The following is a 141699-nucleotide window of genomic DNA, read 5'->3' on the forward strand; positions in this document are numbered from 1 at the left end:
AAGGTGTTACTATTTAAAAAGCACCAAATGAGACTGCTTGCCAATTATTTTTTTAACTCAGAACAGCTCTTTTAACACTATAATTTGAGTTTCAATTTATTACTACTTGAATGTTTTACTTATTAAAACTACTGTTTTTTTGTAATGTGATATATATTTTATAAACAAGTGAATAAAGTAATTATTTTTGCTATAAAACCAATACATTTGCAATGTTTTTACTGAACTATGCAAACATTTCAGTGACTTTCTGTATGTATGTCATACTTCCTCACATCCCAGAGTCAGTCGTTTTGAAGCTTTCAGCTGTACAGAGAGGTGCCAGATTATTTGTAAGTACAAAGACTGCCACCACACTACCGGTCACTCCTAAGAGTGATTACAGACCCCAGAACCCCCTCTGCCCACTTTGGCCTGATACAGCGAAAGGAACTCAGTCGGTAACAAAACAATTCTCACTGTGTGTGTGTGGCGGGGGGATTGCATGAACAGCTGAATTATTGTAGTTTCATAGTTCATGTACAAAATAAAAAATTCTGAACCAATTTCCCTCTGAAATTTCTACAATAGTCCAAAGCATCAGACAACAATTCTACCCACTGAGTGAGGGTGCCACATCTGTACTATCACAGATATGATTAATAACACAATCCTTCTGCAGGGAAAAATCTGTTGCCTCTTATTTACAATAGAAGGACTGGTCATTTCAAACTCTAACACAAATTTATAATTAAGATAAAAGAAATGTAGTAAAATGGTGCAGAGTTTCAGAGGAGCCGGGATGAACTGGGATAAAAATTTGGCCATGGACTTTTTGCCCATGCAGGCACACCACACCTACACTGCGGTATTGGTATCACAAAAAATAACTTTGCATATGTATGTCGGGGGGGGGGGGGGGGGGGGGTTACTTAGGAATGTAGCTCCACCTACCTCTAAGGTTACAGGGTCTACTTGTTCTGGTGGCCCAGACAAGGTTCTACATCCTACATTCATATATATATATATATATATATATATATATATATATATATATATATATATATATATATATATATATATATATATATAGGATTAAAATATTATCCTTTCACCATCATGACATGCTTGTCCCTCATATTGTACAGCAATAAAACTGACCACATTTTCAGGGTCATTATAATGACCATGACGATAAAGTTAAACGTTTCAGCCTACTTCTCAAATGAGGAACACTACAATTTAAAAATTTATATAGAGACATGACCACTATTTCGTTTTGAGTAAATTCCTTTTCAAAGTAAGATCGAATACGTTAATCCGTGTTGCACGTATGTCCCGCCAAGTCAACCACATATACATATATAGGCATATTCAGGGACGGATTATGGGTTGTGTGGGCCCCTGGGCAAAACGTTCGCGAGGCCCCCCCCCCCCAACACCAGCACCACCACCACAACCACCACAATTCAAGGGCCCTTGGCAGCCAAACGCCCTCCCTATAGGGTCAGGGGCCCTTGTAGGCAGAGGATCAAAGAATGTAGGCCCTCTAAAATAGACAAACAAAAATACATTGTTGATAAGCGTTGCAAATTGTTTTAGGCTAGGGGCCCCACGGGCCCCCTGCACCCCAAGGGCCGCTGGGCAGCGGCCCCGCTGGCCCGGTCCGTAATCCGTCCCTGGGCATATTATATATGTTTTTACTACCGTTTTCCTCATTCATATATATATATATATATATATATATATATATATATATATATTCATCAAAGTGCTGTACACTTTTCTAAGGTGACTGTTGTCCCTCTGAAGTTATGTGTGTAATGAAGAAACTGCACAACACCCAATGGTCTGCATAGGGCTACAAACACACACATGAACACATACATCCATCCATCCATTTTCCAAACCGCTTATCCTATTGGGTCGCAGGGGGTCCGGAGCCTATCCCGGAAGCAATGGGCTCGAGGCAGGGAACAACCCAGGATGGGGGGCCAGCCCATCGCAGGGCACACTCACACACCATTCACTCACACATGCACACCTACGGGCAATTTAGTAACCCCAATTAGCCTCAGCAAGTTTTGGACTGTGGGGGGAAACCGGAGTACCCGGAGGAAACCCCACGACGACATGGGGAGAACATGCAAACTCCGCACACATGTGACCCAGGCGGAGACTTGAACCTGGGTCCCAGAGGTGTGAGGCGACAGTGCTAACCACCGCACCACCATGCTGCCCCCTGAACACATACAGTACTAGGGAAAATGATTTATTATTATTATTGGGTTATATTCTTTTCTTTTCATTTTAGCAAAATGGAAGTAAAAACTACTTTTGAAGGAAAATAGTAGCGACAAAAAAGCTTTTTTAACCGACAATTCCGAAAAATAAATTATGCAAATAATAATGGATTTTCAAAAGCATGTGCTTGTATGGCAAATTCGCAAAAGGGATATATGAATATAAAGACCAAAATAGATTCAATTGAAAGAAAATCTTTCAGGTACAACTATTTTTTTAAGTTTATTATATCTAATAACGTCACAATTACGTTTTTTGTAGAATTGGCTGTTTCGGCAACAAGAGGCAGACAGGTTTGTGCTCAAGTTTATGTTTTTGACAGGCATTTCCTGTGACTGTGGCGTTTAGTTTGAGGTTAACCCATTTCCCCCTTAGGCGAATGTTCCTCAAATTGCAAATGCTTGTCGGATGCAGATGTATTCTAACAAGGCGAAAGGTGTACAAAACTCTTTTCATCAGGGTAAGAAACTCAGTTTTGTTATTGTTCTGTTTGGAAACATTGCATTAAACACGTCTGGGTTGTATTTTACACAGATCGGGCATATTAGGAAGTAAAAAAAATTAAATACTGTGACACCCAATATCATTAATTTATAGTTGTGTTAGAATTATATATATAAACGATGTCTGGAGGAAATGCTCATTTCATGGACACATTTTTTACGCTAGAATAATTAATCGTTGTTTTATGCGCTTACATATGTAGTGATCATACAAAGACGGTTAATGAGTACCGCGTACCCTCTTGTTAATCGTCGCGCCGCTGAAGGATATTGCCAAGGGTCCGTTACACTGTGAATGAAGTTACATATACAGCAGAATTATCGGTAGAGAAATCCTAAATTATTTTCTTTTGGTGAATTGATTATAGTATTATCAGGTTATTATTAATTTTTATGTCTGGAAAAATAGAGAAGCGTTTTTTTTTACAGATCTGGTTGCGGAAGAATGCATATTATCTACTTTTTGTTTTTAAAATGAAGTCTTTACATTGTAATTTTATAAACAGTTTAACAACGATTGTTTTATAACTTTACAGGGGAAAAAACGGTAGTTGGTATTAATATCGTCAAAGACAACATGTTCATTATCTGCACGTAGATCTATTTACCTGCCTGTCAGTATCTATAGGAACTGCGGTTTGCGACTGCCAGGACAGCTTTTCTAAATATGGTGCACGTAATTTTAACTAGGAATATATATTTCGTATATCCAAGGCTGGATAACGTAAATATGTCAAATTATGATGCAACTTTTTCGGTTTCCATGAGCAAGATCTGTGAACTAGATTATGCTGTTCACAATTGCTCTCTCTCTCGCCATCCTCTGGTGCAACGATCTATTCAAGAGACACTATAGTTCGATAAATTTCAACTAACATTAAGTATATATAATGAAATATTTGATTACATTTTATTAAACGTAAAACGGCAAAATATTTAAGCGGATGGACGTGAGAGAATGAATGATGGAATTCGAACGAAATACACATAATCAATTCACCGAAAAAGAGGAATGATTAAAGAGATCCGAAGGTGTTTGATCACAGATTCACTTTTCAGCATGAACTGTTTCATTAACGGCGTTTTCACGCTTATAGTTCGGTCTCTCCGTTCCAAATAAGTTGATGACCTTTCCCGTTTTCCCTTCGGTTCGGTTTGCTCTCACACAGAAAAATATCTAAGCTAAGTAACAACACGCCACTACAAACCACGTGAGACCTTTCATTCCGCTAATTTAAGTTTTTATTTTGAAAACTTCAGAGTTTCTATGAGTAGTGTCTAGGAGTTGAGAGATGTAATCATCTGCTTATATTTCAAAAAAGCAATGTACCTCCCCAGACAGCAAAAGGTGTCTGTGCCAGATATTGGTTACAATTTGGTGCAGATCCGCAAAACGGGTCTGCGCCGGGGTCTTTCTTTCCAACGGCCCAATACTGGCACGGATTTGGATTGGGGATCAGGAACAGACCTTGGCCAGTACTGGCCCAATACAGTTATTAATGCTGCGATATGTGGTGTGGAGCTGGCCCAGATACGTGACTCAAGCTTTACATCTGGGGCTCATCTGGCCCTGGTCTGTGATTGGTGATTCATTTTTTCAGCTACACCTGGGCCAAACATGGCCCAAATAAATCCACACACATGTCTCCTCTTCAAAACAGTTTATTTTATTTTATTTTTTTACATTTCTGAATTTCAATCTCATCCAGAGAACATATAACATTTTTATTTATTACAAAAACTCCAGTCATATGAAAAATGTAAAAAATATTCAAAAACATTGTGACAAGTTTGCTTGGAATAAAATGTTTAATTCAACATCATTTGTATTTTTTAAAAACAATAATGCATCATGCAATAATTACAAAAAAAAATTAATGAATTTACGTGTGTGTGGACACCAAGTGTCAAATGCAAGACATTGAAATTAACAGCCAACTTACATGACAATTTGGATGAAAAGTTGGAGCCAGTGGAACCAGGTACAGGTCTGTGAACATAAAAAAAGAAAAATACATTTACTAATCTCTGAATATATGTTGATCTGTGTTTGTTTGTGTTTGCGTGTGTGTGGTGGTATCTTACTTGGTCCGTCACGGAAGAGTAGGAAGTAGCACGTCAGTGGAAGTATACTGGAAATACAGTTTTCAGACTATGCGATAGAGGAGGAAAGGAATTCAACATTTGTGCTGGATGATACTGGTGGTGCCTATACAGTGTAATTTCTAAAACGTAATGCATTATTCAACAGGGCATCAGGTGGAAATAAAGGTCAAGCAACAAGTTTCAAAATCAGGGTACAGGTCTCAAAATGTGATTATATGTATGTGATATAGCTGGTTACCTGCAGAAGATGATAGGCGGCTTGATCTCAACTTGACTAGAATCAGCAGAGGGAATGGAACAAAACCTATGGGGCACAGTTCAAAGAAATAGGAGACATCTAGCTACTTAAAAAAAACTCAGTAACACTGCTGCAAAAATGAGAATCTGAATTTGAAATGAACAAAAAGTAAGAAACTGAAAAAGGGGGGGGGATACACAATGTTTCATCTCATAGATAAAATACACTCCAAATCTAAATAAACATATTTGTTCAAACACTATGAAAAATAAATCTGAAAAAGATTTTATGCTAACACTAGCAATAAATGTTATGCTAACATTTAACTAAACGAAGTTTGCTGATTTGTCCAAAAACCGTGTAAACAGGGTCTCATCAACTGGGGCTGCTAAGTTTAAGTAACTTTAAGTAACGTCTGCATGCTAAGCAGATGAATAAACTGTAAGGCACAAACAGGCTAGAAATGAGATTAGATAATATTTACTGCCAAGTTGGTAACACTGAACCCAAAATTAGAATTTTACGCAGACGTACAAAAATATTGCCGGCATCTCATTTCACCTAACATCCACGCGAAAGGAGATATTCACCAATTTTTAAAACAACCTTTCACCACAATCGCATTAGTTATGTTTTTTAATCGCATGGATAGGACTACAGCTATATAGCTGTTCGCTCACCTGTTAGCCTGTCTGACTAAAACGTCTAAGGTTCCCATACTGTCAGTCAGTGTAAACTATGTTTGATATAAATATTTAACAGACTAACATGATGTCAATATTAATATAGTTTTATAATGCACTTACCAAGAACCACAAGCAGGTCTTCACTGGTTGCCGTGTGACTCTTCAGTTATCTCTTACTGAGGTATGTACACGAGCATCTGCGAGATTTAAAAAAGCGCGGGTCTGGTCTGCGCTGCTGCCCCGGGGTGCGTTTCCCAAACAACAACGGAAGTTAGCATTAACGATGCAGCGTACTATGGTAGTTCAAACTAACCAACATCCGAAGTACGACTGTTTCCCAAAACCGTCACACCACAGTAGTTGGGACTTCCGTAGTTTGAACTACAGTGGTTCCTACGCTGATTGATCAGACTCACGGCGAGTCATGCGCAACAACTAACAAACTTTATAATATCAAATGTCTAATTTTCACAGCCGGTCGCATACAAAAACTCGTTAACTGTGTAATATCATATAAATATATATAATAAACACACACACTATATATATATATATATATATATATATATATATATATATATATATATATATATATATATATATATATATATATATATATAATGAATTTATGTGCTAAACAGAAGAACTTTTAGCTATGACACTGCATTTTGTGAAAGACGCTCTATCTGTAATTACATTGATTTCAGTTCATAGTGTTTCAATCACACTACGAACATTTACAGGATTTGGCAGACGCCCTTAGCCAGAGCGACTTACATAAGTGCTTGAGACTCTGCGATGAATTTCCGATGCTAGCTCAATAAGGACCCAAGCTATGAATACCATCTGTCTGAAAACTCCGTTGAGAAGTGCAGAATTTTTTTTTTTTTTTTAAACACACACACACACACACCAGAAAAGAGCCGAGTAAGAATACAGAAGTACTACGTCAGGTATTTCTGAAAAAGGAATGTTTTGAGTCGTCGCTTGAAGACATTCAAGGATTCAGCTGTTCGGACATCTAGGGGGAGTTCATTCCACCAGTTAGGTGCCAGGACAGAGAAGAGCCGAGATGTGTGTCTTCCTTGTGCCTTGAGGGGAGGTGGGACCAGTCGAGCAGTGCTGGAGGATCGGAGAGATCGTGGTGCAGTGCGGGGTGTGATGAGGTCCTTTAGGTAGGCTGGTGCCAGAGAATTTTTGGCTTTGTATGCGAGCATCAGTGTCTTGAATCTGATGCGGGCAGCTACAGGAAGCCAGTGGAGGGAGCGCAGCAAAGGAGTGGTGTGGGAGAACTTGGGAAGGTTGAAAACAAGACGAGCAGCTGCATTCTGAATCAGTTGGAGGGGACAGATGGCGCTCAGTGGTAAACCCGCTAGAAGCGAGTTGCAGTAGTCAAGGCGTGAGATGATGAGGGACTGGACGAGTATCTGGGTAGCCTGACTGGAAAGAAATGGAAGTATCCTCCTAATGTTAAAGAGGAGAAACCGACAAGAGCGAGAAAGACTGGTGATATGTGAGGAAAATGACAACCGATCATCTATGGTAACTCCAAGGTTTCTAGCAGAAACCGAAGGACGGATCAGGGAGTTGTCGAAAGAGATCGCAAGGTCCTGGAGGGGGGATGAGTCAGCCGAGACGTAAAGCAGCTCAGTTTTACTAGTGTTGAGTTTTAGCTGGTGAGTGGTCATCCAAGATGAGATGTCTGCCAAGCATGCAGAGATCTTAGAGGAGACATGAGTGTCTGAGGGAGGGAAGGAGAGGATGACTTGAGTATCATCGGCATAGCAGTGGTAGGAGAAGCCATGTGAGGATATAACTTCGCCAAGAGATTTAGTATAGAGGGAGAATAGGAGAGGGCCAAGAACCGAGCCCTGAGGGACACCGGTGGAAAGACAACGTGGAGTAGATGTGGATCCATTCCATGTCACTTGGTACGTTCGGCCTTCTAGGTAGGAAGCCAGCCAAGCCAAGTCACCAATACCAAGACTCCTAAGGATGGATAGGAGAGTTTTGTGGTTGACCGTGTCAAATGCTGCTGATAGGTCAAGAAGGATGAGGACAGATGACAGTTTGGCTGATCTGGCAGCATGTAGCTTCTCAGTGACTGCTAAGAGGGCAGTCTCTGTAGAGTGAGCTGCTTTAAAGCCAGACTGATTAGGATCCTGGAGATTGTTCTGAGAGAGATAGAGAGAAAGCTGGTTGTAGACTGTACGTTCGAGGATTTTTGAAAGGAAGGAAAGAAGCGATACTGGTCGGTAGCTGCAAGTGTCTGAGGGATTTAGAGTGGGTTTTTTTAGGATGGGAATGACCCTGGCTATTTTGAATGCTGTTGGTACATGACCGGAGGTTATGGAGCCATTAATGATAGTCGTGATGAATGGGAGAAGGTCTAGAGAGATTGTCTGAAACAATGCAGAAGGAATTGGATCAAGTGGGCAGGTGGTAGGGTTGGAAGATGAGATGACTTTCATGATCTCATTTGCCGTAAGACCGGAAAACTGGGCCAGTGAGGGGGGAGGGAAATCCTTAGTGTGTAGTGTAGTGGATGAGGGAGAGAATGTCTGACAGATTCTGTCAATCTTCTCGGCAAAGAAGTTGGCAAAATCTTCAGCAGTCAGGAAGGAAGGAGCAGGAGGAGGCGGAGGGTTGAGTAGAGACGAAAATATGTTGTGGAGTTTGCGAGGATCTCGTGAGGATAATTCTAGTTTGTCTTTGTAAAAGGCAGTTTTAGCTGCAGTCACGTCCATAGAGAATTTGGATAGCAGAGTACGGTAGGAAGACAGATCTGCATCAAGCTTAGATTTCTTCCACATCCTCTCTGCTACCCGCAATTCTCTTCGGTTGGTACGTAATGCAGCTGAAAGCCAAGGAGTAGGCCGAGTTTTCCTGGGTTTGGAAGACAGCGGGTAGAGGTTGTCCAAGGATGTGTAAAGTGAGGAGATGAAAGTATCAGTTGCAGACTCCAGTGCCAAGGAGGAAAAGGAGTCAAGGTCAGGAAGGTAAGACAGGGTGCAGGAAGCAATAGAAGAAGGGGAGACAGAGTGGAGGCTTGGTCGAGTGGGGAGGAAACGTTGAAAACTGGGATTGGGCAAGACGGGTAGGGCAATGGTAAAGGATACAAAGTGGTGATCAGAAATGTGTAGAGGAGTAGAAGTGATGTCAGTAGCCGGAGAGGGGCGGCTGAAAACCAGGTTGAGGACGTTACCTCCTTTGTGTGTAGGAGAGGAGCTGTTGGATGTTAGAGAGAAGGAATCGAGAAAAGGGAGGAGACCAGAAGAAGGGAGCTTGTCATGGGGGAGGTTGAAGTCACCAAGGAGAATGAGAGAGCAGCTGTCAGTGGGGAAGAGACTGATGAGTGTATCAAGCTCCTCTAGAAAGCAGCCTAGGGGGCCAGGAGGGCGGTAGACAACAATGATCCGAATATTGAGTGGAGAGGTAACAGCAACTCCATGGAATTCAAAGGATGAAATGTTGAGATGAGGCAGAGAGAGGGGCGTGTAGCACCAGTTCCGAGTTACCAATAGACCTGTGCCACCGCCCCTGCCAGTCTGGCGAGGAGAGTGAGAGAAAGCATAAGCAGAGGAGAGAGCTGCTGGGGTAGCTGAGTTCTCAGGCGATATCCAGGTCTCCGTCAGAGCCAGAAAGTCAAGAGAGTGGTGTAAAGCAAGGGCGGAAATGAAATCAGCCTTCTTTACAGCAGACTGGCAATTCCAGAGGCCACCCAACACGCTTCGCTGGGACTGGGGTGTTATGGGAGGGTAGACAAGATTACTGAGAGTGCGGCGCCTGGATGTTGGATGAGATCTTCTAGATCTCAAAGATAAGTGTACTGGTATACGTCTAAGGCACATGTCTGTAGTGATGGTGTGAGAGATTGCGAAGGAGAGGATAGGATAGAGTAGGAGAAAAAGGATTAGAAGCAGTAGTAACAACTAGCCCGTTTGCCTTTATCCACCACAGACACAGGTGTCTGTGGCGGTGTCACCTTCAATTTAAACTCAGTAAGCCCTGCCCTCTAATTAACACCTTAAGGGAGACCGAAACTACACACAACAACAACAACAGTTCAGGGAGACCGAAACTACACTTGATTGCCAGTTTCAACAGACAGTAAACAGAAAGCAAACAGAGTACTACCTTACTAGCAGAGAAGTAATCCACAAACAGAGCTTGAAGCACACTTACAAATTCCTGGTCCGACATTGTCGCTTACAGAATATTAGTGGCTGACTGGAATAGACAGGTGTGTGTAATATCCAAACATCACAGGCGTCATTTCCCCAGTACAAAGGCATGGATTCGTATCTGACTGCTGTAGTGTCATTCTACTCTCCCATTATGGCACTGACACCTGTCAGTGAATAAGGAGTACTTCATCAAAGTGCTGTGTAAGGCGACTGTTGTCCATCTGAAGTTATGCGTGTAATGAAGAAACTGCACAACACCCAATGGTCTGCATAGGGCTACAAACACACACATGTACAGATACAAGGATTAATGATTTATTATTATTTTGGGGTTTTATTCTTTTCTTTTTAGTAATTTTTAAAATTATTTCTCAATTTTTTCTTTTTAAATATATGTGGTGAAGTGTACCATATGGCACAATGACCACTGGGTAAGCAACATCCTTTACCAAGCAATACACACTAACTGCATATGCTACTACAGGGGTGGGTAATCTTATCCAGAAAGGGGGGGTGTGTTTGCAGTTTTTTTAGGGATAACCGTTCGATCGGTTGCTCAAACCCATATGTGCGATTTCTTCAGTCGATCTGTCTTATACGTACTACTCTACGTATGGAGTTGCAGCGAAAAGCTGCATGGCTAACGGCCCTATCTGGATAAAATTAGCCACCCCTGTACTAATCAATACTTTGCAGTCTGAGAATTCTCCCTATTACTCACTACAGACAGTTACCGTACTTATAATACAGTTGACCAGAGACCCACACAACAATTACGTTTCGAATACATTTTCAGACAACTTCACATTATATGTGATCGTAGAGCTAAATTATTCCTTATTATGTATTAAAGATTATTACATTTCTTACTTACACGGTGACTATACCCTTCTTAGACTGCATTTTCCACCATCGCTGGCGTATTTACCCGGAACTAAGCTTCAGTTCGAACTACGCAACTTAACGACAGTGTTTGCGAACGTTCGTTCGAACTATGGTTTTGGGAAACACCTGCGGGGTTTAACGATGCATCGTACTACGTAAGTCCCGCAGTATAGTTACATCCGTAGTTCGAACTATGGTTTCGGGAAACACCTGCGTCGTACCTGTGAAGTTCGTCGTTCGAACCACGCAAGTTGCTAACTTAGTTAGCAACTATGTTTTGGGAAAAATCACCCCCAGATCAGATGCGGACCTTTCTGATAGATTGTCAGTCAGGGGTTGCGGACAATATGCTGCAAAGCTGGCGGAGAGGTGCACAGTGAGTGCACAGTGGATATCGAACCAGAGTTTGTTTTAACTGAACTAAAAAGTGCTGGTGCTAAAACACCCTTTGACTAGTCCCCAGCTGGTCTACCTGCACATGAAAATGAATCCCCCTCCCCCCCCCCACCCGCATGTGCATGACGGGGGCTTTGTGGGGCCCAGAATGAGCCTAACATAAGAGCATTTACATTTATAGCATTTTGGCTGACACCCTTAGCCAGAGTGAAACAATGTATACATGCAAACAACGGAAATGAGAAATAAGCCAGAAATTCTACCCAGAGAATCAGATGACTGATGGTGACCAAGGTATCCATTTTAAGTGACCTTTTAAGTTACTCTTGCACCTGTTTTTTGCTTCTAATCATGCCTGTACATATGCATATTTAGAATGCATCTACCTAAAAATGAACAGGGTTGCACACGATTGCATCAGTACTTTCACGTGTCCTCTATGTTCAATTTAATAAGAACTCATGCCTTTAGGTAAAGTTTGTTTTCTTTTTCTGACTAGTATTTCTTGGAACTGGCTGAGTCACATGGTTGTTTTATACATCACATGCTATGTTTTCACACTTTGGTTTGAAACTATTATAGACTGGGAGAGATGGTTACCACATTTTTACTTTTTTCGTGTTCCCTTTTCTGAAATATTGTATTTGAAGCATTGTATTTGCCGGAAATGTCTTATAGTATTTTACATTTTTCTTTCATGCAAATAATTTCATTTGTATAAAAGTCATTAGTAGGCTATATATAAAGCATCTTGCTTGATACAATGACAAGTCATTCATTTATAACATGGGATTTTTTTAACCATTCATTTCTTTTATTTTTTTCTCTATTGGTAGTTTTGCCAGTATTAATGGTGTTACATTTCTGCTGCTATATATATACATATATATATATATATATATATATATATATATATGTGTGTGTGTGTGTGTGTGTGTGTGTATATGTATATATATGTATATATATATATAAAAAAAAAAAATTTAAAAAAAAGGGCATAAATGTAACTGCAAAAATGTAGGTGCAAAAATGAATGGCTCGTCTTTCAGGAGATCACTGTGTAACAGACTGGGTTCTTTGTCTGGTGTTAACGCAATACAGTTTTTCGTTGTTCTGACATGTCTTTATGCTGTCTGAGCTACGGTTTGCACAACTCTACTTCTTCACAACAGCGGCTACAGAGCAGTTAACGTTTGTAGCTATTTTAGAGCTACCCATGCTTGATTCACCAAAAAGACGAGTGGAGCTCTAACGGATGTCAAACACAGTCACTTAAAGCTGAGCCTCCTGACAGGGTTTCTATTCAGTTGTGAAGTCTCCTTCTCTCTATGTCAGTTTTTCATGCATATAAATAGTTCAGTTGGGTGTTACCTCCCGAGCAATGTCTGCTTACAGTGCGATATATTTGAAATGTATATCAAGTTTTTGCTTTGCGAGGTATTGTGACGGCATATAATTTTTCTCTGTTTTTGTTACACTTCCTCAAAATTTTATACAAGAACAGTATTTAGTGAACATATACCTCTGTTTTACCCCTTTACAATCATAACAATAACTGGTGAACATTTAATCAGTTATGACAATCAACCAGTCAAAATCAAGTGTGGTATCTGATCTAGTACAGGAGCAATTTAACTTGTACCCAGTCACTACAGATCTTTAGTATGCTGAACTTCATGCTTAGAATAGCTAGCTGCCAGGGACAGTGAACTTCAAAGGCAAATTAGATTCTAACAGACAAACCATGCTGGCTTCTCAGGTCAATATTCTGGGGTAAGAAATTATGAAGACAGCAGATAGAGGGAGGGGGATGACACACACGACGCTGGACATCGCAGGGAGCTCAACGCTGAAGCAGTTTGTCATTCCCAAGAAAAGACGGCCACCAGGGACAAGTAAAAAAGAAATCACCTAACTAAACTACGCACCACTATGACAGACTACACATCAAAACGAATTTGATTAATTTATCAGAGAGATTAAATGATAATAACCAATACTGCTTTCATCATGTTTACTTACAAAACAAAATAACAGAATTCCATAATCTTTATCATTGCCGCACATTTTGCATTCATTCCTTAAAGGAATTTCTTCTATTGAACAGCAGTGTTGTCTGTTTGTCACACAGCAGTATTCAGTATGGTTCTTATCACACAATCATATAAACGCAGATATCGCCACATAAGGAGCACAGGTGTTGCTCCCTCACTTTCACTTTGTGTACATTTTTTCCAGGCTTGCTTGAACCCTGCATGACAGAAAGTAGGGAATACTGCTGTATTCTGTCAATACTCAGCAACTCCAGACTAGATCAAACACCAGACTTCTTCTTGTCCTGGGAGTGCCACCGCGTGCAGCTGGTCAACAATGAAGAGCTTCTGAGGCAGTTTTTGGAAAAAAGGTCAATATAATTTAAAAATCATTCAGTTTTTCTTTCCATTTTTTTTCTGGACTTAATATATGAATGAATATAGCATATTGCTCTGTGTGGCCTAAAGTGTACAAGTGAGTCCTGCTACAACGTGACTAACACGTTCCTGAAAAACCTTGTGTTCACTAAAATCACACACTAAAATACACATATCCAATGGGAAAAGCAGGATTAGGGGAATGTGACTGAAAAACATAGTAAATTATGCCAAACAAAATGAATTAAATTGGGCAATAATATAATTATATGCATATTAAATAAATAATTATAAAACTAAATTAATTAAAATAAAAAAATATTAAATTATTAAATAACAAATAATAATAATACATGAATAAATTATATCATAAACATTTCCTATGGGTCTTATGAGTCTCACGAGAATTGCCCAGTAATCGCTTCAACCAAATGTGCCAAACTCGCTAATTGTCGATAGTCTCGCATCAGGAGAAATGATGGGCAAAACAACTCTTCATGAACCATTTGCTGTATTTTCTGACTCCACTAGGTGGTGCTCTTGGTTTATTTTAGGGCATAGTTTGAGCCATTTTGAAGAGATAGGGCCATCTAGTGGGGTCAGAAAATACAGCAAACGGTTCATACAGTGTCATTTTAGCTGCCATTAGTCGGCAGTAGTGAGTCACGGCCACCATGCAGCTGGGCACGCACACAGCACAAACACAATGGTATACAGTATGCGGAGGGGCACCATGCAGCCGGTCACGCACACAGCACAAACACAATGGATTACGGTATGCGGAGGGGCACCATGAAACTGCGCACAGCACAAACACAATGTGGAGGGGCACCATGCACCATGACATAAATCTGAAAGCCTTCGAAAAAATTGTGTCTAGGTTGAACAGGATAATTGAAGGCAACAGTAGTCTTGTTAACTGAGATTTATCATTTGATCAGGTCTGAGATGCGTTCAAGGGGGAGACAGACCAGAGAAATGGAAGAGTGGTTCTGTTTTTTAGCCGTGTCAGCCAAAGACGTCGAACATATTTGTCAGCAGGGATTGAAGGTTGACGGCTCTGGAAAGCACACGCTGGGAAACCCAGAGCATGGAGTGTATCTGTACAGACATGTAGATGTTGCCCTAAGAAGCAGCACCTACACAAACCTTATCATCTTTAAGGTGAATAGCACACGCAGACCACACACAATAATACTTCAAAGAATGTAAAAAAAATTGTGCCTTTAAAATGTTGTTGTTTTTATTTCAAGGTAATTGTTGGCAAGGTGAAAAGAGTCCCACCAAGTTTGGGAAAGAATAGCTTTCAAGACCCAACGATACATTATGACTGCTACATTTCCAAAGACCCAACTGGACCAAAGGATACTCTGTTACAACAGGCCTTGGGCTCATCTGTAAGCTTAAAGCTACGGCATAATACACTGTTTAAATTATATTGTTACATATTTAAAATGATATTATGTAATTGTGTTGATTGACACTGCTTTCAGGTGTTTGCCTTTGATTATAATGAAAACCAGGAGCTCACCCCAAGGCCCAGGCAGTGCTTACCATATGCAGTGGTTTCAGTCGTTCCTATCAGAAATACCTTTTCTGCAGCATCTAAAAGTATCATGGCCTCGCCTTCAAAGAACCCATCAACTGAAATGTTATTAGGTACATCTGAAAAAGGTTTTCAATGTTTTATCATAAGTCTCATGATCAGGATGCTTATACAGCCGCTCTTTTCAACTGCACCGCAGAAAAGGATGCTTGTTGATTTCTTTCCCACAACCTTTGTAAAACCATCTTAAAATGTCTTGTGAAATCAGTGTCATTTACAAATAAAGAGGCTGATGAAAATTGAAGGTTGGCTGAATCAGTTGAGATAGTGTAAGCTGAAATCTAAATCCACAAAGACTGATGAAAGGAGACCTTTTACAGTACAATTACCATGTGTCATAAGATTATTGTAATATGACCTGCTGTACCAACTACAGTATAACTTCAGTATTCCCAGATATGTATATGCATTTATGTATGCTACATATATATACAGGGTATTGCACTTGTATGATATTCCATTCAATTGCTCCCCTTAGGTTCTGCAAAACCTCTGAAGACCTGCACCATAGCTGAAAGGTGGGGCAAAGGACAAAATGCTGCTGTGACCTTCAGACACTTGCGGGCACCAGGAAATACCATGCATGGTCTTGGGGGCAATTCATCTGAAACTCCAAGCCAAAGAGATGAAAAATCAAATATTTCTGACAGCACATCATACTCAGCCCTTTATGATGGAGCAGACTTCCTGCAATCTGTCCAACAACACTGGATGTCTTTACCTCAGTCTGTTAGATACCATAATGCTTCAACTCCATTTATTGATGGGAGTTTTCCTGTTGATAAGCACACTCTTCAGTTTCCCAGTCCCAAAACCTCGATTCAAGAACTTCCACATGTTCAGTGCTCAAGCAATGAAGGTTGCAATAACATAAGTTCGAATCAAGACAATCCACATCCAAATTTTCATTCATCCACAGCAGGGGTATTGAGCAATGTTCACACGACGGTTTTTTCTTCGCAAACTATAAGAGATCCACGACTGTTCAGAAGAGAACAGAGTGTCATAAAGAAGACACCAGCAGGGGACACGCAACAGGAGACCAATTCTGAGTATGATGTCATGAAAATGCATGGAGATAAAACTCAGACAAAGTTGGGAAATCTGAATAAAGTCGCTGCAGGATTTGGCAGTGAAAATAATGAGCCATTAGAAAATCTCTCACACAGTTTTTCTAAACAAAATGCAAAAGAACAATCGTCATCTTTAGACATGTCAAAAATGAAACTTCCGGAAAACATTAAGGGAGGAATTTTATCTGTAGAGAAAGTTCCAGTAAAGCAAACAAGGTTGCGGCTAGAAAAGAGTTTTCATGACAAAGACCTAGGGGGCCACAAAGAGGGAATCATTAAAAATGATAGTGCCCTGTGCTATGCTCAGTCACACACTGAGGTCTCTACTACTAGATCAGAGATGGGTTCTAAAAATCATACTCAGATTGTGGTATTAGAAAAATCCAGTGACTATACATGCCCAGAAATGGGACAACAAATGACAATCCCAGTATCATCTGCCAATGCTAATGTATCAGACCAAATTAAGCATTCCCATGCAGAAACATCACTGAAACCAGATGTGAATAGATCCAAGTTACAATGCAGTGCTTCGGAAAGTGTAACATCTACGAGCATGGATGACATTCATGATTGTTCGTCACCATTCAAAGTTAAGAAAGTGGATAAAGATATAAAAATGAATCAAGAAGAAGGAAAATCAGAGGCTTGTAAGGAAAATGACGATGAGAATAAACAGGATCTGGACACAGTAAGACTAACGAATACAAAGAACATCCCTCTTCAGTTTGAGCAGAAGTGCTACACAGATAAATGGAATTGTAACTCTGAACAACCGGGGACAATTCAGAAATGCAATACACCTATGAGCAATGTTCAGACATCGGGGAAAACAGGCAGCCATCTCACAGAACTAACAGCTGATATAAAACCACCAAGTGGTACTGCTAATCCTAAGGGTGAAAGTCTCCATATTTCCACTAGGCTTATTCATTCAACACATGTAGGAATTAGCGGAGACCCCGAGAACAATAAATGCAAAAAGGACTCCAGTCAAAATTCAGATGTGATCCCCACAGATGGGTCAACCTTGAGAGGAGAAGCACGGAAAACCCCAAGTTCTCCCAATGCAGTAGAAACGAGTGAAGAGGATTTTTTGTTTTTTCCAGACTTTTTGAGCAATGAAGGTGTTGAGGGAAGACCTACACAGACAGCCAGCATCAGAAATGGTGATACAGTATACGGTAATAATGAAAGTTTACCAAATGACAGCCCCTGTACTGAAAACCCAAAACATGAACAAGGCAAAACTGATTCCTCGCAAAGCAGTTCTATATACAACAAGGTCCCTTGTAATACCCAAAAAGCCCAAAGTAATTATAATGAACCACAGGAATCTGACATGCTGTTGTGCATTTTACACAAAAGAATGCAATTTAATCAAATGTCTCTCGCATCCAGTGCAAAAGAAGACATTTCAGTCTCTGATAAAGCTTACCTCAGACCGATAATTCTCAAAAATTATCAAGACAACTTGCCTTCACCACTACAAAACAAATGGCCAACAAGAAATAAACTTCGAATTACAATAAAAAATTATGAAAATATTATTTATTCCGAACCAGAGGTTCTTTCCAGGAAATTTCCATTCATAAGCTATCAAAAGAAGAACAGAAATAACTTTTCAGGCTTTGATGACAAGTCAATAAACAATTGCATTGCCACTACAGCTGTAAATAACAAACAAGAAAATTTACCAGATTTTCAGTTCACAGAAAACATGGAACAAGCTTTGAACACTATTTTCACTTCTGTTCCTGAGGTACACAGCAAAAATGGACATAATGTTGAACTAGTAAAGAAAATGGCTGAGAAGTACTGGAGGAAACTTTCATTTAGACAGTGGAATCACAAACGAAAAAACAAAACGACTACTTACAAGCCAATTGACAAAAATCTGCGTTCATATACATCTGCATTCATTAACTCACCTGGGAATCAATCGAACGTCAAAGGTTGTACTACACAACTAGCACAAGAAAATGATGAGTGCTTATTATATGTGTCGACAAAGGAAGCAGCTAGAATTTGTAGACCAATGACAAGTCCTGCTGAGAGTGTAGATGATACAGTGATCCAGCAAACTTCACCAGTTAACACTTCCTGTAGCATGAAACAGCCCAAAGAGTTTAATATTGAAAATGAAAATTACATAAGCAATGCTGCAGTGAAAAACCACAATGCATCATCTCCACAGTCTACTGTACCATGTGTCTCATCAGAGGACCTGAAGAGTAGCTGGCATGTACGGAGAACTTCAAGTAAAGGCAAAGTCAAAAAGACAAAGCCTTCAGGTGACTTAAGCGGCTCCAGGGAGCAAAGTTGTAAAAGCAGACTATGCCAGAGGGTGAAAACAAGAAAACTGCTTATGTACTATACAAAAGGTGTGTGTTCTGTGTATGGCTGGCCTAAAAGCAAACTGCACAGGGAAAAGACCAGAAGGGTGCGTCATTGGAGGAGGGGTCAATCTAAGAGACTCATAAAATCGGTGTTATTGAAAAGGAACAAGAAAGCAGAAAAAAAATATATCAAAAGAATGCCCCTAAAAGACAACGAGGACAATGATAGAGTTGGTGATGATCCTTTGACAACCAAAGCAGACTATGAAAAGGGTCGTGATGGAAATGGGAGCAAAATAATCAGAGCCCTGGACATAGTACCAGAAGAGTTGGAAGAATGTCTGACTTACAAAGCGGTTTGTCCCTCTCCATTAGACACAGACACTGGATCTCAGAATTATGAGGAGAAGATTTGTGATGTTGGTGGTACACAAACAGTTCCCATGCATTTCACTTCTGAAGAGGTTCTGCTGTCGAATTCTACTGTCCAAGAGCAGAATGAAGTCCATGTGCGTTCAGATGAAAGCAGAGAACATATGAGCAATGAAACATATCAAAGGGAAAGTATTTCTGAAGCTTTCAGGATTGCAGCCTTTAGTACTGGAGATACAAATAAAATGAAAAATGACTCCTATGACGTTCTTGGAGAATTGCCTGAAGAATCACAGAAAGAGATCTACTTCCCAGAAACTATAGAAACCACACAAGAAGGCACCACCACCCACCCAATGGACAATTTAATATCAAGTGAACCACAGGTCAATATGGTTCCAAATCTGCAGAATGTAGCTGATGTTAACACCATTAATATAATGCAAAAATACAATAGTTCCCCTTTGCAAGATCAAAAAGACGACAGCAATATATCTTCTAGAGTTATACTTATTAATAAGCTGAAAAACTTCTTAAAAGGAGTTAGGTTTCAAAAACAGGGGTTAAATAAGCCCATAATTTTAAATAAAAGGACGAAGAAAGCCAGCCAGAGGTGGACAAAAACTTACAAAAACATGCAAGCAATTCTTCAAACTCCAGCACAGTCCACGAAACTGGATGATCGTCCTGGAGAGGAGAATTCAGTATGGGACCCTCAAGGTAACTTGCGCACTTCCATTGCAAGACAAGAAAACTTTGGACAAAACATTGCTAATCCTAACCAATGGGTTAGTGCAAAAGGGAACCCAGGGAAATCAAAAGAAAACACAAGTGAACAACATGACACGGAACCAATATTCACCACTACATCTATTGAGAAAAAACACAGAGTGAGTGGTATATCAAACATGCTGAAAGAGGCCGATGATGCAACTTCCATAGACAAGCTCATATCTCTGAGATCGAGATGTGAAGGGATGCTTCAATACTTTATTTCTACATTTGAGAGTGATCAGAATGTTAACTTCAACGAAGCTATTGTCTCAAGAGATCTAATCATAGCTCGATACCTGAATCGCCCCCCAAAACCTGTACATTTGAAATACGAAGCATTGAACTCATTCTTTGAGTTACAGATGATGATGGAAGCCAAGCAGTTTGTTGAGAACAAGATCAGATTTTTACATGGAGAACCAACATTCAGAAGTTTACTGTGGTATGATAGCACTCTTTATGCAGAGCTCTGCAAATGGAAGATAATGCGTCAACAGCAGCTGTCCATATATCCATTTTTGCACGGAAACTACTCTTGCGAAGGGTGCAGTCGATCGCATCATCATTCTTATATTCCCAATTACCTTGAGCAGGAGAGATCTAAAGGCAGTTCTTACTACATGTATCTTGTGAAAAGGAGAGAGAGTATGGAGAATTTGACTACACAGGAACATAAGTTAGATTTTGAGAACTTTCTTCACTCTGTGCCTCTAACTTGCAGTGTTAATTTTGGAGACAGCTTAGAGATTTTGCAAGTGCTACAGAAGTATCTTAAATTGTTTAGACTGGCTCATTTTAATCCATTGCAAGAAACGATCACAACTGAGCTGGACCTACATCTGTCTATCTTGTGTAGACTTCTTCATCGTAAAATAAACTACTTGGTGAGACCCAAAGTGATAGACAATCATGTGTCCTGGTTTGGCTTTGAGCACCTTCTGTACGACGCGTCAAAGGTTCTAATCTGGAAAAATCAAAAACCAGTGCTGAGTCTCAAGTCACTAACGATGTCTCATGATGCATGTCAACAAAGAGCAGCAGAGAATGGAGCTGGAACTTTAACCCTAAGCACCCAGAAGCGGTCATTACAGAATGGAGCTGGAAATGTAACCCTGAGCACCCGGAAGCGTTCATCACAGAATGGACCTGGAAATGTAACCCTGAGCAAACGGAAGCGTTCATCACAGAATGGACCTGGAAATGTAACCCTGAGCACCCGGAAGCGTTCATCACAGAATGGAGCAGCTCATGGGGCAGAGAGCAACAGAAAGAGAAGAAAATTTAAACAGGTAAAATCAACGCAAAAGGCCATCAGTCTGTAATATACATAGAGTATAGCCTTTCACTTATAAATTTATATATATATATTTCTGCTACTATAGTCAGTTTATTATATATATATATATATATATATATACTGCTGCAGAAAAAATTAAGAGACCATAGAACAATTTTTTGTTTCACTGATTTCTCAGTTTATTTATCTGCAAACTGCAGTCTGGCTCTTCCCTGCCTCTCAGAATGTCGCTTCCACCTTTTACCTGGCTGGTTTCTGGTCGTTCCCAGTGCCTCCTGCTTCACCTTATTTTTGTGTACTGCTGTCTTAAGAATTTTGAACCTGAAAGCATCCTGCTGCTCAGCGTAGTCTTCTGCAGGCAGAACCACAATTAACCCATGATTTAAAAATGCAGATTTGTTTAAAAATATAGAGTGGTCTCTTAATTTTTTGCATGGCTGTATATATGTATATCTCAAAAGGAATGCACTTTAATTGATAATCTACTCATAAATGCTACACCCAGGTCAATAACCATATCAACCTACTAGACGGTAGATTACTAATATTCCTGTCAATTTCCTGGCAAATTAAAAAACACATTCAACATTCCTGAAGTTAAAAAAGCTTTTTTACATGTTGACATTTGGAGACAGCTTAGAGAGTTTGCAAATGCTACCGAAGTATCTTAATTTGTTTCTTTGGCTCATTTTAATCCATTCCATGATTTTATCAATTAACCATGTTTACGATCAAGCAGTGTGAAAAGGTACCTGTGGCCATGATTTGTCTCCAAAACACAAGACGGTAAGGAAATATATTAATATAAATGAGTTTTATTTACATATTCATATTCCACTTGGATTTCTCTATTACATAAAAGTTTAATTTTTGAAAAGGTGGAATATTTAGTTTAACTCATATGATAATGTATCAGATGTCTTAGCTATGGTACCAAATAATGACTACAATAGAATCATTATTCTTTAATATGAAATTCATACTTTTCATACGATACTGAATAAGGTGAATATAACTGTAGAAGCCTAAAAGATGTACATTAGAGATAGAAAGACTTCAAATAGCATACTGAACTGCACAGCTGGTTAGAAAATCAAGTTATTTTACACCAGTTCAGGTTATTGCAAATGACACCAGCGTTGCACCCTCGAGATACTGAAACTAAGCTGCTTCCATAAATATCTTCTTGGTACTGATCCAAATTATCTTCCATTTCTGTCAACAGACCTGGGAATCCGCTGTTAATGCTTAATGAGGGCAACAAGGCTTTGGACCATCCAGCTAAATGCGAAATAAGCCGAGGAACCTACATGCCCTCGACTGGACCTGTGGTCGACAACATCGCCTGGTGCCAGGAATCCGTTGAGCAAGAGAGGAATATACAGAGTGCACCAGCTTGGGAGCACAGGGAGATGTTGAAACCTTTTCCAGAAATGATACCTGCTAATCCAGTCATTGCAACCTGGGATGATAGGTCATGTGACCCTTACATTGAAGAGTGGCAACCCCCCGCATGTGTCTCATCCACCAAGATTAAAACAGCAGGCGTGCTGACACATCCTGACATGTGGATTCATATGCACAATGCTAATCATACGACAAAGCCCAGCTCGGAGTATAAACCATCGTTTCTGACAGTGGGGACAGAAGGAAATTCACCCCCTCGAGGGCATTGGTCTTACCCCTGGCATGAGTCTGTACTGCAGAACCAACCCGCTAGGGACGTGTGGGGTAGCTGGAGAAATGTGGTCCCCCACAATGGAGGCCTGACCTACCAAAGCCACCTGAGACCATATGATTTCAGGTCCTCTTATTCACTACAGCTCCCTCAACAAGTTGTCCCACTGGGAAGCTCACAAGTGCCCACCCCCCACTGGCCATCTCTGCCATTCCTAAGCACTCCCCAGCCAGACCGGCTTTCAGACCCCCCCATGGTGGTAGACCCCCCTCTTCTTTACTGGAATCACCTGACCTTCACCTCCACCAGTCCAGCAGTAACTTCTAGAGCACTCCATCAGATTCAGTGCAAAGATTACCTGGCAAAGTGAGTACTACATCTGCCTGCATTTATTATCTATGCTTGGCTTCACATAGCTGTTAAAGTAAAGTAACCCACTGAGCCACACACACACACACACACACACATTTCACAGACACCTTTGTTCAAGGTGACATACAAGTGAGGCCAATAGCAAATTGCAAACAATTCATGCTGCCAAGGAGTTGACTAAGCATAAGTGCAGCTAGACAGAGCTTTCAGCGAATGTCCAGGTACAAGTGTAAGCAGCATTGGAGCAGGAGCTGAACAACAACTTTTAACAAACCAAGTAAGACTACCGAAGGAGCAGAAGTGCAACATAAGAACATTCAGGTAACATAAGGAGGCATCAAAGAGTTTTGATGAATATTACGGTACATTTTTTAATAACGTAGTAAATTAAGATGTTACCACCAATGTATAAAAATGTGATTAATGAATTTTGAGAGTTTGTAGTCTGTTTGTTTTATAGTAATAAAGTTCAATACATTCAATAAAAGCTGTTGTTATTCTATTAATGAAACATTTATTTTCCCCTTGTGTTCCTTCGCAGACTAGCATCTGTCTCAGGTGCTTTAAATAAATCATAACACTATCTCAGTTATAAGCAGTAGATGCTGGATCCTGATGGATGGGGGGGGGGGGGGGGGGGGGGTTTGGACCCTCTTTGCTGAGAAGCTAAATTTTGCTTAAAGCTCAATTGCCTGGCAGATGAAATTTAACATAGATAAATGTAAGGTAATCCATGCAGGGAACAGAAATGTAAAGTACAGATATTTTATGGGTTCCACTGAAATAAAGGTCTTGTGAGAAAGACCTCAGTGTGTATGTTGATACTTCCATGTCCCACTCTCACCAGTGTGGGGAGGCAATAAAGAAGGCCAATAGGATGTTGGGTTACATCTCTAGGTTACATCTCCTTGGTAAGACCCCACCTAGAATATCGTGTGCAGGTTTGGTCACCATACCTTAAGAAGGACATTGCTGCCTTAGAAAGGGTGCAACGTAGAGCTACGAGAATGATTCCTGGTCTTGGAGGAATGTCTTATGAGGGGAGGGGAAAAGGGAACACGGGACACAAAGGGATCTTTTTTTGTATTTTTTTATATTTATTCACAGACACTTTACAAACACGAGGTGCAACAAACTTCGGGAGTGACACCGCCAAAACAATAAACAAAACAGCACTAAAGAACACGTCCCAAACTAATCTAATTCTAAATTAAATGAAAACGGGAAAACGAAATGACAAAAACTAAATCTGACTCCCTCACCAAAACAACAGTAAACCACGCGTATGCATAAACAAAAGGCAGTTACTTCTTACACACCGAGACAGACATGAACATGTGGGAAACACAAAAACCAGAGTGACAGTGTCCAAAGGGATGAGCAAAAGAATAGTCAAGAGGAAGGCGGGAGATCACAGAAGCCAGAAAAGCGAACAAACCAAAGCGAAAGTACAAAAGGGCAAAGCGAAAATCAGAAACCAAACAATCAGAACCGTCATACACAAGCAATCCAAAACGCAAGCAAACCAAACAACAATCCAACAGTGAGCAGAGCTGAGCTGATCTCCTGCCATGGCCTTTTCAGTTCTAGATCTGGAAGCAGCTTCAAAGACCGGGGGCGTGGCCAGGTCCGGGAGGCGAAGTCGAAGGGAGCAACATGCGAATGACGGTGATCAGGATCTGTAGAGCAACCCCTCCCCAGAACCTTACGGCACGTAACAACTGGTAGTGGTATTATAACAAAGTGGAAGCAATTGGGAACAGCAGCAACTCAGTCACTAGGTGGTAGGCCATGTAAAATCCCAGAGTGGGGACAACGCATGCTGAGGCAGACAGTGTGCAGAAGCCGCAAACTGTCTGCAGAATCAATAATCAAACAACAAAAATCAACTTTGTGTGGTCTTCAGATTAGCTCAAGAGCAGTGCGTAGAGAACTTCATGGAATGGGTTTCCACGGCTGACCAGCTGCATCCAAGCCTTACATCACCAAGTGCAATGCAAAGCATCAGATGCAGTAGTGTAAAGCACGCTCCTACTGGACTCTAGAGCAGTGGAGATTTGTTCTCTAGAGTGATGAATCATGCTTCTCTGTCTTGCAATCCAATGGATGAGTCTGGGTTTGGCAGTTGCCAGGAGAACAGTACTTGCCTGACTGCATTGTGCCAAGTGTAAAGTATGGTGGAGGGGGGATTATGGTGTGAGGTTGTTTGTCAGCGGTTGGGCTTGGCTCTTTAATTCCAGTGAAAGGAACTCTTAATGCTGCAGCATTCCAAGCCAATTTCATGCTCTTAACTTTGTAGGAACAGTTTGGGGATGGCCCCTTCCTGTTCCAATATGACTGTGCACCAATGCACAAAACAAGGTCCATAAGGACATGGATGAGCGAGTCTGGTGTGGAAGAACTTGACTGGCCTGCACAGAGCCATATGTGTGTATAAAGGCAGTTGTCCCAATACTTTTGGCAATATAGTGTATATAGTGTATATTACCTCTAGGTAGGGATGGCAATGGTGGCTAGTGCTGCTGCCTCAGAGCAAGAAGGTCCTGGGTTCAGTTCCCAGGTCAGGTGTGGGACCTTTCTATGTGGAGTTTGCATGCTCTCCCCACGTTTCCGTGGGTTTCTGCCAGGGGCTCCGGTTTCTTACCCTGGTCCGGAAGTATATATAGTAGGTTGATTGGTGTCTCTAAGTTGGCCCTCTGAGTGTGTATGCCCTGCAGTGTGTTGCTGTCTGCCCAGGGTTGGTTCCTGCCTGTACTCATTGTTCCTGCCCCCCCCTCCCCCAAGTGGGACTAAGCGGTTATGTTGATGGATAGACGTCCAGCTAGCACTAATCACTTCATAGTAGCCATAGATACTCATTTAGTTACCCATCGTCCATTACATAGTCTGTGAACTGGTATTGACATTAATAATCATTGTCTGTTTCACAGTAGTTGCTTGCACATCAGTAAATGGTGCTATGTAATAAATTATCTCCAGTTTCAAAACAAAGAGTTGCTGCTGCAAGCAAGAATAACTGCGCTACATTTTGAACACGGAAACTGAACCGTTACAAAGCGCATCACACAGCGCATCACACAGTGAAACTCCTCGGGATCCCAGCCTGCAATCCCTCAGGCAGATACACAGTCCAGTTGCATCCTCCGGAAATGACCATCCATCTGCTGCAGCCAGGTGTTACGTGGGTGTCCCCTTGGCCGGGTCAAGCCATTTGGGTCCTCCGCAAAGAGCATCCTGTGAGCTGGATCACCCTCAGGTATTGTGCTTCATTCAGGACTCCTCTAGCAACCGCTCGTTCAACACAAAGTCAAACCTGCGGTACCCAAGGATTCTCCGAAGACACACAGTACCGACGGAGGCCAGTCTTCGTCACAGGTCACTGGATAGCGTCCATGTCTTATAGCCATACAGCAAGACAGGGAGCAGGACTCTAAAGACTTGGAACTTTGTCCTCTTGAAAAGATATCAGGAGCGCCACACTCCCCTTTCCAGTGACCTCATGACCCCCTATGCTCTTCCAATCCATCTGCTGACTGCATAGGAAGAGTCACCAGAGACAAATTTTGCTGCCGAGGTAGGTAAATCTCTTGACAAGGTTTACATTCTCCCCGCAGACAGACACACTACTGATGGCTGTGCCCAAGAAGTCATTAAATGCCTGGATCTTGGTCTTTAACCAAGACACCCGCAATCCCAGACACTCAGACTCCTCGCTCACTCTCTCGAGAGCCCCAATCAGAGCCTCCATTGACTCCGTTAAGATCACAGTATTGTCGGCAAAGTCAAGATTTACTAATCTTTCTTCACCAACAGATGCCCCACAGCTACTGGATCCCACGACCCTGCCCAACATGCAGTCCATACAAGCATTGAAGAGAGTAGGAGCAAGAAGACACCCCTGGTGAACCCCAGAATCAACTGGGAAGAACGCAGAGGTTCTCCCTCCACTCTGCACAGCACTCACAATACCAGTTTATAGGCCAGGCATGATGTCCAGCAACCATTCTATGAGCAAATAAGTAAATATTAGGGATAATATCAAACTTTAAGTATGGAGCCTAGATGTGAGCATGCAAGAACAGGCAAAGTACTGGAAAATGGGGTTTAATTGCAGGACTCAGGGCAGGAAACAGACACTGACAACATCAATGACAGACAAGGAACTAGGGCAAGACACGGACTGAAACACACATTACGGAGCAAAATAACTATACACAGCTGGGTACGATCAGGGAAGCACATGTGGATAATCAGGGGGGCGTGGCACACATGAGGATCATACGAGCTGGGTGTGACAGAACCCCCACCCCCCAAAGGCACGCTCTCAGGGAGGCGACAGACGAGACGAGGGGAAACCAGGACCTGGAAAAGAAGAAAACCATTAACAGGACACTGCAAACAGGACAGACAGACCTGGCACAAGGGAAGGAACCAAGACAGGACTTGACCAAGGATGGGGAAGGCAGATAGACAAGGAATGGGGACAGAGAGGGAACAGGCGGAACAAAAGGGCCAGGAGTGAACTGATGGAACATCGGAGGACGAGGAGCAGAGACGGGAAGAATGAAAGGACGAGGAACAAAGAGGAGGAGCAAAAAATGGAGGGACTTGGGCAGGAGAGTAGGGAGAGGAGGGGTAATAAATGGGAGCCCGAGGGAGCCCCAGCAGGCAATGGGTGACAAACGGATGGGCTGCAGGCGGCCGGAGCGGACCTTGGAGGGGCCGAGGGGACAAGGAGGAAGTTGAAGGGGGAACTAAGGAAGGGGACAAGGGAGCTGAAGGAACCACCGGTGTGGGCAAGGAGAGGGGGGGAGCCGCAGCAGGCGGCGACGTCCTCCTACGCGCCGGAGTTGGGGGGACCACAGGTGACCGACGAGGAGTCGGCGGTGGGACCAAGGCAGGGCGACGAGATTTCAAAGAGGGACCCGCAGGCGACGTCCGACCCGGGGGGCTAGGACCCACAGGCGCCCTCCGAGCCCCAGCGCAGGCGAGCGAGGGCGAGCCAGGGGGCAGGGCGGGAGGGACCCTAACCCTGCGGTTGTGTCCTCACCCCCTTCGGGACATGGACATGGGGGTCCTTAGCCAGGGTCCAGCTCACCGAGGTGAGGGTAGAGGGCTTACCAAGAGGGTCCCCAAGGGGTCCCATTCCAGCTCCTCTACCTCCAAGGAGGGAGGAGCGGTGGTTGAGCTGTCCGGGACCTCGGGGACTAGGGCAGGAGGGACAGGAATGGGGCAAGGAACAGGGGTCACTGGGGTTACAGTCCGGTGTAGAGGGCGCCTCGGACGTGGGGTCCGCAGGCAGAGGGAGCGGCTGCACGGGCTGCAGGAGCGGAGGGAGCTCCTCAGATCAGGCAGCTGCAGCAAGCAGCGGGGGCGGCTGCTCAGGCTGCACAGCGGCCCGGCGTGTTCTCCGGATAGGGGAAGCTGCCCGGGAAGGCAGCTTAGCAGCGCTGGGGACCTCCTTGGTGATCGGGAAGCACAGCCAACCACCTCCAGGAAGGGACGCGGGGACAAGGGTGCACGCCCCCAGGGCGATCGTCGGGTCGATCGCCGGTCTCCTCCTTCTCCTCCTCCGGCGCATGGCGGTAGGCGGCGCTAGGTCCGTAAAGACGGACGGCGGGAGGATAGTCCCTGGTTCGCTGGGTGCGACATAGCGCTCCTTCCGGAGCTCAGCTACCCGCCTGAAGTTCACGCACCTCCTCCGCTAGGTGCGCGTCCTCCTCCAGGGATAGCCAATCCAGGATATCCCAGCTCCGGCTAACGAGATCCCATGCTGGGGTATCCTCCCGGATGCCGGGCTGGGCTATCCAGAATAGCAGCTGGTCAACGTGATCGTGGTAGTCCTCCTCCATCACGGAAGCTGGTTTTTTCATAGGGTCCATCATTCTGTCACGAAACGTTCGCGATTGCTGGGCGAGCGTGCAGGTAGGCGAGCGTGCAGGTAGGCGAGCGTGCAGGTAGGCGAGCGTGCAGGAACAGGCAAGCAGGCAAAGTACTGGAAAACGGGGTTTAATTGCAGGACTCGGAGCAGGAAACATCAAACACTGACTAACATCAATGACAGACAAGGAACTAAGGCAAGACGCGGACTGAAACACACATTATGGAGCAAAATAACTAGACACAGCTGGGTACGATCAGGGAAGCACACGTGGATAATCAGCTGGGCGTGGCACACACGAGGATCGTACGAGCTGGGATTGACACTAGACTTCCTGCTAAACAATTTTGAGTTTGCTGTCAATTGATATAATATATATAGGAAAGAAGAGTTTCAGTGTTGTAATCTTAATAATAAACTGCCGCTAGTTCGAAACAAACACCGACAACTTCCAGACGACTACATATTTTATTTTCGGCACAAAATGGTGTCGGTCCTCCACATCGCTAGGCGGCGCAAAGTCTTGCAGAGAGCACCGCGAGGAGCTACGTCGACTGCAGGAGTGTCATTTTTAATTTTTTTCCTCTCTGCAGTTCGAAATGCCATTGTGATGACGCAGGGACGTGCTCGGGCGAAGGCAAGCGGCCATTACGCGGCTCAGTTTCCCTACGAAGGTCGGAGGGAAGAAGGAGCTAAGCTAGCTAGTTAGCCTGGTAGCCAGCCACTGACGCCATAGAAAATCACACACACCTTCCTAAGACGCGCACTCGACGGCGGGGGGAGCTTTGCAGACCACAAGCGTGTGGACACATGAAAACTGGGTTAAACCTGAAATAGAAGGGTCCGCTTCGACCGAGAGGCTGCGCGAAGCTGCGCCCGAAGTAAAAATAAAATAATCATCGTTATCTAGTGGTTTACGCGGCGATCGTTAAATTAGCGCAGCTACCGATAGAAATAGAGTGAAAGGGGGTGAAGGCCGTCGTCGGAGTGCGTTTAAAATGGACAATAAAGCTTTTACGAAAGAACTGGACCAGTGGGTCGAGCAGCTGAACGAGTGCAAGCAGCTGACAGAGAACCAAGTGAGGACTCTGTGCGAGAAGGTGAGTGGTGCCCGGCCCGGCTGCTGACCAGCTGGAAGTTTCGGGCTCAACCTCGGCGTCTGTGGCCTCCGCGTACCCGATGTTTCCCGGCTTTGGACGCAGAATCCTGGCGCGGTGCTGTAAGCTGCGAGGCTTTTTCCCCTGGCGCTGTCAAATGTTGTGTCTGTCGGGAAACGTCTGGAAATCTGAGGCTAAATGGCAGCTAGGTTTATCGCTAATGGTAACGTTCCAGGTGAATATAAGAGCCCCGGTGATTTTAAAAAACAAATATATAAGCCGCCAGTGCTAGGGACAGCTTTTCGCACTTTTGCTTCCTATTTCAGCAACCCGGTGTTGATCCCGAAAAGGCTGGTTTGCTGGCCTATTTCATTCAAACTGAGTTAAAATGAGCTGATCGGCCACACATTAAATCCAAGCGACGTGTGACGATTTAGACACTTTTTCCACTAAGTCGCAGGATCGACTCCATTGTGATTATAATGTTAGTGGTTTTGTTTACATGTTGCTAACCATGGTGCAATTGCTATTTGATGAAGCATTTGCAGTTTAAATAGAGAGTAGCTATCTTAAGAATACAACAGAAGTCCCTCAGTTCTTACATCTGCTTGCTTGGTCAGTAAGTCTACGGCACGTTTTTTGTATGTGTTTGTTCATTACTGATATTCTTCTATTTAAAATAAGAAATCTACCACCTTTCTGAAAGTCATTCTGTAAACAGTGAACATTTATTCGTCATTCAAGAAATGTTATAATGGCAGATTGAAAACATGAACTGTGAACGGCTCAATCCGTCATGCTTTTCTCTGTATTTGGTAATGCACTTTTAAATGTATTGCAATTTGACGGGATGCCTGGGATTTCATTTCCTAATGAAAGTTATTGCATTTCCTTGCTGTCTTTGGCAGCTTCTTTTTCTCTTGTGCTTTCATGTGAAATATCTCCAAATGAATTTGCCTTAATCTCATTGAGCTCTGTATTATTTTAACTGAATTTACATGTATAATGTGTGATGAAATATCGTTAATCCTTTACAATTAAAAATGGGTGAAAATCGCAAGAAAAAAATATAGCTCGACTCCCAAAGAGACTGCACATTTCTGGCGTGGAAACGGGGCCTTGTTTCTAGGTATGTTACTTGTTTTGGGCAAAAACACCAGGGTGAAACTAAGGTATCGTAATCAGTGCCAGTTCAGTAACTCCTTAACTTTTAATCACTGGCACATAGGTAGTAAGGTACCGCACTACGGTGGGGCATATTGTTTACAAATTAATTATTCTAAGGCAGCTGACTCAAAGTACAGGTTCATTATTTTATGCTGTAAACTGACACCCCCTGCTTGGTTCTCCACTACAGGCTAAAGAAATCTTGACAAAGGAGTCAAATGTGCAGGAGGTGCGCTGTCCCGTCACAGTCTGCGGAGATGTTCACGGGCAGTTTCACGATCTCATGGAGCTCTTCAAAATTGGGGGCAAGTCTCCTGATACAAACTACTTGTTCATGGGAGACTATGTAGACAGAGGGTATTACTCAGTGGAGACAGTGACTCTTCTCGTGGCATTAAAGGTAAGGATTTATAGCTCAACGAAGCTAGAAAGACGAGCTTTATGAATCATTGAGCTCTGAATCGCATGAATGCACTCAGTTGTTCGAAATACATAAAGGTCTCAGACTCAAAAACACTGCAAACCATTGTGTATCATTGGTTTTTTTTTAACTTGCCATACTCCTGATAGTTTAAAGGCACAAAAAGCAACCTCTAACTATCAGAGTAAGCTATTTCTATATACCATAGAATAATGATACTTAATTGATCCCCATGGGGAAAAATCTTTTTGTCTACTTCATCTTGCTTTCTATGAGACACACAGATACGTATGCAGGTCCGAACAAGCTTGGGGGTCAACCGGCATGCAGTGTTGGGGGGGGCCTTACTCAGCTACCCAATGGTGGCATCAGTCTGCTGGTCCTCGGATTTGAACCAGTGATTTTCGATCACAGACAGAGAGTCCTATCTAACTGAGCCACATGCCATCCCCCTCTTCAGCACCATCTCCCTTTTGCTCCTGCAGGTCCGTTACCCTGAGCGCATTACGATTCTCAGAGGTAACCACGAGAGCAGGCAAATCACGCAGGTTTACGGTTTCTATGATGAGTGCCTCAGGAAGTATGGCAACGCCAACGTATGGAAATACTTCACAGATCTCTTTGACTATCTCCCCCTGACTGCCCTGGTAGATGGACAGGTGAGTCTTCTGCTCCCGTTCATCTATTTTCAACAAAATACCCAAAAAAAGTATTTTCTTTATTTTTAATAACCCCATGGAGAAAAATCAATACCATTATCAATTGACAGAAACTGCACTACAGAACCATTTTCTTCAATGTTTGCATAAAGTTGACCCCAATCATTAGGGTATAGTTTGATTGCTAATCTTCTGTCTTGGCAGATTTTCTGCCTGCATGGTGGCCTTTCTCCTTCAATAGACACACTGGATCACATTAGGGCTCTGGATCGTCTGCAGGAGGTTCCACATGAGGTCAGTCCCAAGGGCACATGAAAATATTTGAGTGTGAGGATGCTGTAGGGCAGCACTTTTGCACCGCGACCCAATTTTTTTACCCTGCCAGCCCAGTTGCGACCCCATATCAAATAGAGGTTTAAATTAACATTATCAAGCATACAGTGCACTCTGCAATTTACGCTAATCAGTGTCTTTTGCAGAAATCTGATTGGATGTGCATTGAACTTTTAAATTAAGCATCTGTGGTTTGGCTTCTTGGATTGGTTTAGTGTTCACTAGTTTTGCGCTAAGCAGCTGCAGACTTGGGACCCATTTACATAGGTTAATTCTATAATTGGGGCTGGGAAATCTGATCGTGGATCAGCAAAGGAGCTTGCTAGTTTTAAAATGCTTATATTTCCATGAAATGTTAAATTGCAGTTCAAAGTTTTTTCTGGTCTCTGCTAATGTCATTTTAATTCAGATGTGTCTGATGCCTTATACCAGTCTTTACCAATCTGGTCCTTGGGGACCCAGAGTCGGTCCATGTTTTTGCTCCCTCCCAGCTCCCTGCCTGACAGTCCTTGTTTTTGCTCCCTCCCAGCTCCCAACCAGGAGCTAGGAGGGAGCAAAAAAGTGTACTGTCTGTGGGTTCCTAAGGACCAGATTGCGAAACACTGCCTTATGCATGTGTTTTTAAATGAAAAGGTTTGTTTAAAAGCAGCAGAACCGATGCAGATCAGGGTTATGAAAAGATGGGAGAATGCCACATCTATCTCTCTATTGAGGGATGTTGAGGTATGGGGCATGTTTCAGGGCCCGATGTGCGACCTGCTGTGGTCGGACCCCGATGACCGTGGAGGCTGGGGAATCTCCCCTCGTGGTGCTGGCTACACCTTTGGGCAGGACATCTCCGAGACCTTCAACCATGCCAATGGCCTCACCCTTGTGTCTCGGGCTCACCAGTTGGTCATGGAAGTAAGTAATAATTCAGCAGAATCCATAGTCCATTTTTGCCATCTACATGCAAATAGCATTTAACAATATGATTGGCCTCTGTCATGTTTGCACAATATAGAGGACTGAATTTTTTTTTTTCTTTCAATTTTCAACCAGTGGCTTGGGCCACACCAACTGCCCCAATCAGTGCTGGTCAGTAAGGGTTTGGAAAGCACCAGTAGCTGTAGTTTAGTCTTTTTCTGGCCAATGGAAAGCATGCTGGTCAAATGACATGCTAATAAACAGTTGTCTTTGTTTCGACGACCAGTCAAAATCTGTCCGAAATGTTGATAAGGTGGCAGCTTTGGAGTTCTGTAGATGCATAAAATAGCCATCTGTGGCATATGGAACAAACACATTTTCTTGCTGGAACAAAAACGAGGATGTTTTAATAAATCTCTTCAAAGCCTATCAGCCAACAAAAGTTTCCTGTCCATGAAGAAATACTGCAGTATACTCCAGAATGAATTTGGTTTTCATCATATTCTATTGTTTTCACATGTGGGGCTCCCCTACACATTGTCAAATGTTAGATGTTGTGTCTCCAGAAACTAGCAGGGTCATGTCACAGAACATCCATCTCAGGAATAAGAAGTCATGTTTCATAGTTTAATCTGAATTATGTGCATCCTCATATGAAAGCATCTGGTTAATATATAGTTTGATCTTTAACCAGCATGCACACTATATTTATTTAAAAATACAAACATGTTAAAGGTAAATAATTTCAGTTTCTCAGTATTAATGATTATTCATTGATTTAATGATGTTATTAGGACTTGATGTTTGGCTGCAATGCTGCTTCTCAGTATTGGCCATAATCAACTGTGTCACAGTACTCTCACGTGCCACAGATGCTAAGTGTGCTGGCAGTGTCTTTCAGTGTCATGTGTGCTAATCCAGAATGTATTGGAAGTTAATGGAATGTGGGCTGTCATAAATAGGGCTGTGGATTTGTGTTTTCATGGCTTGGTACTTGGTTGGCTTGAGATATGTCTGTGAAGTAGATGGTTTCGAGCAGTCACCTGAATCCCACATCTTCAACAGCCGAGAGCTGCTGGTTGTCCAATCCAATAACCTACATTTTGGTTCTGATCTTTTTTGCTTTCTTACTATCCATGATGTAAGGCTTTTCTTTGCTGCAGTTAGGGGTGGATGCACAGGAGCCAATTTGCTAGTTGCAGCAGCCTTAGCATTAGCAAGTTTGTAGTCCAGTTCTCAGGTGTCGAAAGAGGTTTTTGTGTTATTTGCTGGCGATCCCCCCATGAGCAATTCCGTTTGAACATGGCTGAATGATCGGAACATCCATACTAAAAATACCACTAAAATTTTCCCCCCTCTCCAGGGATACAACTGGTGTCATGATAGGAATGTTGTGACCATCTTCAGTGCGCCAAACTACTGCTATCGCTGTGGCAACCAAGCAGCCATCATGGAACTGGATGATACTCTAAAATACTCTTTGTAAGTATTGTTCTGCTCTCATTCGGTGTACCTGTAAGAATCTGAAAAAGGTTGAGTAATGGTAAAGTTGTCCCTTCTGTATGAATTATGACCCTTCTTATGCCTCCACCTTTAAAAAAAATCCTGGAATCGCCTCTGGGTACAGCTCTTAAACACTTGTAAATATTGGACTGCTCTGGTCTGGTGTAGCTATCAGAATTTGATAGGATTGAGGTGGTGGTAGGATGTAACCTTTACATGACCCAAATGCATAGATGGGATCTTTAGCCACGATCATCTCTGTCCCCACAGCCTGCAGTTTGATCCTGCACCTCGCCGTGGGGAGCCCCACGTCACTCGACGCACCCCCGACTACTTCCTATAAACCCCCTCCAGATGACATTTGTATGTGTAAATGTGTGTATATGTATGAGCAGGGTTACAACATGAAAGTACCAACATGGACCAAAATGTGCCATACTAGCGGTAAGCATTTAGTGCACACATACAGTTTGCCCAGTGTCTCAGTACTGCAACAACATACCGCATTTATCCTTCAGCTCAAGTCTCAAAAGCCTGCTGTATACGATGGTAGTAATGGGTTTCTTTTTCTCCTTTTTTTTTTTCCGGGGGGGTGGTTCCCCGAACTGTACATTGAAGAGGACTTGCGTGACTTGCTTTGCTTATTTCAAATTTACTGGACAAAATGTACATTTTTGCGACAATTAGCAATGCCAGGCATGTGAAATATGGTATTTTTAATGTACAAGCTTATCGACCCCCCACACTTTTCTCCAGCAGACACTATCCTGTTATGAATGCATAGTTGAAGAGAGAAACCTCTTCCTCTTCTGGAGTATATGCTGTCATGTAAAGAGCCCACCTTCCCTCCTTCTCACCCACCCACTGTTTAAATCTTACTGTTTACTGTACTTTTTTCTGTATATTTGTCATGAAGTGATTGCATCTTTGGCGTATTTGAACCAATTAAAGTACTTTTGATCATTAACAGTCTGTGGCCAGTGACCTGCTGTAGTTCTCAGTAAATAACCAACTGATGAGGTCATCATGTATTGCAAAAGAGTCCTTGGTGGTGCAGAGATCCACAGATCTGACACACCAACCACTGGCTCACTCAGGTAGAAGCTAGCTGTAGGTGTAACATCTTAAACCTTCAGTCGCTTAAATGTTGGGTCTCAGACTGGGGGATCTCCATCTCTTCCACATTGAGGACCGTGTCTGTCTCAATGCCAGCATCTTCCAGGCTCAAGTCCTTTTCCATCCGTAGGGGCCTTTGAGGGTAAGAGGTGCAAATAGCATAGATGTGTGGTGGGAATCCACTCTTAAGCATCCAGTCCAGGAGAACCTGCACAAAATGGTAATTATGTCAGCTTCTTTTTCACTGACTTCATCAGTCCAGTCTTAGTCTTTGTCTATAGGAGTGTGTGTCATAAGTTCAGATATTAGTGTACAAAGCATTTAAACTGACAAATGTACAACATACCCTTGAGCTGTGTGATTTAAAGAACTTGCGTTGAATTTTTTCACCACCAGGACATCTCAGGACCACCCTCACCACCTAAGAAAGGGTTAAGGTTTGTTCAACAGAGTTTAGTTAAAAAAAAAAAAAAAGGTGCAATTTTCCTTTAATTCTTACCCAAGGCCTGTTTATGAGACGTTATATGTTTAACACCAAGAGCAGCTCAGGTCTCATGGTTGCTCTCGTTCCTAAATTTAGTACTTTGCTGACATGACATGCAAGTGATGAAATGACTGAACGCAACAGAAGTTTACACAACTCCCACTGCCCTGGAGCCTAAAATTAATCGGCTAATAAACGTTCACACAGCAGTCAATCTATTTTACAGAATCATCTGCAATGTAACTATGAATTTTTGCAGGAAAACAACAAATAGCTACAATTTTAACTGATAAGATTAATCAATAAAATTCCCACACCTCAAGGAATCCTGGAAAGCAGAAACAGTATTCAGTAAAAAAAAAAAAAAAAACATTTGTTTCAATGGTATTTCTACATTTTCTGTGAGAGCACATCCAAATACTGAAGGAGACCGTACAACACCAAACCCTGTTTAAAAAAAAAAATTAAATAGAACTTACCCCCTCTGCATTTTCTGGTGGTTCATCTGGTAAAACTACAACCTTTTCAAAACAGGGAAACAATTTGATTATATTCCAGCATCAAGAATAATCACGGTAACTAAACTCCATTTTTAATTAAGCAATGAGCTTTTAATTGCAACTGTTAACAATTGATTTACTTCCAATCTTTTAAACAAACATTGTGATCCATGATAGAATAATTATACTTTAATTATAATTATATATTTTAATACAGAGTTTATAGGCAACACCGAACATTTAATTACTGAATGTTGTTAATGTCATTTTACTGATTAATAAAAATAACTACTACTCCTCCTGAGGATAAATTGGCCCATCTTATTGGATGCTTTTACATGCTCCACTAATCTCCAAGTGAAAATGCAGGTGTTCACTGGCCGCAAGTTTTTCTCCTCACAGCAGAAAAAATGGACTCCAGTCCTGTCTATGTAGACTCCTACACAGTCGATCAAAGGCACAGTGGAATGTACCAAATCCTGCATGGGGAGCAAATGGTCGCTTCATACAGCACGCCACCTGCATCTGGATGAGGGAAATGGTTTGGGAGGTGACCAAATTTGTAAAAAAAAAAAAAAATTTTATGTAAAGTGCCCCTACGACCTGGCCCTGGATAAGTGGTAGAGAATGAATGAATGAATGAATGAATCCAAAGAGTGCAGAAACTATTGGGTGAACAATTCCAGAGCCTGTATCACAAAGCCGGATTTCTTGCTTAGCCAGATAACTTGTCAGATTAAAGGTACCCCAGATGGACTCTCTTCATTCACTTACATTTAGCCCAAACTACCTTAAATCTGAAACAGACTAACAATGGATACCACCTTGTTGCCCCTTTACATGAAGGATAAGAGAGATAAAACCTAAAAGCACTACATTCTTATAATTTTAAATGATTTCTTAAAATAAACCTGCTCAGTAAAAAAAAAAAATTCTTATACAAAATTGCATAGTACAGCACTCCATTTTCTTCACATAACAATGACATATTCCATTATTTGCTCTTAAAAACATTACAGAAATTTACTTTCAACCCTGTGCAAGTCACGAGACATGCAGATTAATGTGCAATTTGCTTCTGTGCACACTTAGCATACATCATGAGTCAACAGAGAGGTGCTGTTCACATTCCTTGGTGGGAGCTTGCTTTGTCCTAAAAACAAAAAAAAATCCATCTCTAACCTTAAAAAAAATAATAAAACTTAGCCCCACCATGTAACACTGTTGGCAACATCTACTGTCTGGGTTGGAGTTGAAGCACCACTTGTCTTCGCATTTTATTTTGAGGGCAGCGGTTGCTATGTGTGGCATCTGTGTTTGTCCGACTCAAATATCCACTAGGCCTGGCTGCGCCCCAGTACAGCCAATGAACCCAAAGGGACGTCTTTGGACTGTGGGACATGTACAAGATGAAATCTCGTGTGACCTGGAGAGAACATGCAAACTCCACACACAGAGCAGAGGCTGGCTTCAAACCCCTAACCCTGGAGGTGTGAGGTGACAGTGCTGCCCACTGAGCCACCAAATAGGAATTCAGCACCTACCCCTAATGGCTGTCCCCGTGTCAGCTTCCAGGCCTCCACCGTCATGCGGTAGCGCTGCTTCTTCCGGAGCCGGGCTTCCTTGCGCGGCTTCAGCACAGACTCCTGATAGGTTGAAGCCTGACGGGTAACAGAAAAAAAGTCATCCAAATAAAAACAAAATGCTTCATCTCTTTTCTATCCAACAGAGAAAGAAATGTTTTTTCCCCCAAAATATGTTTCCCTACAACAGACATCTGCAGTAGGCAATTTGAGAGAGGATGCCACCCTAATGTTAGTAAAATTTAAAAAATGCATTCCTAGTTAACCTGGCTCCCCCTCCACCCCCCAGGAGAGAGAGTGCTGCATGTGTTGTGAGCATCCATTTGATTAGCGTTTGTGCGTCTGTGTGTGTGTGGTGTTGACTGGCTGTGAGCAGTCAGAGGTGAAGCCTCCATTGGCCAATCTCCCTGTTAAAAATGAACAAATCGTCAACTGGATGTCTGTATTGCAAAGTCCACATAAACATGCAAAGCCATCCGGAAGTGTGAACGCTTACACATACAGTTTGTCAGCTACTCCCATTATGTTGCATACAACATGTTGCATGTTTTAATAGAACAACATTAGCTGCGCATTCAGGTGCAGCAGAATGACTCCACATCTGTACCGTCTCACTGTGTCTCTCCTGCTGGTCTATCCTGGCCAGCTCTCGGTTCTGACTCACATCTTCATCTGGATTTAAACAAAACATCTGCAATACATTTCATTTACAGGAAAATGACAAATAAATTTGTCATTGATAAATTTCAGTACCACCTTTTTATGAAATGCACGGTACTGTGCAAAAGTCTTAGGCAGCCAAAGGAAATGTGCAAAGCTGTTTGTCTGGGTAGTAAGTGCACATTTGCTCAGAACAAAAACATTACTTAACAGCATAGTACATGCAAATTAAGAGTAACACAATAAAAACTATCTGGAATGTCTTTTGTTCTGACAAAATTCACTTATGTCTTGCTGGATGGCAAGAACAACATTGCATCAGTTCTCAAACTTCTCCTCAGGGGACCTCAGTTATTCCACGCATTTGTTAAATTTCACCATCAGCTTGCTTAATTAATCAGCTTAATTAGTTAAAGAAAAGTTGGTGATGTGCTAATTAGCTGAACATGGAATGCTAGTGGTCCAGTCAAAAAGTACATTGATGTATTGCTGCAAATACTTGGGCCATTTTAGGAGACGTTTTGAAATGGTTAAGCTGGCACACTAACAGTGATAAAAGTCACGGCTTTGCACCAACATGAACATAAAAATTATTTTCCCTGACTTTCTAAAACTTTTGCACAGTACTGTATTACAACTTTGTATAACTAGCTGAGCGAAAATCTCCAACGCGTTTGTTACACCTATTCATCCTAAACTAGGTCTTACTGGTTTTAATTTACTATGGGGATTGACATGAGGGCAAGAAGTTAATTTAAGCTGAATCTTGCACAGGACACTGGTCGTCATTATTTCGGAAATGCCCCGAGAAACTGAAACGCACTTACATTCAGAGCGAGCCTGAGGCGTGGGAGATGAAGGGAAGAAGGACCTCAGCCGGGTATACAGCGGCCTGAGCAGGGACAAGATCCAACTATACAGGACGAGTAGGAACAGACCCCGTCCCATCAGCAGCAAATGACCTATAAAATCTGCGATAAAACATGCAACTGCTGACCCACAATATGCACCTGATTTATGTGGAGCAACAATAAAACAACGCCGGGCTGTACGCAGCAATGTCTGCGAACGCCGTTATCTGTACGGTGGTCGCATTTCAAATACCGTTAAATTCGTGTTATTGTCGTCTAAACATATTGCTGTTCCGCCTTAAAAAGAATAAGTACACGTTACAACTTATGCAAACAACTCACCCTTCTTGTAATTCCTTATGTATACACAACACAGAAAGATGAGGGATATGATCCCGAAGAGCACTAAGGCATTGGGAGCAGCCATTGCTTCGTTTATTAAAATATATTTTATATTTACCGATATCTGACTATTTCATTTGCACCGATGCATATACAACCTGCGCAGACAGCGAAAACAGTATAGTCATACGGGTTTAAACAACGAAATTTATCAACAAGGTCCTATTTAGACAAAGTCTGACTGTGTCATACGGAAATCATGAAAACCAGCTTCACTGCGCATGCGCCTTTAAAAACCTTTTATAAAGAAAAAGGAAATCTGTAGTAATTTGAGAAGGGTCTGGCTGCAGAAGGGACCTGAGAGCGCGTGTCCTGTCAGGCCCCATTCCATTCTCAAGCCCCTACGTCATTTCCGTTCGAAAGACAATCCATCTTGTCGTGCGGATAATTCTGAAGTCGTGGAATGTATGACTTAACTATTTAAAAATTAATTATCACATCGAAATACGCGTGTGTTGAACTCATCGCCTTAGTACAGGCAACTCATGTTTACCTTAAAAAAGTCCTAAGAGTAGTGCTCGGTCACATAAAAAAGTCAGCCAAAGACAAAGTAAACTTTATAGTAATCTCAGCTACTGTATATACAAATATATAGAGAGACAAGACGACGTGACTCCGACGTGACTTACCGTTATCAGGAGTGGCAAGATGGACTTCATAACTGAATATTACACTGAAGAAGAGAAAGATACCATTGTCTATCCCTTTTTATTTCAGTTTTCAAATGTTTCAAAGACATGCATTTGTTTTTAGAAAACACAGCCGACAAGAGCTTAATCGTGTTTTGTGGTTTAGCGTAGTAGGTTCACTGTACAGTACATTGTTATTGTCACAACCGATCGTTCAGACCTCGTGGACCACGCCCACCTCATTTATCTCGTGTGAATCCAGCTTGTTACCAGCTTTCCTGTTTGATCTTGTTTGTCTTGTGTATTTCAGTGTGTTCTATTTCATTCTCCAGATCTGTCGTTGTTGTTGCTACGTGCCTTGTTCCCTGTGATTCCCTTTTTACCCTGATTAAACCCCGTTTATTCGCATTCACGGCTCCCTTCGCCTGCTTCTCCGCACCCGATGTCAGTTATTTTATATATTAGTCATATATATGCATCTGTTTTTAGTGAAAAATCCTTAATCACTGATTGCAGTTGTCATGCCCGGCTCGTCCGCTCCTCCTGTGTGCCACGCCCCCTGATTACCCACGTGTTTTCTCCCGATTGTACCCAGCTGTGTCTAGTTAATTTGCTCAGTCCTGTGTATTTCAGTCCGTGTCTTGCCTGAGTCCATTGTCTGTCATTGTGGTTATTACCCTGTGAGCGTATTCGTGCGATGTTCCCTAGTCCTCGTCAGTTTAATAAATTCCCGTTTGCCCTGATCTTGCCGGCTCGCCTGCCTCTTTGCTCGTCGCCCCGTCCTTGCGCCTCACCCGCACCGCACGCGCGTGACAGCAGTACTGTAAATTATTGTATATTTTCAAAGATCTGTTATTTGTATATAGTATTTGTTGTCATTTTATAAAGTAGTTCGTATATTTAAGTGTTTTATACTGTATTCTGTTGACATCCTGTTTGGTTTGAAAAATAAACCTTTTGCTGTTTTGTGAGGATTTTTTTTATTATTATTAAAAACAACATAGTTTGTATATAACTAGAATAGTAGTTTTTCTTGTAGAAATTTAATTCTCATCGGTTCCTTAGAAAAAAATTTACATAGTAAAAATATTGTATTATGGCCAGTACCAAAGCACAACTTTTTACTGGCAATCGTTTATTTAAATTAGGCAATTATGCAACTGTTTCAACTTCACGTTATATTATTGTCTTCACAATATAATTAAAAAAAAATTTATTTGTTTTTTTTTATTAAAAAATGACTGACTTCGTCATATGTTTACATAATATTAAGGTATGTTCTAATATGTGATATATAGTGTAATACACGGTAAGAAAGTTCTAATTAGCTATTTAGGCACACTAGACTCTACATCTATGTTGGAACACTGGACTCTAGACATCGTTATTAAAATGATGTTATTACGTCGCACATATCTTGGGTAAAACAAATACGTTTTGTCAATAACCAATAACGCACAAAACATGTTTATTAGATTATGACTTAAAAGTTTCCGTATAAACATTTAAATGCTGACATTATTAAAGTACAATATTTGACGGCATAAATATGGCACAAGAAAATGATTAAAAGTACATATTAGCTATAGTCTGATGTCTCACAATAATAACACATACAGTAGCACTACATTTATTTACACACACATATGTACAACTATATTGTTCAGGTTTGAGACGGATTCCCTCGTTTAAACAGAAATTACGTATTGGGGTTTGTCAAGACGGATTTGTCCACAGGACGGATTGTTTGTTTGTCTCTTGGAAAAAATAATCTCTCTCCAAATCTGCTGAAATATAAAGCAACAACACACAACAGCGTGTTCATGGAGGCAGCCATGTTTGAATGGGAGATCGTCACCTCGGAATTTCCGGATAATCTGTCGTTTTAACGGAAATGACGTAGGGGCTTGAGAGAGGAAGGGGCTTGACAGGGGACACGCGCTGTCAGGCCCCTTCTGCAGCCAGACACTCGTGAGTAATTTTAGGAAGCCTCTTTGTTCGACCAGTGGGAAGGTGGAGTCGGACATCCAACCTGGCTCACTTATGTCGCCTAGCAAAAAATCTTCAGCTTTTATCCTAGTATGATTCCGGGGCTATTTGCTATTCTGCTGTCAGTGTCGATATACTAGTGCCCCTCAATAAATACACAAAGATTCTACTATGAGACACGTCTGGTTGTATGTGGATGTTTTGCTGCTAGTCATACGTTTCCATCAGTTACCTGTCTAGCCGTTTAACTATCTGCCAAAATATAACGAGGTAAATAACTTCTTCTTGATAATATGCCCTCAATGTTGCTTAACAATGTAAAACAAATGTGGAAAATCTTTAAACCTTGTCATGCTACACGAACTAAGCATAAATCAAGCACAGCAAAGTGCTTCTTCAATGAACGGCGTGACTGACAGGCTCGTAAGGTGACGTAGATCCGCTTGCCTTCCTGCAGGTCCCCGCGAAACGTACTCAGTTACATATATATGGTTAAATACAGCATAGTTACACAGTATGTTGACCTTTCATGCATGATTGTAATAATACGTCTTTGATCATGGAAGCTGCCATTGTAACCACTCCCGTTGCATAAAAAATCTTCCCACATCAGGCTGTTTAGCAATCCTGCTATTGAGAGTGATCATAATTTATTACATTTGAGTAAAGTAGGTAAACGTGAATATTTTAATGAACGCGTCAATGAAACCGTTATTAATAAACATTTGATCAAAATAGTTATCTGCTTCAAATTCAATTCAATTTTATTTATATAGCGCTTTTAACAACAGTCATTGTCACAAAGCACTTTACATTTAACCGGCCAGAACCCCACACAGCCCTTGTCCCTGGGTCATGCTGTATTATTTCTCTTCCAGTTAATGTCCTGTACAATTAGATTTGACTAGGCCATTGACTGAATTCTGACTCTCCTTTGATCTACATTTGATTTATTGTAATTGTCCTGAAGATCCAGAGATCTGATCCATAGAAAAGTACAAATCATAGTTCTTAAAATGTAAAGTTGTGTGTTTTTGTATCATTGATGAACAGAACCGGATTAAGGAGGGCAGTGACCCCTGGGCTCAAGATGTTTTTAGGGTCTTACCTGCCCAAAATATTTTGAAATATACAAAGTACAGTACTTATATAAGTACCAAACATATCGACATCAAGGTTTCAGTGTCAATCAGAGTAAAGTAAATGACTGCTACAAGTATTAGCTTTAAAATGAAAACTAAAATCTGAAGCGCAAAAAGGGATATAGGTCTGAACCTAAGATTATGAGAGTGAAAATATGCTGTATTGAAGCTTATATATCCAATTTTCCATTGAGATCAAACTTTCCTAGAAGTACACACTTCCAAAGATTTCATTTTCGCCATGCTGGGTAAGATTTAATTCCCTGATTTTCCAGAAAAATCATCGCTAATCATGCCTTAACCCAGGATGGGGTGCCAAACTACCACATGGCACACTCACACACTATTCACACTTACTAGTATTTTAGTAACTTCAATTAACCAACATGCAAGCTTCACACATTGAAAAAGTGTATGTATGCAAAGTGGAGGCTTGAAACTTGATCCCAGAGGTATGAGCCAACAGTGCTAATCACTGCCCACCATGCCCCACATTATATCTGTTTTAAATCATTTTAATAATGAATTACAAATCATCCACCCATCATCTTCCACTTAATCCGAGGTCGGGTCGCGGGGGCAGCAGTCTCAGCAGGGAGGCCCAGACTTCCCTCTCCCCGGCCACTTCATCCAGCTCCTCAAGGGGGACCCCGAGGTGTTCCCAGGCCAGCCGAGAGACATAGTCTTCTCCAGCGTGTCCTGGGTCTTCCCTGGGGTCTCCTCCCAGTGGGACATGTCCGGAACACCTCACCAAGGAGGCGTCCAGGAGGCATCCTAATCAGATGCCCGAGCCACCTCATCTGGCTCCTCTCAATGCGGAGGAGCAGCGACTCTACTCTGAGTCCCTCCCGAATGACTGAGCTCCTCACCCTATCTCTAAGGGAGAGCCCAGCCACCCTGTGGAGGAAACTCATTTCGACCTCTTGCACCTGTGATCTCGTTCTTTCGGTCACTACCCATAGCTCATGACCATAGGTGAGGGTAGGAACGTAGATCGACTGGTAAATTGAGAGCGTCGCCTTTTGCTCAGCTCTCTCTTCACCATGACAGACCGATGCAGCGCCCGCATCACTGTTGACGCCGCACCGATCCGTCTGTCGATCTCCCGTTCCATCGTTCCCCCACTCGTGAACAAGATCCCGAGATACTTAAACTCCTCCACTTGGGGGAGGACCCCATCCCCAACCCGGAGAGAGCATTCTACCCTTTTCCGGCTGAGAACCATGGTCTCGGATTTGGAGGTGCTGATTTTTATCCCAGCCGCTTCACACTCGGCTGCGAACTGTCCCAGTGAGAGTCGAAGGTCACGGTCCGACGAGGCCAACAGAACCACATCATCTGCAAAAAGTAGAGACCTAATCCTGAGGTCACCAAACCGGACACCCTCAACGCCCTGGCTGCGCCTAGAAATTCTGTCCATAAAAACTATGAACAGATTCGGTGACAAAAGGCAGCCCTGACAGAGTCCAACCCTCACCGGAAACGAGTCTGACTTATTGCCGCCCATGCAGACCTGGCTCTGGCACCAGTCATACAGGGACCGAACCTCCCTTAAAAGGAAGCCCGGTACCCCATACTCCCGGAGCACTCCCCACAGGACTCCTCGAGGGAGGAAGGTCGAATGCCTTCTCCAAGTCCACAAAACACATGTAAACTCCCATGAACCCTCCAAAACCCTGCTGAGAGTATAGAGCTAGTCCACTGTTCCACGGCCAGGGCAAAAACCACACTGCTCCTCCTGAATCCGAGGTTCGACAATCCGGCAGACCCTCCTCTCCAGGACCCCTGAATAGACCTTACCAGGGAGGCTGAGGAGTGTGATCCCCCTATAGTTGGAGCACACCCTCTGGTCCCCTTTCTTAAAGAGGGGAACCACCACCCCAGTCTGCCAGTCCAGAGGCACTGCCCCCGATGTCCACGCGATGCCGCAGATGCATGTCAACCAGGACAGCTCCGCAACATCTAGAGCCTTGAGGAACTCTGGGCGAATCTCATCCACCCCCGGGGCCCGGCCACCGAGGAGCTTTTTAACCACCTCAGCGACCTCCGCCCCAGAGATAGGCGAGTCCACCCCCAAGTCCCCACACTCTGCTTCCATATCGGAAGGCGTGTTGGTGGGATTGAGGAGGTCTTCGAAGTATTCCTTCCACCGACCCAAAACATCCCGAGTTGAGGTCAGCAGCGCACCATCCCCACCATAAACAGCGTTGATGTTGCACCACTTTCCCGCCCTGAGCCGCCGGATGGTGGACCAGAATCTCCTCGAAGCCATCCGGAAGTCGTTTTCCATGGCCTCGCACACCCGAGTTTTTGCCTCAGCAACCGCCAAAGCCTCATCCCGCTTGGCCTGCCGGTAGCTGTCAGCTGCGTCTGAAGTCCCACAGGCCAAAAAGGCTCGATAGGACTCCTTCTTCAGCTTGACGGCATCCCTCACCACTGGTGTCCACCAGCAGGTTCGGGGATTGCCGCCCGCGACAGGCACCGACCACCTTACGGCCACAGCTCCAGTCAGCTGCCTCCACAATGGAGGCACGGAACATGGCCCATTCGGACTCAATGTCCCCCGCCTCCCCCGGGACATGGGAGAAGTTCTGTCGGAGGTAGGAGTTGAAACTCCTCCTGACAGGGAATTCCGCCAGACGTTCCTCACTATACGCTTGGGCCTGCCAAGCTTGGCCAGCCTCCTCCCCCGCCAGCGGAGCCAACCCACCACCAAGTAATGATCAGTTGACAGCTCAGCCCCTCTCTTCACCCGAATGTCCAAGACATGTGGCCGCAAGTTGACGACACGACTACAAAGTCGATCATCGAACTGCGGCCTAGGGTGTCCTGGTGCCAAGTGCACATATGGACACCCTTATGTTTGAACATGGTGTTCATTATGGACAATCCGTGACGAACACAGAAGTCCAATAAAAAAGCACCGCTCGGGTTCAGATCGGGGGGGCCGTTCCTCCCAATCACGCCCCTTCAGGTCTCACTGTCATTGCCCACGTGAGCATTGAAGTCCCCCAGAAAAACAATAGAGTCCCCAGGAGGAGTGCTCTCCAACACCCCTTCCAAGGACTCCAAAAAGGGTGGGTATTCTGAACTGCCATTTGGCGCTTAAGCGCAAACAACAGTCAGGACCTATCCCCCCACCCGAAGGCGAAGGGAGGCTACCCTCTTGTCCACTGCGGTAAACCCCAATGTATAGGCACCCAGCCAGGGGGCAATAAGTATGCCCACCCCCGCTCGGCGCCTCTGCCCGCGGGCAACTCCAGAGTGGAAAAGGGTCCAACCCCCCTCAAGGAGACTGGTTCCAGAGCCCAAGCCGTGTGTTGAGGTGAGTCCGACTATATCTAGCTGGAACTTCACAACCTCGCGCACCAGCTCAGGCTCCTTCTCCATCAGAGAGGTGACATTCCATGTCCCTAGAGCAAGCTTCTGCAGCCGAGGATCGGACTGCCAAGGTCCCTGCCTTTGGCTGCCGCCCAACTCACATCGCACCCGACCCCTATGGCCCCTCCCATGGGTGGTGAGCCCATTGGAGGGGGGACCCACGTGCCTTGTTCGGGCTGCGCCCAACCAGGCCCCATGGGTGTAGGCCTGGCCACCAGGCGCTCGCCATCGAGCCCCACCTCCAGGCCAGGCTCCGGGCGGGGGGCCCGGTGACCCGCGTCCGGGCAAGGGAAACCGTGAACCCAAAATCTTTTTCTTCATTGGGGGTCTTCTGAGCCGCACTTCGTCTGGTTCCTCACCCAGCACCTATTTGCCTTGGGTGACCCTATCAGGGGCATAAAGCCCCAGACAACGTAGCTCCTGAGATCACTGGAACAAGCAAACCCCTCCACCATGATAAGGTGTCAGCTCCAGGATTACAAATCATTTTATTGTGTAATGTTTCATAATGGCTGCCAGATGAAATATGCCTTTATATGTATAACAAAGCACCACCTCTTAAAATATGCTGACATTTGCATTTGTAAATCTTTAATTGTCCAGTGATCAATATCCAGTCTCGTTCTTTAACAAGCTAAACTGGGGAAATGTTACAAACATTAGATACGTTGCAAACATTAGATAATGCCCCATTCACACCTTGTAGTTTAAGGACCAAGTGTGAATGGGGGTAATAAGGATAAAAGAGGATAGTATCAGCAAAATTCTAATGCTTTAATTTATTTCAGTGATATTCTGTGTCATTTTGACTAAGGGAGATGAAACAAAGGGGAAAAAGCATGTTATTGTTCAAGAGCTGTTTACAAACACAGTCCTTAAAAAACAAAAGTAAAACACAGACACTTCACCGCTTTTGGGTCGCTTCACTTGCATTCTGGAATTTTAATCAACTAAGGCAACAAAGAATTTTAAATTCTTACATACAAAAACATGCTCATTAAGATGATTTTGGGGCCCCCTCCAGCTCGGGGTCAAGGTTACTGCACCAATAAGTCCTTGCTAAAGCCTGGGCATGCTGATTGGTTTATGCTGATTAGCTTATGCTTATTGGTTTATGCTGATTGGCTTATGCTGATTGGCTTAACAGCCAGTGCTGGTGGGAACTTTGAGTATTTCTAAATTGCCACTTGTGTATGATTCTGTGCATGTCTTGCAGTAGACTGACATCCCATCAAGTGTGTTCCCAGCTATCTGCCCCGTCCCACATGGGCTAGGCTTCAGGCTAGCCCACCCCTCCCATAAAGGTTATGCTGTTGAAAGATGGATGGAAAATAATCCGCACGTAATAAAATTGTCTGCTAAAATGAAATAAGTACTGAACACTGAAACAGTAGTACTCATAACTTTATAGAGCACAATTAATCAAAATAAATGATTAGGTGATGGAACTGTAGCAAAGTGTAATCAAGTGCTTTTGATTACAACAGCTGTTATCAGCTGTAAACAGATGTTAAAACAGAAGTGATAAATTGGCAAAAATAAGAATTACAAGAGATGATTATGCGTTATTTCCCTCAAAGAGCTCTCCAGATTTTGTTCATCATGGATGTGTTGTCACTGGATCACTAATCAACAATTGATGTGAAGCGTCTTTGGTTATTTGGCACTAATCACAAAATGGCATTCTCTAATCGAATTCCATTAACATTCTCGAATCCATCAGAACACCAAAGGTTTTGGGTTTTCCCATGGAAACTCCTGTCTGCCAAAGTGGCCATAACACGCAGTTTTCTGGTAGATGGGCCTTTTCAGATTCAGCTCCCTGTGAAAAATATAGGGCAGAGAGGTATGAGGACAGCAAGGTCTGAACATTCTGTGTGGGTAGAGCCAGATGCCTTACCGGTAAAACTATTAATAGACAATAAAGCCATCCGCAAGGCAGCAAACACGCAGCACTGTATGGTGGGTGAAACGACCTCATAGGTATGGATATGTGAGAAACATTCTATCCTTGACATAACTCCGGGTGGAATTGTGTGAGTTATTTCCTTAAAATATCAGTTGGAGCTGGTGATCAGTTGATTGACAATCTTCGCGGTGATGGAGAAAGGTTTTAACTTATGTTTAGTTTTCAGTCAATAATCATATGAACTGGCTTGTAGTTAATTGATCAATCTATGTAAGAATCATAATTTCATATTTCATTGTTGACAAATTGCTGGTTGGTACGTCGTAATAACTGTACTCTGTATATTTGAATCCCTCAGTGTTAAGGATTCTCATCACTTCTGGGAGTCTATTTACATGAAGTTAAGAGAACAACTATTCCCTTATTAATGTCACTATGGTGATTATTTTGGGATGCTGAAGCAGTAACTCACTTTATTATAGCCCCTGGGCGTAAGTCAAAATTGTTCTGCACAATTTTCAGCAGCTCATCTTCATCCTTGGTAGATGTACCATAGTGGAACACCGAGACAGACAGTGGGTGGCTCACACCGATGGCGTATGATATCTGCAATGCAACACAGGAAGGGGACTCAGGATCCATGATGGCTGCAAAATTCAGATGCTTCTCAGCTTACGATGGGACTACGTTCCAATAAACCTATAGTAAATTGAAAATATCGTAAGTCGAATATAAATATGATATGATAAATCACACAGAGAAATAAAACCACTGTATGACACACTGTTAAACACTGTATGAGAATAATTTCTTGTTTACTTAGCTACAAACAAAGATAATCTCACTTGGACCAGAACTCTTTTGCAGAGTTTCGCCTTCACCAGGGACTTGGCGACCCATCGTGCAGCATAAGCTCCAGAGCGGTCTACTTTGGAGTAGTCTTTTCCAGAGAAGGCCCCACCGCCGTGGCCTCCCCACCCACCGTAAGTATCCACTATAATTTTGCGGCCTGTGAGTCCTGCATCTCCCTGTTGCAAAATTAGAATTAGCCTCAGTGGTTTGGATGCAAGATCACTCCTGTAACCGAGAGACCTCAGAGTGCACATACACACAGTTTTATTTTTATTTAAATTATATTTGCATTCAGAATATCCATCCATTCATGTTCTATATCCACTTATGCACTACAGGATTGAGGTTCATTCAGCATATTAAGCGTGTAATTGAATAATTTCCCTACCAATATCAAAATGTTCTTGCATTACTGCAAAAACATGTCTTCAGATATAACCCAGTATTAAATTAATGTAAGTAAAAATGTCTAACTGTAAGAATGGGAAGTGAACAAAACCATAAAGTGGCATCAGCAGAAATAGAAAAGCTCTCCACCTGAGGGCCACCGGTGCTGAACTTGCCACTGGGCAGTAAGTGATAGATTGTCCTGTCATCGAGGTATTTGGCAGGGATGACTTCCTTGACTACTTTTTCCATCAAGTCTTTGCGAATCTTCTCCAGAGCGACCTCGGGACTGTGCTGCACGGAAATCACCACCGTGTGCACTCGCACCGGCTCCATTGCACCGTTATTGTCCCGGTATTCCACAGTGACCTAAAAACAGGAATGTGGGACAGATTCCATAAACATCTATGGTGTGTGGCTCCTCAGGTTATGGCTCATGCCCATGATCAGAAGGTCACCAGGTCAAATCTCTCGATGCCCTTTTGGGCCCGTGAGCAAGGCCCTTTACTCCAATGGCTCCAAGGACACTTATGACTACAAAATTTGTTTTCAGATATATATGTGTTTCATGGACAGCAAGACTAGATAGGTGAAAACCTGGTCTAGTTGCACCTATATCGTCAACTCATTGACAATGGTATGTTTGTAATGTGCTATTTGCCTCACTTGCACATATCACTTTGGATAAAAGTGTCTGCTAAATACAATAAATAAAAATTTAATAAATAAATGTAAATTTCCCTATGGGGATGAATAAATAATTACTATCTGGTATTAATTGCTTGAATGGTCTTGACTAAGCTACATAATACTTCCTTTGAAGATAGAATAGGTGAAATGTGTAGTAGCAACGGAATGTAAACATCAACACATTGTTTTTAACAATTAATGGTTAATTTGGGTGACCAGATAATCTATGTCAAGGAGAACATTATGAGTTACTGCAGGAATTACTAAGTACAGACACTCCTCTACTTACGACTGAGATACGTTCCGAACGGCCGTTCGTAACTTGAAATGTTCATAAGTCGTTATGCAACATCATTTTAAGGGTATACACAAGTACAAAAAACTATGATGCTGGGAGTTCGCACGATACACTGCTGTGCGGCAGGAATAGTGGCCAGAAGTCATAAAAAAATTATGTTGCGGACAGGAAACGGGAGCCCAAGGAACACAATTTGGACTTACAGTGCTCTTCGTTCATATGTCTGAAAGTGCGTAAGCTGAAAATTCGTAAGTAGAGGAGTGTCTGTACTTTAAAACTGAAAGGCCCCTGAATGATTTGTTTCCTTAATTGAAAGACTCAGCCAGCTGTTTCATATGAATATTAGTGACACATGTACGATTACAGGAAACTGGCTAATCAGCACAAATCAAGAACTCAATGCTTAGGTGAAATCCAGGTCCTTTAAATTGAAATGGTAGATTACAAATCCTTCCTAGCTCAAAGTGTCCTCCCTAACTTGGATTATCTGGTCACCCTATTTGTTAGGTACCACTGCTTTCTCACGCAAACAACCACGTCCTGCACATAGCAAATAATGTGGCTGAAAATGAATACATACAGCACACAGCCAGGGCTGGTGGTTCAGATACTGTGTGTACATTATATGCTACATCCTTGATTTACAGTATACCACATCCCATAATTAGCCATGAATGTTCAAAATATCTCTCACTGTATGAATGACTATTCTAGGTACCGGTAAAAGCTCAGGAACCCTGGTCTTTAAATAAAAACCTAGGCATGTGATCCACCTGAGTTTTGGAGTCTGGTCTTATCCAGGGGCACACTCCATTGCAAGAGAGCTTCTTCATCATTGCATTGAGATTGTGGGCCAGGAGGATGGTCAACGGCATGCATTCCTCCGTTTCATCAGTGGCGTAGCCAAACATCAGACCCTGGAAAGACAATCATTCATCAGGTCACGTTTAGCTTGGGAATTTACTGAACAGGTAATTTGGAACCTGAAATGCTGATGATTGCTCTATAAAGATAGATCCTTTTTTGTGATCAGTGAGGTTTGAAGTGCATCGTAGGTGTGATTATCAGGTCTGGTTTAATCCAAAGGAACCCAATAAAATAACCCCTTTTTAATGGTGTGATGGTCATTACCATGGCCTTGTAATCCCTTGCATTAACAATTATGGCTCAAAAGCTAATCATTGATTGAATGGTCATTGTGGATACTGTAAACGTTTAACCTGAACAACATCACTTGGAGTCGTATCAGACAAAAACTTAATCACACGTAATTAATCGAAAGCGCAGTGACATACTATATTTGGTGGCATGAAGCTGCCAACCCCTGGTCCAAATTACCTATTCATCCGCTGATATTTGGCTATCTACTGTAACTAACTTTGCAATGCCCAGATGGTGAAGGCATCCAGCTGACCTTTGACCCCCAGACTCTTCTAAGGGGGTTTTGTTCCTCTCCTCTAAATACCTCTGCTGTTTTTTGGTTGCACAGTGTGCTGTGTGCATGTGCATGAGTATAGGTAAAGTGAACTAGGGCAAATAAGCTTGGAGGGTCAGCTTACAAGAAAAGAATTAAATTAGTGGTGTGAATCCTGCCTCACTCATTGTGTGTACAATTTGAATGTCCCACCTCCCCCCTGGCCGTGTGCTGGGTTAGTGGTCAGAAGGATGAATGAAATGAATTATCGATGGCCTCATATATCATTTTCACAGCATTTACAAAAGTAAAAGATCCCAAACCTGGTCTCCAGCACCAATGTCCTCGTCTTTCTTTCCCTCAAACACACAGTCACTGATTTCTACACATTGAGGTTCCAAGGCCACGAGGAGGTTGCAGGTCTTATAATCGAAACCTGAGGAAATGTGAGAAATCAATATAACACCTTCCATAGCTTTTTATACCAAACATTGTCCCAGAATAGCCTGCAATCGGAGATGAAAATGTCCTGCTCTCTGAGCGCACGTTACCTTTAGAGGAGTCGTCATAGCCGATGCTCTTAATAGTGTTCCTCACCACAAACTGAAGGTCAATCACAGCCTTCGATGTGACCTCCCCACACAGCAGGATCATTCCTGTCTTTGCCACGCACTCTAAAAACACAGAGATGCAGCAACATTATGAATGGATCCGTAAGTACATTTGCAGCCACAAATGGCTGAATAGTAACTAGGCATTTTTATACAACATGTTCTCATACAATTGTGAACTGATGTGAATATTACAAATAATGTCCAACAAACATACCGCAGGCCACCTTGGAATCTGGGTCTTGTGCCAGATAGGCATCAAGCACAGCATCACTGATCTGGTCACACATTTTGTCTGATTGCCAAGAAATAGAGACAAACAAGTGAATCATAAAAATGAGCCCTCATTTAAACAGGTATGATATGGGGGTCAATTATTAGCTGAGCTTTGTACCCACAGATAAAAGTTTGGAGATATAAATTATGCTTATGCAATACGTAGTAAATGTTGTATAAACATGTTCTAATTGCATAGCTATTTGGGGGTTATTTCCCAGGCAAAAAAATGTACAACTGCTCATCAGACACGCCTTACCCTTTCATCTAACAAACAATAAACAGGCACAGGCTAATATTTGTTTTTTTTCTGCTGGGATGTGGGTAATCATTCCATATATGGAATTCCAATGCTTCATACATGTAATGTGTAAATATTGAACATTTAATGCATACATCGTTTGTATATTTAAAGAAACTAGTCTATTTTGCATTTTTAGGTCCCCAGAGGGGGAAACTCAATTTTATAAAAAAAAATTGTGAATGCTACCAAAAAAAAAAACTAAAAATGCCAAAAGTCTTGTTTATTTTGTTTGGCTAAGGTTAGTGTTGTCATAGTTGGGATTATTAGGATTATGCCCATAGAAATGAATGGAGAGTGTGTGTGTGTATGTGGGCGCCCATGTGAAAATGTGCCACCTATGAGCATCCCCCAAATTGTGAGGGCTTGACATACAGAGACCCTGCCCAAGATCACAGTTTGGAATATGAAGACATTAAAATGCATATAATTTAACTAAAATTGTTATTATCTGTGAGATTATCCTGTTGTTAGGCTCTCTAAGCCTGACCCAAACTGTTTTAATTTAACTGAGGAAATAAAAAGATATTCTTCTTACCGGAATGTCCTTCTCCCACTGATTCAGATGTGAAAAGGAAGGTTTTCCCGGTTGATTTGTTTTTCCCAGAGAAGTTCATTTTTGGGTGATCTTTGAAATACTACAACCTATTCGCACACTGTTAGACACACCTTCACTAGACGTCAAACTCAGACTGAATCAAAGGCTATGTTTGATGTTTTAAAGAGTAGATCTTGGTTGTGAGTTAATCATTAGACAAATTATGCAAAAGATCACTGGCGGACGTAGACCTATGGCCATATACTCACGTAAATTAGATATCTATTTATCTGTCTCTCTGTCTGTCTGTCTGTCTGTCTCAATCTGTCTGTCTGCCTGTCTATCTGTCTGCCTGCCTGTCTATCTGTCTGTCTATCTGTTTGTCTGTCTGTCGATCTGTCTGTCTGTTTGTCTATCTGCCTGCCTGTCTGTATGTTTGTCTATTCATCCATCCATCCATGCATGTTAGAACTGCATATTCTGAGCATATCCCAGGCAGTATTGGGCAGATGTAAGGAAAGAGTACATAATGATGTTTTCTTAACAGGGTTCCTGATGCATTTGTAAGGCTACACTTTAGCACTTCAAAGCTAATTCTGAGACCAACGATGGACCTGAGTCAGCATATTACTTACAAGGTCTAAGGGAAGGCAAATGTATAAGTTAAAAATGTTCGGAGCGTCTCTTATTACACCTTCATTATTCTGTTGCACCAAAGCAATATTTTAAAATTGATTGATTGAAAAGTGATTTTACTGTTGGGGAAAAAATCATAAATTTTGCATCATTGCGCACATTAAGGTTGTCTACGATTGCTTCAGCACATTTCATGAAACATACTTATTCTTAAGACTATAAGTGCATTTCTCAAAACAGTTCATGCATATAGCACAACATCATGGTTTAGCTGCAAAAGCCTGTAACTGTCAGTGTAAGCATACTCCCCAATTCTGAACAAAAGTCGGGATCTCATTGTCACTGACTGATGCATGGGTGTAAAATTACTACAGTGGGAAACTACATAATCTAATTTGAGTAACAAGATTAAAGAAACTGAATATTGTGCCAAATGATGACAATTGTACAAAACCATTAGCATATATGGATTAAAACATTTGTAAATTTGTGTGAAACAATGGGAAATGGTGTTCTGCTGTGCAGAAGTGACATTATGGTGTGGGGATTACACTTGCTGCTTGGCAAATGTTAAATTGTCATTTGAGAAATGTGCTAAAGCAATCAAGAAAAACCGTGATACATCACCTCAACATTTGGTCACCTTTGTAATATGTGTGATTTACAAAGACGAATCAGACTGCAGAGGCTTCACACTAAAATGGCCAATATTTTAAAGTTTGAAAGAAAGGACTTACAAGAAGCAAGGTAAAAGAGCAGCTTGACAATAATTAATGCTGAGCTCAAAGTCCCCTCACTTGACAGCTGCTCAGTTGAGATTTTTATAACTCAGCAACTCTGTGAGCGTGCAGGCTTATCACTACGGCTTCAAGACAGTTTGATCCTCGTACCAATTCTTTGTGCAGATTTCGCTTGTTCTCCCTATGCTGACCTTGCCTCCTTTAGGTCAGGTGGTGTCTCCAAACATCCTTTGGTGCGCTTGCTGGAGTATACACCTTCCCTTCTCATGGACTGATTTCCAGTCCAGGCTGTAGCCTGCCCTGCTCTGCTCTCTCTGAGTCAGATGACTGGGATACGGATGACTTTGTAAACAAACTTTTATATTCTACGATGAAAAAGCTTACAAACCTAGCAAAATAACCATTGTTTTCATATGAGATAAAAGTGTAAATGTGATAATATGTAAATGGGGTATATTTTTGAAATACCACATAACCATACAAAAGAGCTAATCTTAATGTATATGTGCTTGAGGTTTAGTGCAGGTGGGATCTGTTATAAACTACAGTTTATGCTTCTTTATTATGGAAAAGTGTGACACCAAATATGATGCTGATTATGCGTTTCTGTTCTAATGAGTTTTGCTTCAGTTTGTTGCTTGTTCCAGTCATAAATAACAGCCAGGCACCCGGAGAGAAAGTGAACATGCCACACTAATAGAAGGCATCGTGTGGAGTAGCTGTAGAAGCATTTTCTGAAGGCGAAAGTCTAAAGATAGGCTAGAGTACGCTGCACAAAAATAGAATCAGACCATGCAGAACTGAGCTTTGTTGAATAATAATTTAAGGTTGAATGATTCACCGTCAATAAAATGTGACAATATTTACCTACAGTTACCATACAGACTGACACCGGATCATATGAAATCTACATGCCCTCTTTGCAGTTTCAGCTTTTAGCCTTAGGCCTGAAATAAAGAAAAGTTTCAACTAGTATTTGAAACCAGTGCCTTTTATTTTATGTGTGCCCAGCCTTCAGTTAATGCTCGGTCAAACCTTTTGCTTTAAAGGTGCTGTGGCTGCATTTCGAGTGATACCTGGATCGATTTGCAGAGCTCCCTTTCTTCAGAGGAATAGAATCTCTAGGACAGTTTCAGGCCAATTCACAGGTTTCCTGCCAGATTCATTCTGCACATTAATCTACTTATTTTAATCCATTTCTGGATATTTGTGTTGAAAGGAGGAATTATTTCCGTGTAACTCAGTCTCTTACATTAGGCAGTAGGTCCCGTCAGATCTTTGTGTTTTGTAAATATTTGTTTTTCCTCTTAGAGAGAAACAGCCCCATAACATGATGCTTATTGTAATATTTAATAACATATAATTTTAATTAATATCAATAAGTCCCACCTCCTACACGTAACAGGCGATAGTGCTAGATAATTAAGAGTGCAGAAGTAGGACCTTGTGAAATGTGGCTTCAACACCTCACCCACAGCTGAAAGAATCTATAGAAATGTCACTGGTATAGAAGGACTACCATCGTCCACAGCTTCTTCCACATCGCCATAACCTCCCTTTTGAGCAGCTTCCTTGAACAGTCACCCATGCTGAAACGACAGCCAGATCTACGCAGTGTCACTGTAGAGCCATGCTTCCTTGATTATAGCCTTCTCTGACAGCTATACTATATTAAAAGGGGCGTATACAGGGGTGGGGCCAATACTGAAAGCTGATTGGTCCCTGAAGTGCTCCTTCCCCTGACACTCCCCGATTCAAAACATATTATTTGGTCCCTTTGTTAGAATTATGGCCTCTCATTAGTCCCTCGCCTTAAAACAAATCCTGATATCACCTGTTTATTAGAGACCTTCTTGTATAACCTCTTACCTCCTGATTTCGCCCTATCGACACCATATAAAGCCCACAGCTACAGCAGATTATAGACCAGTCCACCTTTCCCCTTGCTTGGCCAGCGGAAGGGTGAAGGTATTTCAGATTCAAAGTGGCTACCCGATTTGGGTCAAATCCTAGAACTGCCCCTTCCATTAGTAATTTGCTGTCAGTGGTTTTTGTGTCATGCTGACACACTGGTTTGCTCTGTTGTTTCACACCTTTGACACCAGTGATTGGGTTTTTGGTCCAGCTCTACATGTGGAGTTTGTGTGTTCTCCATGTGTTATCATGGGGTTCCGCATGTGTGTGAATGGTGTGTGAGTTTGCCCTGTGATGGGTTGGCACCCCATCTTGGGTTGTTCCCTGCCTTGCGCCCATAGCTTCTGGGATGGGCTCTAGACCCCTACAACCCTGAATTGGACATGCGGGTACAGAAAATGGATGGATGGTTGCTTATGCATAAGGACACACACAAAATAACAAAGACCCCCCGCCCCAAAACAGTTGCCTTTATTTGAGTCAGACTCATCACTTCAGTGATGCCTCCTGCCTGATTTTCAGTTTGTTGCATACAATGACATCCCCTATTATTAGAGATATGCAGATGGATGCCAATGGGGCGTTTTAGTGTTTGGAAACATGTACACCTTTGTGGTTTATTCTGATTGTATAAGCAAATGAATATTTAAAAAGTCTGATTGGATGGGTGTCTTTGTATTGAGGGAACAAAAAGTAAAAATTGCAAGAGGTGTGTCTTTTTGGATACTGTATTCTTTTGTCATTTATTTAAAAAAAAACAGAGGAAGTATTAATATCTGCAGAATGGTGAGACCTTGGTCAACAGAAACACGGTAATGAAAGTGACCTTTGCACTTCCATATGATTTCAGTTCTGCTCTGCATCAGATGGTTAGTCAGCGCATGATAGGTCATGATAAAGGAAACTGGTACGTTTGCGGCCAATCGTGGTTACGCCCAGAGTAAATGTGTAACCCACAAGGACTGATACTGGCGTGTGACCGTGCTTCCCAACTGAAAGCAGCAGTATGGTAACTAATATGGATAGGTTGGTGTGAAACGCTCATGCTTTGAGCATTTGATAAAACCTATTTCGTGGTTCTGCATCAGTCGACCGATTATAACAATATGGTAAGTGTATAGATTTGTTAGCTATGTCTTCTGTGGAAATTAAACAGCAGTTCTGCTGCCTTAATGGAGACAAGGGACCCCTCTGTAGGTCTATAAGGTGTACAGCTGCCACATTTAAAGGGACATTATGAAAATCATTGGGCAGTACTAAAGTAACTTTTCACGCGTAAATACAATGCTGTAATATGTCATTTTAAATGTTTTAGTTAAAAGTATAAAATGTTTTTATAGAAGTGCTTTGTGACAGATGTTGGTCAAACAAGGAAGTAAATTCTGACTAGCAGTGAACACCACTGATAAGAGCATATTTGACTATTAAAGAAATGCACACTGTTCAAAATGAAAAATTTGCTTCCTAATATAATAAATTAAAATGCTTGAATCAAGTATGGCAATAAAAAAAGAGTCCTGAAGAAGGCTGAAATAAAAATTACTCTATGACGTTAGTTAAATAAATGCTGACAATAATTAGAAAGCAAACTCATTCTAATGTGTCTAGTGGTGTGGTCTATATAGTCAAGCTTTTATTTTCTTTTCATTGAGGGTTTTGTCAGCCATGTGAGGTATATTTACACTGCAGAATTGTTCCTCAAACTGAGTTTCCGGCCACAGTACTGTCTGGCTTCCCACAGGCTGACTCCGGTGCTCAAGCACCATCACAAAACACGCTGAACCAGGTGCAGGAGCAAGTCAACGATGTCAAGGTCATACTGAAAGACAACATCAACAAAGTCTTGGAAAGAGATGCTCGATTAAATGATCTCATTGACAAAACCGATGATCTCCAGGCAACAGTAAGTTTTTAAAATCAAAACTAAGTAGGTCTACAGCTCCTCTTAATTTCTTGTATTTTTCTTTGCCTAATTTGATATAAAATTGTGGTTACATGGTAGAAGCAGGTAACAGGCTATTATCTACATAATTTTAAAAAACATGCATATGTTGAACTGATTTTGATTCTGGTCATGAAGTTGTTTTCTAAAAAAAAGGTTTCTGTGTGTAGAGGAAGAATAGTTACACCAGAATTAGAATATAACTTGGAAATTGTAACTTGCAAAAATTCTCACCTGACCAAAGAGTATGAATCTCATTTTATCTCACTTCATTTTCCCACTGCTCCTCCTGGTAAGGATCACAGTGTATAGAAATTTATTCAGAGACTAAAAACAACTTATAACACAATGTCCTTCTAGTAAGCAACGTCAAAGAAAGGGTTGTCAGCACCAATGAAAAAATCTAAAATCTATATTTGTTCAGAACTAATTGGAAATGACTGCTCATTATTAGTTTTTTATTTAATTTATTTAATTTAAAATACTTCTTGTAACACACTATTTCCTCCCAGGCTGACTCCTTTCAAAAGACATCTACACGCGTGGCCCGGAAATACTGGTGGAGAAACACAAAGATGATGATAATTATAGGTGTGATAGTGGTGATCATCGTTATCATCATCATCCTACTGGCCACTGGTGTCATTCCCTCATAACTGTCTGCTCAAGGTGTTTCTACTATCCAGCCAAAAAGCCACATTTGCAAATACAGACCTGTTTAATTGCACACACAACTATTAAATATTTCAATTTATGTTTATAGTAATAATAGAGAATCTTTAATGTCTCTAAATATCTGAAACAGTTCAAATTTTTACACTGTTTTACTTAGACCAATGATTTAAATACATTTAACAACAAAAGGCATATCCAGCCTATTCACGTGTACATTGTAATCACAGTTCATAAGCTCAAAATATTGCCACATTAAGTGAAGTATTTTACATAGATTGTATAATAATGAAGTTAATTTATATTTAAAGTAATGTTTATTTAAAGAACTGCATTTGTTTTTGGTTTTTCAATGTCTTTACAGGAAATCAGCAAAAAAATCCTGGTCATTAATCTGTCCAGAAACTATAGTAACTTGATTTGCCTCATATATCCTATTCCATTGAGCTATCCTTGTGATGTCTCCTGTGATCCTTGCATGAATTTTGCAATAAAGATGTGATTCTGACCATAGAATGAGGATTGTGTCACTAACAGACAGGTTAGAGCTAAAAGCTGCTAGGTCCTGTACAGCAGTGCAAAATTACGATACTCCTCAATTAACGTCCGTTCGTACGAGTAGGTCGTTAAGCAAATTGGTCGATAAGTAAGGAGCCGCCCCTTACTGATATTTTAAGCATACTGTATTGGTAGTGGGTTTGTGTCAGCTAACTTTAGATATTGTTTTAATGTCACCTTTGTACCATTTATAACATTTTGGTATATTTATGTTTACACAGTAGTGTACTGTATACTGTAATAAACAGAATAGAGGGTATCAGCTCTATTTCACATTACATCGGTTTGCACACTGTAAATACAGGTAATCAGAGATTGTGAACGCTATTGTAGTGAACACTGAACGACTGCAGGAAGAAGACTAAAACCAAGAAAGGGTGATGCGAGACAAGATGCTCGACGCTGAGGTGCTGCGCTGCCGATTCCATGACCAAAGTTCTTGTACGCCGTACAATAACGACTGGCTGGAGAGCTGGCCGTAAATCCAGGTGGTCGTTAAACAGGTAGGTTGTTAAGTGAGGAGTGTCTGTATATGCATTGTGTGGTTAGATCAAAATAATAATTCTATACCTTAATCTATGATAGAACTAAACTTTGTTGAACAAAAATGCATTTATTATTTATTAAATCCACACGTATCACTATATACTTTCCAAACCTCATTTCTGTAATAGGAAGGCAATGCAGGAATGTTGTTATAAGTACTTACAATACAATTGAAATGTTCTTCACAGAGATCATCTTTTTAAACAGCTGCTGTTCCTGGACTTACTGTAAACACTTTGGAACCGGTTTAATATATTTTATTTTGCAGATGTCAGCATTTGTATGTTAGCTAACATACTACAACAAATAATGAACTGGGTAATGGTATAAAAATGTTCCCCCAGCTGAATATAACAAAACACGCAAAGCAATTAACTTTAACCTTGAGATTATCAGCAACATATCTGGAATATTTCACTAAACCAGCCATCTCAAAGTTACTCTGCTTTCAATACTAAATGTCACATAACACATAATCAAAATATTTTGCTCTGGATTTTTCCCCCACATTTGAACAAGAGAAACAACTACACTAAATCATATTTAGGCATTTGTTTTCATGTGTGATTATTAACGAGAGAATGCCAAAGCTTCTATATACTAGTACAGTAGAGTATTCTGTTCTTTATTGGAATTATCTAGTGCATAACAGAACATTGTTAATGTTATTGACCATAAAAAAATCTAGATGACTAACCTGAAAACTTACAAAAAAACATAATTATACAAAAGAGTTCATTTAGAAATACAAGCACTATAATCTAAAGCTGTAAGTTTTGTATATATTCACACAATGCCGCAAAACTCAATACTGAGGAAAAAAGGGTAGAACACTGAAGGTTTTTAAAGTACCACAAAACACAACGTGTATACAAAGCCCAAACAGAGCTCAAAGGATGAAAGATCACAAAAGCATCAAAATAAAGCAATGACTTAACACATATAAAACAGAAAATACGTCTCAGAAACTGGCTTGTGTATTTTTCTAAACCAGGTTCTTCCAAACTTCCGGCAGACAAACTATCCTCCAATACCTGAAAAAGACAAAAAAAACAGACTGTCAAACAACCATTGTGTAAGATGAACGAAACGTACAAATTAACATCAAAAGGCATCCCTCTGTCTTTACACAGTCCATTATTGACACAAAAAGAAAAAATAAATCTATAATTAACAATAAAAAAAATATAGTCCATAAGCTAGAAATCCTGAAGTGTCACAAATTGAAGATGTCAAAAGCCAAATGCAATACTGATAAGAAAATCCTTCAATTGTTCAGAAATGCAAAAAGAATACACAAAGTAAACATTACATGCAAATTTTTGTAAACATCGGAGCAGGTTTTCAAAAGGTTAAAAAAAGAGAACTTGTTAGAGGAAAATTAACGAGGTTTACAATAGAAGCTTTCCCCCGCTGTCAGTAACACAAGAGACAATACAGGTATAGATAAAAAGGACTTCTCCAACGCAGTGGCATCCAAGTAAAACCAGGTTTTAGCTCATGGACTAGTGGGCATTACAGCTACAAGGGCTATGAATAAAGAAAAGCAAGCATTACATTTAGATTAGGAATGCATATATTAAAAGACACTGGAAAATCCAGAGAAAGCTGTATCCTTTGAAAAATGAAGAGTTATTTTTTCAGTAAGAGGTCGTATTTAACCATTACTTGTGGGGGGCCCTGCAAAAAATACCATTAAAATTACATTAATGTATTCCTTTACATTATAAAACAATACCCAAAAAAATTAAAAGAAGAAGACAAAGCTGGATGTATCCACTTTATTATTTGTTTTTTTTTTTTTGTTTTTGTTTCTTTTTTACAATGCTGATACAGGATGTCGGAAGACCATACCAAACGGTGGCATTCGAGAGCGTACGCCTCTCGTACCCTGTCCGCATTGAGCGGGCCTGAGTGAATCGGGAAGGCAGCGGGACTCATGGCCTGCAAGGAAGTTCCCGCTGGCAGGTACAAACAAGGTATATGTCAGAATTAGGAGACAACATTCTTCTCTTTTTCCTGCCATTTCCTTAAATTTCGGTTCCCGTTTTTTTTTTTAGCAGTACTTTACCTGTTAACTTTACGGTTAACTTTACCGTTACCGGCACAAAGCATGGAAAGCCGGTCGTTACATATCGCGCAAAAAAAAAAAAGTAAAAATAAAAAAAATAAATAAAACCACAAATAGAGACTGTCGTCTATGTTACCATTACTGTAAAGCACTTGAGGGTGCTGTGAAAAAATAATTAAGCATGTACATTAAACAATAGAGCGGTAAATATAGTTATGAAAAAAATATGCTTTGTATTAACAAAGGTTTGTGACAAGCAATATGGTAACGTACCTGCTTGTACTTAGTGGGGATAATATATTAGTATGGCTTGTAACTGTTTTGGTGACCACCTCGCCTTGGGGATTTGCCATAACCACTCTGCTGATCTAGAGGTTGAGCAAACAAAAACAAAACAAAAAATCTAACATTAAATATCAGTTTACAGGATGCTGCTTCACTGACGATTTGTTGGTGCTAATGACCATCCTTATGGAGTTTTAACAACAGCACTGCTAACTGCATGCTGTGGTAGTTACTTAAACAGCTGTAACGTCTGCAATTTAACATAGTTCTTGATGATAACTAGAATGACAAACAATCCCTGCACTGAAATGAAGTACACTAAATATGCTTAGGTCTCCGACATCATTGAGGTCAAAAGCCCAGGCAAACATATAAAGGTGTAGCTAATTGTTTATGGCAGCTACTAATAAATGAAGTACCAATGTAAGAAACTATTTCTCGTTTATCAACTTTGTACTGAAGGAAAGGGTGATCATTAAAGAAACAGAAAACATATGGAATGAATTTGAATGAAGAAAAGGTTGTTTATTTTTTAAGGATTCTTTCATTGATCATTTAAAAAATATGAAATATTGGCATGTCTAATGACGTCAAAGCACTTTTGTTTTTACTTTTTTAAATAGGCAATTGTTCTTGGGTCAAACACTTTGCATATTATAATATATTTGCATAATTAAAATACAGCACTCTAAACAAATTAAAAAACAACAACAACAACAACAAAAGACAAAGACAACAGAATTCACTTTTCTATGAACCATGAACTTAGTTACAAAGAGAAATGGAAGATGATGCATAAATAAACTGTTCAAATGTTTAATAAAAAAAATGTATGAGAACAGATTATTTTCTTAGTTTTATTATGTGTGTTTACACAAACAGTTACATACTGCTGTAGTCACCATATCCGTAGTAGTTGTTATATCCGGAGTAATCGTAGCCACCATACCCCCCGTAGCCTTGGTTGGTGTAGCCGTAGTTACCATAGTTACCATAACCTTGATTCCAGTAGCTGCCATAACCTTGATTCCAATTTTGATTTGGACCTGAAACACATAGTTTTCAGCTTAACCACACTTGGAAAACTTACACAATAGCTGATAAGACCAATATTGTCTGTTAGCTCTGCTATACCGAACTCTGATATGTTGCTGGAAACATATCCAACACGCAAACTCATTTCAGACAACATCATCCGAGTGTGTGTACAACTGGAGTAAGGCAGAAACAGTCTCTGCATTTACGGTGTTTTCACCAAGAAATTCAAATAGGACTAAAAAAAATAAATAACTAAGGCTACTGAGATGTTTATTGCTATAGATATGAAACCATACCCGGTAGTATACTGTAGAACACTAGACATAAACTGGATTTAGTTCATTATGATTGCTATTATGTTATATTTTTATATTTTTTATGTTAAAATTTAACATTTATTTTTACAATGTGCAAATGAGTCTCTTAAATTTTGTTATTCAGACACGTCGACAAATGCATCGCCTTTGATTTAAAACTGTTTCTAATCATGTCTGCAGCTTTAATAATTTAAAAATTAAACATATTACTGAAACTGCACCGAACCGTAAACCAAAACCAATGTTCCAAAAACCAAACTGTGAATTTTCAGTACCATTATATTTTTAATTTACATGTTGTGTGTAAAGAGTACAAGAACAAATTCTTGGACAAGTAAATGCCCACAGCGAAATAGTGTTTCTGATTTCGACCTCCAGTATGTAGTCTGGAGCCTGGTATGCACCAGTGCGGTGTTCCGGAAAGATGAGGAGAACACTTACCACCTCTCCCTCGAGACCTGGAAGGATAACCACCTCGGCCCCCCCACTGCTGCTGCTGGTACTGTTCTTTGGACATGGCCACTTTAATTTCACACTGTAAAAACATGAAAAATCAACATTAAAAGTAAAATAAACAGTAACATACTGGAATATTTTATCTATCCAATGGCTACCTGTGAAACAAACCTCACAGAAAGTATGTCTGAGTTTTTCCAGCATATTCAATAGGGCCGGGAAAAAAATATCGACTTCATGATTAATCCCTATCCTGGTTTTGACAATTTGATATCGATTCACAAAATCCCAAGATCAACTCTGTTAATTTATGCTTTTTCCTGTGACTTTAAAAATATTTTTGCTGAATTTTACTTGCGTCAGTCCTCTTATTGTATAAGTGATACTACTTAATCTCTCACCTATAGGAGAGTTGCAATAATATTGCAGGATTGCCTCGCCTCAAGTCAAGTAGCGCATTACTCTCACACCAATCATTTTCAGTACACTGCTTACGGTGACGAAAAATAAAAATGAAATAAAGGCAAACGATGTAAAGAAAAAATGGATATTAGTGGATGCCTTGCTGTCAGTTATGAGAATATTTAATTATCTGTTTTTTCAAACGTTGTCGTTGTGGGTAACAAGCAAATGAAAGCAACTAAAAGTCTGCAGGTATAATGTATTTCTGGCTGGGTACGAGAACTGAATAAGGAAAGGTGTGGACGAAATATTTCACAGGTAAGTACAACAATAAATTATGTTGTTTTACAATGTTAACGCTACATTGCTGTGCCTTTTGTTTTTATAACAGATCTGGATTGATCGCCCGTCAGTGAATGTGTCAAACATAAATTCAATGGAGTGGCAATGGAATCAAATTGGGCACTTGTGAATCATATTTTGAGGTCAGGGCCAATTCCCAGCTCTTAATAATACCCATACGCTCTTCAAATAAGAAGATTTTAATTCATGTTTTGGCACATATCTTTAAGTTAAAGTCCTTCTAAAAATGGCATGTGAGCTTTAGATTTCCCCATTTTTTATGTTCAGTTATTCTTTTCAGTTAGAAGTGCTTTGATAGAGACAGGTTGGTTTTGTTTTTAAGGAACTGCACCTATATGTTCCTCAAATAAAAATATTTTGATACACAAGCCTTTGGCCTTTCTTTAGTGGTTTCCACAAATTGTTCCCAGTGACTCTGCATTTGTAAATTTGTATCTCTTTCGTATTAGACTGATATCGAATCAGAATCAAATTGGATTGAACTGAATCATTAACAAATCGGAATCGAATTGGGGCACCTGTGGCAATGCCCAGGCCTAATATAAGGGTAAAAATACATTTACTGAACACAGATGTGCATGTATCATGAAGCAGTCCAACTGTTCAGAACATTTCCTTGTAAAGAAAAGACTAGCAGGAGTTACCCTGCAGCTGTGCTCAGGTACAGGGCTGGACCTGAATACCCTTTGTAAATATCCAGATATGCAAAGGTAAAAACAGGACACGCTGCAACCATATGCTTAGTACAATAATGTATGCATACATTTTCAGTATGAACCCTCCAATAAATTTTCTGTTTTAAAAATAAACACTTTCTGAACTCGGAATCTTCTGATATTGAAAGCCTAAGATAAACTTGGAAGGTCTTGTTAACTAAATAAAACAATGAAACTAAACTTGCACAGGAATCAACTTAACCAACACCTTTGGTTTAAAACAAACCACGGAAGATTCTAATAACAGGGTATTTGCTAATGTTCTCATACATGAGATAAAGCCCTTGATACTTGAGAAAAAAATTTATTAAATTACACTGTACTGCTTAGGTGAGTAGTTGACCACTGACCATAGAAGATGGTGCCACGGTATACAACATTGTCACAGTCCAACCAAGCTACAGGAGCAGTGTCGTTTTATAGCGAATTTCATATTGCCACGAGTTAGCTACCTAATCGCTCTCTGAAACTTTCAAGCAGCATTGTTGGTATATTAACTACAAAAAGTAAATAACTAATAAAGAGATGACAAAATGCTCTTCAGAGCCACGGCACAAAGATTTGATTAACAGGTTACAACCTGACGAAGCTCCTGGACCATACCTTGCTCAGACCTATGTTGTGGTACTTCTTCTCCATGATCTTCTTGACAGGCTCTTCGTCTTTAAAAGTTATGAAGCAAAATCCTCGTCTTTTATTCGTCTTATTTTCCATGGGCAGTTCAATGGCTTCCACCTAAAAATTGAACATCTGAGTCAAACTAGATCTAATGGTGCATTAAGGTGAACTGCAACAGAGTGGGTCAGTACAGCTGCCAATCGTCAATCTGTGTTGCCACTGTAGATCAGTAAGCTAATTATACATTCAGAATTGTTGGAGTGGTAGAGGATCAGGATGCAAAGACATCATGAATTAATTTTTAAAAGGGTAGCAATTTTAACTTATGCTGCTAAACAAAGAGCTGCTAAACTTTCATTGTTTCTGTAATAGTGACAAAAAAGATCTTATATTAAATTGTACCTCTCCAAATCCACCAAAGTACTCTCGAATTTTTTCCTCCGGCGTATCGGGAGAAAGACCACCAACAAAGATCTTCTTAACTGGTTCCTTTGTTTTCATGGCCTTGGCCTTTTTAGGGTCGATTACCTTGCCATTTAGTTTGTGCTCCTTTTGTAAAATAACCTGAAAGAACAAAACAAAAAAGTTAAAGAAACAGCAGTCAAATCTCATATGGAGAAAGCCAAAAGCAAAACATAATTAATGCCTTAATTTCCATTTCTACATCTGTTCTATAACCAAATCCATCAGTCATGTTCTACACGTGGTTCATAACTGATGCAATCATACAAATTGGGAGTTCGAAACAGATATATGCAAATTCTCTTCTTCGCATGTCCAGGATGAACATGTAAGACAAACAAGGTAGTTCATTTACAATACAACCAGCTGCCAATCACAAAATCACAGAAGACAACTGTGTATTTACAAAATTAAAAAAAAGTAATGCAAGTAATGTAACTTTAATACCTATCCCAAGTAATTGGTGAAAATCAAGTAGTATCAGATAAACAGTTTACCATATATGTAACTAAAATATATTAAGTATACTATATGGCTATACTACAGAGTCTAACCATGCAGGAAAGACTGCTTTACTATTCATATATTCTTATCGCAATAAGTTTGTAAATGAAGTCATTACCTGAGCCTTAATACTGAATTAATATATAAAGCTTTAGTTCTGTGGCTGAGCCTCACTGGTGACAGACCAGTTTTGCTCTATAAAATGCTCCTGTGACAATCTACAGCAGCATCAACAGGACAAGCTATACTGAAGAGTGGCCATTCTCCACAAATGGCTTCTGGCGACAACAGTGTTTAAGGTAGTTTCCCTGAACCAGGACAACAGAGTGCAGCACACTCTGTCCAATTATGGACAAGAACAATGCAGCTTGCGGAGCATTTGCTGAATCATGTGTTATCTTTAGCTAACAGGAGCATTGGTCTGTAGTCCTAGGTTCCAGGTTCCAGCAGAGATCCTCCTACAGTGTGCTACGGCAGTTAAACAGTGACCTCAGACATCTCGACTGTGTCAAACAGCCCCTTGGAGCCCTAGGCACTCATCTGGTTTCATGGTATCCTACCATTCCTCCATATATTTCACATTATGCTAGTTTTTACTCAGACCCTTGTCAACCAAGTGGAAGAAAGTGTGGGATATATTTTAAAAGAGGTCTCATGCTTTTAAATGCCAAGAAGCTAGCATATTTGTATAGAAATATACCCATGTCAAACTAGTCAAATTGACCAAGCCACTGACCAAATAGCCATTGGTGCCACTGACATGAGAGTTACACACTGACTCCCACTGCTAGAGATTCTATGACACTAGCGCTCAGAATCTGGAGTTGTGGATACTCACGTTACGACCCTCCCAAAAAAAACTGCCTCCCAATACATAACAGCAAAGGTTTTCTGCCCTTAGCTGACAGTCATATCCCCTGATTCAACATCCTTCAACACCTAGCACTCTTGAATCATTTTCACACACAAACTCTAGACACACTGCAGAGAATCATGTTCGGACATTTTCCAGAGTTGCCCTTTCAGACACTGCACACAAGAGACTGTCCGTACCAGACATGGTCACACCTACTGTACCACAAATACTCCAGCAAGTTTAGACGAGGGGTGATGCTTGAGTAGAGCATGCAGGAGGCAGGACATGATGCAAAAAACATCAAAAATGTTTGGTGTTCACCTTAGTTCAGATTATACTGTGGTCACATAACTGTCTTGTAATTTGACATGATGGAAATTTAAGCCCCTAGTGGGCAATATCCTGCTCCATTCACACATGGGGGTCATTTGGAAATTACCTGGTCTTTGTACAAGGGAGCTATCAAGGAAAAGTCCATTTAATGCCCAGTACAACAGATTTGGACATTCGCATTCACACATACAGCCCCTCTGGGTAATGTCTAGAGAAGTTCAGGGTGGCAGGATGTGTCTAAAACAGGCTTTGGTTTAAGAGATCTTCATTCTGCAAGGCCCTGATGGCATGACATAGCTAACTGGACCACAAGTCTCACCCTAACTGTAGGGGAGCATTGAATACAGCCTCTCATCATCATGAATAACAAATGCTGATACGTACTCAGTGATGAAAGAGTGCTAGTTACATTAGCTAATTTATTACAGTTTCAACTCCAGTCTAACCAAGAACAACATAATTTCACACCCTTGATTTCAAAAACTCAACGAATCAAATCACAATTATAGCAAAAAAAATGTTGGTGAAACTAAATGTTTGCGAAATACCATGAAAATCTGGAATGCTTATGTGTAATTTATACTGTAATGACAACCATGTTGATGTCTGTCCTGTGCATTTTATACAAAAAATAAACTTTCCTAAATTATATTATGATAGTATTCCTGCATTATAATTGTATTTCCAAACTGTACTTAGAATGGCTATATACACAACACATTTTGATTGTGCTGCTGCATTACATTCTCCTTTTTGTTGGCGTAAACAGCCGAAAGGATATTTGAATAATAAGATATGTAGTAAACTATAAAAACAAATATAAATATAAATATTTATATTTATAAAAATATAAAAACTTATATTTGATCAATTTTAGTACAGCCTACACTGGACAAATTCTGTAGTAAAACTTCCAAACAGGAAAAAGGTTTGTTGCTTAACGAGTAATTGTTAATGAAGTTCTTTTAACAATTTCATCTACAAGTATTAGACCACAAGATTTGAGATGTCGGCATATTACATAGGCTCAAGTTTCTCTGCAGTCTACATGGAAGAACCAATTTAATCTGTTAGCTAGGTACCACAGAACACATTTCAAACATCCAAACAAAGAAAACCATTTAAGATCAATGCCCAGCACATATGGAAGGCTATGTGATCATTCATTCATCAGTCCATCATCCCACCACATTTCTTGGTCAGAGTCTAAGCGGGGCACGGAATCACCAGTCCACTGCAGGGCACACATACACAGAGCTGTATGCAATGAGCCATTTGCATAACTTTATACTGTGGGTGGAAGCCCATGCGATATGGAGAGATCATGCAATCTGCATGGACACACAGACAGAGCAGAAGCAGGATTCAACAGTGCTGCCATTTGAGCCACCATACTATCCTCCAAATGATAATTTACATATGATAATATGGTTCAAAGAATCAAATCATGTGATTTAAAATTTCGCCAGTAATGTTCTACAGTAACAATGATGACAAAATCAAATGAGGCAGGGCACAGATGCACAAAACTGAGCCAGTATTGCACAATTATTCCCTGTTAATTCAAAAAGTCAGAGGACATAAGTTAACAAAAAACTCCTTTCACATCTTGCTTTAGACTACACACATATATAAAATTACTGAAATCTATACATAGTATACCAGTGTCACGGAATACTGTGCAGCACAAGCATCTTTGGATGTGAAAACTGGACCATGAAGAAACAGGAACAGAATCGACACATTTAAACTTTCACAAAGACTTAAAAATCAAATGACTGATTCCATCTTACTTTAGGCATATCATGAGAAGACCAAGTGCGTTGAAGTCGACCATATTGCGTGGAAAAGTTGAAAGTAAGAGGAGCAGGACAACCAGCTACAAGATGGATTGACTGAATCACCACAACAATGAACAGACCTATTCATAATACAACCCCGTTTCCAAAAAAACTTGGGAAGATGTGTAAAACATAAAAACGGAATGCAATAAATTGAATATCATATAAACCCATATTTTTTTATTGTTTTATGACAAATATATGTTCAATTTAAATTTGGTGCCAGCAACAGGATTCAATAAAGTTGAGACAGGAGCAACAAAAGACTGGAAAAGTTCTGTAATGCTAAAGCAAAATACCTGATTGAATTTCTTACTTCTATTACGTTAACGGGCAATGGGTCAATAAGATGATTGGGTATGAAAAGAGCCTCCCGGAGAGGCAGTCTCTGTGCAATGAAGATAGGGAGAAGTTCACCAGTCTGTGAAAGACTCATAAGCAAATAGTACAACAATTTAAGAAGAATGTTATTCAATGTAATACTGCAAAGAATTGGGGGATTTCATTATATGTGGTGCACAATATTATTTAAAAGATATGAATCTATGGTGGAAATCACTGCATGGGCTCAAGAACACTTCCGAAAACCATTGTCTGTGAACACAGGTCATCGCTGTATCCACAAATGCAGGATGAAACTGTACCATGCAAAGGAGAAACCATATCTAAACATGCTCCAGAAACACCACCAACTTCTCTGGGGTTGAACTTATTTAAGATGGACTGACCTGTGGTCTGGCAAATCAAAATTTCAAATTCTTTTTTGGAAATCATAGACGCTGTGTCCTCCAGGCTAAAGAGCAGAGAGACCATCCAGCTTATCAGCAGACAGTTGAAAAGGCAGCATCCGTGATGTATGGGGGTGCATTAGTGTTCATGGCCTGGGTAGCTTGCACATCTGGGAAGGCACTATTAATGCTGAACCATATATACAGGATTTGGAGCAACACATGCTGCCATCCAGACGTCTTTTTCAGAGAAGGCCTTTGGTATCTCAGCTAGACAATCTCAAATCACATTCTGCGTGTATTATAACAGCATGGCTCCATAGTCTGGGTGCTAGACTGGCCTGCCTGTAGTCCAGACATGTCATCCATTGAAAACATTTGCCACATCACAAAACGAAAAATACGACAAGGGAAACCTCAAACTGTTGAGCAGATGAAATCCTACTGTCATTCTTGGTCTCAAAGTTGTGTTACTGGTCTAATCCATTGTCCAGTTAGGGTCACCAGCAAAATTAGATGACACAAGTAGTAATGCATGAATACAGGTCAGAGAGATTAAACAGTATTTAATAATAACCTAGGTACTTTTCAAAACAGAAACTCAACAAACAGCCTTGTGATGTGTTCCATGAATAATACCTGAATACAGTAAATTTGAGGAGACCAGTGTCTGTACTGGACAAACATGTGAAAATAGAATAATTAAAAAAGAAATACCTTCTCAACGCTGTCGGGCTCTTTGAACAACACAAAACCAAACCCCCTGGACCGTCCTGTCATTGGATCCAGTTTAAGCGTGCAGTCCGCTACCTCCCCGAACTTCGAGAAATAATCTTTTAAGTCCTTCTTTGTAGTATCCCAGCTCAGGCCTCCAACAAACATTTTTCTGTTTGGGGGGAAAAACAGGTTTAGAAAGAACAACTTCTTTGATATATTATGTTTAACTGTAAGGAAACAGGTGTGGATTAGTCTACATGTAAACCCATCACTGTTTGAGACAAATTATCAAATGATCAGTTTTGGGCATCCTTGACCACAGAAAACCTAAAGTGTCACCGCTCTTATTCCGCTAACTTTTGATCATAATTCTTAATGGTTAGTAGAATCTTTCTGAAACCTGCTCTCACCTATAAATACGTGTGCTCGTGTCTTTTAAAATGGGTTTTGCGAAAAAATACTCAAGGGCATGAATAAAGTATCATCTATATCATGAGGTATCCCTATAAGTGTCTCAATTCTGCTCCCGTTTACATAAAGGCCACGGTAATATTAATTAACATTAAAATAAAATCTACAATCACAAAGCTGCACATTACACCTAGTCGATGGATGCATGCGATTTCTAGATGTATAACTTCGACATAACATTGTAATTAGCAGTCCACGGAAAGTTGCGGCAATACACAGCACAGTTACAGTGCTAACTATGCACAGTTAATTGTTAGTGCCTATCTAGTCTTCCTGCAATACAAAATCAGCGGGTCAGTTAAGTCAAACTAGACATTCGGGCAACAATGTAGCGCAGTTATGGCAGTAACGACGTTACGGTCTGGGTACTCGAGTCCCCGTCCTGTGAGTGTTAGACTAGCCTGGCTAGGTAGCTAGCAGACAGCTAGGCGCCTTGGTGACGCGGAGTGAGGCTCGCGGGCTCCTCACCCCTCATCTTCCTCGTTCTTGCTGGCGTCTATCTTGGAGCCCTCGGACACCGCCGAGCCGCTCTCCATTGCCGATGGCATCTGCTCGTTGTTAGCCTCGCCGTCCTCTTCCATCTTCATCAGCGAGTCGTCGCTGACCAGCAGCTCGTCTGACATTTTTCTCCTTTTACCTTTTGAAAAAATACGCTACACGGTAACGTTGCGTGCGAGCTAGCCGGACAGTCACCCACCGCAGTCGGCGCCAACTCCCCGGGGCCGTCCCCCTACGCTCCCCGCTAGCCACCTAACCAGCTAGCCGGTTAGCTTAGCCGCGGTAGCTGTACAATCGATTTTTCACCACAGCGGACAGAAAGCGGCCGCTACGCCAAATATTCACGTTTAAATCCGACTGTTTGATATCTATGTCCACTAGCAGTGTTTTTGCTCAGTAGTTACCTTAGCCGCATATGTATATATAATGGCGCGGATGACAAAATGGTCGCAGGAAGGAAGCGGTGCTGGCGCTGACCGGGATATGACCAATCCCATCGGCTTCCGTCGGCTCCCTTCGGGCAACGGCGCCTCCCATAGTGCTCCTAATTTCCGTGTTTACTTATGAGCGGCGCGTGCGTAGAGCAAGTGCGACTTCACGCCGACTAACTGCAGGAGAAACTCAGTGACGCAAACCACAGGCGCAGATCGACGGGTGCGGGTGTTTATAAAAATTACCTTTTTGAAGCAGTAAACTGAAGTGCAGGAACAAACTCCAGAACAGGCTTTCCAAGGAAAGCAGGTGCATAGAAAAGAAGCCAGTTCTTCACCTCCCCTAGTATGTATGTGAAGGATCATCAAAATTCCCTAATGATCCCAAAATTCCCCATTTTGCAATTACAGTGATTCCACAATGCATTTATAAACATCACCCAGTGGGTTTTCTATCTCCATAAGGCACTACCAGTTAAAGCACAATCACACACCAGTTTTGTACCCAGTTTTTAATAATCCCTTTAGAGATGAAAAATAAAAATCAAACAAATGGAACGCTTTACAAAACAGTGACAGGACAGCTTCATTTCATTACAACACCAATGTCAAAAGTATGAGAATCCCCAGAACAAAAGAGGCCACTATTTACAAAGCTCCACACAGAGTCAACCTTCTCAGGAATAACAAAATTAAAAAAAAAAAAAAAAAAAATCTTGTTTAAAAAGGACCAAAAATCTTCAAGCTGCCGCCAGGGTACGAAGTGGAATCCTCAGCTGGCCTGCCCACCTGGAAGAGAGGAAACAAGGAACATCAATCATGTGCACCACGGCTACCGTTGATACCGAAAAATCGAGCACGTCCATGTTTCACTGAGAAACGTCTTGTGCTGTCAACTTTAAGCTATTAAGGTTCCTGTTCTGTTTGAAAGATCATATGTACAACATGTAGCTCTCAGGGGGGAGGGAGAGGGAAAATTAAACTGTCAGCCGGAAAAAGCTTTAGCTCCGCTAAACTGGTGGATTCTCTCACCACTAAGGAGCAGACCCAAACATAAGTCTAACCCCACTGTATAATCCCATGTGCTACATTTCAGTCTCATAAATCATGCTAGTGACACCAATCTATTAATTTATTTAAGCTTTTTATGGCTTCAGAAAGCATGTCCACATATGATCTTTAACAGAAAACTTAAGAAAAGTCTTGTGGTGTTTATCATTTGAAGTTCTTTAATGGCTATAAAGAAAAAAAGCAAGCATTAAGAGTAAGCGATTTAAAAGGGGTTCACTTAAGAAAAGAAAAAACGAAGGTCCAGAACTGAAATGACACTAAAATAGAGAATACAATACAGTCGTTAAAACCATTTAGGTCACCTTTAGATTTCTCATTTTTTAATTCCTGTAAAAAACCATTTAAAAAACCGTTAAAGAAAACACCGTCAACTTAAAAAATAAAAAGCGTGAGATCCTTTTTGTTTACTTTTCTTTTCCCTGGTTGGGTTTTTTGTTACACGCTGGTACATTAAGTTGGAAGAGACCATACCACAGGACAGCGTTTTCTTGTGCATGCCGTGCTCTCTGCCCGCTATGTGCGACGCCCAGAGAATGTCGTGGTCAGGTGACACACGGCCTGCAATGAAGTCCCCACTGGCAGGTACAAACAAGGTACAATAGAATTAGGAAGAGGAAAGAAGTAAAGGATAGGTCCTTACTTTGTACCCTTTAGCAGTACTTTACCTGTTATTGCTATCAAGTCTCTTTATGTAATTTCCATATGACCTGTTACGAAAATGAAAGCAGGGGGAAAAAACCCGCAGAAAAACGCTTATGTTTTTCTGGAGAGCTAAAAGCAAAACTGCTTATAGGAGCGGAGGCAATTAAAGATCCATAGACAAAGTCACTTGTGCAAAAAAATTAAAAAAAAAAAAAATCCAAAGTGGGGACCATGGAGACATCTGACCACTTGTTTTCATTTGACTTTGGTTTTGTCTATTGATCTTTAAAAGCACCAACGTCAGACAAACGGCAGGCCTTCTGCTACACCCTTACCAAATTTTAATAACGTGAGCTCTGGTCAGTAGGGCTGATAGTTGTTCTGGTGGTTTCCGCCTTCCCGGGAAGCTTTTCCGTAACTGCTCTGCTGGGCTGGTGATGGACACATTTCCATTACAATAAATCACAAGATCCAAATACCAAATCTAAATTGACCAAATATTCCCACAACCTAGAAAGATGTACGCAAATGGCATATTATTCTCCTTACAATTCGTCAAAATACATTCTACAGATCATAAAGGTATCTAACAGGCATGTTCACTGACATGAGACACACACCATTGGACACTTTGGCTTACCGTTGTAGTCGTCATAGCTCTGTCCATACCCATAGCTATCATAGTTGTAGCCAGAGTAATCATAGCCAGGGTAGCCATTGTATCCTTGATTGTATCCATTTCCATAGCTTCCATAGTTCTGGCCATAATAGTTATAGCCCTGGTTGTAGCCGTGATTCTGACCTGCACAAACCAGCAGGGTGAAACTTCAATTGTATTTCAGAAATGCCAGAAAATATAAGCATGCAACAACTTGAATGCAAAGCTACTGAACAGCTACAGTTTTAAGTTGAGCAGCCTTGCCCACTCAGATTTTGAGGATCAGTATGGCAATCTATGAATACACAGGCAGGCATCAAGTGACTCATTTTAGCTTGGACACCAGCAAGCATGATTAGTGGGTCGTACCTCCCCGTACGCGGCCCCTGGAACCTTTTCCTCCATAGCCACTCCGGTCCCCTCTGTGTTGCTGCTGTTGCCTGTAAACTTCCTTCGGCTGGGCAACCTTGATTTCACACTGCAAAACATGGGTCATGTTAAATCACAAATGCCAGCACCCCGAGTAATGCCTTTATATTTTGGGCTTTTCCAATGAGCAACTGATGAGTTACAGCTCAAGATGCAGAATTCTATCACCTCCTTGGGTGGCCAAAGCACAAATAAAGACACGGCATCACACTATATACCTTTCCCGATCCAACTTGATGGTATCTGTTTTCCAGCAGTTTCTGGACTGGCTCCTCCTCCACATATGTCACAAAGCAGAATCCCCTCCTCTCCTTGGTCTTGGTGTCCATAGGAAGCTCAATGCTGTCGATCTGAAGCAAGACGACACCGATCAATCAGCAGACCCAGCTGATTGTAAGATGCTCCAGCCAGCAAACAGAATGTATATACACTATTTACACCAGCCAGCCCCAAAGAAAGCATTACTTACTGTGCCAAATCCTCCAAAATATTCCCGGATCTCATCCTCTGACGTCTCAGGCCTCAGGCCCCCAACAAAGACTTTCCTGGGAGGCTCCTTCCCCTTGAGCGCTTTGGCTCTTTTAGGATCAATAAGTTTTCCATCAAGCTTGTGCTCTTTGAACTCCAGCACCTAAAGAAGCATTAGAACGTATTGAGAGGGCACAACAGACAAACACACACACAAAGAAAATTATACTGACCTTCTCCACACTGTCGGCGTCTTTAAAGAGGACGAAGCCAAAACCACGAGAGCGTCCCGTAATGGGGTCTGTTTTAATGGTGCAGTCCAGGACCTCACCGAACTTGGACAGATAATCTGTGAGGTCCTTTTTGCTGGTATCCCAGCTTAGCCCACCAATAAACATCTTCCTGTGGACAATAAAACAGTAAATGCATGTCTTAAATTTAATAGGGAAATAATAGCCTACATTTCACTTATAAATCATGCCAAAACAAACTGCATTGGTTCCAATGAAACGTGTCTTATTGCCAATAACACCACGTTGTTTTCCTGAATTTTTCTAGAATACAAAAAGTTATAACTTCAAAAAATGTCGCAGTGAGAACTGGGTTTGGACTAAACGCTCATGAATTCAGAAGGAAAATTGCCCTAACTTCTCACAGTGAGTCTTTTTGGAATACATCTGCAAACATGACCTGGAAAATACTATACATGACATCACTAAACTATCATACGGAAAATATCGGTCTTAAATTCTCCTCTTTTATTCACCCACTTTCATACGAATAGAAAACGAACGTAACCGAAAAGATGCAAAAGAAGGGGGCAGTGACCTTAAAATGATGGTAACTGATGAAATCCCACGTTAGTAGGACAGGAAACACACTATTCGGCGCGATAATCTAATAGAGAATTTCCCGAAAGGTGTACAACTTAGATTTTTAAAAAAAATCTACGTGTGGCACCTCGCCAAACAGTGTGCGAACGGTAAGCCAATTTTCTGTGTTAACGCGGCTGATCCCAATGCAACCGGAAAAGACCACAGAAACTGAATTCATGCTAAGGCGGAAAGCGGCCGCCATTTGTCCGGATCCACGTCGACCGGCTGCACTTCCGCAGACGACAGACAAGCAGCGGCTTTATCCCCGGTAAATGAGAGGATCAATCCGGATGCTCGTACAGAAAGAACCAGTTCCCCGGATTCGACATCTTTGACGAGGGCGGAAACGTGATTGCACGCACTCTCGAAGTTTAGTGGTAGCTTTACTACTTTTGTTTATCAGCTTCAATTCCACACATTTAAGCCTCATTCCGTAACGGTAAACGCATCGCTCCATTCTAGCCTTCACTTGTATTTTCGGATAATCCCTCTATCGTATACCTTTTATTAGCGCTAGATTATCCGATTAGTTCAACAAATCCCACACCCCCGTGCGTTACTAATGCGTAGTCTCTAAAGTAACATCTGTCATGTTCTTTAAATTTCGATTGTCTACAGGTTATACAATAAAATGTTAGCATTAGCTTAAAGCCATTACTAACAACCCACATGCTGGCGCGACACGATGTGTAAACCGGTAAGTCACCGGATTTGCCCACATAAAGCGAGTAGTAATTACTCGCCCGGCTACTGCCGGCTCAGTTTCAGAAACCCTGAGATTTGGGTTACTGAGGCCCGTGGAAAGGCTAGCGGCGATTGCGCCGGCGGAGAGACTTCGCCATCTTGTGTTCCCGCCTCGGCGGCCGCTTTTCTTACCCGTCATCTTGCTGGTTTTTACTCGCGTTGATTTTAGACCCTTCGGGGAACTCCTCTGCACTAAAGTCGGCCTGTCCTTTGGCTTCCATTTTTTGTAGCAAGAAACGAGCACCTGCTCAAAATTTTTAGCTTTAAAAAAACACCACACGCAGGGTTGAAGCTGGAACACAGCAAGCACAATTTCGCGTCGTGCAAAATGGCGGGCAGAGACGGGGGGTGAGTGAGTCTTCAGCAGTTCGGGGGCTGTGCTTCGACGCTCCGCCTCCTCTGGGTCCTTCTGCCCGGTACTGTCTTTCATTTGTCAAACAAGTAATTCAAAAACGCATGGAAAGACAAAAAAATATACATTTAAACTGGTTCAATGCATTTTAAACGAATCCGAAGATTTGCACGTTCACAGTTAATCTCCTTCTTAAATACCTCTAATTAGAATGTCTATATTGGTAGTAAATTTAAGTTAAGTTTTTTATTTTAAAGCGGAATTAAAACTGTATTTTCAGTGTTATGTATTTTGTAGTTTTATTCTTCACCAGAGAGTGTTGTGCTCAGTTTCCAACTGGTACACAGCTGTACCAAACCACATTTACATCGTAAAATGGCAATAATCTCTATCTTAATTTTGAGGTTTCATGTCACCTAATCCCATATTTCCAATCATGGTGATGTGTGGTGACAGTGCTACCTTCCTCTATCTTGGTTCTAGTTTTGGTCTAAGGTGTACATCACTGTTTCTACACTGTGACTAATATTCTGTTTGCTTTTTAAAAGGTGTGTCAAAAACAAACTGCTACTCCAAAATCTCATGGATATACCAGTTACGTCAGTAAAATCTATGGGCACTATAGTAATGTTCCGGGACAGAACCAGTTTGGACTGCTCACTGTAAAGTCATTGTAATGATTTACCCATAAAACACAAAGAGTGTGTCTTGTGACTGATATCACGTGACGGAGACAGACAAATGACTGGAGGATACATAGGTTGCTGGTCTGACGTTCTTCCCCAATGCTTCGTAGGAGCATTGTTGTTATAGATGCGGGGTATAAACACGCAAAGAAAACGTGTTTTATTTTTGAGCAACCGTGGCGAATTCTTAGGTTTTATATATATTTGATGCGCGATAATTTAATGCATTTATTTCTAGTTCCGTTCTCAACATTTACTTCCATTCAATTATTTCCTGACTGGAATTCTTAATTTGACAGAGTTTAGCGCCAAGGTGGCTGGTTCCGGCACGCGGAATTATCTCGCGTTGCTTGCGGGCACAATGAGAGTTGTACAATTGACGTCGGCTCAACTAAAGGAAAGAGGCACTTTTTAAAGGGATCGGTCAGCTACACGTGAAGCCAGCTAGCCAGCTAAATATCGCCTGCATTGGGAGTGTGTTTGAGGTTGAAAGGTGCGGCTAGCTGGAATATTTTGTGTAAATTAAAATGGCTACAGTATCGTTACCAGCAAACGTCAGCGTCATGTTACTGGACATAGAAGGGACCACGACACCAATTACATTTGTCAGGGTAACCTAGCGCATTATTAAATGACATTTTAAATGTCAACGCGTTGTGTTGCTAAATCGTAGTCTGCACTTCATGCAAAAATAATGTTGAAATAAACATATCAATTGATGCAACCGAATAGACTTAATTATTTTTATTTTTTTTGGCAGGACATTTTATTTCCATATATCAAGGAGCATATTGAGGAGTATTTGTCTACACATTGGGAAGAGGACGAGTGTAAACAAGATGTGCAACTACTAAAAAAACAGGTACGGTTTGCTGGCGACAGCAAGGTCATTTTGTTAATAAGACAAACTAACGTAACACGTGTCCTGGTAATTGCAAGTGGTATAATAATCTCTTTTGAATACAGGACTACAGGAGTACATCAAATACAGGAGTATCCATCAAATTCACACGTTGTAGTTGCCCGATGTTGCAAGTAGGCACTGACAATTCTGTATTTTGAAAAAAAAAATCTTTCCTGAAGACATTTATTCTATCCTCATATCACAACCTGCTGGTATCCTTTGGTTATGAGACCCTTCAGAGTAATATGACGGCTGCACCCACAGTCGGGGATAAATCTTTTATTTAGTGTGATCACCTTCATTGTCACAAAGGATGTCTATTTCATACACTCCCGTGTACTTTATAACATAGTTTTCATATGTCATCTGCAACATATCAGTTCTGCTGCTGCTTTAGATTCATTTAGACATCTTTTACTGTGACAGTCATATAAGGAGGTATTTAAGGTTTACTCACATTCTACTCTAATGTAATGTAAACAGGGATGGTTGCCAGAAGAGGATGGTAACATCGGGGTCTTTCTGTATCCTGGCTGCACCATCCTCCTCATTCTACTCACTCAGTACAGTCCTCTATCTGTATAAATACTGTTTCCGCAGTATAACGCATAGCACTAGCATATAACCAGCCTATTCTGTAAAAGGTTGTAATGTTCGCCCCTGGTGGAGTCAGTGGGCATTATTTCCCTCCCATCCTAAAAGTCTCCCAAGAAGGGCTGCCTTTGCTTTGCAGGTAGACTTGTCTGGTAAGAAAGCACTGCTGCAATATTAGGGGGAATCCCCCCCTACCCCAGCCGCTGGCTTTCTGTGAAGTAAATGAATGGTGTTTAATGGTACTATTTTGGCGGCAGGCAGAGCAGGATGTCCGGGAGCACCGAGCATGCCGAGTGCACAGCCCCGACCAGACGGTGCACACGGACGAGGAGAAGGCCATCCGGGAGGTGGTGGACAATGTGCTCTGGCAAATGGCAGCTGACAGGAAGACCACGGCGCTGAAGCAGCTGCAGGGGCACATGTGGCGTGCAGCCTATATGTCTGGGAAAATCAAAGGCGAGTAAGTAGGCCTGGCTAAATGTTGATATTCCTTTAGACAGTGCTCTGAGTTTCGGCTGTATGTCGCAATGTCTTGTTATGCACTAGTTCTGACAGCCTTACAGACAAGTTTAGTGAGGCAATTGTATAAAATAATCATCACGGGGATACTCCTTTAAACTAGGTAGTACCTGTAGCTAGCTAGACTGAAACTTACTGGGCTTAGAACTGGAGGCCCTGCTGTTTTGTTTCTGGAGCATTTTGAGATGTAATCCACTCATTTCATTGCCTGTTTGAAACAGGTTATACCAGGATGTCGTTCCTGCCATCAGGCGCTGGAGACAGCAGGGCCTCAAGGTCTACATCTACTCCTCGGGAAGCGTGGAGGCCCAGAAGCTGCTGTTTGGATATTCTGTCGAGGGAGACCTCCTAGAGGTGCACCTCTTCCTGGTTTTTATTATTTGCTTACTGTAGTTGAATAATTACATAGCACAAGTGTTTATTTCTGAAATTCCCCCAACATAAACTTTTCTTTTCAATTATTCACAGTTATTTGATGGACATTTTGATACCAACATTGGCCTTAAAGTAGAGAGTAAAAGTTACCAGAGGATAGCAGAGAGGATCGGCTGTCCTCCAGAAGAAATTCTGTTCCTCACAGACGTCACAAGAGGTACCTACGTTATGGCCATTGGAGCTTTGTTGTCTGAACCTGTTTTTCCTGAAATCACAGTAAAGTAGGTCCGTTTTGTTTATGAAGTGTGTTAACAAAAGAAAACTCTAGTTTTAGGCTTGTTTTGGTTCCAAAATAATTTGAGAGGATTGTGTGCATCAGTGAAAAATTTCAGTTTGTGCTAAAGTGATTTGATATTTTTGTAATCATTTTGGACTTGGACATTTTCCTTATTTTTAAGTACGTAGTAATATTCAGTGATAGTGCATAACTCTGAACTATACAAGTATTGATAAATCAGTTTTGTAAACCATAGCATAGGCTCTACAAGCTGACCTGTGATAAGGAAGTCTCTGGCTGTGTTAACTTTCTAAGTTTTAATCTTCTGGCAGAGGCAAAGGCCGCAGTGGAAGTGGGCATGAACGTGGTCGTTGTGGTGAGACCAGGCAATGCGGAGCTTGCCGAGGAGGAGCGCTCTCACTACAGGCTCATCTCGTCCTTCAGTCAGCTGCAAGCAACTAATTCTGCCTGAACAGTTACTTAGCGAGAGGGTCGCATGGACCCGGAGCTGCTTTTTTGGGTCAGGTGGGAACTGGGGCCAGGTGAAGACATTTGTGCATCCATTGCTGATCACATGAACGTGGGTCGAAACACACCTAAGGTTTTTTTTTTTTTTTTTTAATTATTTTTAAATATTTAAGTTTTGATCCATGCTATCTTGGATCATTGTGCAGTACGGTGTAACTTCAGCGGATAGGACTTAACAAAACATTCCTGAGATTTTTAGAGGTTTGCTTATTTAGTTTTGATCTTCAGTTCAGTTTATCAGACTAATGCCGTAGGCTATTCTGAACACATTTGGGCAAATAAACAGAAATAATGAGTCCTTTTTAACCTTTAAGAACCCTAGATGTATTGTACATGTATTTCATAGCAAAGAAAGAGTACAATGTGCATGAAAACTACTATGACATTTTTCCTCTGGGATGTATACTTGCACAATGCAAATATAGGTTAATAATTAAAGCTGGAAGGCAGGAAAAATGCTTACCAAACTTCTAGAAACTGGCACAAATAATGAACCAACAATGTTCATCTGAACCTTAATACATGGATTATCATCATAAAAACAACAAGCATTAAAATGATTAAAATGGGAAAAACACCCCAAAAGACATTCCATGAAGCTCATGTAAAATGTTTATGGGTCCATGGCCACAAAGTTCTTGAGACTTTTGTAATGAAAATCAGTTTCCTATAAGCATTGCAAAGCCCTATTCTAGCATGAGAGCTACCCAAGAAATAACGCATCACAAGCTTAAATAACATTCTGTTTTGCTTTTAATGAGAGGCATGTCATCCACCAGGGCTGTAGATGGAACAGCTGTAGAGTGTTAAGCACAGCACATTTTGCTTAGTAGAATATCCCTCAAGCATTCAGACAATATGTTAAGATTTGAATGTGGGTGTGAAGAATTCTTTAATTCAGTGTTTCTCAACCCAGTCCTTTCGGACCCCCAGATGGTCCACATTTTTGCTCTCTCCCAATTCCCTGGCAATTGTTAGAGAGCAAAAACGTGGACCGTCTATGGGTCTGCTAGGACCAGGTTGAGAAACCCTGGTTTGTTTCACATTTAAGTGGATTTTATTATCAAATCATCTATGCATGTTTCCCAGGACCTTGGTGCATGTAAAATACAGGGTTGCATAGGGCTGCATCAAACAACACGGTCCTATACGAACAGTGCTGCGCATGGCATGACCGGCCCCATGGCGTAACAATGTGTTTAATTATCTAGAGAAAATCATTCCATTGTCACGAGAAAATGATAAAACAAGATATTCCGTGGCTGTTCTCTATGGAGAGTGTTTTGTGACAATATTTCATAAATGTCATTTAAATGATTATTTAATTTAAACATCTGTCTGGTTATATTGCAAACTAAGTAACAATAGATTGATCTTGTCTAGTCAAATGAATTCTCATTTATAATTGTGTTTTGTCTGTTCCGTCCTGGGGCTGTATTACAGTATCTTCTAAAGTCCAATATTCACTTTTCTGCATGTGGTTTTGGACTGTGGATGGTCGTGCGGCGCGGCAGCTTTTGTTCATACTACATATGGCTCTGGTTGATTGCGGTCGCAGTGCATGCAGGTCCATCAATCCATTCGTTTTCTGAAACCGACTGTCCTATTCAGGGGGGGTCCAGAGCCTATCCCGGAGGCTATGGGCGCAAAGCAGGTAACAACCCAAGATGGGGTGCCAAGCAATCACAGGGCACCCTCATACACCATTCACTCACACATGCACACCTACGGGCAACTGGATAACAATAATTAACCCCCGCATGTTTTTGGATTAGGGAATGAACAAAAGGGCAAGAACACAAAACCAAGAGCACACCCAGAAAAGTGAAATATGGGCTTTGTTGCTTTTGCCCCACCAAGTACACACTTACACTCTTGGCGGGGGCGTTTATGTGACTTTATCCACACTTTAGCATATACAGCATGAAAGCAGTCAGCTAATGGCCAATTTATAATTCAGTTTTCATGTTCAGTGGCGGACGAGGGGACATGACATAAATTTTGTCATTAGGGACTGGCTGCGACCGGCTGTGGTCTGTACGCATGTAGCCCAGATACAGCTGCACTCTCTTGGTCTGGTGGAATGTCAGTGCTGTATGCTGCACAAATCACAACCACCTGCATCCACAGCCAAACATAGTATGAACACAAGCTGCTGTGTTAGCTTGTTCAGTTTTGACATCTTAAGACATACAAACTTGGGTACTACCACTTCATCAGTTTTTCAGGGGAAACTGTACGTACAATCATTACAAGAGAAAAAGATGCCCCACCTGTATTCAAAAGAAATATTTTTAAAGGGTCAGTTCACCCTAAACCTGAAAAAAAAATTTTAGAGGGAGTTTATTGCCATCTATCTGACGAAGTTGTTCTGCTGGGAGTTGCCTAGTTTTGGAGATATCGGCTGTAGAAATGTCCGACTTCTCTCAAATATAATGACAGTGAATGGTGTTCTTTCTGTGGTGATTAACCCGCCAGAAAAATAGATTTGAAAAATCCACCAGCAATGTCACACCAGAAATCATGACTTGGTTATTGAAAATAATCCACAGACTTTGTAGTGAGCAGTTTTATCTAGGATCTATTTTCTTCAACCGAACTCCACACACCAATAGTATCACTGCGCAGAAGATACAACCACGAACACCACAGCGATATCTTCTGTTCAGTGATACGATTGGTGCTTGGAGTCCGGTAGAAGAAAATAGTTCTTAGAGCCATCATAACCAAAACATGGAGCTCACATAACCATAACTTAGGCTTACATACAGGCCAGTGCAGCTCCTATGTCATGACAAATTTCTTCAGTGAAACCTCAGGTTCTTTTAGTTGAATGATGAGGTAGGTTCCTTAAGCTTAAGCAGTTTATTAAGAAAGAATAAAGAAGTTACAGAAAGATGTTTCACACGACCAGTTCAGTGTCTGTCTCTGTCTGCCTCTGCCCCCACTGAGGGAAGCAGGCCCTTTTTCTATGGTCTTTGTATAGACTCCTGGAGCCAGGAGGTCAGATGGCCTTGGTGAGAGTAACTTGTATGAGAGGCAAAGAACATGATGAGCAAGTAGCAAGGACAGAAAGAAATATAAAAATAAGAAATATGAAGGCTATAAATGAGTGAACTAAATGAACATAATTAAATAACTACAAATCAGCTAGGGAAATCCCTCAGTCAGAACGGGGTGGGTATGTGACGCCAACCAATAATATGGAAACTGGTCTAATGGTCTAAGTGTCTTAAGACATCAGAAATGAATGTAACACATTAATTATTGATATCTTAAGATGTACATATTTGATGTGCTGATTCAGAGGGTTTTGACCCCAATGCTGTGTCTCACTTAACGGCTTGTTAAGGCTAATTTTTACTTCTGCGCCAAATCAACACTGTAAGTATGGCATAGTCGTAGACCCTATGCGGAAGCCTACACTATGGCATGACGTGCACCTCCCCAGAAATGTAACTACAAATCACAGCAATGCAGACCGCAAGAAATGTAATTAGTCTGCTTGATAGTACAATAGAACTTTGGAACACAAATGCCTCTTTACTTGACCAACTCGGATGTTGAAATTATGTAACACAAGACACGTTCAATCTCTCTGCTTTCAAGTGTATTCCATGCATCGCCCGATGCTTTGTTAAATTTGATGCGTTCCCCTCTTTTCACGCAACTGTTTTTAAACATTTGTTGCACGTCCTTGTGTTGGAATCCATCCATCCATCCATCTTCCAAACCGCTTAACCTACTGGGTTGCGGGGGTCCGGAGCCTATGCCGGAAGCAAGGGGCACGAGGCAGGGAACAACCCTGGGGCCAGCCCATCGCAGGGCACACTCACACACCATTCACTCTCACACGCACACCTACGGGCAATTTAGCAACTCCAATTAGCCTCAGCATGTTTTTGGACTGTGGGGGGAAACCGGAGTACCCGGAGGAAACCCCACGACGACATGGGGAGAACATGCAAACTCCACACACGTGACCCAGGCGGAGACTCAAACCCGGGTCCCAGAGGTGTGAGGCAACAGTGCTAACCACTGCATCACCATGCTGCCCCTGTGTGGGAATCCTTTCGTGTGAAATATAGCCACTCTTTAAACTGTTCTGTAACATCAGCCAAGGATCTGGTGGCAGTTTTGTCAAGGTCACGTTCTGTCAGAACATACTGAACCATCTGTGCTGCATAAAAGCCCTTGGGGGTTTGTATTAGCCACCAGGAAGAATACACAGCAATATTCAGGAGCACAATTTAAATATCACAACAATTTGGAGTAAACAGCTACAATACAATTCAAATATGTCTAGCGATGCACAGAACGACCGGCCAGGGACCGGAATCGGCCTATAATCAGCGTGCACAAAGTTTGCAATTTGTAATACAGTGGAAACCACGTATAGTGATTACGTCTGTCTGGCTGAAATTGATCAGTATATGCGGATCATCATTATGACCGATTTTTTTCTTTGTCTCAGGCAGATTATCATGTAATTGACATTTCTATATTTATTACACGCATATAAGGTATAAAGCGGACAGCATCGCTATTTTACTGAATTGTATTGACTCTAAAATATATAGTACAGCTGTTTCAAACGTGTTTCAAATGACAGTATTATACAACTTCAATTAAACTGTATAATTCAAATACACTATAATACACTTGAGTACTCTTTGTTACGATCCTCAGTCTAGGGTTGAGGACCGTCAGAAAAGTAAAGGGATAGGAGAGGGGAAAACAAGACAATCAGGGGATGGGAAAAGGGAACACGGGAAACAAAGGGATCTTTTTTTGTATTTTTTTATATTTATTCACAACACTTTCACAAACAGTAGGGTAACAGACTTTGGGAGTGACACAGCCAAAACAATAAACAAAACAGCACTACCGAACACGTCCCGAACTAAGATAATTCTAAAAGAAAAGATAACGGGAAAACAAAATGACAAAACTAACTCTGACTCCCTCACCAAACAATACAGTAAACCACACGCATAAACAAATGGGCAGTCACTCCTTACACATTTAACAGACACGAACATACAGGAAACACCAAAGCCGAACACAGTATCCGAGGGGCGAGGCAAGAGAGGAGTCAGTAAGAAGACAAGAGATCAAAACCAGAAAGCAGTGAAAACCGAAGGCAAAGGTACAGAAGGGCAAAGTAAGAGACAAAAACCAGGAAACCAAAAATGTCATACACCAATCAATCCAAAAGAACGCAAGCAAACCAACAACAAACCAACCAAGAGCAGAGCTGCTGCTACTCTCCCGCCACGGCTTTTTCAATCATAGAAGCGGGAGCAGCGTCGAAGATTGGGGCGTGGCCAGGTCCGGGAGGCGGAGTCGAAGAGAGCTGGGCGACGATCAGGATCTGAAGGCAACCCCTCCCCTAAACCTTACGGCACGTAACATCTTCATAAAATATAGTTTATCGTAGTGTCACTGCTGCACCTTGTTTTTGGCAGTTTATTGTAAGCTTTGATGACTTTATATTTGTCATTGAGAGAATCAGAATTTTTCACCATCATGTATTCTGTGCACGCAGAATCCTAAGACATAGATGGGTTACAGCAAGGCAAAGTAGGGTTATCAAAGTTTTTTTTTTTTTAAAATACCGTTGTTTTACTTTCTTCTGTATGTTGTCATGTATGAAAAAAAACAAAAACAAAATGAACACTCTAAGTGGACTACTTGATTACTGTAATCAATTATTATTTAATCAGGATTGATTCTGTCCCAAGATTTTGTATCTATACAAGAGGTTGTTCACTATAACCGTGATCACTATAAGTGGTTTCCATTGTATATGTAAAGCCGTAGTAAATCATGGGGGAACCACCTAGAAAATGTGGTGAAACATGAAGGTAAACTTTAAACTGATTATTAAACATATATTTAAAAATCTTGAAAAGGAATAATCATTAACATTGCAAAGCTAGCTAAGATTTTTTCCATGACAGTAAAAACGTTTTAGCAAAACTTTAAATGCCTGTGCTATATTGTCCGTACAGCATGAAGGTATGAAAAAGCCTGATCATAACCTAGCTTACTACCGATGTAAGAATTGTATGTGGACAACATGTGATGTTGTTATTAATAATATTACCCGACACCTCTTATTATTTGGAAGAGTATAGTACACTTCAATTTGCTCCATTTTGGACCATTTTGGCTCCAGTTTGTAACCTATGAGAGAAGATCCTGTAACTTAGTGTAGTTTGGGGAAATTGCAAAGTTTAACAATTTCTTTTATTATGAAAAAAACAGCACTGAAGAAAAATAGATTTTTGTTTGTATATGTTTATTATAGTTCTTTGAAAAATCAGAATCAGCAAAAATTTGTATCGGTACATCATTCTTGCATGGAAATTGGAATTGGCAAATTGATTGAAAATCAAATTGATTGACTGAAAATTGCAATAGGTGCATCTCTAAATATGTCACAACAATATAATCAGAAATCCTAAAACATAAATAACTACAATTAAATACTGCTGTTGGATTTTTGAACAGGCAGATTACTAGACACCTACGTAGGCTCTTAGCTTAGTGTCGGAGCTGGGGTCCTTTCAGGTGGGAACTAAGCTGGGGAATAGCTAACTCAGTAGCATTGTGGAGAGTTAACACAGTAACACAATAAAAGGACAGAAACAGAATATTAGGGTGTGACTTCCCACTAATACAACGAGCATGGACAACTTTACTCATTACAAACATGGCACAAACGAAGGATTTTCAAAGTATGTTTTCCACATATGTAGTGTCCACACTTTATACAAATTGAGTTTGTTTTGGTGTCTGTACACGATGGGCAGAAATGGCACCAATTTCTCTTTCCATCTCCAGCTTTCTTAGCCTGTGGACTACTGGAACTCTCCCGTAAAGCCTTCACAATGGCTGCAGTAACAGGTCCACAGGGAAGCTGCCGCCTCTCTTCGATGTATGCTGTTATTAGTGCTCTTCCCAAATCCTCCAAAAGAACCTCCTGCAATTATGCCTTTGTGACTTCCAGGAAGGATTGATTTCTCTCCAGATCATTAAAGCATTGTAGGCAGACACATCAATCAGGTGGAAAAATAGCACAGGCGGCTAGCGTGATCCGTCTTCATAATGTTGATATGGTGCTGAGGACCACGAAATTTCTCCATTTTTTGAAAGAAAAGAGTCCTCTTCCATTTCATCCAGGTCTAGGGAGTCTGAGGAGGAGTCCTCCCTTTCAGATACTTCCATGTGGTACTCTTCCTTCCCACTGACCACTTCCTCATGATTCTCTGTCTCATCTAGAAAGATATGCTTACAAGATCAGCAACCTCTCTTGCAGTAAATTGTGCCCTGCCTCACACACTTTTATACTTGTATGTGGCCCAACCACTCTATCCAATGATCCAAGCTTTGTAATAAAAACAAATGTCTGTTTTTTTTTTGTTTTGTGTTGTCTGAAGGTACAAGGGTGACTGTGATAAACATGGGCCATGTTACAGTTGCAAAGATCTGCTCATCCAAAGATCATTCTCAGATTTGACTGATTCCCCATGGCAACAAAAATTATAGCGAATTATGTATAATAATATTGGAAGTGCCACATAAGCCACCTAAATTCTATGGAAGTAAATTAATGACAAAAGTCATTGATGAAAAAAACACGTTGAATTACATTTATCAAATAAAAAAGCATTGCATTATTGATGCATTGAATTTTTGGGGACTGTAATTTAATATGTGTATATATTTAAACATTGAACATTTCAACTGAAAACATTTCAATTGTAATTTCATTGCTTAAATATTCAGTACAAAAATATTCGGCTTCCAAAATTCAGTTCCAAAACATACGTATTTTAAAGTGCATGTTTATAATTCAGTTAATTTAATTTCGCCTCAAAATAAATTTGAAAAGAAGAAATTCAGTTGAAAGTATTCCATGTGTTTTATTTGCATCTTTATTATTCAAGCAGTAATATTCAGTCGTCTTATTTACGCTTTACAATATTCAGTCCCTTTATTTTCGCTGTTTCAAATACGCTGCCAGAATTTCAGTGGTTTAAAATAAGGTCCAAAATTCAACCCTCTACATCCGGGACCAGCAGGATGACTAATAGACTGCCGATAGAGTTCGTCTAACTGCTGTCCAAAATGGAGAAAGCGGGAAATACAAGTACTGAGTGACTTGGCAGCAGATTTTCGTTGATTGTGTTATTTATGTTTCTTGTCGTTTACTAGTCAATCCGATAACTTATTGCGCCTCCAAGTAATAGGTTTTTATGTAAGTAATTCGCTAGCTGCATTAATTATCACCAAACTTATCTTGCTAACGTAAGATGCCTGCGGGCACCTACAAGGTCCGCTAGCTTGCAAGCTGGCCAGCTAGGTAGTTGGGATGGGATAGTACTCGACTTGGAGACTGACAGGTCCGCGATGTCGGCGATGACACCAGAAGGGACCTTAATAGCACTTTTTGAAAGTATGATATGCCTAATTAATTAAGGAAAAGACGGTGAAAATGACGTGTCAACCCAAGGGTCCAATAATGACCCCAGACACAAGCAAAGGAATAAAGACATATTGCAGCTGTTCATGTCAGGAGAGGTCTTTACATTTTAGGCATGAAAATATGAGATTTAGTGTCTTCATGGACGAAGTACAAGCAGACACCCCCATATTCACAGAAAATTTCACTGAATTCAATAGCGGGTAAAAAGGAGCTTGTGGGAATTTTACTTACATAAAAATGTTCTGAGGACAGAAGGAAGGCAGGGAACAACACAGGATGGGGGACCAGCCCATCACAGGACATGCTCACACATACACACCTATGGCCTATTTAGTAACTCCAATTAGCCTCAGCATGTCTTTGGACTGTGTGGGTGTAACAGGTTGTTATTTTACTTTTAATTTATGCAAGATTCTGTTTTCGTTTTTCTGTTTAACCTGATGGGTACAATATCCCTTAAACTTCCCATAATGCTCTTGTCCTGCATCGCCCCTCCCTCTGTCTTTTCCCCTTTATAAGGGTCCCGACCTCATTTCCTCTTCCCTTTGGTGTATTGCACATGCGGGAAGAGAGAGAGCGAGAGGGCCAGAGCGTATGAAGTTTACCCCTTTCCCTATTGTTCCCAACAGGTTCAATAAAAAATTTGGGAACGACAACGGCGTCTGTAATATCCCTTCCTCCTGCACCTCACACACACCTGATAACACCCTAAAACATAACGCAGAGTATAGGCAGGGACTGACCGGTTACATGGGGAAACCAGAGTACCTGGAGGAAACCCTACGACGACATGGGGAGAACATGCAAACTCCACACACACATAACCCAGGCAGGGAGTTGAACCCAGGTCCCAGAGGTGTGAGACAACAGTGCCAACCACTGCACCAACATGCTGCCCCTGTTGCTTGAACCAACCTCTACAATCTGATTTCTCTGAAGGTTCATTTTCCTTCTGCCCTCAGAACATATTTGTTCAAGTAAAATGAACCAAAGGCTCTGGCAAAAGGTAGTACTTCAATACAGTAAGTCATCATGATATTAGAAACTTTTAATTGTGAACTAGGGGTAAAATAATGAATTTATTCTATATTTCAACACAATTAGATTATATTTAGTAAATTTTAACAGAATTTAAAAAGGCTTTGGGGTCAAATTTGACCAGAAAGATTGGTATGGTTTCAAATGAGATTCAGTGATCGTTGTCAGCTACACAACTGGTTTATCTATAGTGCTGCCAGAAAATATAATTGTGTGATGGCTCATTAAATGCAAAGGTACTGAACTGCTATCATTCTAAGTTCCTGCAGAGCTGCCTGCTCACATTCTAAGGTTCCGTATAGAAATGAATACACAGGCAGGCATCAGGTGACTCATTTCCACATGGACACTGGCAAGCGTGATTAGTGGGACGTACCTCCCCGTACGCGACCCCTGGAAGCTCCTATTCCTCCATAGCTGCTCCAGTCCCCTCTGTGCTGCTGCTGCTGCCTGTAGACTTCCTTCAGCTGGGCAACCTTAATTTCACACTGCAAAACATGCACAAAGCACAAAGATAGTATTGGTTTTCCAGCAGCTTCTGGACTGGCTCCTCCTCCAGATATGTCACAAAGCAGAATCCCCACCTCTCCTTGGTCTTGGTGTCCATTGGAAGCTCAATGCTGTTGATCTGAAGCAAGACAACACCGAACAATCAGGAGACCCAGCTGATTGTAAGATGCTCCAGACAGTAAAGTGTCAAGTACTGACATTTCACACAACACGGAATGTGTATAACATCTACACCAAACAGCCCCAAAGGAAGCATTACTTACTGTGCCAAAACTTTCAAAATATTCCCGGATCTCATCCTCTGACGTCTCAGGCCTCAGGCCCCCAACAAAGACTTTCCTGGGAAGCTCCTTCCCCTTCAGCGCTTTGGCTCTTTTAGGATCAATAAGTTATCCATCAAGCTTGTGCTCTTTGAACTCCAACACCGAAAGAAGCATTAGATCATATTAAGAGGGCAGAACCTAGACCTCACACACACATGCTGACCTTTTTCACGCTGTCCGTGTCTTTAAAAAGGACAAATACGAAACCACGGGAGCAACCCGTAACGGGGTCTGTTTTAATGGTGCAATCCAGGACTTCACGAAACTTGGACAGATAATCTGTCCTTTTTGCAGGTATCCCAGCTTAGCCCATTAATAAACATTTTCCTGTGGATAATAAAAACAGTAGTTGCCATACATCTTAAATTTGTTAAGAAAAAGCTAGCCTATAATTAACTACGAAAATACAAATTTTGCAAAAGCATCAGACTGCATTAATCACAATTAAATTTGTCCTACTTTTGGCAATTGCAAATACCTACCATATTTTTCTCCTTAATTTTCCTAGAAAATGTAAGGTAGTTACAAACAACTCCTCAAGTAACTGAGAACTGGGCTTGGGACTAAATGCTCATGAATCTAGGATGCATTGTCCTAACAAACTTTTTGCTATTTTGTATCGTTTTTGCAACCTACAATACCAAATATGACCAGAAAGCACTGTATACGACACATCAATAAACCATCATGAGAAAAATATTGGTCTTAATACAGAGGTGGACATTTCTGGTGCAGAAAGTAAAGATCCAGACCAAAGTTTTGTGTCAACCAACCAGTTGAGTACTCTAGTACTCCTTTCACACCGAGCGTGTGTATTATGTGTGTATTGATAGCAGCTTTTATTTTACAGATGGCGTTACAAAGGAGGTGAACATCTTGTATTGTTTGGAGCATCCACGTTCAATGTACAGGTGGGATGTTATTGTTCCTGGATTTAACTCAACATTCAAAATTTCCGGTTGTCCCACGAGTCATTTGAATACATTTCACAAGGATTTACTAATGCACCTCAGCAGTCAAACACAAACTGCCATCTGTGTGTTCCAGTGAAAAAGCGGGTTGCAATCGCAATTTGGATATTTGCTACAAAAAGTGAATACAGGGCTGTCAATCCTTGAAGAGGTGGGCCAGTGCAGTTCAGTTGGACATGGGCACAGTACGCATCTAGTGTGACTACTAGTCGTGCATGAGCATGGAACACAGACATGACATCAATGATGTGACCAACACACACAGGTGAACAGGTACACTATAATGAGGGGGAATGGATCGGGTAGGCTGTACTGATCAGGCAGAGACAAATATTTAACAAAAATAGCAGCAAAAGGATCACATAGGTCTACAGCAGAGGTGCAATGTTTGCTGGAAATTTGAGCTAATGAGAGTATTCAGGAACAACTGGATGCAGGACACAACAACTGGGAGATATTTGGTAAAATACAGCTTAAAATACAATTAAATGTATTATGCTGCACCGCGTACTTGATAAATCTATAAAAGGGCCATGTGTCATCATGCCCAAAATGACATTAACCACAACATAAATACCTACTTAATATTGCCAATATGGGCAGGAGAGTACGTATACCACAAATGACGATAGACAAGCGATTCTACCATTTACTTTAAAAGATTTATTAGCGTGGAGATGTATAAAGCATTTTTCTGTGATCATGTTATTACAGGCAACATAGTTAAAGCATTTATAATTACCCTCCGGTATCAGGAGGGGTAAACAACGTGCAGGTGTTGGGGAATATGAGCAAATGAGGCGGTCCCTTAAATTTAAAGCCCTTTTATAACAAACACACAGGGGAGCTTGGAAAGCTCATCCCAGATTTAGATCACTACGTAGGATGTGCCAGTGACGCCGCACAATATTTTTCAAGGGCTTACTCACTTGCCCAAGTGGGTTATAGTACACTTTATGGGTCTAGAGGTAATTCACCAGTCTCCCAGAGGAGGGGATCGGGACAACTGTGTAATTAAAAGAGAAACGTGTTATATTTTCACCTTGAACACAGTGACTCCAGCGTGGTGTGAATGAAGACTTTTCTCTCTCCTGCTTCTCTTGATGTTATTGATATGTGTATATACTTGTGTATGTGTTTACATGTGTATATAAATATTGGCATATATATGTGTATGGATTTCTGATATACTTTCTTTTTTTATATGTTCTGCTATTATTTTATGCTTTGTGATGACACATGATATACATACCATTGCTCACTGATGTTTTGTACATTTTGTCAGTAATCTGGTGTGATCCCACTCATTCGGCGTGTGGTCTGATGATGCCCTGATGCCCAGCAGGGATGTATCTTTTTAGACTAAAAGTGCACAGGGCTAGTAGCACACTGAGGAAGGCATCATGCCGAAACGCGTCTGTGCTGTGACGTTCATTATACTACATCAAAAGCAAAAAGGGAAAGTTTACAAGAAGTTTGTAAAGTGCGAATAAAAAGTCGATACTGTGGTAAACAAAAAGTAAAATTTTCAGAAAATATAACCCACAATACATTAAATATTTTACCTGGGGATTTCATGACACTGAGCCCAAGGCCCAGTGTGTGGAGTGTGGATTAACACTTTCCAAGAAAGTGCTAAAACAGTCGAAACCGAAGCGACATCTTGAAACATAGCACCCCAAAATCGCTGGAAAGTACAACTACAGAAGTAGACCACTGTCTCCCTATCGACACAGTATAAGAGTGCCCAGATGTCCAGCTACCTGGTAGCTAGGCGTGTAGCCCAGTGTAAGAAAGCTTTCACTATCGCTGAAGAACTGGTGTTGTCAGCCACTGTTGACACGTGCCACGAGATGGTTGGAGAAACAGCTGCAAGAAAGTTACTGTGAGTAACAACAAACAACAAATTTTTTTTTGTATAGCACATTATCACATTACATCGTCTCAAAGCGCTTTACAGCATCCTCACCCAAAGCCCCCAGTGAGTAAGCCAAAGGCGACAGTGGCAAGGAAAAACTCCCAAGAAGGAAGAAACCTTGGGATGGACCAGACTCAAAGGGGGAGTCCATCTTCCAGGGGCTGGCAGGGATAGTCAAATAGGAGAGATGGTTAAGTGCCAAGTCACACTGTCCCAATCATAAGATTTGAGAAATAACTGGAGAGCAGGGAGGTGATGACAAGCCAGTGCGGAGTCTTCTTCCAATCGCCAGGCAACTAGAGGTAAGGCAGCGGGTCATACATGGAAGAGTACCGCTTTCCAATGATGCTGTAAGTAGGTGGATTGCTGAAACGGGCTCTAACAATGTTTCCAGGTTTAAACGAAGTTTTGGAGAACGCTCTACATGTGAGCATAATGGATACAGTCACAAACCATTTGTCATAGCTGGCTGAGAAATTTGTGGAATTCTTCACACAGATGGCAATATGTGGATGTTGCACCCCTTTTCTGTGGACCCAAATGCTGATGACATTGCTCTCCCCGTAGAGTTAGAAACTCAACTAATGGAGCTGTCAGCAGACAGTTAGTACTGGGGGGTATACCGGTTAATACCGAAAACCGTTTTTTATTATTTTTATGATATAAATTTGTCTTATACCGCAATACCGGTTTAGCCTACACAACGTTCGGAAAGTGGCGCAGCTGGAAACTGTTTAAGGGGTGACCTCTTTCACTGCTGCACCGCTAAAAATGTATCGCGAAAGATCAGAATCTGAAGATATAGCTGAAGCTGGAGTGAGGCACTGGGGTTTGAAGTTTGAACAGTGAAGTTCAAAATAGCCACACTTCACACAACACCACTAAAGCGCAGCGCGTGCGCACGCACGCACACACTCACGCAGCCCCTCCCCACCTCTCAACAGACGCTGAACGCATTCGCGCTGGTTAGCACAAGCATACGGAGTTAACCGAATATGGTATATACTGTAGTGGAAGGCACTACAGTATATACTATAAAAATCTATAAAAGTTGTTTTTTTGTAACATAGCTAAACCGTATTCCTGCAGGCATTCACCTAAACTTGGTATCTTATATGAACAGTATATTTTTGTAAAGAATAAAGGAAAATGTACTTGTTACTGTTTTCTGTGTGTGGGTTCTTGTGGGGAATCTGGTGACGACTACCGAACCGGTTAAAAAAAAGTGGTGGCAGCTTTAAACAAGGAAATTGCTGTTGTATTACAAGCTGAGTCCTCACCTGGATTTGAACATTTGACCTAAAAAGATTGTCCCAAAATCCTGAATACGGGCCTTTTTCGAATGAGAGTGCCCACTCCTGAGATCAATAACAAAAACAGGCTGCTCATACGGTACTACCGCTTATTAGTCTCTCAAACGACAGGTGTCATTTTAATTATTTTACAATCGACAGATCATACCAGGGGTGGTTACCGTCAAGCTGGTTACCGGCTCGGTTCGGCATATAACCGGTTAGGCACCAGTGCAGCCACATTAACTAATGACTGGTAATTGTTCGCCCAGTTACTGGTGGCTCAACCGAACACTTAGAGAAACCACATGATTCCGGTTAGTGAAGCCAGGCGACAGACTTATGCTGCCGAGTTTCTCACCCGTCACCTTGCTGGTTTTCACTCAAGTTAATTGTAGTCCCTTCGGGGAACTCCTCTGCGCTGAAGTCGGTTTGTCTTTTGGCTTCATTTTTTTTGCAACAACACGAGCCCCTGCTCAAATGTGTAGCTTTAAAAACACCGCAAACTGAACCAAAACACTGCACATTTTGTGCAAAGAGGCGGGGTATTCAGCTGTCCGGAGGTGATGCGACACTCCGGTTCCTTCAAGTCCCACTGCCTTGTACTGTACGTTATTGGAAAGAACTCCAAATCATGTAGAAAAACACTGATTAAAGAGAACTGATTCATTGCATTTAAGACCAAAGATTTACGTTTTTAAATATATTATGTATTATGTAAATATTAATGTCTTTAAATATTTTTTACTTTAATTTTTTTGATTTCACAGTATTATATATTTTAGAATTTTATTCACCTGAGAGTATGTTGTGCTTGATTTCCAACCGTTACACAGCTATACCAATTAATCACATTATTACATTGTAAGATACCAAAAATCTCTATCTTAATTTTGAGGCTACATGTCACCTAACCAACTCACAACGCAGAAAGAACATGCGAGTATCTAATGGAGATGTGTGGCGACAGCTAGTGCGACCTGTCTCTATTTGGGTTTTAGTTTTGGTATATCTACACTGACTAATCTTCTATTTTGTTTTTAAAGGTGTGTCAAAAACAAACTATTCCAAAATCTCATAGATATGTCAGTAACATTCATGGAGAGTGCAGTAATTTTCCGGGGCTGCTCACTGTAAAATCATTATAATGAGTTACCCATTAAATACAATTGAGCGTTTGTAGCGTCAAATTCGGCGTGTCACATGACAAACATCACGTGACGGAGTCGGACCAATGACTAGACAGTTCATATCTTACTGGTCTGACATTCTTGTTTTGTAGGAGCGGTGTTGTAGATGCGGAGTATGAACATACAAAGAAAGCATGTTTTATTTTTCAGCAACCGTGGCGAATTTTTAGGTTTTATATACAGGAAAATATGCGCGAAATTTTAATACGTTGACTTCTAGTTACGTAATCAGCATTTACTTCCATTCAATTATTCCCTGACTGGAATTCGTAATTTGACAGAGTTTAGCGCCAAGGTGGCTGGTTCCGGCACGCGGAATTATCTCGCGTTGCTTGCACAGTGAGAGTTGTACGATTGACGTCGGCTCAACTAAAGGAAAGAGGCACTTTTTAAAGGGATCGGTCAGCTACACGTGAAGCCAGCTAGCCAGCATTGGGAGTGTGTTTGAGGTTGAAAGGTGCGGCTGGCTGGAATATTTTGTGTAAATTAAAATGGCTACAGTATCGTTACCAGCAAACGTCAGCGTCATGTTACTGGACATAGAAGGGACCACGACACCAATTACATTTGTCAAGGTAACCTAGCAAATATTTAAATGACATTTTAAATGTCATCACATTCAGTTTGCGCTTTATGTAAAAATAATGTTGAAATAAACATATCAATTGATGGACGTGAGTGGGCTTAATTGTTTTTTTTTGGCAGGACATTTTATTTCCATATATTAAGGAGCATATCGAGGACTATTTGTCTACACATTGGGAAGAGGACGAGTGTAAACAAGATGTGCAGCTACTAAAAAAACAGGTATGGTTTGCTAACGATAGCAAGGTCATTTTGTTAATAAGACAAAATAACGTAACACGTGGTCCGGTAATTGCAAGTGGTATAATCTCTTTTGAATACAGGACTACAGGAGTACATCAAATACAGGAGTATCCATCAAATTCACACTTTGTAGTTGCCCGATGCTGCAAGTAGGGACTGACAGTTCTGTATTTTAGAAAAATCTTTTCTTAAGACATTTATTCTATCCTCATATCACAACCTGCTGGTGTCCTTATGAGACCCGTCAGAATAATATGATGGCTGTATCCACAGTCGGGGACAAATCTTTTATTCAGTGTGATCACCATTCTCACAAATTATTTATAATTTATACACTGCCATTTACTTTATAACACAATTAGGTTTACCTATGCCATCAGGATCATATCAGTTATCTTGTTTCTTTATAAGATCTTTTACTGTGGCAGTCATATAAGAAGTTATTGCTTTAACGCATAGCACTAGCCTATGAACTACCTATTCTGTAAAAGGTTGTAATATTCGCCCCTGGTGGAGTCAGTGGGCATTATTTCCCTCCCATCCTAAAAGTCTCCCAAGAAGGGCTGCCTTTGCTTTGCAGGTAGACTTGTCTGGTAAGAAAGCACTGCTGCAATATTAGGGGGAATCCCCCCCTACCCCAGCCGCTGGCTTTCTGTGAAGTAAATGAATGGTGTTTAATGGTACTATTTTGGCGGCAGGCAGAGCAGGATGTCCGGGAGCACCGAGCATGCCGAGTGCACAGCCCCGACCAGACGGTGCACACGGACGAGGAGAAGGCCATCCGGGAGGTGGTGGACAATGTGCTCTGGCAAATGGCAGCTGACAGGAAGACCACGGCGCTGAAGCAGCTGCAGGGGCACATGTGGCGTGCAGCCTATATGTCTGGGAAAATCAAAGGCGAGTAAGTAGGCCTGGCTAAATGTTGATATTCCTTTAGACAGTGCTCTGAGTTTCGGCTGTATGTCGCAATGTCTTGTTATGCACTAGTTCTGACAGCCTTACAGACAAGTTTAGTGAGGCAATTGTATAAAATAATCATCACGGGGATACTCCTTTAAACTAGGTAGTACCTGTAGCTAGCTAGACTGAAACTTACTGGGCTTAGAACTGGAGGCCCTGCTGTTTTGTTTCTGGAGCATTTTGAGATGTAATCCACTCATTTCATTGCCTGTTTGAAACAGGTTATACCAGGATGTCGTTCCTGCCATCAGGCGCTGGAGACAGCAGGGCCTCAAGGTCTACATCTACTCCTCGGGAAGCGTGGAGGCCCAGAAGCTGCTGTTTGGATATTCTGTCGAGGGAGACCTCCTAGAGGTGCACCTCTTCCTGGTTTTTATTATTTGCTTACTGTGGTTGAATAATTACATAGCACAAGTGTTTATTTCTGAAATTCCCCCAACATAAACTTTTCTTTTCAATTATTCACAGTTATTTGATGGACATTTTGATACCAACATTGGCCTTAAAGTAGAGAGTAAAAGTTACCAGAGGATAGCAGAGAGGATCGGCTGTCCTCCAGAAGAAATTCTGTTCCTCACAGACGTCACAAGAGGTACCTACGTTATGGCCATTGGAGCTTTGGTGTCTGAACCTGTTTTTCCTGAAATCACAGTAAAGTAGGTCCGTTTTGTTTATGAAGTGTGTTAACAAAAGAAAACTCTAGTTTTAGGCTTGTTTTGGTTCCAAAATAATTTGAGAAGATCGTGTGCATCAGCGAAATATTTCAGTTTGTGGTTAAGTGAGGGGCCAGCATGGTGGTGCAGTGGTTAGCGCTATTGCCTCACACCTCTGGGACCTGGGTTCAAGTCTCCGCCTGGGTCACGTGTGTGGAGTTTGCATGTTCTCCCCATGTCGTCGTGGGGTTTCCTCCGGGTACTCCGGTTTCCCCCCACAGTCCAAAAACATGCTGAGGCTAATTGGAAATTGCGCGTAGGAATGCATGTGAGAGTGAATGGTGTGTGAGTGTGCCCTGCGATGGGCTGGCCCCCCATCCAGGGTGGTTCCCTGCCTCGTGCCCATTGCTTCCGGGATAGGCTCCGGACCCCCTGCGACCCAGTAGGATAAGCGGTTTGGAAAATGGATGGATGGATGGATGGTTAAGTGATTGATATTTAGCTTTAATTTAGAAAAAGTTATTTGAATATTTTTGTCATTATTTTGGTTTGTACTTTTTTCTTACATTTTTAAGTGCATATTGATATTTAGTGATAATGCATAACTCAGGACTGTACAAAGTTTTAATTTTATAAACCGTAGCATAGGCTCTACAATCTGACCTGTGATAAGGAAGTCTCTGGCTGTGTTAAATTTCTAAGTTTTAATCTTCTGGCAGAGGCAAACGCCGCAGTGGAAGTGGGCATGAACGTGGTCGTTGTGGTGAGACCAGGCAATGCAGAGCTTGCCGAGGAGGAGCGCTCTCACTACAGGCTCATCTCGTCCTTCAGTCTGCTGCAAGCAACTAGTTCTTCCTGAACAGTTAGGCAGTGAGAGGGTCGCACGGACCCGGAGCTGCTTTTGGGTCAGGTGGAAACTGGGCCCAGGCAAAGACATCTGTACGTCCATCGCCGGTCACGTCAACACGGGTCATCTGTCTAAGGGACACACTGAGGCTTTTTTTTAATAAACATTTTTTAAATAAATATTTTAGTTTTGATCCATGTCATCTTGGACTGTTGTGCAGTATGGTGTAAGTCCTGTAATCACAAACGTGATTTGTACGCTGTGCAAGGTTCGATGGCATACCACAGCGGCACTAGCATCACGCGTAAGTGCTATTCTAGATGATGGACTGCCAGAGTAGGAAAAAAACACTCTAAGCGCTGTCTATTCATGTTTATTAAATTTCAGTTAGTACAGAGAGCATTTAATATCTTTCGTCCTTGTATTTAAACAAAAAATTGAATAATATAATAATTTTCTTATACCGCCACACCACCGTTTTTCTACCTAGTTTAACCACAATGCCTTTTCTTTTAAAAGATGTGGAGACTTAAATGCTTGTTGCTTCCATGATTTACCAAAACAGCCTCATGTGGTGTACTCCACTAACCAAACTTAATAAACATAAAGATACGCCGAATTCATATCTATTACTAATTTTTGGGCATCACGATACACATTTGTTTAATATTTTAGGTATACTACTAATACATTTATTGAATTGTGGCCAAAAATAATGTTGGTATAGTGCCGAAAACTTTGATCTCAAACTCAGTTTGATTTTCTGGAGAAAAATTAATTGTTTAGATTAATTGACCAATCTGTAAAATAGTTGATAGATGAATCCACAGAAAAATTGTTGTTAGTGACAGACCTAGTTAGCTTATTCTGTTTTAATCTGCAGCTCCCCCCATAATGTATTTTACCAGCAGCACGGTAATTGATATAATTGAGGCTGAAATGTCATAGATTGAAGTGTGCATGGAAAAAAGTTTTTGTTGTGATGAATAAGGTACAAAACACCCAGAAAAATGTTTCTTACACAATTTACTGTTTTTCTCCTTTGGTTTGTGACTTCCCTGATTTTAGTAATTCAATTGCCTGTGCAAACATGACACTAAGTTGTTTCATTTGCTTATCAGACTAATGCTGCAGGCTACTCTGAACACATTTGGTCAAATAAACATTAATGATTCCTTTTTAACTTGTGAAAAACCTTAGTTTAATTTGTACATGTATTTCATAGCAAAGAAAGAGTACAACGTGCATGAAAAAATACTGTAACATTTTTCCTTTGGATGTTATATTTGCACAATGCAAAACAGGTTCATAATTAAAGCTGGAAGGCAGGAAAATTGCCTACCAAAATTTCCACCAAACTTCAAGAAACTTGCACAAATAATGAATGAACCAACAAGGTTTATCTAAACCTTGATACAAGGGTTACCATAAAAATAAGCAGCAAAATTATCAAAATAAGTGCAAAAAAACCCTAAAATACATTCCATGAAACTTGCGTTAAATATTTGTGGCTCTAAGACCACAAAGCTCTCAAGAATTCTATGAAGAAAACCGGTTTCCAAGAAGCATTACGAAGAACTGTTGGGTAACAGTGGCAATGCCATTCTGTTTACTAGTTAGACGACAAAATTATTTACTTATATTGGGTGATACCAAGCCTGATTAATTTTAGAAGGTCGGGATGCTTTTTAAGGATTCTTGAAATAGTCAAAATTGTGTTAGAATAGCAGAAGTAGATTAACTAAAAGGGTTTAACGCATACATACTTGAAATACAGCTACAAAAAAGTGCTCCATATAGTAACTACGAAATAACTGGGAGACTATCTAAAAGACGAGATTGATTATCTAGTGTTTTAACCCTTGGAATTTTACGAAAAATCAGTGTGGTCTTTAAGGTTTGATTCCCCTCCCCCCCAACGAACATGCTTATTTATCCGTCAGCTATAAAAGAGTAATATTAACCTCGTTACTGTCCTTGCTGTTTTCTTACTGGATGATATTTAACAAGAAAAGCATGCAGTTGTAAAACCCCAGAATAACACACAAAGATCAATGGGAATAAGGCAGTGTGACGAGGACGCAGTCAGGGGATGGCCCTACAGCTGATCGGACTGGAACTCCGAGACTTCTGAGAATGTCTCTGACAGGCTTAGCGGGGGCTCCTGATCAAGGCTGCAGACGATCTCGAAGCGGTAGTGGCGAAATTCAATGGCGAAGGAGCTTAGGAAGCCCAAGAAGAACATAACCAGCGCCCACTGCGTTCGCGCAGCATGTATGTGCAGACCCTGCGTCATCAGCCCAGAATCTGGTGGCGATTTCATCAAGGTCACATTTTATAAGAACGCACAGAACCTTCCAGGTTGTTTGGGTGCTTTTCCACTGCAGCAGGTACCATACTTTTGGTACAGCACTTCTGCTACTTTCCCTTTTCCGTTGAATTCTGGTTGAGTGTCAGTACCAGAAGTTCCAGTACTTACGGTAGCAAACCAGCTGGGGTACTTTTTTGGTACTTTTGGTAATATGGGGTGGGACTTGCAAATGGTTTCTCTTAGTTGGTCGCGCAAATAGCCTGCCTCTAAAACGCAATACAACCGCCATCTTAAAAAAAAGTTACCAATTCAGAAAACAACAATAAAAAAGGTAAAAAAAAAAAAAAAAAAGTAATAATAATGGCTAAATGAAGAGACCCAAGCTTTAATTGCATGGGCAGAACAACCAAAAGAAGATCTGAATGGCATGACAAGAAATAAAAAAAGTATTTATACTTATAACGTGAGATGTTGGTATTAATATTGCATATCATCCAGCCCTGTAATACACTACAGCCTTTTTTAGAATTCAGTACAAAATACCCTGCCTCGCATTGTCATTCCGTGCTGGTACCAGTGTTTACACCAGTAGAAAAGCAACACCTTGAAGTACCATACGTTTGGTACTTTTATGAAGTACCAAAAGTACAATATCTGGTGCAGTGGAGAAACCCCATGAGAGCCTTTGGTGGTTCGCGTCAGCCGCTGGGAAGGATACATAACAGTATGCAGGAGCTGATGGCCCCAGACAGCAGGAACCGGGGGATCCCGAGCCTCCGGCCCTCGTTCCTGAAGTTGACCTTCAGGGTCAGGAGCGACTGGAACCAGCAGTACATTGTCCCCAGGCCAAAGGTCATCGAGGTTCCCACATTGTGCAACCTCTCATCACTGGAAAGCTGCAGTGATTTACAGGCACATATCTGACCTACTTCTGCAGTATTTCATATGATGAAGCATCACCACTGATCAACGGTTAGACAAGGAAACTTAAATTTGCAAAATCAATAAATAAGTATTAATCTACCATGTAAAATGCTCACATTGGTCTATTATGCTTGTTAAAAGTATTATGTACTAATGAGTAAAATAATGAAAAGTTCATCCATCCATCCATCCATTCTTCCAACAATCTATCTTCTACAACTACTTATCCAGCATAGGGTTATGGTGAGCTTGGAGCCTGTCCTAGGTATCACATGGTAAAAGGAAGGGGAACACCTTGTATGGGATGCATTAATTCAATCAAAAAAAGAGTTGTCAAACCTGGAAGTTCCCAACTAGTGTCATGCCAAAGCAGGCAAGTGACATGGCCACCAGGCTGATGATGTTCATTGACGGCTTCTGAACCTTGGGCTTTAGCTGCAGGTATCGGAGGACACCAATGATGAATGCTGAAACAGAAAGCAAGATTCACTCCGGGACTTTTAAAAATGCTTCAGTAGCAGCATCCCCCATGCATCCCACCACTGTAGCTACCGCAATATGCTTCTCATTGACTTCACCCACTTTTGCTGTAATCTGGTGTCGGGCTGATACAGTGCGCTCACACTGGCAGACCTCAGCTGATGTGTGCACCTCTAATACACATCCCTGCCAGCTCTGCTTTCTCTATACTGAATCCCTGCACCAGCAGAAGAGCTGGCCATCTTTCAGGCAAACAGCACAGCCTCAGTCATCATCAACCAGCAACTTGCAGAAGCTTGATAAACCCCCATAAATCGCGTCCTAAAGGGCAGATACACTAAGTGTTCTTCAGGCTCAAGGGGGTGACTGATAGGTAAGTATGGCAAAGGGCCATTGTGCCACTGACTCTTTAACCTGTGCTTTGGTGATGTTCTACATCAACAATGCTGCTTGTGTTTAGGATTGTGGCTGGAGAATGTCAAACCCATCAGAGACCCCCAAGTAGCAGATAAACATCTAAGGTCACTCAGACCAGAGCCATACCCTTCACAAGCCAAGCCTTAACTGCCTATATTTATTCCAGAGTATTTTCCCTCCTGTCACATTTAATTTATATAGCAGACAATTCTACCAAAACTGATGTATGCATTTGAGAAAGCAGGGTCAGACAGCCCCTGGAGCAACATGGGTGGGGGTATTACAGGCTTGACATTACCTTGCTTACCATGGGATTTGAACCAATGACCATCCCATCACAAGTACATCCTCCCAACCTGCTGAGCCACACAGCCTATTATCAAACCTCATTTCTCAAGTCTGAGTAAAGTATAACACTGAGCATTATTCATACCTACAAATGCGGCCATGTTCATGACTTGACTAAAGACGCAACTGGCTGGTGGTGCATCGCCTGCAATGCTAAAGAGGACACACAATGCAAAGAAACACTGTAGCATCACGTTTCCTGTCAAACATTGACTGTGAGTGTTGCAATCACCCACTCAGGGCTGTGCCTTGTGCCATTGTATACCTTATATATGGTGGGGACAAGGGTCCTGATTTCCTAGGACAAAAAAAAAACAGCTGCTTTCGGTATAGGTTTGCAACAGCACAACCAAATGTCATTAATCTTGCTTTCTGAGTTTGAATTCCAGTCTGAGTGGTTTCGGCTGTAACTTTTAAATAAATTAGAAATATTTAGCTAGCGTGAAGCTGGCACTAGGTACTAACACTCTCTGTACATAATTACAAAAGCACCTTACTTGGTTTCTGAACTGAGTGATGTTATTTTTCCATCCTCAACAGCAATAAAGTACCTGTAAAGGATATTTAGAAATTTAGAATTTCAATAGTGAACGCATATAATTTATTATAAAGGGGAAATGGTGTAAATAAAAAGCTCACATTATTTATGCTATTGTGAAATTTGATGATACAAACAGGATGACAGATTATTTTTTAACGCTGTCATTGCATAGTGATACTTTATTAATCCTGGTGGGAAGAATCTCTTTTTGCTTTACCCCATCTTGCTCTCCATGTGACAGACATGCAGGTGAGAGCAAGTTTGTGGGTCACATATGACTGTTCTATGGAGGACAGGCTTGAACTAGCAACCTTCTTATCACAAATATGGAGGCTTAGCCTACAGAGCCACATACTGCCCCAAATTTGGGAGGGTGGGGGCGCAGTGTTATTTCATGAATTGTTGTAATGAAGTGTAACCCAGCCAAAATACTTTTATTTGTGAAATAAATAAGTATAAAAGATATACTTGCTGGGTGTACTACCAGAATGACCCACTCTAGGAAAAACTGTCATCTTAAGATGGATGGATGGATGGATGGATGGATGGAGGTAGGAGGAAAGAAAGAAAAGTATCTTACACAACCCAAAGCCCTACTGTTGTAAAAACGCAGAACATGATGGGGAGGAACATCCACGGATTGCACGTCTTCATGTCTAATTCTTACCCTTTTGAAAAGAGGAAACAGAGGTAATTCAGCAGCTACAAAGCCTCCGCAGCTCTAGGCGTGGGCTCCCGTCATTAAACGCCCCACCAGCACACCGAGCCGGCTCTTATTAAGTAGCGCTCAACATGATGACTCACGTCACTCTGCCCAGACTCCTTATACATGTTTTTCTTTTACACCTTTGAATTTAATAAGAAATAAAAAGATCTCGGTGAGATTCAAATCAACATCGCGGATATAATAATACTACAATCTGGCCATCCTGGCAAACCTACTGGCAGAGTAATTCCCACACATCTGCCCTAATTCTTTGTACGTAAGCATGACTGAGGTGATACCCTTACATAAAGCAATTATAATCAAGTATACGGGCGAATATTCTGTTAATATATAATATTCTTTTAATTTATAAGAGGTGGTTTTAATTTGTATAATATACATGCACCTATCTTGCTATTTAATAGATATGGAAAGGGTATTTCTTAAATTTTAAGCACACGATTATCACACTAATCGGATTAGTAATCTTAATGCGGTATATCAATTATTTTATGCTACAACCTGTAAATGAAGAGTGCCCTTGCTGCTGTGTGCTTCCACTGCTCCCGCTAGAGCCGCTCCGATTACAGTAATGCCGTGCTTCTTGACAATGCCGTGCTCCTTAAAAATACACCGTACTTCCTGTGAGTGAGGAGCGCTTCCTCTTCATTTCAACTTGTCCATGGCGATCTTCAGGCTTTTATGAGGCTGCATCTGCAGAAGCTGCCGTCGTAGACGCAAAGTGGCGGCGCGGTCCGGGAGCTGCGACATCCATCCACACCTCCGCCTTCTATGTCGAATGTCCCTCCTGATTAGGAATATGCTAACAAAACTAATGACTGGGACGCCGAAGAAGGAACATAACATTTCACTTACCTACTGTATGCTGTATTTTTGCAAATCCATCTTAAAAATGACGTCCAGGTGTAATTAAATGTAATACATTGCTAGCCTACACAAATATTACATTCGTTTTGCATTGTTCATACTATGTTTAATAATTAATTGACTGTACGAATCATGTATTTATATGACGAGTGATCCCGATTTCCGTGATGCGTAGACCACGACCCACAGTTTAAACGGACGATCGGGGGTAATTTAAAGATAATTATTTCATTTTAAATTTTTCGTGTAAATAAAACCCTTCTGCCAATAATGGAAGCACTAACATATCATGTTTTTGCGCTCCCACTCCAGACGGCGTAGTGCTGAAAGTATGTGTATCGTGGTGATGATAGACCTAAATGTATGTCCATCCATCCATTTTCTAACCTGCTTATCCTACTGGGTCACGGGGGGTCCGGAACCTATCCCGGAAGCAATGGGCGCGAGGTAGGGAACAACCCAGGACTGGGGGCCAGCCCATTGCATGGCACATGCACTCTCCAGTCACACCTATTGTCAATTTAGCAACTCCAACTAACCTCAGCATGTCTTTGGACTGTGGGGGGAAACCAGAGTACCTGGAGGAAACCCCACGACGACATGGGGAGAACATGCAAACTCCACACACACACATAACCCAGGCAGGGAGTTGAACCCGGGTTGCAGAGGTGTAAGACAACAGTGCTAACCACTGCACTACCATGCCGCCCCTAAATATATGTCAAGGCGGTAATTATACATGAAGGGCAATATTATGGTGGTGATTATATGCGTATTTAATGATGGGGATTGTAAACATCAAGCACTACCATGTACTATTGAACAATATAAGCTGTGCTTTGGGGACCTTGTGGAACTTTTTGGACAGAGGCTCACACACAATTCCTGTATTGATATCTTTCTGGGGGCTCTTCATTCTCTGTGGGCATAGCCCTACTCGCAACATTGACACACTTAATCCCTACTCAGCCCTGACCTTAATCATAAGTAACCAAACTAAATACAAGACTTTTGGTTTTTTTAGAGTTTTGATTGCATTTATTGAATAAAATTGAGGTTATCCTCAGTCCTCACAATGTAAAAAATTACGGGTTTTTATCAGACTGTGGGGAAATTTTGCCCCCACAATGTAATAATTACACACACTATCACTTGATTTATTTGATACAGTGATGAGTGCATTTACTACTATCAGACCAAGGGACCATTTCACATATCTATTGCACAGGTCAGTATCCGCTCTAGCACCTGAAGTCAGTCAGAGGAGACCGTTAATTCAGTAATCGACGTATTTCTTTAGAGTTGCCGAAGGTTTTCCATATTCAGCATGTGATGCAAGATACAAATGATTAATTAACTTTAATTTTATATACAAACCTCTCGTGTGTGTTACATATCTTTCCTTTGTAACTTTATCATAGATTAATTATTTTATAAGTTGTATCAGATACTGTGTGACTTGCAGCTACCAATACAGGTCTCTCCCACTATCCAAAATTACAGTGAAACCTGCCGTAAGCTGACCAGGCGCAAAGAGAAGAAGCACTTACCATTAATTTATAAGGGAATAGCGTTCCCAGACCGAAAAATACCCTACCAAATCACACCAAATGACACATAAAACATAAAACTCTTGTAACTAAAAACCAAAGGACTCAAGGGCAGAACTTGGGATAATGAAAAGGGGCTTTACTTAACCGAAACTGAACAGGGGCTGGAAAACAAATGGGACTGCAAGGGGTCAAAACGAGAAGACTAGTATAGGGAAGGGACATGGGTAGACAGGAGGAGAGACATCAATGACCAGACTGGGACTGACGAGATAAACAGCAATAAACAGGCATGGCTCATCAGGGAGGAGACAGGAGGGACAGGTGCACATGACGGGCAGGAAGTAACAACAACATATACAAAAGCAAGAATGAAATGATAAATATACAGTCATGCATTGCTTAATGACAGGGATACGTCCTGATAAGTCCCACCGAGCACCAGACGTCCATAACCACTTTTCGGTTAAATCTGGTCAGTCCCTTATGGCCTTTACTTAGATAAAAAATAGTCGTTGAAAATTGGGCTGGGTTAGTCCACCTGTTTGGATTCATATTTAGCCCAAGACGGACGTCTTTTCAGACCACATATAGCCCCTAATACAGCCATGAAAATATATGTGTCATTAGGCAATGATAAACATTAGAACATGATAAAGTCTACCTACACAAGCCTAATGGTATAGCCTACTACACACCCAGGCTATATGGTATATAGCCCAAATAATGATAAAACGTATAGTAAATACATAAACCAGAAACATAGGTGTTTATTATTATCAGGTATTATGTACTGTACATAATTGTATGTGTTATAATTTTATACGACTGCCAGTGCAGTAGGTTTATTTACACTAGCATCACAACAAACACATGAGTAATGCCTTACGCTATGATGTTATGATGGCTACGAATTTTTTCAGCTTCATTGTAATCTTATGGAATTATACTGTTGTATATGTGGTTCATTGTTGACCGAACGTTATGCAGTCCATGACTATATATCTATAACTTATTCGTTGAAAGAAAAAAAATGCTCAATGTTATTTCCGCTTTACTCTTTTTTTTTGTAAAAGCGGAAGTCCTCTTCGGATTTCTTTGTATTAGCGAAACCAGGTGCGAATGTAGATCTTTTGTAAAATGAAGTTATGTAAAGCGAAAGTCCGTAAAGCGGGGGATACTTGTAGGCGTATTATAAATAGGCCAGGTAAACAAGAATGCTGCGCCCTCAGCGGGCTTAGTGGATTCTTGTTTTCCTTGTGTTTTCCACTCCACTCTCTAGGTGGCTCTGGCGTGCGCTGTTCTGAGCAGGTGGACTACGGCTATATAAGATGCCCATTTCCGATGACTAACCTGCTCCTGTTGGCCGTTCAGCGTGGTGCCTTTGGCGGCATTTTGCCCTTTTGTAGTGTTATGTTTGTTTTGTCTTTTTTTTTCTTTGTTTCGTATGGATTTAGTTATGTGATTTGTATGTCTTGAACTGGCGGAGGTTGGTGTTTTTTCCCCACATTATTATTTTAGGTTTAGTTTAGTTAGTTTAGGAGTCGGGGGGGGTTTCCTTTTTTGCGTTTGTTAATGTGTTGTTTCCACCGCTTTGATGTGATTTCATTCATTAAATATTTTGGTTTTCGTTCATCACCGTCTCTATGGCTTCCTTATGTTATGTTGTACCTTTGGTCACGTAATAAAGCATGTTAATTAAAAAAATGTGGCGGGACTGAAATTCAGTTTGTTGTGTATCAGGATGGCTTTGTGTTATGTAGGTCTATTAATTAATTCTAAGCTTGCTAACTGCTACATTTCATTGAGAAATATGGCATTCAACGATCGTTAATATTTACGGCAATTAATATTTTCACTGAATAGGCTACCTTAGTGTGTGTCTCAGTTTGCATGTAAATTTTGAAATTAAATTGGATGGCAAATTATATATATATATATATATATATATATAATCCAAAATTACAAACCTGAATGGTCTCCCTATATGAAAAATATAGAACTACAAACCTCAGTGGCACCCCCAAAGACAAAATTCCATAGAGACAATAAACATCCCATTTACTTTAAAACAGGCATGAACACAACATACTATACATATCACCAGTCTTTAGTATACAGATTGAACAAAGCGATGTAAGTAAGCAAGAAAAATATGGCTGAAACCACGCTTAAAAGTGCTATGAAATGTTCCGAAACAACTGGTACATTTTGATGTTGGGTCATTCAGCATCTTGTGTGAAGACAGAGTACATGAAAAGGAGCGACAGAAATAGCAAAATAATGAGATTAATCTTTTTACTGCAGCAATGGCATTTGCCTTTTATTTTACAGAATGTGATCTCTGAAGCGGTGGCAGTCTGGTTCCGTCAATGTGCATGTAAAAAGTGAAGGGGTCACTTTTTGAATTTTGGTTGGTATTAGTGTTTGGGTGTAAATGCGTCCGGTACTCTGTTTGGGGGGAGTAATGATGGCCTACATATGGTAGCGCATTAAATTGGCACAGACTACATTTCCCATCATCCCTTGCTCACAGAACAGTAAAATTCCACACCTCAGTTTACTGCTCAGCTCATTCATTTATTTATGGCAACATCTTTGAACAGTGAGGTACCCACTGTTCCAGCTTCATCCACCGGCCATAGCAAATTTAGAATTATATGTAAACATTCAAACAACTCTCACCAGCTTCCACACCGGTTGCTGCTTTCTCTGGTCCCTCGGCATACTGGTTCCCTGCGGAAGCGCGCGCCGCACTGGGAAGGTTCCCTTATTGCCAAGGGTGGAACGGGGGTAGGGGATGGTTTGGCACAGGGGCGGGGGGGGGGGGGTGAGTGAGGTTCTGTATGTTATTGTTTTGTTGTGCAATGTTTGATGTACTGTTTGGAAGATCCGGGGAATGTAGTCACTAATGGCCAGCTATTCTGTTATGTTTGGTGTTAAAAGTATGTGTTGTAAGTTCTCAGCATATGATACTCAAATCTGTTTCCCCCCTGTAGTTAGGCTGTCCCAATTAACCTACTGGGAATCAGTATATAAGGAAAGGGGGGTTAGAGTAAGGGAGGTTCTTTTTCTTTTCTTTTTGCTATGTGGCCTGTAATGATTGTGGGAATGCCAATAGTGGGGGCAACAGCTTGATGTGAGGCTGGAAAGGCATTGAAAAATAAAGTTACCTTTTTTTTTTTAAGAAGACTACCGCATCTGTGCCTTGTTTCTCCCCATCTGCACGCCGGGGTGTTTACATCTCCTTAACGAGGCGGGGCCTGCCCAGCCCTCGCCTTTTTCACATTTGGTGTCAGAAGTGGGAGTGTGATGCCCTCCAGCACCCTGGGGAGGAAGACCATCCGGCGTAGGCAGACGAGGCCAGAGATGTCCCACAGACAAGGCAGGGGTGAGCCACCAGAGGACCCTCCTGGGGCACAGGAGGAGGATGGAGCTGTGGGAGGAAGGTTGGAGGTGGATCCAGGGGTGAGTGGAGCACCAGCCATCTAGGACCTGAACACTCTCTACCGGTTGATCCAGAAGTCCCTGCAGACCCAGGAGCGGGAGTCTCTCAAGCAGGAGCAGAGGTGGAGGAGCATGCAAGTCCAGCTCAATCAATTTCGGGATGAGCTGGAAGCTGACCATAGGGGTGACCGTGGGGGACGGCTACGCCTTGAGGAAGCTCCTCTACAAACCAGGCCAGAGGAGTCGGCTCGCAACCCTGACCATACAGTGACTGATCCCGCAAGTATGGTGCCCGCAGCCTGGACCAGGGCTGCGGTGCCTAGGCTGGAGGAAGGAGATGATATAGAACAATATCTCACCACGTTTGAAAGACTGGCTGTGGCCTATAGGTGGCCAAGGGCAGACTGGGCGGTATACCTGGTGCCATATCTTACAGGCCTGGCGAGGGCTGCTTATGTGGCTATGGACATTACGGAGGCTAGGGACTATGCTAAGGTAAAAGAGGCTATCCTAATGAAGTATGATATCAATGAAGAAGTCTATCGGGAGAGGTTTCGCAACCCGGATATTCGACCTGAGGAGACGCCCAGGGAACTGTACCATCGGCTGAAAGACCTGTACCGGAAGTGGATTAAGCCTGCAGGGAAGACCGTGGAAGAAATTGGAGAGCTCATTGTCCTGGAGCAGTACCTGTGGGCCCTGGCCCCTGAGGTACACGTGTGGGTGAAGGAGCCCATCAACCGGCCAGAGAGCAGCAGAGCTGGTGGAGGCATTCCTTGCTGCTCGCCGGGGATCAAAGAACTTCAGATTTCAGACATTCAGCCGACCTGCAGCTGGGGGTAAGTGGGGGATTCGGTATTGGAGTTGGTCCTAGGGGCTCTGGACAGGGTAGGGCATTAAATACCCAGACCAGTTCTTTTCCCCCCGCTGCATAGCACAGGCTAGCGGCAGCACCTGCCTCTACAGCTATACCTACCAAAGCCACCATCATTTGTCATTACTGTAAGCAGCCAGGTCACATGATCAAAGAGTGTCCAGTTAGAATATCCAAAGGGATCAGTATGTGCAGCGTGCATAGGCCTGGAAGGGAACCCATGGAATGGCAGGGGAGGATTCAGACTACCCCCGTGGTAGTGAATGGCCAACCTACTTTTGCTCTCCTTGACACGGGCAGTGCTCAGACCTTGGTGCAGCCCCAGCTAGTTGAGTCATTCGGGATGTTTGGAAAGGGAGAGCTCAGAGTCTGTTGTGTCAATGGGGATGAGCATGTCTACCCCATGGCCGATGTTTGGTTAGAGGTCGGAGGTCTAGCTTATTTGCTAAAGGTTGGAGTAGTGGAGGGATTACGGCATCCTGTCGTGTTGGGGCAGGATGTGCTGATACTCCCTGAGTTGGTACAGGCCTCCAAGCCGGTCAGCATGGTGGTGACGCGAGCACAGGCCAAGCCTAAGGCAGGAGAACCCTCCGAGCAGGCTGCCATCAAAGACTTCTTAGAGCTGATGCCGTATAGCCAGGTTGACATAGATGCCCCTAAAGTAGTCAAACCACAGAAAAGCCGCCAACAGAGGCGAAGGGAGAAATTGCAGGGGACCGTGTGGAAGATGTCTGAACAGGTGTTAAGCCCCGAGGAACCTGTCGGGGGACTTTGGGTGTTTCCTATTAATTTGAGTGCCCTGTAAAAGACAGATGAGACTCTGAGAGAGGCTTTCAGTAAGGTTGTGGAGATTGAGGGGAAGAAGACAGGAGCCGCTGCCACTTTAACGGGGGAGAATTACTTTGTTCAGGACGGTCTATTGTACCATCGACCAGAGGGAGGCAGGTCAGAACAATTGGTTGTCCCTAAGTGTCTCAGGGCCAAAGTGCTAGCCTTAGGCTATGACATTCCTTGGGCAGGTCATTTGGGTACTGTGAAGACACTTGAGCGCATAGCCGCTCGGTTTCACTGGCCAGGGTTATACACTGAGGTGCAGAACTATTGTAGGACTTACCCCACATGTCAGCTATCTAGCAGTCATAGAGTTCGACCTTACCCGCTGCAGCCGCTTCCTGTTATGGAGGTTCCATTTCACCGCATAGGTATGGACATATACTGAACAAAAATATAAACGCAACACTCTTGTTTCTGCTCCCATTTTTCATGAGATGGACTTAAAGACCTACAATTCATTCCAGATACACAATATTACCATTTCTCTCAAACATTTCTCACAAATCAGTCTAAATGTGTGATAGTGAGCACTTCTGCTTTGCTGAGATAATCCATCCCACCTCACAGGTGTGCCACATCAAGATGCTGATCTGACATCATGGGTAGTGCACAGGTGTACCTTATACTGCCCACAATAAAAGGCCACCCTGGAATGTGCAGTTTTTTGCTTTATTGGGGGTCTGGGGACTCAGAACCGGTCAGTATCTGGTGTGACCACCATTTGCCTCATGCAATGCAACACATCTTCTTCGCATAGAGTTTATCAGATTGTCAATTGTGGCCTGTGGAATGTTGGTCCACTCCTCTTCAATGGCTGTGCGAAGTTGTTGGATATTAGTGGGAACTGGTACACGCTGTCGTATACGCCGGTCAAGCACATCCCAAACATGCTCAACGGGTGACATGTCCGGTGAGTATGCTGGCCATGCAAGAACTGGGACATTTTCAGCTTCCAAGAACTGTGTACAGATCCTTGCAACATGGGGCCGTGCATTATCTGTCTGAGTGGCTGGTCTCAGACGATCTTGGAGGTGAACCTGCTGGATGTGGAGGTCCTGGGCTGGTGTGGTTACACGTGGTCTGCGGTTGTGAGGCCGGTTGGATGTACTGCCATATTCTCTGAAACGCCTTTGGAGACGGCTTATGGTTGAGAAATGAACATTCAATGCACGAGCAACAGATCTGGTTGACATTCCTGCTGTCAGCATGCCAATTGCACGCTCCCTCAATGCTTGTGGCATCTGTGGCATTTTGCTGTGAGACAAAACTGCACATTCCAGGGTGGCCTTTTATTGTGGGCAGTATAAGGTACACCTGTGCACTACCCATGATGTCAGATCAGCATCTTGATGTGGCACACCTGTGAGGTGGGATGGATTATCTCAGCAAAGCAGAAGTGCTCACTATCACACATTTAGACTGATTTGTGAGAAATGTTTGAGAGAAATGGTAATATTGTGTATCTGGAATGAATTGTAGATCTTTAAGTCCATCTCATGAAAAATGGGAGCAAAAACAAAAGTGTTGCGTTTATATTTTTGTTCAGTGTAGTTGGACCCCTAGAGAGGACCCGTTTGGGTCACAGATTTATTCTGGTAGTGTGTGATTACGCCACCCGTTACCCCGAGGCTTTCCCCTTACGCAGAGTCACAGTAGGAGCTATTGCCCGTACACTTTTGCAGTTATTCTCCCGAGTAGGGTTACCTCAGGAGATACTCACAGACCAGGGTACTGCTTTTCTATCCAAGACCCTTTAGCAAGTCTATAGGATGTTGGGGATTAAAGGGGTAAGGACCACTCCCTATCACCCTCAGACGGATGGGTTAGTGGAGAGGTATAACAGGACTTTAAAAAGTATGCTTTTAAAGTTTGTTGCAGCCAATGGTAAGGACTGGGACCAGTGGCTGCCCTATCTCCTTTTTGCTCACCCTTTGAGCTTTTGTATGGACGGCAGGTGCGGGGGGCCCTTAATCTGCTACGAGATGCCTGCGAGCAGCCTAAGCCTACAGCAACCACCAGTGTCCTCGCATATGTGCTGAAAATGTGAGACAAGGCTCGCCATCTCTGCCATCTTGCTAAGGAAAATGTGGAGCAGGCTCAGAGAACATGGGTCCAGTGGTACGACCGGTCCGCCAGGAAACGGACTTTCAAGCCAGACCAAAAGGTTCTCCTGCTCTTGCCAACGACAGAGAACAAGCTGCTGGCCAGATGGCAGGGGCCCTATCGGGTGAGTCGGCAGCTGGGGCCGGTGACCTATGAACTGGAGATGCCAGATAGGCGGAAGCATAAGCAAGTGTTTCATGTGAACCTGCTTAAAGAGTGACAGGAGCGGGAATCACCACTTAGTGAGCAGTTGATGGTGCGAACAGTGATGGAGGAGGACCCTACAGGTCCGTTTTTCCCATGTAGGGGTACAGCCAGTGAGACAAGGATGTACCGTATTCCTGGGAGCACGTTGTCTGCACTTCAGGAGGAGTTGGAGGTGATGCAGCAGCTTGGGGTTATTGAGAGATCTCTCAGTGAGTGGAGCAGTCCAGTGGTCCTGGTTCCCAAGAGGGATGGGAGCCTGCGTTTCTGCATTGACTTTCGGCAGGTGAATGCACAGTCACAATTTGATGCCTACCCCATGCCCCGACTGGAGGACCTTATTGAGCGCCTGGGGAAGGCACATTATATCACCACCCTGGACCTTTGCAAGGGGTATTGGCAGGTGCCAATGGCCCCAGGAGCGAGGCCCTGCACTGCCTTCCGAACCCCTCAGGGTCTGTTCCAGTTTACGGTGATGCCCTTTGGCCTGCAGGGGGCACCAGCCACGTTCCAGAGACTGATGGACCAGGTACTGGATGGCACTAGTGCTTTTGCTGCTGTCTACCTGGATGATATTGTTGTATACAGCACCATCTGGGAGGAGCACCTGGAGCATCTGAGGGAGGTGCTGCAACGTTTATATGAGGCTGGGCTGACCATCCAGCCAACGAAATGTGCCCTGGCCCAACGGGAAGTCTGCTATTTAGGCCAAATGTTGGGGTGTGGAGTGATTCGGCCCCAAAAGGGCAAAGTGGAGGCCGTCCAAGTGTGTACCAGGCCCAAGACAAAGAAAGAAGTCCGGTCTTTCCTGGGGTTGGCTGGATGGTACCGGTGATTCATTCCAAACTTTGCCACCCGAGCTGCCCCTCTTACCGACCTGACGCGGAAGTCTGGTTCTACACAGATTCAATGGGAGGAGGTGCATGAGCAGGCTTTTCAAGATCTGAAAGCAGCTTTGCTCTGTGAACCTGTGCTGCAGAGCCCGGACTTTGAGAAACCATTCGTAGTGCAGACTGATGCCTCTGGAGTTGGGCTGGGGGCAGTGTTACTCCAAGGAGAGGCAGAGGAGCAGAAGAAGGGAAGCAGAACCCCGTCGCCGACTTTCTGTCTCGCCACCCTAGTGACGAGTCTTCAGAGGGGGAAGGAAATGTAAAAAGTGAAGGGGTCACTTTTTGAATTTTGGTTGGTATTAGTGTTTGGGTGTAAATGCGTCCAGTACTCTGTTTGGGGGGAGTAATGATGGCCTACATATGGTAGCGCATTAAATTGGCACAGACTACATTTCCCATCATCCCTTGCTCACAGAACAGTAAAATTCCACACCTCAGTTTACTGCTCAGCTCATTCATTTATTTATGGCAACATCTTTGAACAGTGAGGTACCCACTGTTCCAGCTTCATCCACCGGCCATAGCAAATTTAGAATTATATGTAAACATTCAGACAACTCTCACCAGCTTCCACACCGGTTGCTGCTTTCTCTGGTCCCTCGGCATACTGGTTCCCTGCGGAAGCGCGCGCCGCACTGGGAAGGTTCCCTTATTGCCAAGGGTGGAACGGGGGTAGGGGATGGTTTGGCACAGGGGCGGGGGGGGGGGGGGTGGGTGAGTGAGGTTCTGTATATTATTGTTTTGTTGTGCAATGTTTGTACTGTTTGGAAGATCCGGGGAATGTAGTCACTAATGGCCAGCTATTCTGTTATGTTTGGTGTTAAAAGTATGTGTTGTAAGTTCTCAGCATATGATACTCAAATCTGTTTCCCCCCTGTAGTTAGGCTGTCCCAATTAACCTACTGGGAATCAGTATATAAGGAAAGGGGGGTTAGAGTAAGGGAGGTTCTTTTTCTTTTCTTTTTGCTATGTGGCCTGTAATGATTGTGGGAATGCCAATAGTGGGGGCAACAGCTTGATGTGAGGCTGGAAAGGCATTGAAAAATAAAGTTACCTTTTTTTTTTTTAGAAGACTACCGCATCTGTGCCTTGTTTCTCCCCATCTGCACGCCGGGGTGTTTACATCCCCGTAATGAGGCGGGGCCTGCCCAGCCCTCGTCTTTTTCACAGTGCAGCAAACATTCATCAGTCTTTATATAGCCCATACATGGACACGTGTCCATGGCAAGACGTGTCTGTGGCAAAATGTTTTGATTGAGAAAAAATGACGTAGGTTAAATTTTTAAACACCATTGTCCCAGGAGAAAAAAAGACCTCCCTGGTTTAAGCTGTTCAGCCAACCCCAGTGGCGATGCCCGTGATTTAATTTTGCAGACGCTATGATGAAGCTAGATTATTTAGAGTCAGGGCTTTAGCTTAAGTTTTATTTCACGGGGGGGGGGGGGGGGGGGGGGTCAGAATTTTCGTAATTTGATCAGCAAATTTCTTGTTTGGGGGGGGGGTATTCGTTTAAACCCGTAATTAAACTATGGCTACGTGCCTACAATGACACAATGTTCTATGTATGTGCTATGTGCCAATCTGGATAATTAATAGGTCTACTAAATAAATTTGGTAACACTTAAGGCCAAGTTTTTAGAGATTTTTAAGCACATTCATGACAAATAATTGTGCATTTATAATGCATTAAAATGGCTATAAATATTTATCAAAAGGCATAACACTATTATAGCCATGTGTATTATGCATTATGAATGCTTTAGGAAGATTTCATCTCAAGCTCCTGGTTGATGCTGTCAGTGGTCCTTCTTCCTCTGGGGGTTTTTATGAATATCCATACTTGACCGTTCTTGTGTACCGCTTGATGTTATCTTCCATTGCTGAAGTACAATTCCAATACTCAAGAGCAGAAGTACGGAGGATGTCAACAATTCTCGGATGTTGTTCTTGCCCAGCGGCAAACATCAGGGATGCATTGGTTGCATCCTTGCCGATCCCGAACTATCCCATAATTGATTGTATCCCAGGATCATTTGTTGCTTTCTTAGTATTGATAAACCGTGTACCTTTATAGGAGAGTAGTTTACTGCAAAGGAGACCAGAAGAAACATAGTGGATGTGATTAATGGTAAAACATCCACCTTCTTGGCAGTGAGGCACAGATCTGCCTCAGCAAACCCTAATGAGCTTTACAAGCAGCAGTTTGATATAAGGACTTACTGTCAGTGGGGAATATTTGTGTATCGGCAGTCAACCATGTGCAGTTAAGTGCCTGGCAGTTGTTTAACAATCAGCTAGCTGACAATGACATTAAAATGGCCTACCTTCTTCAATCTATTTTTATAATGCCACAGATGATTATTGTAAATGTTTTTTCACTGCAAAATGTATTACGATTCTTGTAGATGTTACGATAAAGTGACTGGTTGGATACTAGGGCCAGGAACGATCCCCAGAATGTCAGGCAAAATGAAGGAAAGCTTGGAAAATGCACAGAAATACTCTGTTAAAAGAGGCATTTGAGGTTAACTGCTAAATCCACAGAACTAGAAAATAAGAGAATGTGTAGAATTGTGTGTTGCTGTCAATGCAAAACATCTCATGTTCACTGTCCATTCATTGTTTTTTTAATATCGAATTCAAACCAGACCAATAAAAAGGTTCAGCTATTACAACACAACCATCAGCCCAAACTTCTAAACATTCAGCGATGACAGAAAGCAGGTTGCAGCCACTGACGTTATGCGGAGGGTACAGCCACGAATAAGCTGAGTGCAAACACTTTAAGACCAGCACAGTTTCATAAGATTTCCCCATGAAGAACACAGGGACTCCATACCTGCACAACCGTCACATGGTAAAGTGCAAAGGATGGGAAAAAATTATCAAACAAAGCATGCAAATAATTTTTCATAAGTGATGAAGGATGTAGTATGTCCTTCAAGGAATTAAATAATGTTATCAGCTAAAATAAATATCAATCTTTATAAACATATGGTTTAACTAATATAGTTGTTGAATATTGATTTCAATTACGAAAAATAATTAACTTAGCTGACAATCATAAAATGGAATGTAAATGAAAACTCATAATCATACTGTAACAACTATGGTGTCACCATAAGATTTCACGCAATTCATCATCCAAAATAAAATAAGCTACCAGAAACCACAGAGCAGTCGCTCCAGTTGTTGAGAGATCCAAAGGCGATCTTGGAGGTTACAGGCACAGGGTAGGGAAAAACCCAAAACACCAAACACTCACACACCACTCACTCACAGACGTACCTCTATGGGCAATTTGGTAACTCCAATTAACCTCAGTATGTTTTTGGACTGTGGGAAGAAACCGGTGTACCCGGAGAGAGTCCCACAACAAAATGGAGAGAACATGCAAAATCAATGGAAGAGACTCAAACCCTGATCTGAGAGGCGCGAGGAACAGTACAAACCACTGCAGCACTGCACCAAATGGGAATCTAGAACATGCAATAGTATCGGTCCACTATAATGGCACACAGCCTTTCAGATTATACAAGGTAATTTTACATAGCTGCTTACGTGTCTCTGCACTCTGAAAAACATCTGATGGTAGTGATGTTTCCGGAAAAACACACCTCGACTTCGAGGCAGTAACAGCTGTACACATGATTTCCATTTGAGCATGAACACAGTAGTTTTGGAGTGCGAAGACCGACCGCAATGACACACAAAACCAATGCTGCGATCAGTTGCCCGTCACATACTGCTATTAGAATCCAATAAAGAAACCTGAAAACAAAACACATGCTGTTTAAGATTATGAAAAAAGGTGGTGGAAAAATCTCAGCAAAGTGAAATGGTGGCTAAACAATGAAGAAATATACCCGCCCTTGATGATAGTTTCAAAACATTAGGCTTAATCTTAAAACATGAAAATGTAATGATCCTCCCTTCTAGCCGAATGAATGGCAATCTATCTCCAGTTTCTGCCAGTGAGTCCTCAGGCACTGCCGTCCCCTGTCCTGAGCTTGCGAGCCTGTATCATCTCAGGTGAGGCCTTCTTACAACCACTGGCCAGGCCAAGCCAGCACATCAGGTCAATGAAGCACGTGGTGGGGTTGAGGCGCAGGCCAAACTCGCTGGTAGAGTAGTCAAAGGGGAATGTGTGGTGGAAGTTGTGGAAACCCTCACCTGGAACATCAGGAGGTAGAGAAAACTGGGTTACTTTTAAAAAGAATTATGGAAATAAGTGAATGCACAACTGTTTGGTTGATGTATGTCAGCACTGTGGATGCCAGTGGTTTATACCAGATCTTTGCCATTGGGTCACCAAGAAGGTTTAGCCAACAGTTGAGATAGAGGTTACATCCTTTACAAAAACACAATCGATTTGTGTTCTTTTGGATGTGTTAGTAGCTGGAACCCTCTGTCACCTGAGTGTAATTAGTCAGGCGGCTACTGGGTGTCGGGTGGAATTGAATGAAAAGTGCTTATTGTGCAAAGGAGAATGAAGATTATGGAGTGCTCATCTTAGTTCACAGTGCACTTGCTGTGTACTCTCCCAAAGTGGAAAGTCATAGACACCGTCGAGGACTGAGAGTGACAATGACACCATATGATTCTTGACTTTAGGGTTCTACTCACCAATGGCCCCAAATGCGACAAATCGGTTTTCACGGGGGCTGATGCTCCTGTCATATGGCCGGTTGCCATACATGTGGGCAGCACTGTTGACCAGCCAGGTGACATTGAGGGAGACGGTGTAACGCAGGATCGAGGACAGGAAATACGAGTTCCACAAGGTCTCACCCCAAAAGTACCATGGCACCAGTGTGGGGATTATGAAGCACATTAGCACAACAGAAATCTTGTAGTACCTAGGCCAGACAGCAAAGGGTTATTTGTCACTATGCCATCTAGTGCGGTATCAGCCTTACTGAAAACCATATATACCTTTTGTATTGAGGAATTAATGCAATGATGGAATAATAGGTCATATTGTCTATAAGTAAAACAAAAAATAAGCTCAGAATGAGTAAAACAAAAGCTCTGCGTAGACTGAAGACATTGCAACATTAGAAAAATACATGGATTTCAGGACTTTGCATAGGAACCTATTCAGATATACATGCCCACATGTACTGCAACTTAGTGGGAGTCAAATCTCCTTTGACAACTCCCTGATCCGTCCTTCGGTTTCTGCTCGCAACCTTGGGGTTACCATGGACGATCATTTGTCCTTTTCCTCACATATCACCAGTCTTTCTCGCTCTTGTCGGTTTCTCCTCTTTAATATCAGGAGGATACGTCCATTTCTTTCCACTCAGGCTACCCAGATACTCGTCCAGTCCCTCGTCATCTCATGCCTTGAGTACTGCAACTCACTTCTAGCGGGTTTACCACTGAGCGCCATCCGTCCTCTCCAACTGATTCAGAATGCAGCTGCTCGTCTTGTTTTCAACCTTCCCAAGTTCTCCCACACCACTCCTTGCTGCGCTCTCTCCACTGGCTTCCTGTAGCTGCCCGCATCAGATTCCAAACACTGATGCTCGCATACAAAGCCAAAAATGGTCTGGCACCATCCTACCTAAAAGACCTCATCACACCCCGCACTGCACCACGATCACTCCGATCCTCCAGCACTGCTCGACTGGTCCCACCACCCCTCAAGGCACAAGGAAGACACACATCTCGGCTCTTCTCTGCCCTGGCACCGAGATATCCGAACAGCTGAATCCTTGAATGTCTTCAAGCGACAACTTAAAACATTCCTTTTTCAGAAATATCTGAAGTAGTACTTCTAGCATCTTACTCTGAGCTCTTTTCCTTAAAAGAAAAAAAAAATTGCACTTTCCCAACAGAGTATTCAGATAGATGGTATTCATAGCCTGGGTCTTTATTGAGATAGTATCCGAAGAATTCATTGCAGTCTTAAAGCACTTATGTAAGTCGCTCTGGCTAAGGGCATCTGCCAAATGCTGTAAATGTCAAATGTGAATTTATAAAATGGAGGATTTGTACCTTAAAACAATGATTTTTTTTAGTTGTAATTTGTCGGTCAGGCGGCCCTATGTATTTGGCTCATTGTTAAACAGCCCGTGTGAAACTCACTTCCTCTGGAACACCACCACCGGGTCCGCCAGGAGATCACTGAAGTCCAGCCTCTTGCCTTTCTCGATGACATCACGATGCTTCCGCATGAATAGCCAGCCCACATGGGCAAAAAAGAAACCCCGCTTGGCGTTGTGTGGGTCAGCATCAGTTTCGGAGTATTTATGGTGGACACGGTGATCCCGGGACCACTCATAGATGTCATTCTGCGGTAAAGATGTCAGTGATAAACAAGAGAGAATGATGGACATAATTCATTTGACACTTATTTGATGTTCTGCTAGTCAATATCTAAAGGAAACCATTTTTATTATAATATGCTAATATAACATACAGAGATGAGTAACTATTTTAGTAGTCAAAGTGTTGCATAAAGGACTACAGTATTTTCTGACCCCCGCATTTTTCCTCTGGTAGTGCAGTGCTGGCTACGATCAAATAACAGCACCTAATTTCCAACATCAAGTATGTCTGGGGCATAAAACAGCACCAAACTGTCTGGCCTCTTTCTGAGTCACCCGACAGCTACAATGATAAACATTCTGTGGTGGGATTTGAGTTTATTCACCTAACTACTTTCCCCAGCAGACATTCAACATTGCCAAGGAAAAACAGTTTCAAGCCCTGTGAGACAGAGGAATCAGTTTTTATTTAGGGAAAACACCAACTTGTTGCATGATTTGTCCCTTTGTTACACCAGCAAAGACACCTGCCAGAGCAAAGCTACGCTGTTGGTTTTTATATCGGAAAACTGCCAACTAGATACATTGTGAATGCAGTATCAGCCCTGCACAAGACTGCCAATTAGTAATTCAATTATGGATATAAGACAATATGTTTCCCTTTTAAGAATAATAAATAAGTATAAGAAATATAAGAAATCCCCTGTTTAAGGCTGTGCAATCCCTACTCCCATTCATCCACTGTCATTGATCGGAGAGTTTCAGCTCTCAAAGTATAAATAGCATCAAAGGACACAATGTTCCCATCATCTGAGTCATTAGCTTGATAGTGTATCCGCCAGGAGCGTTTTGCTCTTTCTCTCTGTCCCTCTTCTTTATTTTACTCTCCTGGCCTCCCTATTGATCGGGTGCGTTGAGCGTTCTCCTCAAAAATCAGTCACCTTGGGCTGAGAATCAAGGATTGCAGGATAGTATTTACGCTCAGTTCTCCCTCGTACAATGGCCTAGGTCTATATACCAGCTACATCCATAGTTGCTCTCCCTGTTGAGTACCCGAAATACATTCACTGTTTGTATCTGCGCCAGGACTGCCAGGAGGACTATTTACACTCTGGTTCGAAATAGGCAGAACGCAGAACCAACCCAATTTGAGGATTGATTTCCATAAGAGCACAACTGACAGGAGTGTGAGAGAACGTGACAGCAAGAGGCAGTTATAAAAGAATTTAAGTCGAATATGGTAAGATAGTAACACGTAGGTTTTTCAACATTCATTCAGTGTATGGCTCAGCAGGTTAGGATGCTGAACCTGCGGTAGGATGGTTGCTGGTTTAAATCCCAGGATGAACAGAGTCCCTTGAGAAAAGACCTTATCCTCAACTTGCTCACATTTGATAAAGATGTGTCAGTGACACTTTACTTGAAGGGACACATTCCATTCAATTTTATTTGTATAGCACATTTTTACAACATTACATTTAAAGTGCTTTACATTATACCTGCCTTTTCATTTCTCGATTACCGTGAAGAGAGACAGTTACAGCACAGTTTTGGCTCGCTTTGGTTTTCCACTGCGTAAAGTTCTTCTCGGTAATAGTGTTGGAGAGTGACCGTGAAAAGATGCTTATTTACTGTTCACACGGTGTGTACCATGATTTACTGTGTGCTAATAGCAAGTCTGTGAGAATCTCCATCTTATGTTCAAACGCTAGCATCAAACACTAAGGGAATTAGCATTCACTTGCGTAAATTTGCATTACGAATCCATTCCGTTCAGCTGTTCTGTAGTACTTTAAGTAGGTGGTTGGAAATTTTCTAGTTCCTAGTTATCAGCAATGCATCGATACTTCACGATGTACGATACCACTAAAAATAAATAATATGTAGAAAATGGCCTTTTTTTCTTCAGAAAATCCATGCATATCGACACAGAACATCAGTATCTCCTTATATTTTGACCGATCAGATAGTGGTGACACAACTAGCTTTTGGACCAAGGGTATGGCTCAGGAATGGATCACAAAATTTACAATGGAAAACGTTCAGTTCGCGGTACAGCTTGGGCACAGCTTGGTTCTTGGTGGCAGTGGAAAAGTGTCACTTAAAAGTATGACCAATGTGTCTGACAAATACATAAACTGTCATGGTACTCACTGCTCTAGTTTCTCAACATGTTATCAGAGTTGGGTAATTCAGGTCCAGAGAGTAAAAGTCCAGACCGGGATTTTGTTTCAACCAACCAGTTCAAAACTCTGTGACTGTGACTCTTTATGATAATTGGTTGGTTGAAACAAAATCCTGGTCTGGACCTTTACTCTCTGGACCTGAATTACCTAACTCTGCATGTTATGCAGTAGAAAGCATGCAATGCAGTGGACATCAGCTCTTGGTCCTGACTAGAGTTATCTGGCTTTTAAGAGACATTTTTAGCAACTCATTTGAATCTCAACTTCAACTTTATCAACCTATCTACATAAAACCATGACTCCAAGCTCTTGTCAGTCGACCAGCTGCTGTTAAAAACAATTTGTAAAACACAAAATAACATTAAATGACAACTTAAAATATCCCCAGAGTGAGGAAATGCAGAATCCAGAACTTGCTTAAAAGGCTGCTGATTCTAGCAGAATTTCTGCCATCCTGTGGATGTGGGTAAATAAAAGAGGAAGTTTGGCCCTGACTGTTAGCAGTAATGAAGCCTGGGCAAGCAGAGCAACAAGAAAAATGGAATTATGGGCAATTTATATCACTATTCTGCAGGCCAGTGAGCCTGATATGTCTTTACTGGAACTGCAAAAGCCCCAGGGAAGATGAAATGTTCATGGACAAAAGATATCGAGCTAAAGAGGATTTTGCCATATGCTAACTTTCTGAATATTGGCAAGTAATTTTTACATGCTGAGTGACCTGCAGTCAGAGATTGTTTTTCAGTGATCAATAACTCAAGGTGTAGAATCCATGAAATGGATCTACAATGGTCTGTAAATGTTCTAGAAACCTCAGGGACATTATATAATCCTCAGGAGTCTCAGGGGTAATATATGTGATGCATTATTATATACACATATACTCACCACGCTATGTCCAAACATATGTCCAAATGCCATTTTAAGGGTTCTACTCACCATATTAAATAGAAATTATGAACTAATGTAGGATACCAGCAAAAAGATACACCACTTCAGAAACTTTAAATAGCTTTAAAATTGGCAGCAGCGGCTCGTGGGTTGGCTTACAAACCCACACCAATACAACTGTGTGCCACAAATGAAATATTTTAACAAAAATTTTATGATTTCTTGGTTGTATTATTCCACAAGTATTACAATCTACTCAATGTAAATAGCCGCATGTGTATTTTTTTTTTATAGACTTTCCTTTCCTTGACACCCTTAGATATACCTAAGCAGGCCTTTGATGTATGTGAAGAAAAAAGATGGCATCTATGTTTAATAAATAATCTATGGACAACTAGTAGTACAGGGGCTGGACCCCTGGCTGTTATTACTTATGTTGCCTATAAACTCGTCAAGTTATTTGTATATTCAGCTTCAATTATTTATTGGACTGAAATGGATATTTTGCTTACTGCCATACATTACAATTTAGACAGCAAGTGATTAATATGCCTGTAATTTACTGTATCTTTAGGCTGTTCACACAGTGGTGCTTCGAGGACATGGCCCTCTCCATCCCTTCTTTACCTGGAAGGCCATGGAGTTAGCAGCGGCGAGGAAGATCCGTAGGGGCAGCTTGGCTTTGTAGGCTCTGTGGCTCCAGAGTCGGTGGACCCCAGCCGTCACCCCCAGAGCTGTCACCAGAAAACACATGTAGGCTGTAAACACAAGGGGGGGGGGGTTAGTCAATCCATCCCACACGTTGGGTGCACCTGGATGGTTCAAACATGCATTATATAAGTCAGCTTGCTGTCCTTGGCTATGGTTTATAACTGTGGTTTAAGTAACAAAAAAAAATTGACTTTTTTGAAGAATTGATTGGATACCATTTGCATTCACTATATCAGTATCTTGCTGCCTTATTATAAACTGTGCCAGTGTGACAATGACGGCTTTCCTGTCAGTATGAGAGAAAATTTTACAGAAAGGGGCATCTTCAGTATCTCAAATATATTCTATTAGTTTCTACAATTTTATCTGAGGGACCCAGGCTGTATGAATTTCAGCAGATGAAATTCTGAAGTCCTTAATGGCATACATTATTTCAAGCAAACAATTTGGTCTGCATACAACAATAGCAAGAATCTGCACCAATCTTGGCGTGGCAGTGTTTTCCACAGACCTACAGCCAAAAACATCAGTGTTAATTCAGTCCCACTTGAATACCATCATATCACAAATCACTGTGATACTGCTTACTATGCAAAACCAAGAGCTCTGGCATTGGTTTGGGCATTTCAGAAAAAAGCCACTTCAACCTCTGTCTGTTGTCTTCTATGAATACATAATTCTACCTGTTTCTGAACTTGCATGAAAAAAACGTTTTCCTGTCATTTATTTAAGAAATCTCACAGTGCACTTTCACTCTTTCCTCCTAACAGACAGATGGCTGTATAAACAAAATAAAATCACATCACTGAATCGGGTGAAATTGCAGGACTTGGCATTAAATCTGAATCTGCAATCACACTGTATATTAATGGGAACAATAGCGCCCCCACCCTGCAGCAAACAGGCCTCAGCAGGATGGCTAACTCCAAATATAAACCTGTCGCTTAGCAGGTAAAGGGAGTCGATAGAGGAAATGAAGGGGCAGGGATAATGTAAAGCCCTTTACCCTTGCGCAAATGTGCTATACAAATAAAATGAATCAAATTAAATTTCTCCTCTCAAAAGCTGTTTTTGCACCCCCCCCCACAAAAAACTATGCTTTTTAGGCCTCCACCTGGCCCTCCAAAGCACCTGGTGCAGTCTGACAAACTGGACAGGCTTAAATAAATAGCAGCATGCAGAGGAAAGTTCCACATGGGAATACATGGCATGTGTAGGGTTGTGTGTGAGTAGGCAGGTTAGGATGCTATGCTGTGATCAGAAGGGTATTGGTTTGAATCCCAGATTCAACAGAGCGACTTCACCATCCAGGGCATTAATCCCCCAATGCTCTAGGGACAATCTGTCTCTCATTCCCAAATATGTACATTGCTTTGGATAAAAGTGCTTGCTAGAATACAAATTTTTTGTTTTGAATCAATGAGACATTTATAGTTATAGTTTATAGGCTGCTTAACTGTCAGCGTAGTTAGACAGATATCACTGATTAATATCTTATTATTACTGTTAATTCAGCACAACAGAGTGTTAGTTGAGCAAATCCCATCAAAGTTCCACTCTGAAATCTCTGTTCCAGCAGGAACACTAATCCGGGTGTGTGTGCTTTCTATATCCTCCTCCATAATAATCATCAATCATAAATAATTAATACTGTATATACAGCAAATCCAAAACAAGCCAAAAATATTTGTGTTACTGTATTACTATTACAGTTACCCTGAGAGTGGCAGCCTGTCATCATCGGCAGTGGAATTTTGAAAAGGAGCATTACAGTCAGGCTGAAAATCACACCAGACAACAGGTATGCAGGAAGAGACGCACGGCCGGGAAACGGCACAGAAACAAAAACAGTACAATCCATTACGGCCAAGGCACCAGCTACCTCCCAGGCTGATGTCCTAATGGGGTTTCAATAACCTTGTCCTGATAGGCACAGGTCATGAGAATACTTATTTAAAAACAACAAATTATTTATATAAATATCCATCTCTTTCACATAACTGGTGATTTATTTTGGCTGGAGTTCATGCACGAGCAGTCCATCTTGGAAGATGTTTAAGGTCTTATTCCACCACAAAACACACAGGCACGTGCACACACACACACACCTGAACAGCAGGCAAATGGCCACTGGACTTCAGCCATACTCGAACCCACAGCCTTGCAGGTGTCACATATGCAAACTGCTGAACCTCCATGCAACGTGAGACTTTGTTTTGTATGGTGCTGCTATAAAGTGCACCGTGTCTGGCATCCCATTTACGGCAGGATGGGCTCCAGTTACTGATATTGCTGGGCGCCCAGTCGACGCTGTTAGCCTACAGGGAATCAAGCTATTTGCTGCTGTACATTTTATCTAGCCAGACAGGTGAATATTTCATTTAAACTTAAGCAATTATCTTAAGTACTTCTGCTCCAGCCTACTTGAATTTTCAGTCTTGTAGTTAAGTGCTGTAATGAAAAGCTATATTACCTGCTGGATATCAGTATTTACAAATATGAAAATGTCACATGTTTTTAATCATTTTTGCAAATATGGTACTTTTTACGCACGTCATAGACCTATACTATTTTTGTTCGGTTGAAATATGATTGAATTTGTTATTTTGTTTTTGAAACACGCATCATATTCCACTCATCTTAATATGTGTGGCTCTTAATACTTCTTAAATGTACTGGGCTTTTCATATATACCGGAATCCGATTCGCTTTTATAAGAAGTCTCACTCAAGCCCTTTAATATTCAGGCAGGGAGCTGATGTAGTCTACCCGCAGAGACAAGAAAGCTTCATTGCAGCCAAAAACTATTTTTAGCTCTCTAATACCCTTCCTTAATCGATATTGCGGTGATCTCCAGGACCTTTCTGGTGCCAGAGAAGGTACGTTTTATGGCACAGCTCAGGCACCTTGAGAAGCGCTAGTTCTACTGGTGCCAGAATACGTTTCGATTAGCGAACATCTAAGACATATAATTATGAAGCTCCTCACCATATTAATAAGTACTTAAATAAAGCGATCATGAGCCGCTCTCCGTAACCCGGAGCGTTTACTACTAATTTAGTCGGAGTCAGTATATTTAACGATGTTACTGCAACAGTAAAAGAAACACATTATATATTATTACTATTTGTGGATATTAGCCACGGATTATGAATTATGAAATGTAGTTTTACCTGTTCTCAGTGTATTCCTGACAACTTATTAACATTCATTTACAGCATTATTTTTAGGCAACTTTGGATGAACATGAACAAGATCACGTTGTTTTAACTCTCAGCGGGACACCTTACGAGCCTTAAGCATATATCTCTGCAGACGGGAGCCGAGTGGGAGGGGTTTATCACGAGGGGCAGGAGGGGGTTATAAGGAGGGTTAGGGTTAGGGTATCAGATGATAACAGATAATAAACCTCTCCCACATTGCGCCTCCTACTCAATATTGCCCTTCATATTTCACATTGCCTTTCCCACTCGACATTCGGATCCTGGTTACAGCGATATGCGAGCCTGGCTGAGAAATGAACACAGTACAACACTAGAGCAAGTATGATTTGGAATCATTATCTTGCTGTTTAATTAAAAATTCAGTTAGACTTTTTATTTCCACATCAGAAAGCCATCTGATGAGCTATTTCAGACAGCCCAGGGAAATCAGATCACAATAATTCTGAGCGTCTGAGTCTTGAGGTATGTAGGAGAAAGGTAAGGTGACGGTACTATATATGGGTGCAGACCCAATGCCTTCAGCTGTATGAAGGAAAAGCACCACCCAAGTGAAGCTGTAATGCATTCCAAAACTGGGGGAACATCTGTTTACAGACAAGAGACACTGGTGTTAAAACATAGGAAAACAGTTTAAATGTTCCAAACAAACATACATTAATATGATTCTTCCTGCTATAATCTGGCCAGTCCTTAACTGGACTAACATGTATTATTGACAGTTCATCAATCCATCCATTCATTTTCCATGCCCTGTTCAGGGTCATGGCTATCCAGAATCTATCCTAGAAGCTAAGGGTGCAAGGCAGGGAATAACCCAGGATGGGGCGCCAACCCATCACAGGGTGTTGTCAGTTTATCTGATCACAATGAATCACTACTTAATTTATTAAGGTAACATACAATAAGGACAAACTCTTTCTCAAACAACTGCTGGTGGCAATACATTGCAGCAAGGGGACATTAATTATCTAATGATATTAAGAAGACTGTTGCTGGACATGCTTAGTGACCTGTCGCCTAATGACAGATATCATTTTTTGCTAATATAGTAATATTAGCATACATCTAATAATAAAAAATGAAAATTTCAGACAGGGCCTCAATATTATCATTCTTACAGTTAAAATGTCAGGGTCAGTCCCTGTCAAGCCCTATTCTGTACGTCATTCCCCAGTTTGGCCTGCAGGTGTCAGTGGCTATCCCATTTTCCCAATGTACCTGGCTTTGGCATTGTTCTGTTCCTAGTGTGTTCCCTTGCTGCCCGAGGCTGCCACGTGGCTGAATGGGCTAAGCAAGTTGCAGTGAATGGAACATCTCTTTCATTGTGGGTTTGAGGCTAGCCAGAGACCACCCCCAACTTATTGAACATTATAAGTTTTGTGCCCTAGATTCTGTTGCATAATCCATGGTAATTATGCTTCCGGTGTTCCTGTATGGCTCCTTGTTTTGTATTTTTGTTTGTTACTTGTTTTGTCTGTATCTAGTTTTGTAATTATGTCCAGTTTCACCTGTGTTCTCTGTATTTACCGTGTAGCCTTAGTTCCTAGTGTTTGATTGTGACTCCCTTCACCTACATGTAATTTGTAATTGTCCCACACCTGTCCCTCGTTGAAACCTTGTCATGTGTATAAGTGCCTACATATGCCCTGTTCCTCTGTCAGAAATTGAGACCATTGTGTGTTAGTCTCCTGCATGGTGTGACTCTTGTAGACTCCCTGTGTTTCTCCCCAGTTTTGCATGTTTGGTTCCAACCCTTGTAGTCTTTGTTTCACCCTCCTGCCTTTGTTTGACCCCTCCTTCTGCTTTCGTATGTTTATTCTCTTCAAGTTCTCTTTGTTAAAGCATCACCCTATGGATCGTCTCTCAGTTTTAACATAAAAATTGTAATTATAAATCATTACACAGTGCCGTCTCAATGTTCAATACTAGATGAAACTAATTTCATAAATGCTTTTTCTATGATATGAAAATTACTATCATGCTACAATGATGAAAAATATTTAACCAGTGCAATAACAATTTTGTTTTCTGTGAAGCCACAATTTTCAAACAGCCATATCAAAACCAAACATGCTAGAAAAGTACTATGTATTTTTCTAAACACAAAACTATCCTTGTGATAAGCATGTAAATCATTGAAATGGTCAGAATTTCATAAGAACTTGCGCATCTGTTTTCAGACCATCAAGGACTTCCTGGAATTTGTGAAGCTCTTGTCTCCATAGAAACCCGACACTTGCTATCACAAGGTTACCAGTGTAACACTACACCTATTCAAATACCAGCTGTTTTGGACTTGAACAGTGCTAGCTGTCACCATAGTATGTTCAACATGAAAAAAAAAATAAATTGATTTCGATGTTCACCATCCATGACTTCAAATGCAAGTAGGAAAGTAAGTGACATTATCAGAGATTTTATACAACAAAAACCTCAAAACCCAGGACCACAAGGAATTTACATGGTGTCATTGGAAATAAGATGATACTGCAGGGGTTTAGCATTCAGGAAAAGTGTTTATAAAACTGAGCACGTTGTCGACACCTTAAAGACAGTGTTCTGTTGAAGAACTCCTATTAACTCAACAAACATTGTGTTCAAACATTACTAACCCCCTTATATATTTTTAGAAATAATATAATACCCAAAAGAAAAATAAATATTGATTAGCTGGGGCAACAGTGGATGAAAACAAATATTATTCAAATCTATAAATTTACTTGAAGCATAAAAACCCTTTGCATCTTTTAAAGGCTTATCCTGGCCTGGGTTGTGGGTAGGGCCTGGAGTCAATCCCAGGCAGCACAGGGCACAAAGCTAGGACACATCCTAGATAGGATGTCAGTAACTATGAATGAGCTGACTACAAATTCTCTCTCTAAAGTGTTGCCAAGCATTTTCAAGTAAAGTGCAGAAGCCTATACAGAGAAAGATATTTTGAATGAGTCACCATGTAAAAGCACCTTATTACACCTATACATGTACCTCTTTGATTGACATGGTGCAAATAACACTGCTGGTGGTCTACTGAAGAGTGGATACAAGTCATATTGGCAGATGAGTCATATTTCTCCCCATTCTCAACAAGTGAAAATGTGCAGCAGATGACAGAATACGTAGGTCCACAAGTGCTCATTTTAGTTGTGATGAGCTCTGGCAGCCTGTGTTAAGCTGTAGGATACATTTGCTGGCACACCATAGGTTCAGATAACCTCTTTAGATGGCAAGTTAGATGACAGTGCATGCAAAGTCATTTAGAGCGATCACACGCCTCTTATGGTGACGGAAATGGAATCATTGAGGGTGACATTGCCCTCCTTCCCAGGCCACAACCAGTTTTATTTGATGGGTTTAAAAATGGCATAAACCACATTCCATCAACATCGCAGTCACCAGACTGTAACCCAATTAATCAGAAAAATCCTAGATCTGTATCTGAAATACTTTTCAACCTCAATATAGCACTAAATAACGTCACTTCTAAAGTGTTGTATCCCTCCAGTAGAGTTTCAGACTCATATGTGACCCATGTCAAGGTGCAGTGATGCTCTTATGGCTGTCTGTGGTAGGAAAATACCCTATTAAGACATATTATCTTGCCAATCTCTTTAAAGTTACTTACAGTATTCAATGCAGGTCACATGGATAGACACATGGTATAACATGAAGAATATGTTAATATTATAAAAAGAGGGTCACTGACATTCAAGAATAGAAAGTATTTTGATTCAGGAATCATGCTGTATTTCTCTCAAGAAAGACATCTGACAGGTATTGAGAACATTATATACATGTATACATGTATAACAGCATACATTCTATCCTAGACAGCACAGGGGATGAGGCAGAGGTCCATTCTGGACTGGGTGCCAGGCCAGTCCAAAGCACACACCTGCACACAGTCAAACACAAAAAGTCACTGTTTTGGGGGCACGGCATAACACAAGGAGAAAGGGATGATCCAGGGTGCAGCTCACAAAGCGCAGGACTTCATTAAACTCAAAAAGCAAGAAAAAAAGGCACCACAAGGGTTCTAACAAAGGAATCGTAGGTAAGGCATAAGTACTAAAACAGGTTGCAGCACAAGAACAAACACAGAAAATCGGGGAGCAAAACACAGAGCAACACATAAACTGAAACTGTAACAAACACACAATGACTAACTAACAGTGTAAGGGCAGGCACTTAAATACACAGACTTAATGAGGGCAACACAAGGGACAGGTGTGAACTGAACCAATTAAACAGTAAGGACTATGGGTAACATGGAATAGGTGTACGTCATAAACAACCAATAGGTACTAAAGACTAGGAAGCACTAACACAGGAGATACAAGGGATAAAAGATAACTACAAGGCAGAACACAGGCAGGGAAAACCAGGAACTTGTTACGTCCGATCGTCTAATCCTCCCGTGTGCCACGTCCCCTCATCTACCCCGTGTGGATTCCCCGTGTTCACCAGCTGTCTCTTGTTGTTGTCATTAGACCAGTGTATTTAAGTCTGCGTTTAAGTATGTTTCCCCTGTCCGGTCATTAACGTTGCGTGTGCGCCGACGTCCTGTATTAGCATTGTTTTCCTAATAAACCCTGCGCTCCCTGATTCTGGACTCTAGTTCGTGTTTCCTCGCTCTGTCTCCTCGAGTCGTGACAGAACTAAAACACAACAACTAGAACCAATAATAAAACACAAAACATATGCAAACAATTAACATGGGGAATAGAAAACTAGTTACAAAAAAAATCTAACATAGTTGAGGCAGAGGCCAGCCTGAAATCCACAACAAAGGGATGCCCATTTTGTAACCACATGCTCAGCCCATTCATCCATGCTGCAGCCGAGGGAGCAGGGAAGCACACTAGGATGCAAAACCAAGGGCACTAGGAGAACACAGAACAGGATGGCCAGTGACACCAGCTGGCCATCTAGACAGACAGGCTATGGGTATTGATACCCGTTCATCTACCTGCACTTCTTTAGACTACCGGAGGACGAATATAATTACTCATAAGCATCTGTTTAGAATTCACTGAAAATCATACTGTACGACAATTAACCATTATGTGGTGAATGGTTGTACATTTCAATGTGTTTTAGCTCTCAGTTCAAAGTCTGCATTGGGGAGTCAGGTACACTTTGTAGACCAGGACGATGTTTTACTCTAAATGTGAAAAATAAAATTGGGAACGCTCCAGGCTAGGTGTGAGAGCCACCTGAGTGACTGTGGAGTATTTTCTAATTTTGCAGTGAAACTGGTTAATTAGCTTCAAAGAATGGTGTTGTGAGAATGAAAGTTGCATCATGTATATACCACAGCTCACAGGAAAAAGGGAGGGAGTCCTAGTCAGCACTATTTAAACCAGGGCTCTCCAGCTATGGTCCAGGAGAGCTACTATCCAGTAGGTTTTCTATTCTACCTGACTTCTGATGAGCCACACCTGTTCGTTGTATTTACCAAAGAACAGGTATAGCAATCGGTATATAAATCATTAATTAAAATGAAAGCTTCCCCACAAGATGAAGGCTATCATTCATAATGAATTCTCATTTACTGAGATTAATGAGCAAGAAACATCTTCTTCCAGACATGACGGCCAAAATAATAACCTGCCAAACTCAGGAATCGAATCCGTGTGGAAGTACCTGCTTTCAACACACTTTGTATCCCTGACTGGCAGCTACCTATACGACATAACAAAAGATACATATTTTAATGTCAAAATACCAAATAAAATGAAAAAGCAGCCTATATCACTTATAAATTGTATATGTCTCTATTATAGTAGGCTACATATCAAATAGTGCCAAATAGAAGGTCAGAAAACCTAAAGTTTTCAAAGTCTGTAATTACTTACTTTTTTGCAGTTCATATAAAACAATTATCACATTGGCCACGTCCGATATAGAGTTCCATGCCTTCCCGGGAGACAAATAACAGCATCACCGACACGGTCAGTGAAATTATGACAAAGTTAACGGACCCCTTTGGTGGTCAGGGATCTGTTCATGTGTGACCATGTGTGTTTCTGTGAGAAAACGCGGTATTCGTCGTCGCCGTTTAAAGCGCCATGTGACCGATCATGTTGTATATGTTGTATAGATGGACTTTTGAAAGACAAAGTTCAAAACAGACGAACTTCATCATATTTTCATATATACGAAACAATAACTGTATGATGAACCTTTGCATGACAACAATTCGATCTTGTGTTTTTTAACCTCGTATTGCTTAATCTGAGTCGTCATCAAGACATCGGTTTACGTTATTTGATGACTATCATCAGTTTCTAAATTTATGCACTGCCCAAATATGTCCATTGTAGTCAGCAGATTTTACTATATTCCGAGGACACGGTGTCATATTCAGAAGCGAATCTAGTTCATGTAGATGTTTAATTAATTTGTTGAAATAGGCCTACGCTACAAGAAACTAAGATATACCGCGCCTCCCGAAATCACAATGCAGGATCACTTAAATATACTGTTTGTGGTTGTGTGTGTGTGTCATTTAATAAGTGGCTATAATCATTATAAGCATTATTTTCAACCTAATAAATTCATGGCATTACAAATGAATAACTATGTTTATATGAAACATCCCTGTTCATGCGAATGCTTAATACGATATATTATTATTAATGTCCGTGATTATGTGAATGTTAAATGCTATCTAATATTATGTATAATATTCGTGTTACTATATTATAATATAGATAAGACCATTATGCCCATTTTCTATTAGAAATTCTAGTTGATACCGGTCGTCAGTCGGTTTCTAAATGGTTTTTGCACTACTGAGCTGCTATGCGTTACTCACCACTAGAGATACTACAAGTAGCGGTAGAGTAGTTAGTATCTCTACTCAGTAGTTGTAGTGATGAGAATCACAGACCAGATCGTCTCCCAAAGCGGGTTTGTAAGAAGATTTGATATGAATATCCCACTGGAATTTTCACCAGGACCTTCGCGGAACGTGCGACACCTACCTAGAAGGTGTTTTGGTGCGGGTTTAAACCCTCTGGACACGAGGTTTTAAGTTACTCAAGCCAGTTAGTAGCGCGGTGTTAAGTTATTTCTGCCTCAGGATTGACTTACACCATATCCAGGTAAAAGGATGCGCCCTTGGGATGAGAAACAGGGAGTAAACAGCTCCGGCGTGAAGAAGGCTCATCCACACGACGTTTCTCCAGACGATATTCTGAGTGCACTTGTCCTTCGCATTTGCATCCGGTGCCTCCGCCGCCTCATATTTGTGGTCTTCCCCCGGTTCTCCAGGAACCCGCTTCAGGTTCTGCAGAGCACTACCATTCGGTACACTCACCATCTCCGCATTAAAGCACTTTTTTTTTTAGCAATGACGGGGGAAGTAGACACCTCTGATTACAGTCAGAAGGCTAACAAAAGTCACGGCGATTTCTCTGACTGTGTTGGGGGAAAGAAGCGGCTTGGATGGCAAGTGCGGTCAACGCTACGCCAGTACCAGATGTTGCACTGCCTGCTCGCCCATTATGATGCGCCCGAGACGCGGAGCCGGAGCAGCGGCGCGCGGACCTGCAGTGCTGCAGCCAATCGCGTGTCGCAGTCGCGGTGGTGTGCATGCGGGAGCAGCAGGGATATGGGGCGCCGGGTGCGACGGAAAGGACTCATATCACATGCATCTTTATCAAGCTTCAAAATATGCACAAAGTGCACTAAACGCTGCAGAAAAAGCCCTGAGATCTGTTAGATTTTGGATAATATGAGAAAAAAACAAGAATTGATTAACAAAATACACAAAACGAACAATTCATTATTCAGATATATCAAATGATTACCCGAGTGTCTTGGGTGCAAATAAAATTGCGGTAGCTTTTGTTTTTCTCATTCATTTACTATTAATTTTAACGCTCACCGTTCAAATGTCCTTTGATTACCAATAAATTAACACATTATAAGTTATATTTTAAGCCCACTTTAACTCTTAGTGTGTTTACACTGTGTTTTTTAATGTTGTGATCAAGTAATCAAAATGTAAATGAGGCATTCATTAAAATGCGTTAATAAACTGGTACATCGTGATTGCGTAATATATGAATCTCTCAACCGCCTAATTTTAGGTATAAGGTGCTGGGACCGCTGAATCTACCAGGGTATCAGTGCCCCAACGGTGGTTTAGAACCCAGACTTGAAACCAAAACATTGCCAGTCTGAAAAGGGGCACCTACAAGCCGCCCCCCCCCCCTAAAAACCATGTCTACCATGCCTGCACATCTGTACATTTATTTGTTTATATCAATTCAAAAATAAAATTCTCTAAAATGTTTTGTTGCATTTAAATCATAAATAGACATTTTCCTACTCTGAGAATGTGAACTGTATTTTGCTAACTTGTAGACTTTTTTTTCCCCAGAGCCACTGAAAAAAATTCACACCTACTGACAAAGTATTTCAACCATGTTAGAGGAAAAA

General features: G+C 41.6%; 11 protein-coding genes and 2 long non-coding RNA genes across 31 annotated transcripts; 6 read left to right on the top strand and 7 right to left on the bottom strand.

Moving 5' to 3' along the window:
- Positions 1 to 11409: 11409 nt before the first annotated feature.
- Positions 11410 to 15491, top strand: LOC125746378 (protein TASOR). Its single transcript, XM_049020306.1, has 6 exons — positions 11410 to 11578; positions 13044 to 13179; positions 13523 to 13688; positions 14637 to 14859; positions 14949 to 15092; positions 15189 to 15491. Exons 2-6 carry the CDS (start codon positions 13068 to 13070, stop codon positions 15489 to 15491), a joined length of 948 nt encoding a protein of 315 aa, XP_048876263.1. The 5' UTR covers positions 11410 to 11578; positions 13044 to 13067.
- A 5811-nt stretch (positions 15492 to 21302) lies between these two features.
- Positions 21303 to 23693, top strand: LOC125746820 (uncharacterized). The gene is made up of 2 exons (XR_007399068.1): positions 21303 to 21942; positions 22382 to 23693. It is a non-coding gene; the product is annotated as an uncharacterized LOC125746820 (long non-coding RNA).
- A 5988-nt stretch (positions 23694 to 29681) lies between these two features.
- ppp2cb (protein phosphatase 2, catalytic subunit, beta isozyme) lies at positions 29682 to 36140 on the top strand. The gene is made up of 7 exons (XM_049021328.1): positions 29682 to 30187; positions 31542 to 31751; positions 32258 to 32431; positions 32636 to 32725; positions 33506 to 33667; positions 35034 to 35152; positions 35444 to 36140. The coding sequence occupies exons 1-7, from the start codon at positions 30086 to 30088 to the stop codon at positions 35514 to 35516; spliced, it is 930 nt and encodes a 309-aa protein (XP_048877285.1). The 5' UTR covers positions 29682 to 30085; the 3' UTR covers positions 35517 to 36140.
- ubxn8 (UBX domain protein 8) lies at positions 35873 to 41909 on the bottom strand. Of its 2 annotated transcripts, XM_049021344.1 has the most exons (8): positions 41637 to 41909; positions 41399 to 41442; positions 40344 to 40487; positions 39464 to 39528; positions 38818 to 38934; positions 37253 to 37294; positions 36636 to 36710; positions 35873 to 36497 (listed from the first exon to the last, which is right to left on the bottom strand). In XM_049021344.1, the coding sequence occupies exons 1-8, from the start codon at positions 41639 to 41641 to the stop codon at positions 36306 to 36308; spliced, it is 684 nt and encodes a 227-aa protein (XP_048877301.1). In that variant the 5' UTR covers positions 41642 to 41909; the 3' UTR covers positions 35873 to 36305. The 2 variants fall into 2 exon arrangements, with proteins under 2 accessions (XP_048877301.1, XP_048877300.1); XM_049021343.1 differs by lacking the exons at positions 41399 to 41442; positions 41637 to 41909 and adding an exon at positions 40710 to 41110.
- A 6999-nt stretch (positions 41910 to 48908) lies between these two features.
- mat2al (methionine adenosyltransferase II, alpha-like) lies at positions 48909 to 55326 on the bottom strand. 2 transcript variants are annotated; one of them, XM_049021316.1, is made up of 9 exons: positions 55187 to 55326; positions 54289 to 54366; positions 54012 to 54134; positions 53784 to 53896; positions 52820 to 52963; positions 51209 to 51427; positions 50665 to 50847; positions 50292 to 50425; positions 48909 to 49732 (listed from the first exon to the last, which is right to left on the bottom strand). In XM_049021316.1, the coding sequence occupies exons 1-9, from the start codon at positions 55263 to 55265 to the stop codon at positions 49630 to 49632; spliced, it is 1176 nt and encodes a 391-aa protein (XP_048877273.1). In that variant the 5' UTR covers positions 55266 to 55326; the 3' UTR covers positions 48909 to 49629. The 2 variants fall into 2 exon arrangements, with proteins under 2 accessions (XP_048877273.1, XP_048877274.1); XM_049021317.1 differs by lacking the exon at positions 48909 to 49732 and having other exon boundaries at positions 50288 to 50425.
- A 4088-nt stretch (positions 55327 to 59414) lies between these two features.
- si:ch73-234b20.5 (uncharacterized protein LOC449923 homolog) lies at positions 59415 to 61606 on the top strand. Its single transcript, XM_049021346.1, has 3 exons — positions 59415 to 59585; positions 60218 to 60379; positions 60931 to 61606. The coding sequence occupies exons 1-3, from the start codon at positions 59583 to 59585 to the stop codon at positions 61072 to 61074; spliced, it is 309 nt and encodes a 102-aa protein (XP_048877303.1). The 5' UTR covers positions 59415 to 59582; the 3' UTR covers positions 61075 to 61606.
- Positions 61607 to 62435: 829 nt separating this feature from the next.
- Positions 62436 to 75423, bottom strand: hnrnpd (heterogeneous nuclear ribonucleoprotein D). Of its 9 annotated transcripts, XR_007399066.1 has the most exons (9): positions 74841 to 75353; positions 73902 to 74070; positions 68863 to 69024; positions 68446 to 68577; positions 66347 to 66440; positions 65441 to 65596; positions 64539 to 64633; positions 64049 to 64155; positions 62436 to 63228 (listed from the first exon to the last, which is right to left on the bottom strand). XR_007399066.1 is itself a non-coding variant. In XM_049021324.1 (8 exons), exons 2-8 carry the CDS (start codon positions 74993 to 74995, stop codon positions 64566 to 64568), a joined length of 936 nt encoding a protein of 311 aa, XP_048877281.1. In that variant the 5' UTR covers positions 74996 to 75009; positions 75275 to 75423; the 3' UTR covers positions 62436 to 64565. The 9 variants fall into 9 exon arrangements, 7 of the variants coding, with proteins under 7 accessions (XP_048877281.1, XP_048877284.1, XP_048877283.1 ...); XR_007399065.1 differs by having other exon boundaries at positions 64049 to 64633; XM_049021324.1 differs by having other exon boundaries at positions 62436 to 64633; positions 74841 to 75009; positions 75275 to 75423.
- A 375-nt stretch (positions 75424 to 75798) lies between these two features.
- On the bottom strand, positions 75799 to 80540 carry hnrnpdl (heterogeneous nuclear ribonucleoprotein D-like). 3 transcript variants are annotated; one of them, XM_049021331.1, is made up of 8 exons: positions 80321 to 80540; positions 78803 to 78971; positions 78571 to 78732; positions 78320 to 78451; positions 78042 to 78150; positions 77655 to 77816; positions 77350 to 77445; positions 75799 to 76947 (listed from the first exon to the last, which is right to left on the bottom strand). In XM_049021331.1, the coding sequence occupies exons 1-7, from the start codon at positions 80407 to 80409 to the stop codon at positions 77375 to 77377; spliced, it is 894 nt and encodes a 297-aa protein (XP_048877288.1). In that variant the 5' UTR covers positions 80410 to 80540; the 3' UTR covers positions 75799 to 76947; positions 77350 to 77374. The 3 variants fall into 3 exon arrangements, with proteins under 3 accessions (XP_048877288.1, XP_048877287.1, XP_048877286.1); XM_049021330.1 differs by having other exon boundaries at positions 75799 to 76090; positions 80321 to 80539; XM_049021329.1 differs by having other exon boundaries at positions 75799 to 77445.
- Positions 76867 to 85012, top strand: enoph1 (enolase-phosphatase 1). 2 transcript variants are annotated; one of them, XM_049021334.1, is made up of 6 exons: positions 76867 to 76965; positions 81987 to 82088; positions 82982 to 83184; positions 83465 to 83597; positions 83712 to 83835; positions 84228 to 85012. In XM_049021334.1, the coding sequence occupies exons 1-6, from the start codon at positions 76867 to 76869 to the stop codon at positions 84365 to 84367; spliced, it is 801 nt and encodes a 266-aa protein (XP_048877291.1). In that variant the 3' UTR covers positions 84368 to 85012. The 2 variants fall into 2 exon arrangements, with proteins under 2 accessions (XP_048877291.1, XP_048877290.1); XM_049021333.1 differs by lacking the exon at positions 76867 to 76965 and adding an exon at positions 81196 to 81837.
- A 5763-nt stretch (positions 85013 to 90775) lies between these two features.
- Positions 90776 to 99551, bottom strand: LOC125746822 (uncharacterized). Its single transcript, XR_007399070.1, has 4 exons — positions 94729 to 99551; positions 94540 to 94583; positions 94332 to 94443; positions 90776 to 91706 (listed from the first exon to the last, which is right to left on the bottom strand). It is a non-coding gene; the product is annotated as an uncharacterized LOC125746822 (long non-coding RNA).
- Positions 99552 to 100231: 680 nt separating this feature from the next.
- Positions 100232 to 104630, top strand: LOC125746814 (enolase-phosphatase E1-like). Its single transcript, XM_049021335.1, has 6 exons — positions 100232 to 100734; positions 100865 to 100966; positions 101686 to 101888; positions 102169 to 102301; positions 102416 to 102539; positions 103320 to 104630. Exons 1-6 carry the CDS (start codon positions 100651 to 100653, stop codon positions 103457 to 103459), a joined length of 786 nt encoding a protein of 261 aa, XP_048877292.1. The 5' UTR covers positions 100232 to 100650; the 3' UTR covers positions 103460 to 104630.
- On the bottom strand, positions 104461 to 110454 carry tmem150c (transmembrane protein 150C). Of its 6 annotated transcripts, XM_049021340.1 has the most exons (9): positions 109697 to 110454; positions 109273 to 109314; positions 109049 to 109136; positions 108425 to 108478; positions 108193 to 108225; positions 108013 to 108080; positions 107022 to 107149; positions 106477 to 106654; positions 104461 to 105754 (listed from the first exon to the last, which is right to left on the bottom strand). In XM_049021340.1, exons 3-9 carry the CDS (start codon positions 109120 to 109122, stop codon positions 105546 to 105548), a joined length of 744 nt encoding a protein of 247 aa, XP_048877297.1. In that variant the 5' UTR covers positions 109123 to 109136; positions 109273 to 109314; positions 109697 to 110454; the 3' UTR covers positions 104461 to 105545. The 6 variants fall into 6 exon arrangements, with proteins under 6 accessions (XP_048877297.1, XP_048877295.1, XP_048877298.1 ...); XM_049021338.1 differs by having other exon boundaries at positions 109049 to 109964; positions 110051 to 110454; XM_049021341.1 differs by lacking the exon at positions 109273 to 109314 and having other exon boundaries at positions 109814 to 110454.
- Positions 110455 to 122568: 12114 nt separating this feature from the next.
- On the bottom strand, positions 122569 to 140851 carry LOC125746809 (stearoyl-CoA desaturase 5-like). The gene is made up of 5 exons (XM_049021319.1): positions 140347 to 140851; positions 129944 to 130074; positions 126058 to 126263; positions 124591 to 124823; positions 122569 to 124137 (listed from the first exon to the last, which is right to left on the bottom strand). Exons 1-5 carry the CDS (start codon positions 140573 to 140575, stop codon positions 123947 to 123949), a joined length of 990 nt encoding a protein of 329 aa, XP_048877276.1. The 5' UTR covers positions 140576 to 140851; the 3' UTR covers positions 122569 to 123946.
- Positions 140852 to 141699: the final 848 nt, after the last annotated feature.

This window comes from Brienomyrus brachyistius, chromosome 7, assembly GCF_023856365.1.
Source record: "Brienomyrus brachyistius isolate T26 chromosome 7, BBRACH_0.4, whole genome shotgun sequence".
NCBI classification, from domain to species: domain Eukaryota; kingdom Metazoa; phylum Chordata; class Actinopteri; order Osteoglossiformes; family Mormyridae; genus Brienomyrus; species Brienomyrus brachyistius.

Coding starts and splice junctions, on each gene's coding strand:
- LOC125746378 (XM_049020306.1), top strand. CDS start 13,068: ATGAAGACAGCAGATAGAGGGAGGGGGATGACACACACGACGCTGGAC. Junction 14,860..14,948: donor CAAACCTTATCATCTTTAAG/GTGAATAGCACA, acceptor TTTTATTTCAAG/GTAATTGTTGGCAAGGTGAA. Junction 15,093..15,188: donor AACAGGCCTTGGGCTCATCT/GTAAGCTTAAAG, acceptor CACTGCTTTCAG/GTGTTTGCCTTTGATTATAA.
- ppp2cb (XM_049021328.1), top strand. CDS start 30,086: ATGGACAATAAAGCTTTTACGAAAGAACTGGACCAGTGGGTCGAGCAG. Junction 32,432..32,635: donor CTGCCCTGGTAGATGGACAG/GTGAGTCTTCTG, acceptor CTGTCTTGGCAG/ATTTTCTGCCTGCATGGTGG. Junction 32,726..33,505: donor TGCAGGAGGTTCCACATGAG/GTCAGTCCCAAG, acceptor GGCATGTTTCAG/GGCCCGATGTGCGACCTGCT.
- ubxn8 (XM_049021343.1), bottom strand. CDS start 40,794: ATGGCTGCTCCCAATGCCTTAGTGCTCTTCGGGATCATATCCCTCATC. Junction 38,935..39,463: donor AGGAGAGACACAGTGAGACG/GTACAGATGTGG, acceptor GTTACCCGTCAG/GCTTCAACCTATCAGGAGTC. Junction 36,498..36,635: donor TTAAATCACACAGCTCAAGG/GTATGTTGTACA, acceptor CATTTTGTGCAG/GTTCTCCTGGACTGGATGCT.
- mat2al (XM_049021316.1), bottom strand. CDS start 55,265: ATGAACTTCTCTGGGAAAAACAAATCAACCGGGAAAACCTTCCTTTTC. Junction 52,964..53,783: donor ACATTGGTGCTGGAGACCAG/GTTTGGGATCTT, acceptor TTGTCTTTCCAG/GGTCTGATGTTTGGCTACGC. Junction 50,426..50,664: donor GCAAAAGAGTTCTGGTCCAA/GTGAGATTATCT, acceptor GTTGCATTGCAG/ATATCATACGCCATCGGTGT.
- si:ch73-234b20.5 (XM_049021346.1), top strand. Junction 60,380..60,930: donor CCGATGATCTCCAGGCAACA/GTAAGTTTTTAA, acceptor ATTTCCTCCCAG/GCTGACTCCTTTCAAAAGAC.
- hnrnpd (XM_049021324.1), bottom strand. CDS start 74,995: ATGTCAGACGAGCTGCTGGTCAGCGACGACTCGCTGATGAAGATGGAA. Junction 68,578..68,862: donor ACTTTGGTGGATTTGGAGAG/GTACAATTTAAT, acceptor TTCAATTTTTAG/GTGGAAGCCATTGAACTGCC. Junction 66,441..68,445: donor ACAACATAGGTCTGAGCAAG/GTATGGTCCAGG, acceptor ATGTTTTTACAG/TGTGAAATTAAAGTGGCCAT.
- enoph1 (XM_049021334.1), top strand. CDS start 76,867: ATGCCGTGCTCTCTGCCCGCTATGTGCGACGCCCAGAGAATGTCGTGG. Junction 76,966..81,986: donor CACTGGCAGGTACAAACAAG/GTACAATAGAAT, acceptor TTTTTTTGGCAG/GACATTTTATTTCCATATAT. Junction 83,185..83,464: donor TCTGGGAAAATCAAAGGCGA/GTAAGTAGGCCT, acceptor TGTTTGAAACAG/GTTATACCAGGATGTCGTTC.
- hnrnpdl (XM_049021331.1), bottom strand. CDS start 80,409: ATGGAAGCCAAAGGACAGGCCGACTTTAGTGCAGAGGAGTTCCCCGAA. Junction 78,151..78,319: donor ATCAAGTTGGATCGGGAAAG/GTATATAGTGTG, acceptor CATGTTTTGCAG/TGTGAAATCAAGGTTGCCCA. Junction 77,446..77,654: donor GAGCTATGACGACTACAACG/GTAAGCCAAAGT, acceptor GTCCATCACCAG/CCCAGCAGAGCAGTTACGGA.
- LOC125746814 (XM_049021335.1), top strand. CDS start 100,651: ATGGCTACAGTATCGTTACCAGCAAACGTCAGCGTCATGTTACTGGAC. Junction 100,967..101,685: donor TGCAGCTACTAAAAAAACAG/GTATGGTTTGCT, acceptor TTTTGGCGGCAG/GCAGAGCAGGATGTCCGGGA. Junction 102,302..102,415: donor TCGAGGGAGACCTCCTAGAG/GTGCACCTCTTC, acceptor AATTATTCACAG/TTATTTGATGGACATTTTGA.
- tmem150c (XM_049021338.1), bottom strand. CDS start 109,122: ATGAAGACGTGCAATCCGTGGATGTTCCTCCCCATCATGTTCTGCGTT. Junction 107,150..108,012: donor GAACATGGCCGCATTTGTAG/GTATGAATAATG, acceptor TTTCTGTTTCAG/CATTCATCATTGGTGTCCTC. Junction 106,655..107,021: donor CACTAGTTGGGAACTTCCAG/GTTTGACAACTC, acceptor AAATCACTGCAG/CTTTCCAGTGATGAGAGGTT.
- LOC125746809 (XM_049021319.1), bottom strand. CDS start 140,575: ATGGTGAGTGTACCGAATGGTAGTGCTCTGCAGAACCTGAAGCGGGTT. Junction 130,075..140,346: donor TCCTTTTACCTGGATATGGT/GTAAGTCAATCC, acceptor TTGTGTTTACAG/CCTACATGTGTTTTCTGGTG. Junction 124,138..124,590: donor TGTCGCATTTGGGGCCATTG/GTGAGTAGAACC, acceptor CTGATGTTCCAG/GTGAGGGTTTCCACAACTTC.